This window comes from Aristolochia californica, unplaced genomic scaffold (genome assembly GCF_029961685.1).
Source record: "Aristolochia californica isolate CCGP_79_NKW_82.1479 unplaced genomic scaffold, dmAriCali1.0.hap1 SCAF_15, whole genome shotgun sequence".
NCBI lineage: Eukaryota > Viridiplantae > Streptophyta > Magnoliopsida > Piperales > Aristolochiaceae > Aristolochia > Aristolochia californica.
In genome coordinates this window covers 20703075-20827817 of record NW_027181826.1, presented here as the reverse complement: position 1 = coordinate 20827817, position 124743 = coordinate 20703075, and the positions used below count along the sequence as shown (strand labels likewise).

At 37.3% G+C, this 124743-nt stretch overlaps 14 protein-coding genes across 18 annotated transcripts; 7 read left to right on the top strand and 7 right to left on the bottom strand.

Moving 5' to 3' along the window:
* Positions 1-4245: 4245 nt before the first annotated feature.
* LOC137951397 (ABC transporter B family member 25) lies at positions 4246-11223 on the top strand. Its single transcript, XM_068798016.1, has 17 exons — positions 4246-4479; positions 5357-5401; positions 5490-5525; positions 5605-5679; positions 6346-6470; positions 6725-6824; positions 6903-7074; positions 7298-7416; positions 7495-7605; positions 7708-7852; positions 8019-8151; positions 8261-8336; positions 8886-8951; positions 9056-9163; positions 9624-9731; positions 9820-10017; positions 10758-11223. The coding sequence occupies exons 1-17, from the start codon at positions 4414-4416 to the stop codon at positions 10968-10970; spliced, it is 1896 nt and encodes a 631-aa protein (XP_068654117.1). The 5' UTR covers positions 4246-4413; the 3' UTR covers positions 10971-11223.
* An 82-nt stretch (positions 11224-11305) lies between these two features.
* LOC137951398 (uncharacterized) lies at positions 11306-16915 on the bottom strand. The gene is made up of 10 exons (XM_068798018.1): positions 16721-16915; positions 16086-16215; positions 15426-15564; positions 15122-15334; positions 13779-13917; positions 13298-13448; positions 13090-13199; positions 12871-12968; positions 11978-12047; positions 11306-11598 (listed from the first exon to the last, which is right to left on the bottom strand). The coding sequence occupies exons 1-10, from the start codon at positions 16811-16813 to the stop codon at positions 11509-11511; spliced, it is 1233 nt and encodes a 410-aa protein (XP_068654119.1). The 5' UTR covers positions 16814-16915; the 3' UTR covers positions 11306-11508.
* A 528-nt stretch (positions 16916-17443) lies between these two features.
* LOC137951548 (26S proteasome non-ATPase regulatory subunit 8 homolog A-like) lies at positions 17444-26564 on the bottom strand. 2 transcript variants are annotated; one of them, XM_068798277.1, is made up of 7 exons: positions 26455-26564; positions 21190-21304; positions 20639-20717; positions 19006-19108; positions 18572-18835; positions 18334-18445; positions 17444-17821 (listed from the first exon to the last, which is right to left on the bottom strand). In XM_068798277.1, the coding sequence occupies exons 2-7, from the start codon at positions 21292-21294 to the stop codon at positions 17681-17683; spliced, it is 804 nt and encodes a 267-aa protein (XP_068654378.1). In that variant the 5' UTR covers positions 21295-21304; positions 26455-26564; the 3' UTR covers positions 17444-17680. The 2 variants fall into 2 exon arrangements, with proteins under 2 accessions (XP_068654378.1, XP_068654379.1); XM_068798278.1 differs by having other exon boundaries at positions 17707-17821; positions 18326-18445.
* Positions 26565-32790: 6226 nt separating this feature from the next.
* On the top strand, positions 32791-42192 carry LOC137951413 (uncharacterized). Of its 3 annotated transcripts, none has more exons than XM_068798058.1 (11): positions 32791-33273; positions 35014-35163; positions 35297-35464; positions 35828-35980; positions 37948-38100; positions 38388-38549; positions 38646-38837; positions 40927-41110; positions 41217-41436; positions 41635-41746; positions 41847-42192. In XM_068798058.1, the coding sequence occupies exons 1-11, from the start codon at positions 33066-33068 to the stop codon at positions 41912-41914; spliced, it is 1770 nt and encodes a 589-aa protein (XP_068654159.1). In that variant the 5' UTR covers positions 32791-33065; the 3' UTR covers positions 41915-42192. The 3 variants fall into 3 exon arrangements, with proteins under 3 accessions (XP_068654159.1, XP_068654158.1, XP_068654160.1); XM_068798057.1 differs by having other exon boundaries at positions 41623-41746; XM_068798059.1 differs by lacking the exon at positions 32791-33273 and adding an exon at positions 34608-34722 and having other exon boundaries at positions 41623-41746.
* A 9-nt stretch (positions 42193-42201) lies between these two features.
* LOC137951415 (protein SPIRAL1-like 1) lies at positions 42202-50320 on the bottom strand. Its single transcript, XM_068798060.1, has 3 exons — positions 50215-50320; positions 42955-43201; positions 42202-42463 (listed from the first exon to the last, which is right to left on the bottom strand). The coding sequence occupies exons 2-3, from the start codon at positions 43171-43173 to the stop codon at positions 42380-42382; spliced, it is 303 nt and encodes a 100-aa protein (XP_068654161.1). The 5' UTR covers positions 43174-43201; positions 50215-50320; the 3' UTR covers positions 42202-42379.
* A 1000-nt stretch (positions 50321-51320) lies between these two features.
* On the bottom strand, positions 51321-55022 carry LOC137951990 (large ribosomal subunit protein bL19cz-like). 2 transcript variants are annotated; one of them, XM_068799022.1, is made up of 6 exons: positions 54874-55022; positions 54269-54420; positions 53148-53399; positions 52514-52600; positions 52296-52429; positions 51321-51778 (listed from the first exon to the last, which is right to left on the bottom strand). In XM_068799022.1, exons 2-6 carry the CDS (start codon positions 54404-54406, stop codon positions 51673-51675), a joined length of 717 nt encoding a protein of 238 aa, XP_068655123.1. In that variant the 5' UTR covers positions 54407-54420; positions 54874-55022; the 3' UTR covers positions 51321-51672. The 2 variants fall into 2 exon arrangements, with proteins under 2 accessions (XP_068655123.1, XP_068655124.1); XM_068799023.1 differs by having other exon boundaries at positions 53148-53396.
* A 229-nt stretch (positions 55023-55251) lies between these two features.
* LOC137951989 (uncharacterized) lies at positions 55252-61939 on the top strand. Its single transcript, XM_068799021.1, has 2 exons — positions 55252-55694; positions 61689-61939. Exon 1 carries the CDS (start codon positions 55293-55295, stop codon positions 55689-55691), a length of 399 nt encoding a protein of 132 aa, XP_068655122.1. The 5' UTR covers positions 55252-55292; the 3' UTR covers positions 55692-55694; positions 61689-61939.
* An 862-nt stretch (positions 61940-62801) lies between these two features.
* LOC137952275 (uncharacterized) lies at positions 62802-71344 on the top strand. Its single transcript, XM_068799394.1, has 6 exons — positions 62802-63035; positions 65002-65085; positions 70304-70553; positions 70691-70787; positions 70964-71029; positions 71121-71344. Exons 1-6 carry the CDS (start codon positions 62882-62884, stop codon positions 71301-71303), a joined length of 834 nt encoding a protein of 277 aa, XP_068655495.1. The 5' UTR covers positions 62802-62881; the 3' UTR covers positions 71304-71344.
* Positions 71345-71762: 418 nt separating this feature from the next.
* Positions 71763-77384, top strand: LOC137951726 (putative methylesterase 11, chloroplastic). Its single transcript, XM_068798596.1, has 5 exons — positions 71763-72287; positions 73171-73407; positions 75291-75434; positions 76014-76145; positions 76946-77384. The coding sequence occupies exons 1-5, from the start codon at positions 71955-71957 to the stop codon at positions 77231-77233; spliced, it is 1134 nt and encodes a 377-aa protein (XP_068654697.1). The 5' UTR covers positions 71763-71954; the 3' UTR covers positions 77234-77384.
* Positions 77385-91466: 14082 nt separating this feature from the next.
* On the top strand, positions 91467-93170 carry LOC137952165 (transcription factor TCP5). The gene is given in 2 exon segments (XM_068799233.1): positions 91467-91556; positions 91558-93170. Coding segments are annotated over 2 exon segments (1323 nt in total). The 5' UTR covers positions 91467-91481; the 3' UTR covers positions 92806-93170.
* A 7555-nt stretch (positions 93171-100725) lies between these two features.
* Positions 100726-102663, bottom strand: LOC137952287 (pentatricopeptide repeat-containing protein At1g11710, mitochondrial-like). Its single transcript, XM_068799406.1, is given in 2 exon segments — positions 100726-100845; positions 100847-102663. Coding segments are annotated over 2 exon segments (1848 nt in total). The 5' UTR covers positions 102607-102663; the 3' UTR covers positions 100726-100757.
* Positions 102664-103851: 1188 nt separating this feature from the next.
* On the bottom strand, positions 103852-107416 carry LOC137952194 (uncharacterized). The gene is made up of 3 exons (XM_068799265.1): positions 107107-107416; positions 104546-104624; positions 103852-104087 (listed from the first exon to the last, which is right to left on the bottom strand). Exons 1-3 carry the CDS (start codon positions 107256-107258, stop codon positions 104022-104024), a joined length of 297 nt encoding a protein of 98 aa, XP_068655366.1. The 5' UTR covers positions 107259-107416; the 3' UTR covers positions 103852-104021.
* Positions 107417-107605: 189 nt separating this feature from the next.
* LOC137951507 (transcription initiation factor TFIID subunit 8-like) lies at positions 107606-109760 on the top strand. The gene has a single exon (XM_068798201.1). It carries the CDS (start codon positions 108427-108429, stop codon positions 109603-109605), a length of 1179 nt encoding a protein of 392 aa, XP_068654302.1. The 5' UTR covers positions 107606-108426; the 3' UTR covers positions 109606-109760.
* Positions 109761-115151: 5391 nt separating this feature from the next.
* On the bottom strand, positions 115152-120307 carry LOC137951426 (protein LONGIFOLIA 2-like). Its single transcript, XM_068798075.1, has 5 exons — positions 119493-120307; positions 118878-118981; positions 116560-118701; positions 116296-116449; positions 115152-116149 (listed from the first exon to the last, which is right to left on the bottom strand). The coding sequence occupies exons 1-5, from the start codon at positions 119638-119640 to the stop codon at positions 115320-115322; spliced, it is 3378 nt and encodes a 1125-aa protein (XP_068654176.1). The 5' UTR covers positions 119641-120307; the 3' UTR covers positions 115152-115319.
* Between the last annotated feature and the right edge of the window lie 4436 nt (positions 120308-124743).

The window sequence follows — 124743 nt, the reverse complement described above, 5'->3', positions numbered from 1 at the left end:
TACCTATACAATTCAATAGTTTTTTGCTTAAGTGTACTTATGTTTTAGATGTTATATGATTTTAATGACTTTTTAAGGATTTGTAATTTTATTTAATAATTTGATAATATATTAGAGCACCGGTCGATAAATGAGTACATAAAATCAAGTAGGAATAATTGGATAAAGAGACATACGAAATAAGGTATTCATAATCAAAACAATATAATGACTAGTTTACCATGTTTCATTAATTCTTATCTTTTTAAATTGTAGAATTTTTAGTTATTGATATTGGATTTCTGAGGTGCCCCCGTTTTTTAACATGCCCTAGTTTTTCGACGACCACCATTATCAATAGCAACAACATCAGACGAAGACAACAGAGAAATTTGTCGGAGAATTTATTGACTATTATTCAATATAGGAATGAAGAATAATATTACATAGAGAGATTATAGGTGATTAGGACTCTACATTTTGAATCTATCTCTAATTCAATCACTACTTATCTTTATCTCTATCATTATTTATGTCTATCATTATGTTTATCTCTGTCTCTATCATGCCCTTGCAAGATGGAGCTCCGAGAGGAGAGAGGAGAGTTCAATCTTGATCTTCAAAAAGAGGAAGCATGTTCTTAGAAGTGATTTGGAGAGAACAGCGACACTGGTAGCAGCTGAGTAGAGTTGCGGTACTGAAAGCAGTTAGGGCAGACGAAATCGCATCGTCCGGAGGAAGAGCAGTGGCACTGGAGGCGGTTGGGGCGAACGGAATCACATCGTTTGGTGGAGAGTAGTTGCACTAGAGGCGGCTGGTGTGGACGGAATTTCATCGTCAGGTGTCAGAGCAGCGGCACTGGAGGCAGCTGGGGCGGACGGAATTTCATCGTCAGGTGGCAGAGCAGTGACACTAGAGGCGGTTGGTGCGGACAGTGGAAGAACAGTGGCACTAGAGGCGGCAAGAGCGGGTGGAATCACATCATCCGGATATGATGAAGAGGTTTTTTTTTTAAGTAAAAAAAAATACCGCACGTGCGAGTTCGCACGCTGCACTCGTACGTGTGCGGGTTAGCGCGTTTGAACTTAGGTCGTTTGGCTGGGGGTGGTCGATGCTGTGGCCGGAGGGGCGAACGACGGCAGTGATGTCAACTGATTTTGGCGGTAAATCGACGACGAGAGAAGAGAGAAAGAAGAGTGGTGGGTTCTGTGCGGCGCCGACTGGCTGGGGGCGGTCGGCGTTGTGGCCGGAGGGACGAATGGCTACGACGGCGAGAGATAGGCGACAGCGGGGTCGACCGATTTCGGCGGTAAATCAACGACGAGAGAAGAAAGTGTCAGAGTGGTTCCGTTCACTCTTGTTAGAGTTTGTGGTCTGAGTTAGGTACTTGGCTTTCTGCACCGTAAATGGCTAGTCTTTTCGGGTTGTATTGGTTAGGTATCTGACTCAGAACTTTGTAGTTAAGCGAGCTTGGGTGAGAGTAATTCTAGGATGGGTGACCTCGCGTTCCTATCCCGTGAGAAGCGGCTCCAAAATGGGCGGGGTGGGTGTCAGAGTGGTTCCGTCCACTCTTGTTAGAGTTTGTGGTCTGAGTTAGGTACTTGGCTTTCCGCACCTTAAACGGCTAGTCTTTTCGGGTTGTATTGGTTAGGAACCTGACTCAGAACTTCGTAGTTAAGTGAGCCTGGGTGAGAGTAATTCTAGGATGGGTGACCTCCTGGGAAGTACTCGTTGCCAGCGATGGCGACGGCGAGACGGAACGGCAGTGATGGCACCGGCAAGACTGAACCGAGAAGAGAGGAGACCGAAGGAAGCGTGAGGGGTTTTGTGTTGCGGCACCGGTGAGCGTGGTTTTTCGGCTGAGCGAACGGTGGTGGCAACGGGGCGTCAGGTGACAGCGGCGGGAGAGATGAGCTCTTCTTTGTGCGGAAGTTGTTGGCAACGAGCAGCAGACAGCAGGGCAACGGTGACGGTGACGATGGAGGTGCGGCTCGATGGTGATAGGCGATAGAGCGAAGGAAGTGGCAGGGGGAGGGGGGTTTGGCGTTGTGTCGGGCTCTACTGTGAAGGCTAAGGATTTTTTTTTTTTTCAATATACCTCCGACAAGATTGCACGGAGAAAGGGTAAGAGAAAATACCCTATATGGGCGGCGGCAGTTGGCTGTAGCTACAAAAACTACTTCCGATAAAGATTTCCAACGACGACATATTAGTTCTAATTAATCGATCGAAAACTCTGATACCATATTGAATATAGGAATGAAGAATAATATTGTCGTCATTATTATTGATAAGGTGTAAACTATTTATAGAATTACACGGAGAGATTATAGGTGATTAAGACTCTACAATTTGAATTTATCTCTAATTCAATCACTAGTTATCTTTATCTTTATCTTTATCATTATTTTTATGTTTATCAATATGTTTATCTTTATCTCTATCAACTATTATTCTGTCGAACCTAAACTACCGATCTCCGATCCCAGCTCTTTGTGGCTCTCCGTAGAATATCTAATGTCAATGAGATTGATTCTGCCTTGCGATGATTCTTTCGTTTTTTTTTTGTTTTTTTGGAGTGCAAAGTGGAGAATTTCATATTTGTATAAACAGATCGATAAAGCAGCAGCGCTCGTCGGAAAGGTCTAAACAATCCACTGTCTAACGCACGAACATGTTGAGCATCGTAAAATCGAAGCAGGTTTTTAGAGGAAAGTTCAGAAGATTCATGCTGCTGGAGAATACTTGTTTCTACAAAGTGAACAAAAATCGTCCCTCCACTCGCTTCTTTCTTTGCTTGGAGGGAAACCTTCGTTTCTTTCTTTGATATGTCCATTGTTGGTAGCGAAGATGCACGGATTCAATTCCAGGGAGCTTCATTCAAAGAATATCACGACTGCTTGAGACTTGAGGAGGCAAAGTCGTATTACAATTCAGAAACACCATCTTCGACGGAGCCTGCAACAAAGAATTTCACGAGATGTGGTAAAAATATTTTTATGTGATCAACAAACGAAGAACATCCAAGTGAGGGGGAGAACGGAAGATGAAGAATTTATATCCTCCGAAGAGTTTTTTTCGAGCCCAAAGTTTTTTTTAAATTTTTTCATCAACTACAAGCAAAGGGTGTTGGTCATTCGTTAGTTTATATTTTAATGTTTTATTTGAATTTTTTTATAATTTAATTTTTAATTAAATTTTGTTAATATACCATTTTTATTATTTAATATGGTATAATACAAAATAAAAATAAAAAGCATACTTGGTTCCGAAGGATGGATTCTCTAGTCTTGATGATAGTAGTCGCTAACCAAGTATTTGAATTGCCGATAGAATAGTCGCCATTGCGCTCGTTCTGCCTTCTGCAAGTGCTTCTGTCATTCATGGAGCAGTGACGACTTGGTTAAATACACAGGCGTTGCTCAGACAAGGGAGCCCGCCACTGTCATAACGCTAAGCTGCACCGGTAGTTCTTCTCAAAAGTGTCCAGAAGTGGCCGATCTGACGTTGGCGGACGGAAGAAGCAATCAATAGTCGATAGATGCTTTTGATTGCGCAATCAGGGTCATCGAGAATCTCTACCCCGCTTTCTGTCGAGATATTAAATTTCAAAAAGCCATGAACTTGATTCAATCCCTTTTTATTTCGGATTTGGATCCGAATCGGATTTTATACCTCCACTTTCCTTTTGCGCGTGAATCAGTTCATTTCGTGCTGTCCCTATTCTTCATTTTTGCTCTCCAGTCAATTTCTCTCTTCCAAAAACTTACTTTGGCTTACATTATCATTCAAATACCTGAGTCAATGTAGTAGGTAATTTTGATTTTTACAAACTTTGGACTGTTATAAAAGAGAGCCGACATTGTATCTTCGTAATCACCAGATGAAAATTTCAAGGGAAGGTGATAATAAGGAATTTTAGCTATTAAGATAGAGGACAAAGAAGATATACACCTGTTTTTATAATTACAATTCTTTAACAACTTTATAAAAATTCTTCTTATTTACTATAGTAAAATTTTAAAATTTGGAAAATTTAAGCTATGTCACTCCTCACGCTTCCTTGGACCAAACGACAAACTGAAGCATCGATTCATCCACCACCACCTGCTCGTTGGTCAAATAATTGATTTCCCACTTTATATCTCTTGTCTGGACATCGACCATGTAGATTCTGTTTAGATGAATGAAGAGTTATTAGAAGACAAAAATGTTTCCAATTTCAAATGCATATTGCATTTCTTTCCGGGTTTTCTACATGTGTAATTGAGCACTTGTTTTCGCCACTCGTTTCACTTTCTTGTGAATTACCCTTTGAGACGATCTTGGGGTCCCAAGGAGAAATCCTTATATAAGGGGTTGGAATCATTTGACTGGCTAAGATACTGTTTCTCTCTCTGAACTGCAACCGCAGCTCTGGGTTCTGTTTCTTCGATGGGGAGAGACTTCTCGCGGAGCAGTGGTTTGGCTAGTGGAAGAATTCCTCTTCTGAATAGAGAGGTACCCCCTTTTTTTTGTTTTTCCTGAACCAGTGCAAATCATAAATTAATGTCGTTCTCAGCAGTTATATTTTGCTTTTGGGATTTTAATCAAGAAAGAAACATGGACGACGACCAAAGTTGACTGTCTTAAATACTTCGACGTTTATTGGTTGAAGAACTTCAGTGACTTTGATTAACTGAATCGCGTTGTCTTCCTTTTCCCTTATTTCTTCTTTACTTGGGTTGGAGATTCATAGTTGAGTTTTCTGTTTCATTTATTTCATTTAGTACGACTATTTTTCAGTTCGAGTTTTGCTATCTTTGCTCTCTTCAGATGTTATCAACAGTCATCCCACTGCTATTGAAAAGCAGATCGAGGTGGGGCTCTGTCTGCTTATGGGGTAGAACTCCTACCAGTGGTTAATCGGTTACAAATTTAGTCTCAGATTTCGAGCTTGAGTTTGTTCTTAGAGAATCTTATTGCCATTGGGATTTTGAAGTCTTGCATTGAACCATTTTGGATTTGTTTGGTGGTCTTTAGAGAACTTTTGGTGTCTCATGTAGCTGTTGGTGCTAATTTTCCTTGATAAAAACTTCCGGTCAAGATAGGGCAAGCTTGTAAAACACAAGAACATCGAAAGAGTGCAAAAAGAACATCTAGAAGCATTCTGCTATAGTCTGTGGTACTTTTCAATTTCTATGTTCAGTTGGTTAAGCTTCCCTTCAACTCTTATATGACATCCTAGCTTGCCCTCAGTCCTCCACTTTGATTGATCAAACTGCCAATACTTTTACATATATTACAAAGAATATTTTACAGCACAATCTTGTTTTTCTTCTACTAAATTGACAAACAACTGGATGGACAACAAGTGCATAATAGTTTCTCTGTGTAGGTTGATGGTCAAGCTACAGATCTTGAGCAGGGTGATGCGGTCCAGGTGATTGATTTTTTATTTTGCATTTACTTTATATGCTGCAGCTTTGGTCATTTAACCCAAGGTACTGATTGTTTCGTTGATGTTTTAGCCTGCAAATGTTGGATTTGGCAGAGTTCTTCTCTTGGTAAGTGTCAGCCTGTTTGCAGTTATATTCTGTTGCAGCTCCATTTATCAGAAGGCTTAAGTATCTTCCCTTCTTGCAGGCAAAGCCTGATGCAGTCAAACTGATTTTTGCCACTGTTGCATTGCTGATAGCATCAACTACAAATCTTTTGGTTGTAAGTGTTCTTCAAAAACTAATACTTCCAGTTAACTATTATGTAGATAATATGAGTTATCTTAATTTCTTGTACAATTCCAAGTGTGTAGCAGGTGGAATCTGCTTTTCTTGTAAAAAAATTTGTGTGACCTTTTCATAACTGGCTTGAGTTTATGGTTGAGCTTCAATAAAGCCATCCTGAGCTGGTACTCAATGGTTGTAACTGTTGAACACCTATATAAGCACCATGACTGTCCAAAAGAAGGGTCTGAAACCTGTGATTAATTTTAAGTTGCCATTGCCATGAAGAGGCCAAGTTTAGGACTCCTTTAGGTTAAGATAAAGATAAGGTGTGATTAATCCTGTACAATGTCAATTGTCGGGGTTGTCTCATCATCCACATGATAAGACATTGTTGAAATCCTAATTGCTGATAGTTCTTACATTCGTCCTACTTTTGTCATTTCGATTTCATCTTCATTGTCATGGGATTTTGATCCAATTTCAATTCTGCTCCTTTGTTGGATATCACTATTAAAGACGACCATGATGAACATTTTTTAACAAAATAAATACTGTATCAGGTAGATTTGGTAAGTTCAAGCTGCTAAAATTTAATTTCTTGTATGACCTCTATGTTTTTGTGTTTTTTGCCCCTCAAAAGAGTTATCATTGTATTTTGCAGCCAAAATATGGTGGAAAAATAATAGACATTGTTTCAGGAGATATCAGAACACCTGAACAGCAAGGCGAAGCTCTAGATGCTGTCAAGCACACCATCTTAGCCATTGTGCTGATAGTAGTTATAGGGTAATTCCTTATTCCAGCATTAGTGAGATTCATGGCCTCTCTCTCTCTCTCTCTCTCGATAAATGTAATTTGTTTTCTATTAGTTGATTTACTGAAGAAAGGCATCCCCCAGGGTCCTGCAGGAAATTTGTCCTCCGGTGTCTATCATTGCTATCCCACTTATAAAAAATTTATGATAAGAATATCTCAATCATATAAGCATATTTTCATGGACCAGGATTCAGAGCTTCTGACAGAGTTTGTCTTTTTGTCAGTTCGGTTTGCACTGCATTGCGAGCATGGCTGTTTGTTTCTGCCAGTGAAAGGGTCGTTGCTCGTCTAAGGAAAAACCTATTCAGTCACCTGGTGCACCAGGTGAGGACTTATCCTTTATGTGTCAAACTTTCTCTCTCTCGTAATTTTGTGTATATGACTATCTAAGTGATTAATCAGGAAATAGCCTTCTATGATGTTACCCGAACCGGGGAGCTCCTAAGCAGGCTATCCGAAGACACACAGATCATAAAAAATGCTGCAACCACTAATCTGTCAGAGGCACTTCGCAATTTAACAACTGCATTGATTGGTCTTGGGTTCATGTTTGCAACATCGTGGAAATTAACTTGTAAGTATGGCGCACTGTTTTGCCAATTCTACTGATACAGTTCCAATTTTGTGATTGTAAAACAACTCAAAATAACTTTGTTTTGCTTGACCTTTGTACTTGCATCTCTTTGCTTGACTATATAATGCATGTGACCCACATTTTATTTGTAAATTACACCCATTTTCTGCATCATATACATATTTTTTTGGTGCATTTACAATCTTCTTTTATTGCCAATTAGTGTTGGCTCTTGCTGTTGTTCCTGCAATCTCTGTTGCTGTACGTAAATTTGGGCGGTTTCTTCGTGATCTTTCGCATAAAACTCAATCTGCTGCAGCAATTGCTTCTTCTATTGCTGAGGTAAACTGCATTGGTATAATATTTTTTGTATTATAAAAAGATAAAAGCAATAAAAAAATAAATAAAGCTTGCATGCAGGAATCTTTTGGAGCAATAAGGACTGTGAGATCGTTTGCCCAGGAGGAATATGAAATTTCACGCTATTCTGAGAAAGTGGATGAAACTTTGAATCTGGGTTTAAAACAGGCTGTAAGTTTCCTTTTCTGATGTTTCACAAATTTGGATCTCTTTAACAATGAAAGGAAAACTTTGGAAGAGTCTAAAAACATGCTACTCAATTATCTTTCACAGAAGGTCATGGGTATGTTTTCTGGAGGACTGAATGCTGCCTCCACACTATCAGTCATTGCTGTAGTGATATATGGTGCTAACTTGACAATTACTGGCTCAATGACAACTGGGGATCTGACCTCATTTATTCTTTACAGCCTTACAGGTAATCACTATCAGAAGTAATAAGTGATATTATGATTTTTGGTTAGCTGCTTCTCATAGATGGTCCTCTCTTGATGAATCATATAACTAAAACTTATCCACAAAGAATGCAACTGATGGGTGTCACACGCTGATACTCTGATTCTGTTTGTTTTCCATACCAACAGTTGGTTCATCAGTATCTGGTTTATCGAGCTTATATACAACGGCTATGAAAGCTGCTGGAGCTAGTAGGAGAGTGTTCCAGCTTCTTGATCGCCAATCGTCTATGGAAAATTCTGGAAATATGTGTCCCATAGGGTAAGATATATTGAAATGTACTGCTTTCTTTGGCAGATTTTCTCTTTCTGTATCTCTGATACTTAACTTCTCTTCTTCTAATTCATCCATATTGTTGTTTTAATGGAAGTGAAAAAGACGGTGATGTGCAGTTAGATGATGTCTGGTTTGCCTATCCTTCTCGTCCAAATAACATGATACTTAAGGTAATAATTATATCTACTTAGTTTCCTTAACTTAATATAATATCATATGTATGGATGCTGCTTCTTTTGAAGTGGTAGTAGTTTCCTTCACAGATAGTGAATCGGATGGTAGTGATGAAACAATAAAACTTGAGAAAGAAATTGGATTTCTCCTACATCATAATTGTCAAACTGGCTTGCATCAACCCATAAACACAGTAACATTATGTGCTGCTACATCTTTCATTGTTTAACTGGTTTGCATCAATCATAAACATGATAGCGTTCGTGTCAATTAACAATCCGATTTTTCCCAATTAGAAGATATAAAAGTGTTTTTTTTTCTACAGTGTCTGAAGACCTCTTTTGAGCATGAATTTTACTAGTGCCATCATTCTGCACAAAAAGTAGTCAGAAACTCATGCTGTCATGCATTTCTGGAGACATTGTTCATGATTATGAAGGACATGCTTTATCATTTAGTCATTGGTGATGCAAAAAAATTGGATGTTCATGATGCACAATTAAAATGAATTGGATATTATATAGCAAATATTTTATCAATTGCAGGGAATAACACTAAGATTGACACCAGGGTCGAAAGTTGCACTAGTGGGCCCAAGTGGTGGTGGAAAAGTATTTTCCTTACAACCTAACTATCTTGATTCGCTTTTATCTTTGCTGCCACTATACCAAACTTTTACAACGTGGTCCTCATGCTTTCCTGTTTGCTGGTGCAGACTACAATAGCTAACCTAATTGAGAGGTTTTATGACCCAATTAAGGGAAAGATTTTGCTAAATGGAGTTCCATTAGTGGAAATATCTCACAGTCATCTACACAAGCAGGTAAAGTTTGTGGCACTAAACATTTATAATATAGAGCAATTTCGCACTTTACCTGATAAGGATGGTAAAACCTAGGTCTACTGGATCATGAAACACTTATGCACAGAAATGCTTAGGGCCAAATACATCTGCAATAGAACTAAGCAATTATTCATCAAATGAAATGACAGACCCTATCTGAGATCAGTTAAGTCTCGAATAGGATCTAGGTGGGTGAATTTTGTAAAGCATGTATGTTTGTTCCCTTCTCTCATTTGACTTTCTGTATTTGCATACATAGATGGAATGAATGAGACCATGTCTTGGGGACTTTTGAATATGAATTGCAAGGTTTTACAAGTATAATTTTTTTAATAAGATAATGAAAAACGATTATGTGATATATTAGTTTATAATTTTGCATGCTTTCAACCTGTTTGTCTTTTTGGCTGATTTATTTGTTTCAATTCTGAACTTTCAGGTTAGTATAGTTAGCCAGGAACCTGTTCTCTTCAACTGTTCTGTAGAAGAAAACATAGCTTACGGCTTTGATGGCAGAGCAGATAGCACTGACATCGAAAATGCAGCTGTAAGGTTTTTGAGTATTTTAGCTCACAAATAATCCTTCCTTTAGTGTGTTTTGTTGCCTAATGGGAAATCTTGGCAATGAATTTCAGAAAATGGCTAACGCACATGAGTTTGTTTCAAAATTTCCTGAAAAATATAAAACTCATGTGGGAGAACGAGGTGTTAGGCTGTCAGGTGGCCAAAAGCAGAGAATCGCAATTGCAAGAGCTTTGCTGATGAATCCAAGAGTTCTCTTGTTGGATGAAGCCACTAGTGCATTGGATGCTGAGAGTGAATATCTGGTTCAGGTTTGCGACCGCCAACTATGAATTTTGTTCCAAACCTCTATGTATACTTGAGGACTAACAGTTTTCTTTTACTTTCAAGGCATATTGGATTCTAAAACTAGCTTAATTTTTCTTTCGTCACAACAAGATAAGAGAAAGAAACGATAATTTTATGCTTGATGGTTGGTATCATCCCCTGAGACCTATTTCCACAACCCTCATTCATAAAATTGTGATAAATCTTAAAGCCTACACACAATAGCTTGTCAGAGAAGTCAGAAATTTGTGTTTATAATGTTATGGAAAACCCTACTCAATCATGGTGGACATATTGAGTTTCATCCAATGTATAACAGATTTTATAAGTACTGATATGATACAAAGATATGTCGTCTCTCAGATTTTTTTATTGTTTTCATAATTGTTTAGTCTCTGATAGAACATCAGTCCAGTATAAAATACGTATTATCAGATTTTAATGGTCCTGATTATGTCGCAATACCATAATCGTCCACCCATGCTCAATAACAGGCTGAGCCTACTCTTGAATTCTAGAGGGATACAATGTGTTTTTTTCACAGGATATGTATGTTGGTATTGAGTTGTATGGTTTTCTTTGAATGTTATCACAAGCATATATCTAGATTTTTTTGTGAGTTTTCTAAAAAAAAAAAAAAAGAATCTTGATTTGGTTATGTGAATGAAAGGTTTAGATTAATTCAAGCATGTTAGCTAACTGTGTTTTTTTTTTCTGAACGTAGGATGCCATGGACTCTCTAATGAAGGGCAGGACTGTACTTGTAATTGCCCACAGACTTTCAACTGTTAAAAGTGCAGACACTGTTGCTGTTATATCTGACGGGCAAATCGTTGAAAGTGGTAACCATGACAGTCTCCTTAGCAAGAACGGCATCTATACTGCACTTGTCAGGCGACAATTGCAAGGAAGCAAACCCGACGAAGAGGAGAAATAAAGTAAATAATAGAAGGAATTTGGCCTTGAGCTTACCTTAACGTACTGATCGACCTCTTTATGTGTGGACGCTTTCTTTGTTATTTTTTACTGATAAAGTGGGAACATCTTTTGATCGAGGAAAGAAAACGGAGTTAAGAAGAGAGAAAAAAAAGGCCTTTAAGATTCTGATGCAAATATTTAATCTAAGTGATGAACAATGCAATGGCACAATAACTAAAGACCACCATTGAATTGACAAATATCTCCAAGCAGCTATACTGTTTAGTTATCTCTAGATCAATTTTCATGTAATTTGAATAACTTATTATATATCTTATTCTTGCATATGATATATAAGAGAAAAACGGGTGGTAACAAACGTCCCGTGTGTCATTTCTATTAAACAAAATTGGAATCTCCCAAGACAACTCAGAAACAATTTCTCACCATGTCTACATCAACCTCCCTGTTGAGAGAGTAATGCAAGCAACAAATCTCAAATATTCAACACGAAACCAGGTGGAGTCTGCCAATAAGAAAAAGGCTGCAAAACTTCCTCATCGCGTCAAAGAGCCTTGCATGGCTTGCGCTCCTTCCTCAGTCCATTTGTTTGTTTGGATGGTGCTTATGACATTTGCAATGTTACTCTTCAGAAAAGAAAAACACAGAGATATCATAAACTCAGAGATAGGTAGAATTACAACAGAAATGAGAAGGCATGGACTTCAAAATTATGAAAGAAAAAGAAAAAAGTACAAACAAATTAAAAAAAAAAAAAAAAGGCCATCATCAAGATTAGCTTGGTAAAGTCTGGAATAGAAACTGCCAACTTCCCAAGATTACCAACAAGTTATAAAAACAAGGTCAAGGCCCCAACAGTCGGTCTACCGGCATTTAAGAGGCCACTTGCTCATAAAAGAGGTTACCTATTCACTAGCTGAATATATTCAGTTTCCAAACTCAGTTCTAATGGATACAGAATTAAAAAAAAAAACCAAAATTCCACATGGGAAGTTGAAATATTACCCTCCACATTCCAAGTTTTGATCTGAGAGTACTCCAGTGCTCTATTCCAAAAACACGCTCGGTGCATCGGCTGCATGTCAAATATGAATAAAATCAAGAAAAATACAATCTATAACCTCAACTAACCGAATCAATACCATTAATGTCTGGTTCGAAATGACAACTTCAGAAATGTTGAACTCCTTGACAGACACTTTTTAATTCGTGATATTTAGTTCTAAGACAAGGTGTCTTTATAAATAAGTTTCATAAGTGATTTATTTTTAATTAAAAACTTTAGACTCTATGGTATGAAATTTAAGTGAAAATTGCATGCAGAAAGAACCCTGATTCACCTTCAAACCACATAACTATATTTGCATTTGATTGTAGAATTTGGAAGTAAAAGATGACTACTTGATAACACAGACATTAAATTATATATAGAAGGATTATTTTTATTTTTGAAATAGGACAAAGAGGCATTTTGACACCCATCTTAGAATATGACCTCCTATAAATTAACAGTGGTCGTATATGACATGGTACACATAGGCAAGTACACATCTAATTAATGCAATGAATTTTTTTCTCTTGAATGTTGAAACCCACTACCCTCTTGAAACTTGAACTCAAGACCTCGCACAAATAACCCTCTCATGTGGCCTATTGAGAAAGGCCCAATTAACGCCATGTAATTCTAGAGAATAATCTCGAAAATATACATATTCTTTAGATGCCACAAAACCAAAAACAGTTATTACACTCCCTCTGAAACTTCCAAGAAGGAAGTCTACAACAGATCAATCAGCAATATCATGATCCTGTTCAATATGATGTTTTATCATTTTTTAGTGTTGAATGATAGTACATCTTTTACCATGATGAAAACAAAAAACTACAGCAAGATTTACCTCACAATCACAGTCTGATTCATTTGGTCCATCTTACAGTCAAACAGCTTTGTGGTTATTGCCTTGACTACCCAAAACTCAACCTCGTCATCTGTAATCTGTTGACAACCACGGAGTAAACAAGGTAAACAGGGATATAATAATGAAATGCTTTCTCAAAACAAAAACAAAAAAAAAGTAAAAATGAAAACTTTCAAAAACTATAGGTTTGCTGCATACACGGAGTGCATCTTTAATGGCAGCATATGGAATTTCACCAGATTCATCCATCCCAAGATCAGCCAACGACATTAACCTCATCTTTGTTATACAGTCCTCATGGACCAAACCTGTGGAGAACATTTGTTATATATAGACCAAAATGATTTGAAAAGCTAAAAGAATATAATAGAAATGAATAAAGTGGATGATGATAAATAAACCATACCATAACTTTTCAGTAAAGTAGAGTTTGCAGCATGAAAATCTAAATAGGCGTCCAGCCTTTGTGTTAGGAAAATCTTCAGAAGCTGATATACTAATGCATACTTTGCATCTTTTTCTAATTGCCCAACAGCTGGCATTTCCAGCAAATCACACTGCAGGAAGTACAAGATGAATGAGCAGGGCTCCCTAACCAGATGAAAATTAGAAAAGTAGTTACTGTTGCACGAGAAATTTTTGTCAAAACTAGAATGTGCATATATCTAAACCTCCAGAAGCTCCTTACACCGAGAAACAAGAAATGCGGTGTATTTTTCAAATTATGATCAGTATCTAACTCATTTTTTTACCTTCTCCATTAAAGCAATAAGAGTTATTTGGGTAACTTAGAACGTAACTTTCTAGAATCCTATAAATGGAATGAATAGAGGAAAATAATACCATATACTGTGCATTTTTAACCACAAGTGAAAGTTCAAAAGTACCTGAAACATGTCAGGTGCCTTCACAAATTCTATAATGGCCCGTGCAGCTTCCTCCTTGGCTTCACTCATCGTATATGCATCCTCCCCTGAGAAAGTTGCTAAGTATTTTGCCAAAAAATTGAACAAATCTTTTCCTGCGCTGCAAGTTGACAATGAAATCGATTTAAGAGCCAAATGAAATTATCCTTGAAAAGTAATTTGATATTTTAAAAAAATCAGCTTATTCTTGATATTTTCAGACGTGATAGATCATTTTGCTTCTACAACACAAGATCATTGCGGTCTGCTTCACTGCAGAAAAGGGTCTAATAACCATTCCTTTTTGAGATAATCAGCAGACAGTTACTTCCTAGGAGATAAAAAATTTAGGAAGGCCCAATTCAGCAGGCATGAACAAGAATAGGAAACCCAAAGGGTTGGCTTCTCTTGACATGTGGATCCTGGACAGTTAGCAGATATCTCAGATCCAGGTCGAATCAAAGACTCGATTTCATCACTGCCCAGATGATGGTGTTCATCTCTTTTTGTCGACGATCTATGTTATTGAAAAAGCCTTTGTTCGTAAAGTAGAAGAATAGGGATTTCAAGTATTTTATTTTATTTAGTGAAATAACAGACAGAGAAAAGTCAGATAATTTTTCCTATAGAAATGTCTTATCTCCTATCAATATTTTCCATCTGTCCTATACATAGTTGAAGGAATTAAACCCCATCCTCAACTAGACAGTGTTTATATTCCTACCAAACCATCTTTTCCACCACTACACCTTCCCTTTTTCTTTCTCTTCGACTCCCTCCTTATATAGTTCACTCACACAGCTTGTGCAATTTCCTTCCAAATTTATTTCCAATTTATTTCTATTACTAAAGTTGCTCACCCAACATAGACAGGGATTTTCCACATAGGATTAGAGAAGTCAAGCTTCAGTGATCTTAACATGGAGGACAACTTTAACACCTACCTAACAAATTACAAAGAATGCAGAAGGTAATGTTTGCAGAAGTTACAATTTGGATTACAATGATCAATAGCCTGAGTGTAAGGAAGAAAAACAGGATCATATTGAAGTTGTTTTATGAAACAGGAAAAATAATTTCACATGCTCCAAGTTCACTTAACACCTTGTGTTGAACAATCCTTACTCTAGTTTAAGTCTAAAGTTCATTTTTATAATCGAGACTTCCCGTGGTTTGACTTCAGTTAAATTGCGATTCCACTCAGTCAATCTTCTCTATACATAACATTTCAACGAGTAAAATCCCGCCATATATGAGTGAGAAAGAGAAAAGAGATGACAGGAAAAAAGCCTAAATTAGCTACATTACAGAGAAAAAAGTTTTACCTCTTATTTTCCCTTAAGATATTAGAAATTGAGAGGAAGAGTTCTCTCTGATCCAAAGTTCCTATATTCCACTCCTTCAAGAAACCATCCATCTTCTTGAAAGAAGGTATTATGTGCTCGGTAACTTTACCATTGACCGCCAATTGAAGAGCTTTAGTGTAAACAAAAAATCGGCTGTAGGGGTTTTCCAATTGGTTGTAAAGATTAAACAAGCTGCATCACGAGAAGAAGCCGTCAGATGAAAGAACGAGAGCAGTACAACTTACAAGAAGTACAACTTACAAGATAAAAGTTAGAGTATTACATCTTCAAGCGCAACGCAGGTTTATCGTTTGGCTGCTGGGTGACCTTGGCAGAAATAAGCTTCGCCATCTCTAAGGCTTCATCCAAAGTCTGTGCTTTAGTGACAAGATTGCAGATAATAGTGAAGATGCACTCCAGGTCTAAGACCACAATCACAAATAACAAGCTTTGGTTAGTCCACAAGATGACTACTAGTATTAATCATATCTGTGTGGACAGACAGGCTCATCGGTAAAAAAATTATGCACCACTTTCATCTTGTGGGTTACAATTTACTTGGAATGGCTTCCAAACAATGAAATGAGAATAATTAGAATACTTGAAGCACCATGAACCAGCCTTGGCCTTCGTACCACGTCCAAGTAATTCCAGCCACTTCAATTTTTATAAGGAAGCGAAAGATAAATCCTCATAAGTGGCAATGTTTTACATGGTCAAACATATCAGCTTCATAATGACTATTAGCTACCCGCTGATTGAGCATGAATTAGCTAGATATGCCAATGCTGTCAGAAACATGTTACGCAATAAATCTACGGAGATAATCAACAACTTGGCACATGTAAATACATCTATCTTAGGATTCCAAGGCTTGTCTGCAAGGCCTAAAATTCAGTAGTCTACCATAACCAAAAGAGTTAAAGAGAAAGAGAATTGCTACCTTTCTCTGAAACCCTTGAACATACAAGGTCAGCTGATGTGAGCATCAGAGAAGCCAGATCCAGCCATCTACCCATAACCATGAATTCCTGCGCTTCAACATATAGTCTAGAGACCTGAGGTTCCGCAACCTGTCAAAACGAAAAGGTATGCTGTATTAATCCGCTTTAGACTAAGCATAAGTCTACCTCCATCGTTCATAACGAGGTAGGTAGCATATCATCAATCAAAAACTTCTCACAAGCACCTCGGAGTTAATCCAGTGAACCACCTAAAACGGTGGGCAGCCAAACGGTACAAGAGTTTACACCTTTTAAGTAGAAAGCGAATAGAATCACTCAGCTTTTTCTAAATTAAACATAAATTGTCGACCAGAAAGAGACAAAGCTCAACAACAGACCAATAGGTGGACGACCAGTGTATTTTGAGCCGAATACTGTGAGATAAATTAGAAGCATCGAACCAGCAAGCAATGGAAGAAATCTACAAACAAAGTTTAAACAAATTTGATTCGGAGCTATCCCTAATTTATCGTATCTCGGAAAAAAATCACCAGGGCTTAGAAACAATTTCAACATGACTGAAAAAAAAAAAAACTTTTATGCCATACAAAAAGTTGGAGATGAAATCGAGTACCTCCGGTCCAGCGTCGGCCCAGGCGAGGTCAGCCGTGAAACGAACGACAGCGAGCGCGGGATCCTCCTCTGAAGTAGGTACAATCGTCGCCATGACCGCAAACCGAAGCAAGGGCGAGAATGGAAGACCTGGGCAGAGGAACAAAAAGGTAGGCCCTGGCTTCCGAGCTCGGCCTCTGAGAAGAGATAGCAGTTCACCTTCCACGCCTCTAGGTTTTTGGAGGCGCTTATTACAACCGATGATGGGCTGTACTCTCAAGACGTCCATGGGCCGTGTTTAGTGGCACTTAGTCGGCTAGCAAATCATTCCAACTCAGCTAAAAACAAAACTCGGTTTAATTAAGTTTTTAATTCCAAACTCGGCTTATCAGCTTATGAGTTAACTCGTTAGCATAGATATTTTTACAAAAATACCCTTTACTCTAATTGTTCTCGTCGCGCTTTCTCTTCTATAAATTTGTTCTCCATTAACGGTAAGAGAGAAGCAATGGAATGACTACTCAGACCAACTTTCTCAATCTCATCTGCCAATGGATAACCAAGAGCAAAGACAGAAAGATCCACTCTTCTTTTCTTCCGTGCCTAGAAAGTAGTATTTGGAAAGGGAAGAATAGTGTCTTTCAGCCAGATTGAAGGAGAAGCAGGCGTCCAAGTTGGTTTCCGAGAGCAGATCAGAAAATCATGGTGGAGACTAAATGGCTGATCAGAGAGTTGCATCAGAGGGTACGACTACAACATACTTTTACCCAAATGGTTACAGGTTTCAACAGTTCTTTTTCTTTCATCCCCGAAATAAAAATTTTAAGAGAAGGATTCAACTCGAAGAAGTTCACAATCCATATTGAGACAAAAGACAGCGCAACCAAATGGTAGACTGATGAATAAATCTGATCAGGCTCAACGTTAATAGGAGGTAAGTTGTTGCAGTTTGTCAATGGATCTTCAAATAAAATGTGGCTGGCTACACAATCCGTTCCAACTCCCGTGCATAACTGAGTGTCTGGTTGATGAGTTGGAGTGATGGTATCTCCTTGCAGGGTACTGTCTCTTTTGCCTTTTGGAAAATTACCGAGCCATCCTTTATCTCCCACTCTGGGTGCTCCTGTAAGCAATCAACATGACAAAAATGATCTAACATCATTCATATGCAAAAACAGTCAATTTGAAATGTTACAAGACTTATATGTGCAAAGAAATTTCTTCTTAATTACTGGTACTGCCAGAACTGAAAGTTAAGGCCATTCTACACATTTCACTTCAGAACCTTCATTCTTATCAACAGAAAAACACAATGGCAATCACAGGAAACATCCTACATAATAAGATGATGCCTAAGAAATAAAATTTAAGATAAAAGAAAAATCTAGATTCAGATGCCCTATCATTTTCTGGAAATCATTGAAGAAAAAGAAAAAAAGAGAGATCGGATATGCATTAAAGTTATACAAAGCAACAGCAGAAATGGTGGGAAGGTGCAATAATGGGACTAATGGGAAGCATAACTAACCCACAGATAAATAAATAAATAAATAAAAGAGTAAGATATGCTGTAGAAGCACAAAAGTGAACGGACGACAAAACAATAAAGCTGTGACATGTTCATTACTGCAGTACCACTCCAATGTAATCGGCTAATTCTTGGTCAGAGGAGAACATCATGATCTGCTTGGCATCAGCAACAGAAAGGTAATCATACGCCCTTTCACTGCAACCAGCAATTTCATCTCTGCAAAGAGAGCAGAAAATTGTAATAAGATTTTCTATACACCAGTGATATCTCAAGAATATTGCATATGTTAAGCATCCAAATTTAAGCAGAAAGATATTATCCAGCACAAATATGAAGTATCACCTGACTGTCTTAGCAAGGAGATCCATGAAATACACATAAGTTTCATGTGGAACAGTCTGCCTTGCACTCAACACACGGTTGTAAGCACCTTCCATGAAGGACTGCTCCAACTCTACAGCATGCTTGATGTAAGGGTTCTCTAGTGCACTTGCTGGAAGCAGCTCTAGTTCAGTGTGGAACTCCGCAATTCTATTTTGAACAAGGAGTCTCAGAAGGTTCAGGCCCAGAATTGGATACTCTTGAGGAGAGGATGGTATTAATCCACTGTACCAGTAACGGCCAAAAGGAGAATTTATAGTGAATATAATAACTCTGTCACTAATAGAATTATAACTGTTGATCTTAAAGCTTTATAACAGGGAGTAAATAAAAGGAAGAGAAAATGAAGTAATATAAGTTTTTGGGGTGTTAAAATGCAAATAGTAGAAAACTACCAGGTGTCAGTATAATAAGGTTTAAGCTGGAAGAAATCCCTCTCAAAAGCATCTTGGTCTTCGGTTTTCACACTAAGAACAACAGCATGTTCATAGATTTCCCCTGCAGATTTACCAACAATTAGAACTAAACACGAAATACATAAAAACTCACTGAAAAAATAGAATAGCTCCAGATGTGTTCAACAATACATAACAAGAGGTTCTATCAATTCTTAATTTCAATAGAGAACTTACAGAATTTAAAACAAAGAAAGAACATGATCTCGTTTTTTTTCTTTTTTTTTTTCATCACCATTTCAAAAAAAAAAAAAAATGATCTCTTTTTTTCAGAATAACTGCATCAGGTCTTATTAAATGATAAAGCACAGAGGAATCAGATGGGATGAGTCCAAAACAATTCCCAAATGGCTGTCATATGATGAGGCAATAGAACCTTGTCTACATCATACAAGTTGAATCAGGCCTGGTATGCATCATGACAAACAAGATATGGAAGGGCATCACACAGTGATCCCCGAAAACCCCCCAAGAAGTTTGACCAGCTAGCAGACTCAGTTAAATAGCCATGATAAGTTCTGGCAACATCCTAATTCAACAAATTCTGACAACAATTAATTTCTAGAATAGACGGTTCATGTCACAGATTCCAGAACTGATCAATGATCTGGTTCAGTACCTAACTTAAAACAGTTCTGAATTAGCTAAGCATATCAAATTTATTCCAAAGGACAATAAGTGAGCATCCTAGAAGCATTCAAAGTCTGGCAAGTGCACACAACCTAGAATTAGTGAGATTGTAAATAACAAGTTTCCTTTCAATGCGCATATAGGCAATGGCTCATTATGCACGCAGGCAAGCACACGAACACACCCCACCACCAACAACAACAACAACAACAATATCAATAATAGCAGCAGCAGCTACAACAACAACAACAACAATCATAATAAGAATGATAATGATATGATGATGACATGCCCACACCCTAAACCACCATCACCACCACCTACAACAACAATAATAGCAACAACAGCAACAAAAACAACAACAATAACAATCATAATAAGAATGATAATAATAAAATGATAACGCACACACACAACGACAACAATAACAACAGTAATAGCAGCAACAGCAACAATAATAGTTATAATAAGAGTGATAATGACACGATGATGATGACGATGTGCACTACATGACTGTGATCCAATATTTGAAAAAGTTTTCCACAGTTTACCATTAACTCAAGAAAGTAGATGTTGCTCTTGTTTCATAATATTGAGTGGTTTTTACTATTGAGCAAAAATATAGGAGATAAAATAATGCACATACAATTTACACCCATCTCCACATCAGACGTTCCAAAGGATTCAAGTGATCACAACAGGTAAATCTCTAATGGAAGTTAGATTATAATTAATTTAAGTAAAAACCACCACTTTTTTTTTTTTTTTTTGCTGCCTAAAACTACGAGAATTCCAAAGGAGAGGATAATCAACACATTTTGCACTTTCTACCAAGGCTACAATGTCTGTTATTTCTTTTCCATATTTTGATGAAATATATGATATATCAATTTCTTAGATAAATCAAGAAAGCAGAGTAAATATCACTATGCCAGATTATTACGTGCTAGAGTCAGTTCCTGAACTGCATTAGGCGTTTTGTAGAATAATGGCGGAAGGCTTGGAAATTCTGTCAACAACACCTGCAGGGTAATAAAATGTCCAAGAATAAAAAACTGAGACCACTACAAAATAAATTTATTGAAACAAAAGCAGAGGAGACATACATATGTCCATTTGATCAATTGGAATGATGACTAAGAATTAAACTCAAACAACTAAAAAGATTTCAAGGGACTAATGTAGCAAAAACTTAAATATGGGAAAACATTTTGCCTCCATGAATTGCTAAAAGGAATAATGAGTACCATTTGCATCCAACATTATTAGTTTATATAAACCTAAAGGGTGTTCAAAGGAAGATGGCACTAAACAGGTCCACATTTGAATATACTAGCATAAAGATGATGTTTCACAGGTTTTCTATCATTCTTCTTATCCATGTCCTGACAGCCATATACATGTGTGAACAATATCTCAACACCATGAAATAGATTAAAAGAATGCATGCATCAGGAGTTAAAAGAAGGTGAGGTAGTTAGGTTTGGATCATACCTTGAGCTGCGAAAGGAGTCTTTTGCAGGTTTCAAAATCGTTCCGGACAAATGCCGCTTTAAATCGCTCAAAAATCTGAGAAACTTCAGTAAGCTTTGGATCCATTTTGAGTGACCTGGAATATATAAAATAAAACAAAACACGTACATTTTACACCCATCCCCACATCATAAGTTAAAAGGAGTCGAGTAATCACAACAAGTAAATTCCTAATGAAAGTTAGGTTCCTCAAAATTGCTACTTAAACAATAACTCTAACAGAGAGGATAATCAGCACAGTTGCACACTCTGCCAACACTATCATGTCTGTTATTTCAAAGCCCATTAATATACTGCAAGTAGGAAACATCGATTCCGTGTGTTTCTCAAAATGGGATATTACGGCTCTTGTTTTTTCTTATTTCTTTGATTTATTTGAAACAGCATGGCTCAATAATATCACTCCTTTTATCTCCAGATTCATCAGAAAAAGAGTAAGAACCGTAATATCCCATTTTCATCCTAAATCAAAATTTCACTTAAATCAAAGTTTTGGTTTAAAAATAATTTTATTTAAATTAGAATCCTAAAGGACTCTAGAATTCAAATATTTTATGATAGACATTATTGGAAAATGAATTATGTATGAGTGAACACAGAGGTTATTGAAGACAATAGTGAAGAGTTCCTTGAAATACAGAAATGAAAAATCAAACCATATTTCCGTGTGCATCCAAACAAGAGAAAAGCAACACCTTTTCTTTTCTCTCCATAGTTATGTTGCCCAACACAATGAAATCTTTGACATGAGAAGCTAAGTAATTTTTATATTTGGATGTAAGGCTGCATATGATTCTATTCACATCCTGGGATGCAGAATATTTGGACTGTCTTACTTCTAAACCATTTGCAGATACTGGTAGAGGATCTCTTACATTAAGAGCTAATGTCAAGCCGAAAAAATAGTGAAAAATGTCGTAAGTATGTTAGACCACTGATTACTAAGGTTTGAGCATTTTGGATCGTCTCGCAGAGTAGAAAAAATAGAACAAATGAAAGCTCTGTAAAAGGCATTGAAAAAATGCTAAATCATCGTTCACCTTTATTAAATTCTGGGATCAATAGTATTTGTCCTACACCCTGGTACTGTTTGCATTTTGTTTTGGCTATTACAATTCTCTTCATTTTCATTGTTTACATACATTTACTTTCTGAAGATTAGTTTACTTGCCCTAACATTCTAAATGGTGATGTGTCAATCTTTGACAAGGCTCAGGGAGAAAAAGCTGGTTCTCCAGTTCTTTGAAATCCAGGGCTTAGTATTTAGGACCAAACCCAACAAGGTTTGGAGCCTCTTTTGGACCAATCTACTGGTCCAGTTGCTGCATTTTGCCTTCTGTTACTGGATCCAGAACTGGTCAAGTAGTCAATTAGCAAACTAGGGTTTAATTTTGGTATTGACATCTGATGATTACAGTTCTTAGGCCTACAATGCTGCTTCTAATGTCAGATTGACCACTTGAATCTGAAGAGTAATAAGAGATCGATATTCACTCAAGACAACATGGTGAAAGTAATAACTGTTGGGTACAGGAGGAACAATCTTCTCAGCATTAAATTGTTACCAATAGATGTGTCAGAAACTGTTTCAAATGTTCTGAGTGGTTGAATTTCAAGACCTCACTCTTCCTCTTTCAAAAATATCAGTCTTTCTCTTCTTATTTTAATTCAAATAATTTCTTGTCCTTGAATAAATTCATAGTCTCAAGTGAGCTAACAAGTTATCTGTTAAAATATCAGTTCAGGGTATTTTGGTCATTTCTTATATTGTGTTTGTTGAAGAGCAAGTATGAAAGAGAGAACCTTATCCAAAAGAGAGAGATGAGGGAAGTGATATGGTAGAGTACTTTGGGGAGCAACTGCAAGGCTTTACATTTATTGTCAACGGGTGGGTGCAGACTTACGGGTCCCGCTGTGTGAAGCCACCTATCATCTATGTTCATGTGAGCCGCCCCAAGGCCATGACTGTGTTCTGGTCCTCGATGGCTTAAGAGCATGACCTCTCGCCCCACGAAGGGCATGTTGACAGGTCCTCTCACCATCCTCAACTGGTCCTTTGTCAGAAATATCCAACCTAGGTTTGAGACTTGCTATCAGATTGCATTGGCCATCAAGGATGAAGTTGAGGATCTTGAAAAGGCTGATATTCAGGTCTTTCAAATTGACGAAGGTGCTTCGAGAGAAGGTCTTCCTCAAAGAAAATCAAAGCAACGCCTACACCACTACTTTGAAGTGTGGGAGTGTATTCAACATCTAGCTCGAGTCAAGTTTTTTATTCGTCATCCAATAGGTGATTTGTGTTTGAGCTATGAATAGTCTCTTTGTTGTGCCCTATAGTTTGGCCATTTTTTCACCTTTAAAACTGAGAGAAGTGTGTTTCAGACTATGACCCGTTTGACAGGTGTATTGAGTTTTATCATATGGCTAGGAGTGATTTACTTCTCTCATATTGTGTTTTGTCCAAGTTGGGTCTCTATGTCTTTTTTATCCCTAGCTTGAGGGGGAGAAGTAGAAGAAGAAATACAATAAAGAGGTATTTTGTTCCACATGTTGTGATAATTTTATGTAACAAAAATATTCAAGAAAGGGGAAAACAAAATATGAAGATTTTGTATCTATGAATAATTTTTTTCAACAAAAGAATATTGAAGATATAATTTTTTTTTCCTTGCAAGTTGATGTTATAAACTTCAACTTAAGGGGGAGTGTTGAAGAGCAAGTATGAAAGAGTCTTACGTTACTCTAATAGAAAGAAGTCTCACAGAGCCAGAATTAATATTGCAGAGTCTAAGAGGAGTCTCACAGGTGTAGGTCTCACAGAAGAGTCTCAGTTAAAGGTGTTTTAGTTATGTTAGTCTTCTATTTATATTTAGTTGTTTAATTATTCTAGGACTTATGTTTAAGTGTTAGACTTTGGGTGTAACTGAGCCAAAGGTAATTTAATTGTGATTGGAATCTACTTGTTTCCTCAATTATAAATAAAGGTTCATTGTGCTTGAATTACAACAAGCTGGTGAAGTATTAATTTTTTCCAAAAATCCAACAGTACTCTATCCTAGCTTATGTTTGTTGGATAGACAATGTTTTCATATGCATGTGGTTCAAGTTTCATTCGATTTAGAGCTGTATTTTAGGAGATATATGATTTCATGTATGAAGGGTATTTTTATCCTTTTTGTAATTATCACTTATAAATCCTGAAATAAAAAAAGGAAGTTCATGCCTTTCTAGAGCGAACTTCAATGCAGCCAAGGCTGCTTGCTTCCTTCTTCTTTTCCTCTCTTGTTTCTCTTAATTTTTATTATCTATTCCAACGACAATAAAAAAGATTAAAAAAATAAACTTGCTTACTTTGCTCTACAGAGAAACCATAAAACAGCATAGCATAGCAAAAGACCGGGCGTTGTCTGCCTTAGATTTGCTCACTTTGCTCTACAGAGGAATCATAAAATAGAATAGCAGAACAAAAGACCAGCCACTGCCTGCCTCAATGGCCAACCTAGTGGATTCCACCAGTGACAAAATAGACTTGCTTACTTTGCTCTAAAAAAACCAAAAAACAGCACAGCAGAACAAGACACCGTCTGCTGTCTGCCCCAAAGGCTACCCTAATGGATTTCACCAATGACCTTTTGTGGGAGCTAAGATTTTCCATGAGGGCCTCCTGTCAAAGTGTTTGCAGCATCTGATTTGTCTTCAATGGATAAGATACTCAAAATTCAGTAAAATAAGAAACAGGAAAAACTAGAAGGCAAGCTAAATCTGTCAATACAAGTTCATCTAGCTCATTTCTCGGCATCTCTCCTCCTCTTTTTCTCCCTCAACAATAGCCGAATCAGATTTGGACCTCAAAAAGGCAAAACCGTTCTCTTGTTCCCCTCCAAGACATTTTATCTCCAAACAACCTTCTGTATTCTCGTTACCTATGTGGGTCTCTTCCACGATACTTGAATTCTCTATGTTTCTTCTTCCCAGCATTTATATTCATTCAAGCCATTGGTAATAGTAGGTCTAGTGCATATCCTGAAGAACTTTTTACCAACACTCCACTTAAAAATGTCAGAGACAGTTTGTCTCCAAACTGACTTTGGTATTCTCATACATACTTCTTTTTACCAACTCTCCATGATAGCTAAATTAGTCAGGCAAGCCTCTCTTGTCCTTTGAAACCAGTTACATATTGAAAACGAGCATTATAAGTATACAAAATTCTCAGTCATTTTCTTTCTATTTGAGAACAATTTCTTAATCAATTCCCTAGAACAACTCATAATAAAATGGCCAAACAAATGCATATGCAACACAACTAAAAACTTTAGTTAACTTAATAGAAGTGAAACCAAGTTAGCACGAGTTACATTGTCCTGTGGGCTAGAAGTAAAATTTAACCATGACTGGTTTTTGTGTAAATTGAAGCAAAAACAAGCACATGTTTTACTCATGACAGGCATAGGCAACATGAGAGCCTTAGGAGGAAAAATCAAAGACGAGCACAAATTGAATATAGAAAACTGAAACTGAATTGGGTGATCAAGAGGTCTGGAATCTTGTTTGTCTCCCTTCCAGATTCATCAACAAATTATATGGCTACAAGAATTAGACCCATGTCGATTTTAGGCTTAGTCTAGACTTCTAACTGGAAGATGCATGAAAGATGAAGTTTTAATGAAATTGGAGCAGTCTGCAGGTGCCCATAGTGGAAGAATATCAATTCCAGCTGATGCATTCGACAACGAAATATTAAGTCCCAGACCCAAGCACATGCAACAAAAACAACTACAACAAATTACAGTGGAAAGAAGCCTAACAGCGTATGCAGAGAGAGAGAGGGATTGTATGGCTCTAGTCTTTCAAATAAATCCTCTGCATTGCCTTTGACTTCCTAAATTAGCAAGTAAGACTAAAAATTACTAAAAACATTGGGAAAATAGAGAAATGTCGGATCACAAGAGGGAAAATCGTGTCTGAAATCTGAATTTTTTGTGCTCCATAGAGGCACAAGATTGCGGCCCCTTCTCCTGCTTTGCAAATCATGTCTTGGACCTGATTTCTGGAGTTCCGTCAAAGGTTATCCACAACGCAAGCTTCTCCATTTGACGGTCATTCAGATGTTGGATGGAAACAAGGGAAAGGAACCAATATGCAATCTCCATTGACAATGACGAGAGATCGAGATTTCACTGACGAGAGCGAGCGAGCGAAAGAGTGAGATAGAGAGAGATGTACCTGCAGCTCGTTGAAGACTCCTTCGTCTAAGGAGGGTATTCGGCACAGCGAAAGGAGGGCAGTGTCTGAAAGAAAGGGCTTTCTTTGATTCCAAACAGCTGACAATAGCTTTCCTTCACTCTTTCTTACGTTTTTCTTTCATTTCTGTGTTACCACACTTCCCTAAAGAAAAAACCAGAAAATGTTATAAAATAATATAATTAAATTAAATTAAAACAATAAACAATAAAGTTCAATATTTAAGTATTATCTAATTGATTCGCTTAGAAAATATGGTGATAGATAAAAAAAATGATAAAAAAGCATAGTTTGTATACGACGGTGAACAACTTAAAACTGAATCCTGTGTCATCGTTCTCGGACCAATCCGACCCATTCAATTTTTTCCCCTTTAATTACCGTCCAATTGATCCTCAAACGTTACAACTTAGTAGGGTGCTAAGCCCGAACCTTTTTATATTCGAATCGAGTATTGTCTCGAGCCTAAAATTGTTATCGAACTCGAACCCAAAAATTTTAACCGAACTCGGACCTCAACATACAATTAAAAAATTTCAAAAAATATATATCAAATAAATTATATATAAAATTATACATACATTTTACGTAAAATTGGGCATGAACTCTACATAAAATTAGGCATAACCTATATATATAATACATGTATAAGATTGAGGCATAACCTCTTCTTAAAATTGAGTATAATCTATGTATATAATACCTGTATAAAATTCGGCATAACCTCTACTTAAAATTAGGCATAATCAATATACATAATACATGCATAAACACTCCATAAAATAGTTTAAACACTTCATACACTGCATAATATTATAAATAAACTCCATACAATAATCAAACACAATAAAATTAAATGAAATATCACTATCAATTTACAATCACCCAAATAAAAACTATAAATCCATTATAAAATTACAAACTATAGTTGTTTCTCTTAATGCTAGAAAATAATATACGTCCCTGCATGAGCAAAATCTCCACCTATGACAAAAACAAAAAAATAAAATTAGTTATTGTCAAATAAAAAAATACTCTTCCACTACTAGTTACTTAATGTTGTTAAAAATATTAAAATTACCATGATGAGAGAAACATGAAAAATCATGTAGCTAGTAGCATTATCTCTACACTCTTCTTCTCGGGCTGTAATCATAAAACAAAATTTTAATAAATAAAACTAAAAAATATCATAATAAATAATTGATCAAAGAAATTCACCTTTTGATTTTTCTTTATACCGTGAAGAACCCGAACCCAATCACTGCCACAAATCAAAGCTTGAATTATACTTGGTGCCAAGGAAGAACGATATGAGTTTATTACTCTACCACCAGCACTAAATGTAGACTATGAAACTACTGTGGATATGGGAATTACAAGGATATCTGTTGTCGTCTTAGATAATACCCGAAATTTCATATGATTCACTTCATCAAAATCATATTGTGAAGTTTCCTCACAACTGTATACACCTTCTTCAAGATAAATTTTTAATTCTGACCTTGGTGAATTAACTGCATCCTTTTGTTTCATATAACTCATTAACTTTGACCAACCTGAACTTGATGAAGGTTTAAGACTTGTGAAAACACCCATAGAGCTAGTACTTGAAACAATCTTTTCATTTCTAATATCCACATTATATAAGGATACATATTCATCGTAGATCTCATATAAGGTGCGTCGACCTAAATTTATATTCATTGTAGCTTCCTCCTTATAATATATCACTGGAAAATACATTTCGATCAACTTTAATTTGACCCTTGGATCCAAAACTGAAGCAACAACCATTAATAAATTGCATTCACCCCAATACTTCTCAAATTTCTCTTTCATTCTACTAACCATTGTCCTAATGAAAACATTTTCATTTGTATAATGAAAACATTTTCATTTGTATAATGAAAACATTTTCATTTGTATAATGAAAATCCAAAACTTATTTTACCCTATATACCTCACTAAGGTACAAATTAGAAGTAGGGTAGTCACTCCCAAAAATTATATTAGTAACTGCATTAAAAACTTCTAAAATCTCACACACCATGTCAACCTTTTCCCATTCATCAAAACTTGGCAAACAATCATATGTTGGTTATCTAACTTTAAATCTAGAGAATGCATCTTTGATTTTTAATGCAGAAGTGGAGTTCCAACAAGTTGAACAATCAATAACTAACCTCTTTTCACCAAGTTCTAATTGTTGTACAATTTCAGAAAAAAGTGCGAAGTAGCCTCAGATAGATTTATGAATTTGACACTTTCACGCACATTATCAATGATATCATTAATCTGAACAAGACTATCTTGGACTAATAAGTTCAAATATGAGCACAACAACGCACATGAAACAACTTTTCACCACACACCAAATTTTTTTTCCTTGAAAAATCTTGTTTCGAAACTCTGAAACAAACATCATTATATGCATCATTATCAACTGAAATACTAAAAATTTTATTTTCAATCTCCCACTATTTCAAACACTTGTAAATAGCATCTGCTATATCAACGCCACGACGATGAGGAGGAACATGCACAAAACTCAAGACTCATTTTTGTAGCTTCCAATTACTGTCAATAAAATGCCCAGTAATAACCATGTATTCAATTTTTTTATTTTGAGACTTGCAAAGATCCGTGGTAAGACTAATCTTGTTAATCTCTTTTAACAAAATTTTCAATTTCTTTTTTTCTGCCTCATACACCTCCATACACTCCTTCTTAATGGTCTTACGAGATATTTTCTCATAATTCATATTTGTCATCTTCATTACAAAATTAAATCCCTCCTCTTCTACTATCATGAATGGATGATCATGCATAAGAATCCAATGAGCAGTGAGTACTCTCATTTTAACTTGATTATATTTTCCTCCAAAATCCATAAAAGGAAGTCCAAATGGACTTTGATCAACATTAGACCCTGCTCCCACTGGTTGAAAGTTTAAGGTTTTTTGTTTTCTCATTGCCACTTTTCTACTAGTGCAATGTTTCAAATATCAACTCATATGTGTGGTCACTCCACTACTAATAACACTCAAATTGATTTTACAATGAACACACTGAGCCTTTTTTGTACCATTAAGTGATACTTCTTTGAATTCCAACCACACATGAGACTTTTTTTGTCTTTTTGAAGTATGAATAGAATCACCTTCATCCTCATTTATGGTAATTTCATCTGGGCCCACTTCTATGACAGAGGGTAGTGACTCCGGTGGAGTTGAGTCACTATTTATAGCCACACTAGAATTAGTGTTAATTATTGATGTCAATTGAAGAGTTGTTGACATTCTTACTTCTACAAAAAAATAAAATTACAAATTAAAAACATAAAGAAAAGAAAGTTATCCAAAAAACAAAGATCCTACACGTAATTTAAGATACTTGTATATTCTTAGAGGAAGGTACGTGACATTGTGACAGTCGGGAACGACCCTTGCCTTTCAATGCAGCGGGGTCTCTTTGAGCCAGTAGCCCTGCACCCAATAGTTTCTAGTCCAATATTCCGATCCTTTTTTTATATACAAATATAAAAACTTCTAAGAGAAGGAAATAAGCACACCAACATTCTCTTATAATATTCTGATGAAATTCAACCTCAATACCAAGAAATTAATGATAAAAATGAAAAAAAAAATCAACACTTACAGAACCGGAAAGTGTGTTCGTCGTTCAGGGATATCTCCAAAAGCCTTTCCAATAATGAATAAGCACTGCTGAAACGAAGCGAGAGTTAGAAATTTTGTAGGGTTAGGTCGGCGACGAAAAAAAAAATAGAACATTAAATAAAAATCTTACCTCCTGTCGGACCGTCGCTTTCGTCTCGTCAGCAAGGAAGAACTTGGGATGAAGAAATCGAAGAGGAAGGATAAAAATCGATTGTAAAAAAAGAGAGATAATTTACATCCGTCTATATCTAACGTATCAATTCAACGAAATGTGAACATTTGACAAGGTTTAGGCATCATATATCATCCAATGAGTAAATTTAAGACATCAAAGGTTCACACACAAAATCTCAATTTCCAAAAGATAGAAAAGGAACTATCAAATCACTTTTGCTAATACATCAAGCCATATAACATTTTAGAACAGCAACAGATATAAGTTCAATGAGAATTAAGAAAGAAGGACAAAAACTAATATTTTTTATTCTTTTTTATAATAAAGAGAAGTTGGATGCAATTAAGAAAGCTCTTGATTCCATTAACTATAATAGAGTATTATTGAACAGAATATGTTATCAACACTAACATTTTTTGTTTTTTTTACAATAAAGAGAAGTTGGATGCAATTAAGAAAGCTCCTGATTCCATTAACTATAGTAGAGTATTATTGAACAAAATATGTTATCAACACCAACATTTTTTATTTACTTTGACAATAAAGAGAAGTTGGATGCAATTAAGAAAGCTCCTGATTCCATTAACTATAATAGAGTATTATTGAATAGAATATGTTATCAACACTCAAAATCATGAAATAAAATTCCATTGCTAAAATATATCAAGTAACAATTTGAATACTATTGTTGTTTATTGCTTAAATGTATGATAAACGTACAAAATTTTATAAGAGGTCAAACACCTAAAAATAAGAAGGCAAAAAAGAAACAAGATCCCAAAACATAAAAATATTTGAAAGTCTAGAATAATAATTTCATTTATGAAGAACAATGGAATTTGAGCAAAAAAATCATTGATAACCAACTATTTTCCAAACATTATAGCACTTGAGCTTAGTAAGTCATTCTGAGATATACAAAAACATAACAAATGACAAGGTGGGGGATTTTTCTCTCCCACCCTTCCTTTCCTTCTTGAATGTCATAACTCAGTATGAAGTTTCCTGGCTCTCAGCCAGCTAGAATGCAATTGATGGCACACTCAAGCAAAAATATAAAAAAAAAAACGAAAAAAAAAATTAAGAGAATAAAATAGGTCAACCTCTAGTAAAAACATGTGTCACTGAAGCACCATTGAACTATTTGAGATGCAATCAATTGCAAGAAAAAAAGAGTATACCAAAAACTCATCTAGTGGAGGAACCTATATACAATACCAACTGCCAGAATTTAAATGCCCCTCACCCACCAAAATCACTTAAAACTAACTTTAACATTAACATTAGGATTGGAATTGTAAAAGGAGATTTCCTTGAAACAGTGGAGGTTGTGCAGATGAGACTTGAAATAAGACATGAGAACAAACAGAATAATTATGACCATCTCTGTTGGAAAATCCATCCCCCAAAGCTTTTTCTTTAAGTTATAGAGGAAAAGGAAACATCCTTATACAATCTGTATAAAATAATCTTCCCAGTATGTTGTGACAGTGCATTACCTTCTACCCTTAAATCAAGAACTCACCGTTTCAAAAAATCAAACAGTATCAACATTCAAAATCATGAAATAAAATTCATACAGGCAGTTTTCTTCCAAGGATTTCTTCCCGAGTGTACTTTGTAAGTCCAAGAAAACTGTCAGTTGCAAATATCTGCAAAAAAAAAAAAAAAAAAAACCGATCTTTATCTTTGCTTAGGCATAATTGCATTCTAATACAAAACATTTCACTTACAGAAACAGAGTGTTTGCCGTTCGGATATCCAAAAAGACTTTCCAAGAATGAAGGAGCACTACTGAGAAACGAAGCGAGAGTTAGAGATTTTGTAGGTTAGGTCGGCGACGAAAAAAAAAACAGAAGATTAAATAAAAATCTTACCTCCTTCGGTCGGACCGTCGATTTCGTCTCGTCGGCGAGGAAAAACTTTGGATGAAAAAATCGAAGAGGAAGAAGAGAAAGAAATCGCAGAGGAAGAAGAGACAGAAATCGAGGAATCAAAGAGGGAGAGGGAGAACGAGGGATTTGAAGACCAAATCCCCCATTTCCCCTAAATACCTGCTGACGGATAGCGATTTCTGCAAGAAATCATACTGAAACGGCATGGAAATGGCAGAGTGAAGTATGGGTTTCGCAGGCGGCAAGACAAAACGAAGAGAGGTTTCCCAAAAAATTTCCAAATCTCCCGATCCCCGAATCGCTCGTTAAATTAACGAGTCAGCTCGTGAGCCGAACCTAGCTCTACTCGAGCTCGACTAGTTAATGTAAACAAGCCCATTTCTGAGTTCGAGCTCGGCTCGAGTTCGAAATATAACGTATCGAACTGAACCGAAACCAAGCCGAACTTTAGTGGCTCGCGAGCCGGCCAGAGCCGGCTCGGTTCGAAGCCACCCATTTACAAAGTACAGTTGGTCTCCGTGGCGGAAGCATCATGTTCGTCACAGCCAGAAGGAACAATGAAATTGTCATCGTCATTCGTCACCATTTATTTATTTATTCCGTTTTGAGGCTGGTCGAGGCACCTCCATTTTTTACCTCATTTATTGTAACTTCCCATGTAATTACTTCATTTGGTGGATCTCTGTCTGCTCGTCTTCTTTGAGGATCTTCATTTCCATGTTATGTTATGTTTACACACTAAGCAGATGGGATTTCCATGACTGATGCACATGAAAATCCTATTCAGTTGCAGAGAAAGAAAAAGCTGATTTATTTTTATTTATTTATTTTACTTGGCTGAGAATGAGGTGGGAGAAAGTGCAGGCTAACACAAGACCGCGAGAGACTCCAGAAGGGAAGAAATCGCCGGGGAGAATAGGAGGGATTTTGGGGCCCGGTCGGAGGTGGGGCCACACTTGTAATTGTGTCAAAGGAGGGAGGTTTCTGTATGTTTTTGGAGGCTATGGCAAGGATAACTGCCAGACTAATGATGTTCACGTCTTTGATACATGTGGGTATTAGAATTTTTTTTTAGCTTTAGAGTGAGCTGCGTCTGAATGTCAGTGTTTTGAAAACTTGCTGTCTAGTTGTTTGTGTTTTTTTTTTTTTTTTTGGGTTTCTGATGCGTGTGGATGATAATTTTGTATTTTTTAAGGTCCGTCTCTTCACTGGGTCTGCTGGGTTTTCGTTAATGTTTACTGCTTTGGGGCGTATTTGTTGTGCATCCACATTTTTAGTTATAAAAGGGGAGGACGTTTCCTCAACATATTTGCTTCTTTTTCATGCTTAATATTTGCATCATTGTTCCCTCACTTACTTTGAAATCCATTTGGTATCTTTTCTGCTTGAGGCGGTTTTTGTTGGGCTTTGTCTTCTTTGACTCGATCCATCGACTCTAAAGGTGGTCTCACTTCAATGTTTCATTTATTCTTGTAGTTTATAGCATCTGTACCTAGAGGTGAATATTCCTATATTTTTTATATACATTTATATCATTTTTTTTTGTTGAAAGCCCATTTCTATGATGATCATTACACGAGAAATGTGGAACCTGTGAATGCCCTTGAATATTAACGCATTTTTTAATTATGTTTCGGTGAACTAGTTAAGGAAGTGTATCTGTTCTTCATCTTTGCTTTTCTGTTGATGCTTGTGTCTAGACAGATGGTGATACCCTGATTTTGCAATGTCAAGTCTGGGGAGCTTGTCGTCATGGACATTGCTCCTTTTATATACGCCTCCTGTGCCGGTACTTTTAAGTTGTTGCTAGGCTCTCTTTGGTTCTGTTGATTTCTCTTAGTTTCTGCTCACCTTTTTCTCTGTCTGGCACAACTCTATTGTCATGTTGGAAGTATCTTTTATAACTTTGATATGAAATTTAATCTTCCATTCTTCACTCAGGCTTCTGTAATTTATGCAAGATATTATTAAGTTACTCAGTCTATTGAGTTGAAATGAACCATGAAACTATGCATGTCCTCTGTGGTTATCTTACATTATATACCTATGTTTTTCCTTCACAGAACTTGCTTCATGAGTCTATTTACATATATATATATATATAAATATATATGCCTACGTATTCAATATGGAATTTGAGTGGGTTTATTATTTAGCTTAATGTCTTCTGTGTATTTTAGTAGTAGGAGCTAGTTTTAAAGCCTCAAAGCTTTTCTGGATGCTTCTAAAGCGAAAATAAAAAGGTTAACAGGAGTCTAGCATTTTTAAGGCAATGAGAAAACATGATTCTATTATCATTTTCTTCATCTTCTTTCTCTCTATGAATTGGTTTGAGTAATCTTGTGCGTGCATTTTTTGATGGTTTTGGAGGTCTTGCAGGGAAAGAATGCTGAAAATGGGGTAGATTTTGTATATTGGTCATTTGGCTTAATGGCTACATGAGGGGGTTCTAGTGTGAAGGCAGACCTTGAGGAATTTGATTCATTTGAATCTACATTTGGTTGGCTTTTTTTGTCTTTATCTTTATTTCTGACTACTTATTTATTTATTTATTTATTTCTTTATTTGGGTTTGCTAGATTCATTTTCAGTTTTAGATATTCTAGTTCTGTTAGTTGCATGTGTTGTCAAGTTTTTGGCTATCTTTTTGTTGTATTCAAACTTCAAATAGTTTTTGGGTTGATTTTTTATTTGTGTTTTGTTCTATTGAATGTTACAAATGTTTTTGTAACAAATATCTCTTGCTCTGACCTTATGGGCTTTCTCTGTTGTTTGTTTTGATATCTGTGAAGTAAAGCAAACATGGAGTAAGCCAATGGTAAAGGGCACTCCACCTTCTCCGAGGGATAGTCACAGTTGTACCACTGTTGGTAACAATCTCTTCGTCTTTGGGGGCACTGATGGGAAATATCCATTGAATGATTTGCATATCTTGGACACTTGTAAGTGATTCTGCTTATATAGATCCAATGTTTTGCTGATTCCTGAAAATATTTCATATGATTTGACTTCTTTGCTTCTCTTTTTAGCTTATTCCAGTTGATCATCTGCTAACAAGTTTGTGCATCCATCTAGCAACCAATACATGGATAAGGCCAAATCTGAGTGGAGCTGGACCTGCACCAAGAGAGGGACACAGTGCTGCACTTGTTGATAAACAGCTTTTTGTATTTGGCGGCTGTGGGAAATCCTGTAATGACCCAGAAGAAATATATTATAATGATCTGTATATTTTGGACACAGGTGACATTATGGAGGGCCAGCTTTGAATTCTTTCTTTGTTCATTGTCCTGCTTGAGGCTGATTCCATTGTTTTTCCTCTTTTTCTTGAAAATATTGTTACATTTATTAAATAAGTGATGAATTAATTAATTTTGTTGGGGTTGTTGTTGTTTTTCATGGAATGTGTGAATATTATAAAAAGAGTAAAAGAAAATACAACCTATAGGGTGGGGCCACCCTCCAAAATAAGGTTTTGGAAGAAGGATCTCTGTTTAGCATGGTTGGGGTTGTTGTTGTTGTTGTTCTTCTTCTTCTGCTTCTTTTTTTTTTTCATGAAGAGTGGCTATATTAATGATATCATTTTTCCTCCTTTTGAACCTGCAGAAAGTTTTGTATGGAAGGAAGCTATAACATCTGGGCACCCTCCTTCCGCCCGTGATAGTCATACCTGTTCATCATGGAAGAACAAAATAATTGTGGTTGGAGGTGAAGATTCATCAGATTATTATCTCTCTGATGTCTATGTTCTTGATGCAGGTATTGAAGTTATAGTTTACACCCATCTGACACATTACTGTGCATCTTGGTTCAATGCCTGGATCTCCATTCGTTTTTAAAATGTGTGCTGTTTTTTATTGAAAATGTTATCTTTATGGGCTTTCTCTGTTGTTTGTTGCCCAAGAGATTGCTATATGCTTATAAAGATTGGTCATTTGATCAAATACATAAGCTAGTCTCCAAGGGGGAGTATAATTCCAGCCAATTACATTTTGTGAATCCCATTATATAATGACTGGAGATTTAATACCCAATAGTACATATTTTATTAACATGGAATCTCTGTGCAACAATTTTAGAGGTTAAGACATTTTAATATTGTTTTTTAATCCGACTTATGAGGGACTTCCAGTACTTGTAAAACTAGTATGCCATTTGCATGAGAAGGATAGAGGGGACACAAGTGTGTTTCTTATAACTTTGGTCTTACACCGAGGATCAGCTTAAGCTTCTTTCTTTTTGCACTATCATGGATGGTGGCCTATATCTATCTCATTTTAATAGTTATGGCCTATATTCTAGGGATAATCAATTGGCATATGTTATATGCAGAATATGCTGAATTAATTGATGAATCTAGCATGAAGAAAAAGCCAACTCTAGAAGCAGTGTATATGAAAATAAAATACAAAATTATGCTTTAGAATCCAAGTGGATTAAGCTTTTGGCGTGGGGGGTTTCTAGTGGGAGGTCTTGGTTTCAAGAATCACCAGGTTATGGGGTGTAATGCCCTAAAGAAAAAAAGAAAAAAAACTGAGCTGGTCTAAGACTTTGAATAATTGATTTGTAATTCTAGTAAACAAATTCAAACATGCGTATCTAGTGTTCTCCAAGTTACCTTAAAGGGACTCTTTCCCTGACCTATACTCATTTAGTCAATGCAAGGAGATTGAGGAGGATGTACCATGTAAAATAGATACAGTGTGTAAGGTGGTTGAAGTGTGGATTAACATTTGGGTACATGTTGTTACCATATGCTGAGAAGGGTGAAGAAATAGTTTACAAGACAAATGTTCTGTCATGCATGCTTTATAGAGATGCTTTGGCCAGTGAAGATGTGCCATCTGTAGAAGATGAAGGTGACACAGCTGGTACGTAGGTGGACGTGCAGTAAAATTGAGAAATAAATATTATGTACAAGAACACACTTGAAAGAGTAGCACCAAGAGACAGGAAAATAAGTGTTGTTTGAAATGGTTCAATACCTTTGCGGAGGCTGAGTTGGGTGTATAAAGGATGTTGTGGGGACTGATATGAAAGAAACAAAGGCCAAACATGACATCAATAAAGGTGGTGAGAAAAGGCTTGGTGAAGGCCTGCCGTACACTTGAACTTGCAAATGATAGAGTAGGATCAGTGAGAAATTATGCATCTGAAACCAACAAGGCTGGGACGAGGCTCTGATGATTATGGATGCTAGAAACTACTTAGTTGTACAAATTTGGCAACTTCTGATAACTAATTTGGAGACCTCTAGTTAGTGAGACTAGAGATTATGTGCATGAGAAAGATCCATGAAAATTAGGCTATTCAAAGTGGGACTATTTACAACTCTTTAAGAAGAAGTTGGATTAGATATTAACTAGATTTTTACTATGGGTTACTGGATTCCATGTTCTCTGATGACTCCAAAAATTGGGTTTTAGAATAGATTATCTCTGTTACTAGGATGACTGGAAGTAATTTCTATTGGATTATGTTCTACACTTTATTACTATTTTTATGCAGTTCTTGGGTAAACCTAATTAGGCAAGTTTTTTATTACTTGTAATGTTCATTGTCTTGAAGGGTTTTGTTAATCGACTTCTTCTTAACACAAAATAATGACAATTTGTGGCATGTTGTTGATTGGTTTTGCTTTAATTATTATATGTGGTAATTTTTGGTATCATTCAAATTAAAGTAGCTAATTTATGGTGATTGATGTATACCTTGCATGTTGCCAGATAGACTTGTTTGGACAGAGCTTCAAACTTCAGGTCAGATGCTAACTCCTCGAGCAGGCCATTCAACTGTAGCACTTGGGAAGCATTTATTTGTCTTTGGAGGATTTACTGATGACAGGAACCTCTATGATGATCTCCACATACTAAATGTGGGTATGTATCTATTACTTTTAAATTTTATTGTATACCTTTTTCTGTGTAAGGAATTGTATTAAATCTCTATAAAATTTAATTGAAAGTTTCTGTTTCAAGAATGATGTTAAAGACTGTCCATCCAAGTGCCTATATTTCAGTTGTTGTGTCCTTTCAGTTCTCATCCTGCTAATGTGTGATGCATTTAGGATTTTGCCATCTTTAAACTTTTAACTTCTTGGAAATCAACAACCATTTTATAGTTTAGATTTTCTGTTGAATTTTTCTCTATTCAACATTCTGTATAGAAACTGGGGTATGGAGCAAAGTTGAGAGTGTGGGAGTAGGTCCAACTGCCAGATTTTCTGTAGCTGGAGACTGTGTGGACCCAAGAAAGGGCATCCTCGTATTCATGGGGGGCTGCAATCAGGGCCTTGATGCCCTTGAAGACATGTACTATTTATACACAGGTCAACTTTTTTCTCATTTCGAAAGGCTGTCTTCTCTTATGTGCAGCTGGAGGTTTGAGTTCAATTCATGCAAACTTTTTGTGGATTTTGTAATAGGAGTCTTACTTCAAAATGGGGAAGAGGAACCAAGACAAGAAAAGTTCTCTCTCAGGAGAGAGTTGAAGAAGAAGTGCCAGGAACAATATCTTCTTCCACATAACAGATCTGAAAATTTTAAAGACTTTCCCAAGCTTGAGGTGATGCCCAATGCCTTCCAGCGGGTGACTTTTGCAAGTTCTGATCAAGAAGGTCTGATGCATTACCTTCCAATGTATAAATATTTTTCTGGTTCATGTATGCACTTTCTTCATTTATGGAGTTTTTAGGTAATGAATACGGGACAATGTCCAAGAATGCATGCAAGTAGGCAAGATTGTTACCTCTTTCTCTTAAGTTTCACCTTGAAGTGTAATTTCCAAATACTGCCCTCTTAGATGCCATATTTCTGAATATGACCATCTAGATGGAGTATTTCTACATGTGGCAAATTCCATGTACTAGTATATGGAATTTCCAATGTATAAATATGTTTCTGGTTCATGCATGCACTTTTTTCATGTATGAAGTTTTTAGGTAGTGAATATGGGATAATGTCTAAAAATGCATGCGAACTATGCAAGATTGTTGCCCTCCTCTCTTAAGTTCCACCTTGAAGTGTCATTTCCAAATAAAGCCCTTTTAGATGCCATATTTCCGAATATGACCATCTAGATGGAGTATTTCCATATGAGGCCGAATTCCATATATTGGTATATTTGTACATTTATATGAAACATATGTACATTCATGTTTAAAGGCAACTTATGGTAATGGTAAATGACATTCTATTGTAAGACCATTTAAAAGAATATTCTTTTGTAAAAAAATTGAAATGAAATTATTATTTGAATTCTAGTCACTTGTCCTCTAAGATCAAATCCATTAAGGTTAATTAGAATGTTTCTAGATACTTGAGAAAAAGAATCCATGCTTCGAGCAGGACTGTCTCACACTTCATGGTCAGTTAATGTCATTTTTAAATATCAAAGTTGTTATTATATTCCACTGTGAACCTTCCCCTCATCTATGCAATAATTTCGGGTTGAGAAGGCCTGAGTTATTGCACTTGACATGGATCATCGCTCTTTTTCTGATTCTGATCAAGACTTAGCTAAGGACAGATGGGCTTGATGTTCAAGTTTATCCTACTCATTGACATCCATAACAAACCCAGAAAAAAAACAGCAGTCATTTTTCTCTTCTCTGAGCTGTATGTTTATCTTATTCCTAACAGAATCACTAGTAGAAATTGGAAATTAGCATGATGATGTGAATCATGGTAACTTGGTGGTAATTGTTCACAGTTTTGGATGTTCCTTGGAACCCTCTTGGGGTTAAAAGGAAAAAAAAAGGCTGGGAATAATGAGCAGTATACTAAGAGAACTGGAGTTCAGATCCTTCATAATATTTCTGCACAGCTTAGAGAGGTGGACTCACGGGCACCTTTGAACATGGGGGCTGTCTCATACTTTTGTTGCGAAGTTTACCATTTTCGCTCATTGCCTGTGCCTTGTTATTGGTATTATGACTCCAATGAAAACTCAAGGAAACCATTCAATATTTAGGGTATGTGTGGTAAGATGATTGATGTAGTACATAAATCTAATGTTGAAAAAGTTGCTGAAAATTGTGAGGACAGACTAAGCCATCCTAAATTATTGAAGGTTTATTAAAGAAGAAAGCAGAAAGAGAAAGAGGTAGACTGAGAGACACTCTGTAGGGAAGTCATGTTTTTTTGGAAAGTCACTCTTTGGAAAAGTACTCTTTAAGATTCCTTTTCTATCAAGGAAAGGTTAGCAAGATTCCCTTAGCTGCCTAGTTTGTCAACAAGTCTAAATTAGGAGGGCTTTCTACAAGAAAATGTTTGGTTAGTAAGTTTCCTTTATCAGTTATTAATTTAGGAAAGTGATAAAGTGTGTAACTCCATTGTTGGTAGTTGCTATCTAAGTGAGTTGCTGAATTTTTTTTCTAGCAAGTTGTTTTAATTGAGTATGTCATAGTTCATCCTAGTAAAATTTTACTATAGATTAAGGTCTTAGTAGTTTTATAGTCTATAAGTAGGGGAAAATCTGCCATAACTTTGAATGAGCTTTGAAGAATAACACCAACTTCTCTTTTGGTTGCTGGAGCAACATTTTTTTTTTTTTCTTTTCCTTGAGAATAATTTTTTAGTGGATTTTTCTCTTGCGCAAACTACTGTTAAGTTTGTTTAATGACCAATATCATGCATGTGACTGTAAGACTATAACTTCTCTCATGGGAATGTAATGTATTACCGTAACTTCTATCTGTAATGCAGGTAAGCAGAACGTGCAAATTCTTGATCTCAATCCTTCTTCAGAGAAGGTATTTCAAGCAAAGGTTACGGATTCCTTCCATTATGGTTATACAATTGAAACTACCATTGATGGGAAACCCCTCCGTGGCATATTATTTTCCTGTAAGCCAGGTTTTGGACAGGCAGCTAATGAATATCTAAGTAGGTGAGTAATCTTTGAAATTATACTTCCATCTCTTTTTTGTTTGTTTGTTTAGAAGGAGATAGTTTGAATTAATATATTAGCAAATTGATTCCTTCTCCTTTGACAGGAAAAGAGCGAGTCCAGAAGACAGTAATGTTAAGACGGATGAGAGGCGAGAGCCGAAGGAGAAGATTGGTAAAGTTTTCAATCAGGAGTTGAAGGGTTTAGATATAATGCAGCAAGAGGATACACAGGGCAAAGAATCGACATCACAAGGGTCACCAATGGAGACAGTTGCCTCTGATTCGAACAACTCAACACCTCTTGATGTTTGTCAGCAACAAGAGGTTTGTCTGAGTTCTGTCAAATCACTTTCTCAAATGTAACTGCTAAAACCTCAATATCTGCAGTTTGACAACTAGAATTGAAGGATTTTTAATTTTTACAGAAGATGAGAACTCAAGCTGAATTTGTCATCATTCCCAATAGAGAACCCATTGAGATGAACTGTTATTTTAATTCATACCCTCTAGTTTTTCATGCAGATCACGGGAAACTCGGTACCGCCGCTAGTACCACTTTCAGACTCGAAAAATACATCTACTAATGAGATTCAAAAGAGCAAAAACACAGGGAACTCCTCGCCTCAGAAACAAGGTAACCCACACGCTTTAAATCTATCTGAAAAGCTTTATAAGTTCTCTAACATTAGGTTCCACTTTGGCATTGTATTGATACCTTGCTCATTGTCCATCAGATGAACCGGCGACAGCAGTGAAAGAAAATGAGCACCCAAACAATGGGCTCTTGGTAAAACCAGTCTAAGGCTCCAAGCATCATTCTGAAAACAAGCTGATGCACCCTGAAGGCTGACAATATAATCTGCCCAATTGTGTATTGCAGAAGAATGGAGAATGGCAGCGACACCCTGAAGGCTAGCCTAGCATGAGGTTGTATGTAATTACTTATGACGCAGGTGGGTTCGAATTCCCATCAATTGTCATTCTAATTGCGACGCATATTTCAACTTCTTTACGTCAGATTCCCTATTAGAAAGGTTCTCTCGAACGACTCTTTGCTATGAAAATAACAGAGATTTCACAGAGCAGCAATTAGAACAACAAAAGGGTTGTTTTTTTCTCATAACTTGAAATAACACCCTCAAGAGCAGCTCGAGAAAGTGCTATATTACAAAACCAAACAGATTTGTCTTTTGGAAGCAAGCACAATATTCACCTAGAGGTTTCTGAAAACACCAAGAATTTCCTGAGTAACATTGGCCACCGGTGATTAGTTACTATCACCACCGCCAAATAAATAACCCAGTGAAGAACCACCACCAGGGGCAGAATGAACCTTTGTAGAAGGTCGGTCCTGCAACATGAAACATTGAGAATTAATGTTTTTTTTTCTTCTCTCATTCAAACAGAAAACGTTATGATGTAATGTGTTAATAATCAACATTCCAAAAAGACATATCTAGGAGTACCAAATGGAACATGTTCGACCATGTCTAAGATTCTAGGCCTAAACACAACTGATGTTTTAATAGATCAAAAGGGATCTTCTCCATTTAAAGCCCAACAGACCTACAAGCCTAATTGAATGAAAGTACCAGAGAAACACAGAGGTCCTCTGCAAATGTAATGAACTTTGATATTCAGGAAAGAAAAGCAAGACATAGTCTTTTACGGCAATACATGAAGAGAGCAGAAACTAGATAAAGCCTCACCACATGCTTCTCATCCAATTGTTTACAAACTTTTAAAAATCATTATGTTTTCTGTTCTCTTAAATGTTAGTAAACGTTACCCAGGGAAGAACGTTTTAATAAACAAATGCTAAAGCCATTTGAACATCCATACCGTGATGAAATTGCCACTGTTCTGCCCATCTGCCCGGAAGTAGTTGTTTGCTGGGTCACCTTTTATGCCAGCGGGAATTTGCTTAGTGTTGTCTGTTGGCTCAGAAGGTTTCTGCACAGGTGGCGGTGCTGGATTTGATGCAGGTTGAGGTGCTTCACCACTACCAAAGAGGTAGCCCAGTGAGCTTTGCCCTCCTCCACTACTGACTCCACGACCCATTCTCCCTTAAATTTCCCTCTTTGTAGAGCTAGAACCACAATTAATATAAGCTTGACAGAATAAAAAAAAAAAAAAAAAAAAAAAAAAATATATATATATATATATACATACAGACACACACATAAGAATAGACAAAGAGAATCATGAGTTCCACAATTCGTTTTTGAAATGGAAAATAATTACTGAGCAAAAGGAAATGCTTCACTGCCACAGGTTTCATAATCAACATAAAGGATTTGCTCACATGCGATCATACAGGGGAACAAATAAGCATTGACAAGAAATTGGTTTGAAGATAAGAGACCCTACTTCTCCGACAACCACCCTTCATGCATATACACCAGTTTTAAAATGATGACATCGATTTTAAGATATTTCCAAAACGACAGTTTATAGTACCCAGAACATCCAGATCTGGAAGATCCATGCATTAATTGCAAACTTTGCCTGCAGATAATAAGTTGAAGATGATGACTGGTAGATGGTAGGCGAATCATGTCTATCTTCAGACTAAAACTAGTCTGATTTCCTTGAACTGACCATGAAATGCAGCCAAGATTTAAAGGACACAATGTCCAGCATTTACTACTTGAAAAAGTGCATTCCATCTCACATGGGTCTCAGGACAACTAATCATTCAAACAGATAACACCACGCCCACAACAAAACAAAAGGTAACAAGGAGCCAGATTCTAATCCCTATAAGGTTAGAAACAAATGAGTTCAAACATGGGATTCTCCCAACAGATGAGTTAAAACATGGGATCTTCCCTAGCAGAAACAGGTACCCCAAATTCCGGACAATTGGATCAAATTTACATTGGCCAACAACACCACATGTGAATCCCAAACTCTACTATGTGTCATCCAATATAGAGAACTCGAGTTCAAGGTCTATTTTACACCAAAAAACATCAAGGATCATAACATATACAATTGCTAATAAGACTAAAACCAATTTAACATACCACGGATACATTAGAATCCTACTACAAGAGATGCAGTGGGGAAGACAAGAACACTTGACAGCAACTCAAGACAAAAAGATGACGCAAATTAGTATTGTATCAGAGGCCCCATTTGCATCCGAACCAACCCAAGCACTGATGTGGCACCAAGTAGGTGTTTCCTGCAGTGAGGGTGAAGAGAGAAGAATAGAAGAAGAAGAAGCAAAGAGGGAGAAGAAGAGGAACCGGGGGCAGAGAGGGGAGAAGAAAGGAGCGGGAAAAAATTCTCAAAATCTCTATTAAAAATGAACATTTCAAGCATTGTGCAATGTGAGGGCAATCAGGGTCCAATTGCTGCCATGTGTCTCTCGTAATCCATGTGCAATCGGAACCCGATCACCTCGTCCATTGTACTAGGAAATATTGAACTGCACCACTACTGGTAAAAACAATGTGTTTATCCAAAATAGCATCAATATGTTCCTTATGTGTTGGTGTTATGGGTAATGCAATAGGATCCAAAGGGGTATCAAACAAGGAAGGAAGGGATACGTCAGTGAGGGGGTAGAGTCAAGAGGTGATGAAAAAGGGTCATCAAGAGCGGAGGGATGGTCCCTATATGCCATCAAGTCTTTAAGGGTGTGTTTGGAATACAAAAAAGTTGAGAGAAAAGAAAAGAAAGAGAAAGAGAAAGAGAGAAAAGAAAAGAAAAGAAGTTTTTTTCCTCTTGTTTGGATGCTTATAGAAATTGAGAGAGAAAGTGGAAGAGAAATATAAGTTTTATTGTTTGGATATACGTGGAAAAGGAAAAAGAAAAGAAAATTAGTAAATATTAAAAATTTGATGATCAAGGATGGATCCACAGATATTCTTCCCAATATGAGACTTAAGTGATTGGATCGCTCCCAAAGATCAAATGATGTTTTCTCAATTTGGGTACCAGATTCCGTGGGCCTCGGAGGTTCATCCACTCAAAGTACCAAGTCAAGGTCCATGTACCCCAATGATAGAAGAATTTTTTCCTTCCAATCAATATAATTATCTCCAATCTGAGGAATAATAGATGAATCAAATTTTAAGACAGACAAAGTTTGAAGAACTATAAAATAAACAACAAACTAACTAAAACATGTAATGAAGCCAAATTTTGAATATTTACCCATGTAAATAAATTTAAACAAATAAATTAACGTGTCATTGTAATCTTTCATGTGGGCTTAGATCATAACACATGAGATTTATGTCGCTTTATGTGGGATAAAAAATTTGTCTGTAAAGGAATATTCTAGGCTTGTGGGCAACTACAATTTTTTTTTAATATTTTTATATCCTGATTAAACACTTAAATATAAAATTTACCCTGTGGCGTTAAATTATAATATCTCCATGATTAATCACAATTTTTTATATCATTAACTTTATGTGACTAAGCTTAATGTCACTAGACATTTTCATAATTAAGAATGTTGTGGCAATTACTCAGTTATTCAAATGTAAACCAAATTATGACATCAAAATAATTGACTAAAATTGATGCTAATTATTAACTCATTATATTTAGGTTGACCTCAAATATGCATAGAAAATGAAGTATACATAAAGCCTACATAATTTTTTTACAATTGAAAAATTAAAAAAAATATGCACATTATGCAAATAAATATGCATGCATAATTTTTTATTTTTTTTGATAAAGATGTATTAATAAAACAAAAGAAATTACAAAATTTGAGAGAGCAAGTCCCTTTCAACCAGTGATTGTAGGGTAGCTCCCTGCTTGGCAAGCACATTTGATGCCGAATTTGCGGATCTCGGAATGTAGACCAAATACAAGATACAATTGAGGTAATTTTTAAAATCTCCTTAAAGGTACCCCAATGCCACCACGGGGGAGGAGATGCACACTCACACCATCTAATAACCACTTTTGAGTCTCCTTCAATATGAAGAGGACCGCTGCATTTGTCTCTGAAAATGCGGAGACCGGAGAGGAAACCATGAAGCTCTGCAGACGTGGAGTCGGATATGCCTAGAGGGCCGGCATAAGAGAAAAACTGATTATCAGAATGATCTAAAATAACTCCTCCGAAACTAGAAATCCTAAGATTACCAAGAGACAAGTCATCAAAGTTTAATTTAAGATAACCAGGTGAAGGAGGAGTCCATTCTTGCAAAACCGGGATCTTTGTCCCAAAGTGCATCATAGCCAAATTTCTCTAATTTTCACGGATAGGGGTGCCCAACAAAGAGGAGAAAGATTTCTTAGATAGAAGCCAAGTAGATATATGACCCACCACACAGTCCGCAACCCAATCTGCAGATTCACTTTTTGCATCAAATCGTCTTCGATTACGCTCATTCCAAAGCCCCCACGGGATGAAACTAACACAAGCAGAGAACATCATTTTTCCAAGGCCAGGCAGAAGGGTACCAATGAGCAACTTACTGAACAAGAGTAGATCAACCGCCATGCAGAATTGTAACCCAAACTTACGAAGAATGGAAGTCCACACCTTCCAAGAGAATATACATTGAAACAGAATGTGGCTTGTGGTTTCAGTTTCAAAGTTACAGAATGGGGACAGGGGGTCAATTGAGGGATGCCCTCTTCTTCTAAGCACGTTTGCCAACCGAATCTTGCCTTGGCAGGCGCTCTACATGAAGAATTTTATATCATTAGTTAATTCATATGAATTAAAGATAAATTGCATGAAAAACCAAAATATTGTTTTTCAAGTGATTTAAATATCAATCAGGTGTATCCAATGATAACACATAATTTGAGATGGCCGAATGACAATTTCTCTCAATCTTAAGTTGAGGTTGCGGGTTCAAATCCCACCCTCAACATATTTCCTTTTAGGAGAACACACAAAGGGCAACGGCCTCATAAATTCTTTAGCATAGGTTGAGTACTTTAGTTTGGCGGCATTAAGTTTTTCATTGAAATACACAACTAGATGTCACTCCTAACAATGTACTCCTTATATTGTACCTAGCGTGTTGCATTCTACTTCAAACACTTTAGAGAAGTCAAGTAGTCTCATAAAAGGCCTTTGTCATACATTTCTTGATTTCTTGAAAATCATGAGAGGCAATTTTTTATCACAAGAACTCTCTTTTCTTCATACAATCCACGATTGGATACATGATGGTGTTGAATCCCCTAATAAATTATCAACAGAAAGTGGCAAGACCATGAAAACTACGAACCTCATGGAGAGTGATGGTTCTGGCCACTCAACAATGGTTTTCACATTCTAGGGGTCAACAGTAATGCTAAAAGAACTTACCACAAAAACCAAGAAAATCACTTGATCAGTCAGGAAGGAGCATTTTAGAAGATTGATATAAAGTTTCTCCCTCCAGGGCGTGTGGCAAACTTGGCGAAGATGGCCAAGGTGTTGGTCTTTGGTTTAATTATAAATGAGGATATCATCAATATATACTAAGAACTTGCTAGAGAATGGTCAAAACACCTATATCATCATCTGTATAAAAGTACTAGGTGATTTCAGCAGTCCAAATGGCATGAACATCCATTCATATAGCCCATCTTTTGTTTTGAAGGTCGTCTTCCATTCGTCTCTCGGACATATTCAAATTTGATGGTAACCGCTTTTTGAGGTCTATCGTTGAAAATATAGTGGCACCCATCAACATATCCATCGTATTATCCAACAAGGGAAGCGGGAACAAATACTTCACAATGATTTTATTCATGGCCATAGTCCACACACATTCGCCAAGTGCCATCCTTTTTTAGGAGTAAGTAGGGCCAACATTGCACAACGACTGAAGCTCTCCCTGATGAATCCCTTTTGGAGGAGCTCGTTCACCTACTGCTGTAAATCTATGGCGAGTTGCATGTCACACATAGGTAGCAGTGTATTTGAAAGCTCCTTGGGAAAGGCATCTTGGAATTCCTATAAAATGGACTCAATCTTTGGTGGAGAATCAATTGAGGAATTCACAGGTGCTTCGTGGGCTATCACAACAAAAACTGTAGTCTCATGCAGTATTTCATACTCCAAATCCTTAGGACTAATGAAATGCAAGGTTTTCTTTTGGGAGCTCGATTGTTACATACCTTGCTCAATTGATTTGGTGGCAATAGTTTAAGGTGGATGGTCATTCATTTGAACAACAAAGGTACCATCCCAATCATACAACCAGGTCTTGTCGAAAGTTATATGACCCACATCCATGGTGATTACATCACACCAGATATCTTCTTTTTACTCAAGGAATTGGGGATGAGACACCTTCCCTCGACTGAAATGGAAGTGTCAACGACCCATGAAACTCGATAAGGTCTGGGATGTGGAATGACCTTAAGGCCAAGGTGGGATGAAACAGTATTGATGCATCTTCTATTAAATGATGACTTTACAACCCTTATCTCCACATTTGATGTAAGTATGAAATATAGTAGTTCAACGCCAGTCGTCAAACTCCTTGGGTTGAGTCAATGCACACAGTTTAATATTCAGTTTGTGGGCGGGAGTGACAATGGACCTGATAAAACTCAAAGTGGTCGTGCTTTCTTCACATCTCGTCTAGGATATCAAAGTCGCCAAGGTCAGGTTCGTACTCTACAATTTTCTGATCTTCTGGGGAGTACTCTTGATCCTCGAAGAAAAAGGCCCGAGTGCTACAATTAGATGCGATGTGCCAAAATCCTTGACACTTGTGACACCAAATTCTCGAATTGAATATTGACACCTCTTTCCCAGTCCTTGATGGAGGGAGGTCCGAAATGTGATTCAATATTTGAGAGGGAGTCCCCAAAATTTGCTTTCCTAGGACTTGAGGACTAAGGGTGAGAGACCTAAAAAGCACCGTACGGATGTCTGACCCATGTGTCGGCTGAAACTTGGAGGTCATATGCATAAGCACCTCCATTGTTGTGACACCACAAAGCATCATCTCATGTCTAAAGTAATCGTTCAAGCCCTTTCAGAAATTGCTCAAAGTGATCACCTCATCTTCCATGACAAAAAAACTTGCTCTAATACCAGATTAACGTGGGGTCAGAAAGGTGTTTCCTACAGTGAGGGTGAAGAGAGAAAAATGGAAGAAGAAGAACCGAGGGCCAAGAGGGCAACGGTCGGGTGAAAATTCTCAAAATCTCTATTAAAAAATGATCATTTCAAGCATTACAAGGTTTAAATAGAGACTCAAAACCCTAATTGGCAATTTAAAATGACAAAAATACTCCTGAACAAATGAAATAACTACTCTTAAGAACAATACAAAATGTGAATAACAAAATTACAAAATATCATCTAATCAATCCAAACTGACTCACTACCTAACCACAATGTGGTGGGTCCTGCTGTAGTTCGATGTCTTCTAACATAGACTTGTGTAGGAGGCGTCACACGAATTGTGTTCCCACCAAGTACTTGAACTAATGTCCATCTCAGGTTTTAACAACTATCCGCAGCCGTGTGTCTACTAAGATCCTAATCTAACTTCATACTAGTTTATCATGGTTTTCCACAGATCTAAAGTACTTTTAACTAATACTAAGCAACAGGTCCGAGATCCAAACAAAGGCCATACTTAATACCTCATTTAGCGTCAGCCCACTGATGCTCTCTGAAGACTTACTTAAGCGACAACATGAACCTCCCCCTCCGGAGACCCATCTTTACTAAAACACTGTATACTTCAACAGGAGATAGATCAGCCACTCGTCCCCCATTCCCACCAGCATCTTAATAACAAACCCTAACCCAAATCCCGATTTCCATAATCCACAAAATATTCCTCCAAATACGTCAAAAGCAGCCTACTCGTGGCCATTTCAATTCACAAAACAGAAAGGGACATATTCCAGGCCGCGAAACCAAAATCATCACAATACGCGTAGACATTTCACCAGTAAGAATCAGATCAGAAACAGGAAACACCAATACAGACGGAACAGTTCAATCCGCCAGTTAACCGGCTACGATTCTACACTCACAAGAACAGAAACAAAAAAACAAACCAACACTAGCGAAGTTTCACGTACAAATGACGCAAGAAAACGGCAAAAAACTTCAACATCAGATTAGTGAAAACGGAGAACTAGTGCTTTTCGTACCTTGAAGTTCGAACCAGATCCGATCTGGAGAGACTGGAGATTCGTCGCCTGAGTAGAGTAGGAAAACGTGAGAGAGATTTCTTTATGACAGTGGGAGGTAGAAGTGGATGATAACGTTGTGGTATTTATCGCTTTGGACGTGGTCAAGCGAGTGCGGGCTACGGCAGTGCAGTTGGTCGCTGTGTGACAGCGACAACTCACATGAGTGGGAGCAAAGGGGATCCCTTGACCCGCGGGACTACCCAGAGGGATGGACTCTGGGCGTCAGTTCGTTCGAAGTTTGAAACTTTGAAATAAGGTGGGCCCCGCAGGTTGGGCTCCAACTTATAAAAGTGGACGCTCTCCCGACCAGATAGGATGAGACCGATAGGGATGAGAGTTACAAAAGACACAAAGCAGCTTACATGGAGGGACGAGAATAATCCGATGTGAGAGGTGATGTGCTCACCAACTTCAATATGAATAACCCACTACCTTGAGTACCGTCTCATTTGTTTCTTTTCTTTAGATTGGATTGCAAGTTACAACACCCTAGAATTAGGCATTTTATAACTATAATGTACATGTAGCATAATATCATATCTATTTTATAGAGGGGGTCAATAAAAATATTGACCTTCCCATCTTTGTGTTTGTTGTATACTAGTTTGAATAGTTGAGCATCTTTGCAAATAATTTATTTTAACCATGGTATACAAGTATAATTGTTGCAACAAAGAAATGAGTCTTTGAAATCTAGGCAGGAGTGGAGTCCATGCACAGGAGTCGAGCATTTCAATCGGCAAGATAAAGACTAGAAGCATAAAAGCTAAAAGAAGTCAAACACATACAAAGGAGTCGACCACTATAAACAATGAGTTTCAAATTTAAAAAAGGAGTCCATAACCCTTTTAGTAGGAGAATTGAAGACATGAAGCACAAAAATAAAAGAAGTAGACTCCTTTGTAGAGGTAGAACCGTTAGAAGCAGAACAAGAAGTTGACCCCTTAAAATTGTGAATTTTGAATTAATAAGGAGCCACGGTCACCAGTTTCAGAGGCTGACAACCATAAAAGCAGACTTTATTAAAATGTAGATGCTGATATAATTAACGTACTCCTTTAAAATCAAGTTCAAATCTAGAAGGCAATTTATTGAGAATTGCAACAAGGTAACTGTACAATGTCAGAAAAGCACATCATCCCAGTTTTCAAGCTTTCAGCAGCTTGGACAGGCCAAAAAATGCATTACTACTAAAGAAATCCTCACATATCTCTTACATAAATTGCATACGTTAGATTAAAAGAAGATCTTCTGACTGATGATAAACTTGCAGTTGCTCACCTTCTGCATGTCATATAACATATGAAGAAAAATCCTTTACCTTTTCAAAAATATTCCTTTTAGCATCTCAAAGCCACTACACACAAGCGAGAAAAAAAAAAAAACATAGAGATGTAGCACTGCTTTTATGAAGGTTTATTTCTTGAGAGCATCTGTCATCCGATCCCGTAAGTAGTACAACTTGGCTCTCCTCACTTTCCTCTTGTCAAGTACTTTGATTTCCTTTATGTTTGGGGAATATCTGTGAATAACAATTGTTTGAAGGGATTAAAGTCGGATAATATGATAGTCTTAAAAACAAAATGGTATAACATAACAACATCTTCTCACCAAAAAATGAGACAAATCTTTTTTCATAAGATTTTATCCTGGTTAAATACATCTGAAACATGAGATTGGTGTAAACATTAACCCTCTCTACATAGAAAAATTATCACTTCCACAACTAATGGTCATCTAGTCCTTTACTTGACTAATTTACATATATCTGGCTCGTCAAGTTGGCTCTGGTCTATTGCATTCTGAACACCATGTTTTCACATATTTGATTTAGCTTTAATATTGCACATTGCACTAGTAAAACAAACGAAATAGGTTGTGCTTTACAGTTATGAACAGATCAGCATTTCAAGTTAGCCATGTTCACCATCAATTTTTGTGCTCTAGTAACACTCCACCAAGCCAATAAAATCTTAATTCTCTACTGCAAAATTTTCTGAACTGGCAATAAAGAAAATCAAATCGGGCATGATACTCACAAAGGGAAAACGGATTCTATTCCAACACCAGCTACCAGTCTCCTTAATCTGAATGTTGTGTTTAGACCAGCATTACGTCTTGCAATAACTATCCCTTTCATTTGTGATACGCGACGCTTGTTTTCGGGCACTTCCTGTTCATGTCAAGAATTAGAAGAGTAAATGAATTTAAATCATGGAATTACTACATATCTCGAAAGCCATCAAAGTAATAGTACCACTTTAAGCTGGATAATATAACCGGGCTTTATGTCAGGTATCTCTCTCTCTGCTTTCACTTTTTCCACTGCTTCCTTGTCCAAAATCTGCAGCAAGAATCACCATATCTATGATAAAATCAAAGAGGAATTAAAACTTTCTGATAATATTGGTCAGAGTAAATATTTTTAACAGTAACAAAGTTCAATTATAATTCAACGAGGGAAGACCAATCGTGTGGCTGGCTAAGTTACCACTTTAGGCTGAAGGGAAAGTAAACCAGCTTTAAGCTAGAAAACATAAGTTGGTTTGGTGGGTTCTGCATTTTGCAAAAACATGTTGAATCAAGTACGTGATCAGCAATAACCAAATAAAAAAGGTGTATAAGGCAATGGAAGCACCGGTTAAGGTTAACAATTTTGATCAGCTTAGCACGTTCCTTTGCTAAAATTGAGTGGGCTACAGCCATGGCCAGTGAAAATCAGATTCTAAGAAATATACGATAACAACAATTTAACAAACAGAATAATCAAATTCAGAGAGTTAGGAAAAATTTTGCAAATTGGTTCTGGCTTTCCTTGAAATATCAAAGATAAAAAATAAAATAAAACAATCTTAAAAAAAAAGTAAAAGATAAAAAGGAACAACTGTAACCTGCATTATGTGCTTGGCTGTTTTGTCGAGTCTTTTGAATTTTATCCGTGGGGTGCCACCTAAGTTAGCAGAAGAAGAATCTTGCACAGTAGATGCCCGAGAATCAGCCATTGTTGCTAAGGACCTGAAAGCAAAACTTGGTCCTGACACAATGGACTGGAGGACAGCCCGCAAATTGCTCTTTTCTATTACTGGTGACGAACTTGTACAATAAGATGTCAAGAATCCCTTCGTAGGACCATTTTCACTCTTCTGAAACATTGATCAAAATAGTAAAGAAAACATTTTTACCACTAAGATAGAAGCTTTCAGCCATTTGACATCTACTGCTAGAGGCATTTTTTGTGGAAATACATTCCAGTGAACGGAAATGGAATTTCACCGTAGAAAAAAGAACATATAACACATAAATCCTATTAATGGTGGTGTGATTTGCACAAAAGAAGTTAATTTGGGAAGAGAATGATATCCATAACCAACAAGCTACAAGATACATAATGGAAAACAGCAATAGATTCCCCAAACTTTGAGAAGAACCTGAGGAATGAAACCAGGAGCCCTGATACCTACAAGAGTAGGGCTTGGTTCATGACTAGGATCCGTTACCCTAGGTAGCAAAAGGCGAAGATACATGGGTCAGGCAACCCTTTTTTATCCTCTAAACCAGATGGTTATGGTAAACAAGTTCCACAAGCAAGGAAAATCTCTACCAAGTCATCAAAATGATGCATCAGAAAGGGTTAAGTAAATAAATATGAAACATTACAAACAACTGTTTTAGACAAAAGTCAAAGCATGTTAGCTTGTCTTACTTTTTCTTGTGTGTATACAATGAATTTAATGCAAATTTAAGTAGAAAAAATCTGTTGTATTAGAGCTGCTAGCTCTTATCACATTTTTTAGTTGTGCTACTCAAGAGGTGACAATAGGGGAGCATCGTAGGACAAAAATAAAAACAAACAAGAGAGAGAGAGAGAGAGAGGATAAATGAAAATAACACTTTTGCCTAAGTCTGTAAAGGAGGAGTTTGCATTTACCATAATATAATCAGTGCGGATTACAGGGAAAAAATAAATCATATAAGGACAAAATACTCTGAAACAATAACCAAGAAAACATACTGATGCCACGGAAGAGATTGAAATACACTTGAAGGGCAGCCGAAGTGCAAAGGCGGGGGCCTTGACACAATTAGAGTGCATCGTCTTGAAATTGCTCAAGTGATTTTGAAGAAGATGAAAACTTTTCAAAGACTTCATTCTTCCAATCAGATCTGCAGCAATAGAAACACAATCAGAAATAAACCAGTTTGCTGGTTATTATTGTTGCGATTAGTAAGAACATAGTTCATATTTTAAAGAAAACAGAACTCAAAGCAAATACCTCAACACGACGTTGTAGTTATAAACCAAAATTTTCACGTATACAACACGAAAAAAAGGTATAGAAACACAAACAGAAAAGTCAATACCTCAACATGATGCTAAACAGTATTACGGTAAATTTCACCAATAAACTACAGGTGATGGTGGTTAGTTATACACACCGAACGCCCATAGCAAAAGAAACATAAATGCCTTCTTTCGCCGACAATACAAAAATGGAAAAGTGGCTAACAAACCTCCCAATCATCGGCGGATACAGACGAAATGCAACAACGAGAATCCATCACAGCTAGCACCTAAAAGAGGATAGACAGAGAAAGAACGAAACATAAAAAACTTACATGCAACAGGAATCGCTTATGCCAATGCGCAAATCAAGTAAAGGAGTGAGCAAACAAAGGCAGCCTTTGGCGGCCGGACAAGCTAAGAGGGCGTTTGTCCGCTCCAGAGATGTTTGTACAGTAAGACCTGTTGCCAGCGGCAGAGACCATTCAACACTGCGGGTTAGGGGTGAGCGCATGTTGGGTTAAACGTGTAACCCGACCCGGCTCTGATTTTGGTTGGGAAGGGTTTCCCCTTCGATCCGTCGGACCGGTCTGGGGTGAAAAAAACCTGTTTAGTTGTTTTAGAAGTAAATATAATTTATTTATTTTTTATAATTCTAAGATTATCATATTTCATCTCTACTTCGTGAATTTGAGCACTATCTGTAAGTTCTCTTTTGACCCTCTCTGATCTCATTCTCGCTCGTCGGTCCTCAATGGCTTCGGCCGCTTCTTCTTCGTCCTCCGCCGTAAAGTCTCTGTTCCAAACCCTAAGACGTTATATTAAGAAGCCATGGGAGATCACCGGTCCCTGCTCACATCCCGAGTACAAGAATTCCGTCCCTCGCGCGACGGAGTATCGGAAGTTCTGCCCTGCGACTGCACATGCTAAGGCGATCGTCCCCAGTTCTGACCCCGAAACCGTGTACGATATCAAGTATTACACACGGGACCAGCGCCGGAACCGCCCGCCTATCCGCCGGACCATTCTCAAGAAGGCTGACGTGGAGAAGATGATGATGGAGAAAACTTTTGATGTTGGGGATTTCCCTAGAGCGTATTTGACCACGGCCGTCGTCGAGGATGAGAATGCCAGGGGAGGGGGGTACCAGTAATAGGTGAGGCACTAGCAGTCTATGTCTTGATCATTTTTATTTTCCGTAGCATCGTTTTTGTGCTTGTAGGCTGTAGCTACTTACGTGGTAGAAAGTGTGATGACGATTTCTCTCTGGTCATTTTAGTTGAAGTGTATGTTTTGTTGATGTTTCACTTGATGGGTTATGAGCCTTTATTAGAGTTTGATGATTATGGCAATGATTTTTCGGTTGATATATTTTTTTTGAACAATAAAAATTTATTCTTGACGCTGTGTTTTCATAAGCAACCAAGTTATGCCAATAGGCTTTTGCTTGTTTGATAAGATTTAGAAAAATCATAGTATTGTTGTCAGGGACAAGATGGAGAGAGATTTTGTATCGCAAATGCAAATCTTCTCGGACTTTCTCTTTACTGTTTTGATCACCGTCTCATTTATAAGGAACCACGATTATCTTTGAAAAGCACATAGAAAACAACACAGAACAAAATGAAAGTAAGTAAAATTTATATTGCCGCCACACCCCCCCGCAGTATCATTCCCTCCCTCAGTGCAGATGTGGCATGCCCTCATGCTGCAGTGCTCAGTAGAGCTGTAGGACTTTTATGCAGGAGGCAGCCATGGAGAGATTGGATGTGGGATGTGTATATCAGTATAGACAGGAAGTAATATGAGAGATTTATACTGATATTTGTGTATTGAGGTATAATGTGCCTTGCAGTTGAATCCCTGACCTCATGTTCTGGTGCTTTGAGCGGTGTCAAATGGTGGTGCAAGGCTGTGGGAAGTGGAACTGATCTTTGCAGGTGGGTGGCAGTGCTTCTAGAGTTGGTTTTTTCTTTGAGAAGAATGAAGGTTGAGGTTGATCTCTGATTGCTTTCTTCTTCTTTAGTGTCCTACTTGGAGATTTGGTCATAAAAAATTGTGAGGAGGTGGTGCTGCTGCTGTATGAGACATTCTAGGAAATATTGTAGCTGCAACTGTTGTTTTTGGATTATGGGTTCTTCGGGATGTTTACAGACTACTCAAGATCTTCATGAGGCACTAATTGAATCTATTTATGCCACTGTCTGTTTCAATGCAAACGCCAATTATATGATTAAGATAAAAATACAGTATCGTTTTCAAGGAACAGAGAAGGAGCATTTGCCTCACAAAACTTAAATCTCAGAACTTTATTTAGTTATTTCATTCACCAACTTGTTTACTAGAGACAAAGTTATATTTGGAGTAAAAAACAGAATAGGTACAGAACAAAAAAAAAAAAGGAAAGAGAACTTATGACATTGTTCCCTGCTTTTGATCAGCAAAGTCCCCCATATAGTGGTAAAGTTACTCATGATTTGGCTTCCAAGTCCAACTCATTCCTTACCCATTCTGTTAGACAGTTTTCCTGTCCTAAGAATTATGTTATCTGGTTACTTGATCTGTTTGTCACCTTGATTGTAATCCTCTTTTTAGTAAGTCAACATGCATAGCTTGAAGCCTCGTCAACTGATTTGCTTCCCACCATGTCATAGTCCGTTTGATTTCATAGCAGGATGGTTTGCAATTGGAATTGATAATATGGATGGTTGGTCTGCAGGTACTTAAGGGTTTGTTGCATGATGAGGTTTAGTTTGTTTTTCCTTTGGGTTCTTATGTGTAACCTTAATTTATTTTTATTTAATGGGCATTGAATGCTTTGAAACTTTGAACGAATTGATAAATTTGGGTTCAGTATATGTGGCATGTAATTTTTTGAATGTGGTGACAAACAGCTACACACCTTTTATACCTTGGTGAGACTCTCATTTAAGACGTCACTTTAGAAGCCTCCATATGGCTGTTTAGCCAAAGGCCCAAGTCAATACCATTTATATCAGAGAATTTATATTTGGCATATATTAAATAAAAAGTTTAGAATTTATAGTGAATAGGACCCTATAGACAAATTCCATCTGGGGCCACTTAGCCTTTTGAATCTCAATTGAAATTGATTTCAAATTGAACAAGTGGGTTGGCTTCAAGAAGACATGCAGGATAATTACGAGGAGAAAGGCTAGCAACTTATCTCCATTTTCTTCTTGTGACAATTCTTTGAGAGCTTTGTTTAATTCTTCCATAAGGCCTACTGCAAAAGAATTCAATGGAGCTTTTCTAATGGCTCCCACTATACAAAAAGATTTATTTGAAAGAGTTCTACGATTTTTTTCTTTCTAAGACCAGATATTACTGGTTTTGGAGGGTGATTAGGGGATTGTTAGTCTGGTTATGTATTTTCTTTATTTCTTTGATTCTTTATGCTTGTTCCTCTGTAATTGAGGTTAGCACCTGCACCGGGGGGGGGGGGGGGAGGGTGGGGGTGTTGTACCTCCTGTATTGTTCTCTCACTCTTGAATAAATTCCCACCCACTTTTCAGAAAAAAATAAAAAGGCACCATTAAACAACAGCAAATGATACTCCCCACGTGATCTTTAAAAGCTGGAAGTGGCAAAAAATAACATTGTTAAGTATTTGAAAATGACAGAATAGTGTATATTAGTTCCAAATCTGGAAGTGATTGAACCCTAAAGCTTGAAAAAGAATGGGCTCTGAAAAGGAATACTCTTTCTAGTTAATATATCAGTAGTCAAGCAGTCCATTGATTGTGCATTTTATGAAGAAAAGTGTTGTTTGAGGGCCTTTAAGCTTCCTACGTAGAGATTCTACTGGAGGATGTTGACGGGCTGATTATTTTACATGGTGATCCCATTTCCAAATGTAAAATTCTTCTAAAGTTGATATAAAAGTTGGCAAGTGAAGGTATCATGTATCCCTTGAAATTATATTTAGCAATGAAGAGTTTTCTAAAAGAATATCATGGCTTGTTGGAATTTTAGACAAATCTGGATATGCCTTAGGAAATGAATTAACACCAACCCGACAACCTTACCAAAATTAAACTTTGAAATTCTTTCCAATGCTGAATTAGGGCACAGCTAAAAGATCATCTTTTATTCATGTCTTTTCTAGGGAGGAGATTCTGTTAGAAGGAAGGTCTGGAGGTTACCATCTGTCTTCATTAAACTGATTTCATCTTTTATATTATTCCTCCAAATAAAACATTTTTGTGTGCCATACCTTTGCAGCCACTTTGCCAAAATGGCATTGTTTCATTAACTGGGTGTTTTTATGCACAATCCTTCCATTCTTTTAGGCTGCTGACTGCATTTCATAATCACCAAACAGGAGTTGAAACTTTGTGAGTTCCCATACAAAAGGAATCTCTTCTCCAAACGGACCAAACCCTTGGTTCGGCAGCCACATTTGCATGGCATGGGATGAAAAATGAAATATGCTGACGAAATTTTTTAAGAAAAAAACAGATAACATATTGTATCCAACAACATGTTGGATATTGTCGTGATTAGATCTTTCAATGAACCAGTAAACAATGGGTTCTCTCAAAAATTAGAAAGAAGAGCCTTGGTAATTATGAGAACCCTTCAGAGGTCCCTTGACTTGTAAAAGCCTTTCAGATCAAATAAAAGACCATATGTAGCCAGGGCAGCTTGATAAGATTGTACAATTGTCTCTCCTTTACCAATGTTTTCTGCTGTTATTGTAAAATTTTGGATCCTTACTACAACATATGAGTGTGGACAAGCGTTATATTTGTCTTTTGCATCTTGGTTACTCACAAAGAACACCTCAAGCCTGTGGTGGGACTTGAACCCAGGACCTCACACTAAGAGACCCCCCAAGTGGCCATTGAGGAAGAGTATATTTACTGCATGTCTTGAAAAAGCTGCATAATTGAGTATTTTGAACCAAGTGGTGCTAGCTAGAGTAAGTTATCTGCACAGTTTTTAATTTTATTTTCTTTCCTTGAAATATCTCTTTCTGCTGATATTTGTGAGGCTGGTTTTATTTGTATTCTACAATTTTCACTGCATTAGGATATAAAGCACTGGAAAAAGAGTAGTGTTTGTTTTATGATCAATTACCTCATGGATTTGCTGTTAAATATTTTTGTAACTTGTGAATTTTTTGAATCAAGTGTACTATTTAGCTTGTGGCAGTTTAATGGCCGGGAAATTTGATCTTTAGGCTGTGATGCAATTCCCTAATTGCCCACCAAAATTTGCACAAGGATCCTATACCCAAACCTTACAACCATAGAGGAGACAGCAGGAGTATCATCTACGATATTTCAAACAACATGAATTTGGGACTCTAGAGAGAATGGGTTGAACACTAAGTGCAATTTTGCTTTCTGTATACTTACTGCTGAAATAAGTTGCTGTTTTATATTTCTTTTAAGTGGACTCTCTTCTGTCTTGGTTGGAGTTTGTTCCCTTTTTTTTTTAAATAAAATTTATTTTACATCATATTCAAACCAAAAAAAAAGAAAGAAAGGATGTTGTTATAAATATATCCAAACACATTTAGGCTATGAGTTCTTGTAGAGTTCTGTACCATTCAGATAATTGTAGGAAGCTTTCATAAAAAAAAGTTAATTGTAGGAAGCTTGCATGCCTAAGCATAATGGGTTCTTAAAGTGAAACAAATTCAAACCATGAGCCAGGCCTTTTATTTAAAGTGCTCAGACAAAAATGCTAAATGGAGGAAGTTAGTTGCTGCCAAGTCAGATATCTTGATCCAATTATACGTGCAGGCCTTATCATAAAAATAGTTTCCAAATTTATGATAAGTGGAATATTTATCAAATTCTTTACAGACAAGCATCTAGTAAAACTTTTTCAATTGTTTTAAGAATGTGATGCTCACTGCTGATTTTGGAAGAGGAGTTTTGAGCTTGGGATCTTCAAATGAAAACTGTATCAGATGATGAAGCATTGGAGTTGGGCTGCCTTCTTGCCACATTTTAATAACCCTTCTATCAGAAGAGTGGGATATGACCTATTGGTTTCGAGGGGAGACCCTCCAATTATTTGCTATCTCCTCCCAATGTCTTCTTGCTTGGTTTGGACCAATCCTTTAGGGAAGCGAAGTGTTATGGCATTCCGTGGCTCTATTTTTTATGTACATTCTTTCGTGTGATGAACAGTAAAATTTTCACTATTTATCAACTAAAGAAGAGGGCAATTTTTTGGTCCAACATACGTACAAGCTGTGAATGTGGTTGACAACTTTGTGTCACCCTTTAGCTTAAAAGTTTTGGCTGCAACCTTTACCAGCCTGGTTTTCCTTTTTCCTCTCATCTTTTCCTTGTCTTCTGGAGCAATTGGTTGTCGCCCCTTGTCGGAAATCTCTACTGGTAGCTTTTCTGCTGGCATTGTTACCCAAGTGTCTGGAAAGAACATCATAGTGGAACTTCTGAAGGGAAAACTTGCACTATTAGTACAGTCATTGTTATGGTACCCTTGCACATTTTGTTTAGGATAAGTTCCAGCTCCTTAGCCCTAAGCCTAACTCCATTATCCATGACAATCAGTTGTTCATCCTGGGCTCCTCTGACATTGGCTTATGCATCAGTTGTTTTCGTTGAAGTTAGAAAATTTTAACTTTTCCCTATTTTTTCATTTGAGCTTTGAACTTAATTGCTTAAAGATCATTTTTGCTGCCATAGGCAAACAAACAGGAAAAACATTTTTCATTTGACTAATTTTCATATTGGAGAATTTTTCTAACAGAATTCCCTTTTGACCAGTTTTCTTTTCTTTTTTTGCGTTGGTGCCATCTTAGGAAACAACGGTAAAATTAGTTATGATGTTTGTGTGTACACTAGAAATAAATTATTTTTTATAAATAATAAAAAGTATGGTTAAAGTAAGATTTAAGTGATCAAGAACCACTTTAATACTTCTTGATTTATTTTCCTAAAGTTTCCTATCTGAGCAATTGGAAACTCATTTTATCTTTTTTTTACATTTCTTGAAGGCATGAAGAATCAAGAAGAATTAGAAATTTTTTTATCCCAAAAAAATGGCACAATTGTGGGAAACATTTTTTATTGCATTTTTTTGGTGTAAATTTTCCCTTTGGCACAAATACACTCTTAAATCTTTTTTATTTTTTGCATCTTGTTAGGTTGGGAATCGCCTCGACTTCAGTGCTCCAGTGGAGGGCCTTGCTATATACATCAATTACTTGCAAATTGTACTGTATGGTTTTGCAGGCACCGGATTCTTATCAGCTGTCTTTTTCTTTTCCATTTCTGCTTGGATTGCTTATGAACATTGTGCAGTTCTAAATGTGGAAGGAGTTTGGAATTCAGAAATAAAGCACATAACCTGTAAACAGCACCCATTGATAGATGTGATTGTTTCTTTATAACATCATGGGTAACTTGATCCATTGCAGTAGAAATCAATAACTGAATTTAAACTCTACCCAGCTACTCTGACCGTTCTAAGTCTGGGCGAACTGTTAGGTTGAGAAATCATAACCTGAAGGATATTTTGAAATGGCTCGGATATGTTTCTTGGTATCATGAATGGATTTATCAGCGTTTGTGACGCTAAATTCCCCTTTAAATGCGAAGTTCTTTGTTTATGACAACAGATTACCTGAAATTCATGATTCTTCTTCTGATTTCTCCAATGGCAATGCATCTCCTAAGCAGCAAGAGACTCACCAAGGCCAATAAGACTTCTGCATTTGAAAAATAGAAGCACCCTTAAAGGAGTATTAGCTGCCAAGCATTTCTGTCTACAAATTGGAAGTAAGAATAAGGAATAAACGAGCAAATTTTAACTAGTGTAGACACGAATATTTTAACTTAATTATTTTATCAAGTTAGATTATATATTTATTTTTTAAATTTAATTTGTCAAGTGTTATTAAGGTGTTCTTAACTTAATATTTTGTAAATATATGATGTTTGTGGAATTAAAACAGCACAGAGTAGAATTCTTTAGATTTTGGTGATTAATATTTTTAAAATATTTAATTTAAGAACATAAAATTGTTGGACTATATAATCCTTTTTTTGTCATGGTCTTAGAACAAAATTTCTTCCATTCAGTGAAACGAAATTAATGATATTATTTCTTTTATTTTTTTATGCTTTACAAACTATAAGATTCATTTTTAGTTAAGATTATTATTATTTTAAATTTTTTTATATATTTCGAATTATTTTAATATCCCTGGCGTCGGATTCCCGCGGGTGACTGTGTTAAGAACTCCCGATGTCTTCAACAGAGGGGAGAAAAGCGGAGGAAGCAGGTTGTCAGCAAGACAGCACGTGTATTTAGCGAGGGGAGTGGGGGTGAGAGAGCATGGATGCATTGAGGGCCTCCTATGATTTGTCCTCGTCCGACTCCGAGGAATCGTTTACAGATAGCAGCTCCTCCTGCCTTGTTGCAGGAGAACGTCCATCTGGCTCTTTGCCTCCTCCGCCGCTTGCTCTTCTTGATCCTCCTACCACTCTGGGTATTTCCCTACATTGCCCTTTTTTTCTGTTTTTAAATTTACTAGTGAAAAAGTAGGAATGATCATTTAAAATTGTCTCGAATTGTTTGTCTATTTATTTTTCTGCATAAATAAATAACCTCTTTTTTTGGCGTCTTCTCATTTTTTTGGGTGTGAAATAGGGTCTTCATTTGTTTCTTCTTCTTCGTTGATGTCTTTCACTTCTCCAGCTCCTTCTACCCTCAGTTTGTCTAGGTAAGTTTTTTATGCTGCTAATGTGCCACATCAGTCTGCTCATATTTTAAGTGATATTTTCTGCTTGAGTTGTTTGATCTCCTCTGCTCAAAATGTTGTTTTGGTTGTCTAAAAATCTGTCTCGGAAAAAAAAGGTTTCTGAATTGAGTGGGTTGTTAAAATTCTAAGTGGAATAGTATTTGCGTCAATGGTATCAAGGGATGACTAAGGAAAAAATTTTCACGTTTTATTTTAATTAAAGTAAGACACGTAGAATTCAGAAACCAGCAATGGAACTCGTTACTAATAGAAGCATGGGGTTGAAGTCTGCATCCAATGCGAGTCTATTCTATTGTGAGCAACTTTGGCCCCATGCTTTGTTGGTAATGAGCTCTTTTGCTGGTTTTTGAATTCTAAATTCTAAGTGTCTTACTGCTGTTTTATCCTCCTTGGTGTCAAAGCTGGTCAACCTTGAGTTTTGGTCACTCGGTCGTAGTCCTCACATATGTGTCGAGTTTATGTTCACTGGTAGACTTTGAAACATCTAGTTGTATTTTTTTGATTGGTTATAGTTTTAGATCACTTTGGAGCAATGCTTATTGACCCACTACCTAGCGGAGAAGGATTGTGCCTAAAATCCAACTTGAGTTTAGTTAAGTTGGGTTATTTTGTAATTTAAAACTGGGTGAGTGTGTTGTTACCCTTAAAAGTGGGTAGGCTGGTGTCTCTTAATTCTTCTTTGACACAGGAGTGCTGGTTTTTGGAGATTGTTTGGTCAAGAGTGATGTTTCTTCTCTTATATTAGTTTTAAGTAGAGTCTCTCAGTCTCATAGATTCCCAACTTGAAGCGGAAAAATAGAAGAAGTACAAAGAAGGAGGTGGTTGGTAGAGCCTACAATAAAGAATTCCATGAATCATGGTAAAGAACAAGGAAAAGAGAAAATGAAAAATAAAGAATTTGCATTTTTAAAAGATTTTGTAACCCAAAGTGTTGAAGAAGGAAAATTGAATAAGGAGGAAGATTGAAGATTGAAGATTGAAGATAGAGAATTTTTTTTTGCAAACTGAAATTAGTAACTCTAGCTTGAGAGGGAGTATTAAATAAGTAAATATGGAAGTATCTTACATGACTCTCATGAAAAATAGTCTCGTAATCAAGGAATTAATATAGTAGAGTCTTTTATGATCTCATGGCAACAAATCTCACACAAAAAGTCTTTTAGTGCTACTAGTTCTCTATTTTTTTTAGAATAAGAAAATTGATTTCTTTGGTGTCAATTGGAAACTACTAGTTCTCTATTTATATAGTAGTTGTTCACTTGTTTTAAGTTTCTTTCAGAGTCCAACTTTGGGTATAACTGGGATTTGGATAATTTAATTTTACTTCGATTTGAGTTGTTTTATCTGTTGCAAGTCTCACACCAATGTTTCCATTCTAAAACAATCAATCAATACAAGTTTTCTTTTTCTCTCATGCTCTCTCTTTCTCTCACTTCCACATGTTTTAACCTATCTTTCCTCTTGTTCTCTAACTTCTCACAAACTTGAAGTGCATATGCTATCCCCTTAAATTACTTATGAGTCTTTTGAAAGTAGCACATTGCTTGCATAAAGTTTTGTATTTTGTACGGAAAGCGCATTCGTTCCTCCTTTTTTTTCCGCTAAGGATATGTTCACCTCAATATTGGTCCATTAATTCTGTTTTGTAGACATTTTTATCTCTAACAAAGGGATGGGTAAAATGAATGTGCAGTTCATTCTCAAACCGATCATGGTGGACGATTTCGGAGCTTTCCACATGTTGAAGGAAACTATGCATTACATGTTTTTATCCCAGGTTTGTTTCAGTTTCATCCCTTGTTTGACTATTTTGTCCCTTTTTTTTCTGATAACAGTTTGTTTAGTTAAAATACTTCAAATTTTATGTTTCACTATATCATAGTCATGATTAGAGCTTTGTCACTATTATGTTGCAGTTAACTACATGACTTCTCCTTTTCACCGCTCTATTGTTTGTTAGCACTATCTTTGGTTGGCCAAAATTTTCATGACCACTTGCATCCATGTATTTTAGGCCTTCCTGTATTCTTGTTGCTCCTTCAACTGCTATTAACAACATTTTTCTGTCTTCGTCGAACATGGCTGAACCATGTCTGACAATTGTCTCATATTGTCACTATCCCAAGTTGCTTTCTACTTTGTTCATTTTTAATTTTGTCTATTGGCACTACTGATATTTATGTTTGTTCTAATCAAACTAATCTCCAAATTCTGGCTGGTGAAATGTTGCAGGAATTAGTTAAAACCCTTGCAGAATTGTTGCTCATTTCAGATTTTTCTTTCTTTTCTTTTTGAGATGTTTAATGTGGAAACAAGATTGTGTATTAGAGTAAGAATGATAAATGTAATTTTTGACAATGCTGGCATGTAGTGGTTTATAGCCACGTGCTAACTATGACTATGACCTTTCATGAACATAAGACTTGCTCTCCGGATATATTATTCTTATTAGTTCAATTTTTTAGTGTCTGCTTACAAAAAGAAAAATGTTTGTTCAATTTTTGGTATTTAACTGGGGCCTATTCTAGAGCTGCTGTGGCCATAACATCTCTAGAGTTTCTCCTTTAGTTCTTGTTCTAGGAATATTTACCATTATAACAGGAAGAGTATACATTGAGATTCTTGATGTATCAATTGAAAAATAATCTTTCATAACATATTTCTACGTTGAGAATCCCTACATCAGTAAGCATGTTCAATTATGTATCTAGGGGCATATTGGTCATTTCACTATGTATGTGTTATCCCTCAAAGAGTAGATGCCTTTATGAGTTTATTAGATTCAGTTAGGTACCCTTTTTACTTAGATTAAAGCTGTAATTATCAAGCCATGAGGTATGTAGGAGTAAGGGGTATTTTGATCTATTCATATAATATCTTTTAAGTGAGTTAATAAAAGAGGTTAGGGGGTCAATTTTTCCTCCTCATGTGAAGGCTGCACTCACACAACTCTCTCCTCCACATTCCCTCTTCTTCTTTCTTCCCATTCTCCTATTTTCTCGAGTTTATAATTTTACATGGTTCAGAGCTTTTCAATCCATAAAACAGGGTTTTCAGGTTGTTGCATTCTCTCCCTTTCAAGGCTGCGATCTCTTGCCACATCGTCTCTGCTGATTGATCTTAAAGATCAATCTTTTTCTTTATTTGTGCCATAACCTATGGGTTAAGGACTAGTGCTGTTTCATAATGCAGTTAGTACACGTATTTGTGACCATTTTAGGGTTGGATTATCAATTGAAGGAGGTCTATAGGCTGTTTGACAGTATTACTACTGCTGTGATTATTACTGATATTGGAGAAGTTATTCCTACTAAGATGTCAGAGTCTAAGAGACTAAAGATACATTCAGATCACTTTTATTACATTGAATGGATCTACTCACTTAAATTGGTTTAGAGCTGTCAGGAAGTTTTAATAGCAAAAAGGAAGGTAAAGTACATCCACGTGTGATTACAGATTGGGAGGCCGCAGATCACCAAGTTTAGACTTGGATGCTAAATCATATGTAGCCACATATAAGTGATCAAGTTATGAGTTGTGACACAAAATGTGGAAGACACTTGAATCTGTCTTTTCTCAAGAAAGTATTCTCTCATGGGTATATGAATTGTATTGCTTGGAAGCCTCACCATAGTTGACTCATTGAGAATTATGTATCTATATTGATATTTATTGATAATGATCTTGCATTTTACAAGATAACTAAGCATATAAAGGCGGATTGCCATCTCGCACATGATGCAGTGAAAAGTGGAAAAGTAATTATTCCATATGATCGAACAACGTATCAGATTGGAATGTGTTCACAGAATCCCTTGGAAGACGAGACTTTGGTTATTTTTGTAACAAGTTGGAGTAAAACAATATACACACTCCAACTAGAAGGAGGTGTTGAATTATTTATCTAGGGGCATATCAGTCATTTCAGTATGTATGTGTTACCCCTCATAGATTAAATGTCTTTATGAGTCTACTAGATTCAGTTTGACCCTTTTTACTTAAATCAGAGTTATAATTATCAAATTATGAGATATGGATGAGTGAAGAGTATTTTAGTTCATTCATGTAATATCTTTTTAAATGAGTTAATGAAGGAAGTTAATTTTCCCCCTTAACGTGAAGGCTGAGCTCACGCAGCTCTCTCCTTCATAGTCCCTCTATTTCTTCTTGCTTCACTTTCTCCTCTTCTCTCAAGTTCATAGTTTTACATAGCACATTAACTATATAATTACCTCCACAACGAGATGGCAACCAGGAAACGACCTTCTTCCAACATAAAGTCTGCAATTTCATGAAAGATGCTGTCAAATCTTCATGGTGATGCTCCATGAGATTGTATTTGGTGAATTGCTTTCCATGATTAAGGGAGTTGGAAGGTTTTATGAATAGTTCAATCTCTCAAAGGAGAGTCACTACTTCCATGTCTTCCAATGGCAGATTTTGATTTGACATTGAAAAAAGTTTTTTTTTTTCAAGCAAACATTGATTTTAATGTAGTGCTGATCTAACGAGAGCTGGGGTTCACTCACAGAAGGTGTATAATACAAGGGAAAGCAGAATTTGGAAAATTGTATATCTTAAATATCTTTTTTTTAATTATAATCTTAAATATCTTTAACTAGATTTTTTAAAAAAAAATCTTTTGCAAGAATTCAAGTCTTCACCATTCAAAAAAGAAAAAAAAAGAAAAGAAAGAAATTCATGTCTCATATGTACCAGATTTACTTGCTCCTGTAACAACAAAGGGCCTTGCTAACACTTAAATGATAAATAAGAGATGCACAGCCTACTAATTAGGCCTTATGATTTGAAAATTTAAGTAAAATTCATTAATCATTGGACCCCAAAAAACCTGAGGTGAAAGTAATAGCTAGCTAAAACCTGGATTTGTTACTTGTCTGCTTCCTTAGGATTGCCTACTTAGGCTTGGCCTTGTCTAGCTACTCACACATGCAAGCTCGCTAAGGCAATCCCACCTACTTGTAAAGCTTGTCCTGGAGTTTGGGAGGATTATGTCTGGCAGGTAAGAATCAGGGATCAACAAATTTAATTCAAAAAGTAGAAGAGCTTTGAAACTCCCATAAAATTAGGAATATCCACTACATATATATTGCCAATGGTCTTCCTAATACTTTTGTGAGGACTGATTTTCTTTTGTTTGAATTTGGTCTATTGTTTTTCTGGAAATTTTCTTTGCATAAGTAAGCTGTAAAGTCATTTCATTCTTTAAATACCTTTGGCTTTCGATGCTGTTCTGTGGTTTGTCACTATATCCCTTAGCCTACTGTATCTGTTTCTCCTCCATTGCATGTATGGAGTTGATGTTTAATCAAAATGCTCTGTCGTAATGCTATAAGCTGTTATTTAGGTAATTGAATGAAATCTAGAGTGTATTTAAGTATTTCCTCATAGATATCTGGAAAGAGGACTTGCCTGCACGCCTGTTGGCGCCATGTTGTTATATGCAAATTTAGCATGTGCAAGAGCTAAATCTCATTGCGCCAGGTTGATGCTTCAATTGTATTTTTCTATACCATGATACTGAGGGTGGGCATTTACTGCTATACTGTTGAGTGTAAGTCAAACCTGTGGCATGAAGTCCTCTAAGAAACTTGATATCTGTCTGAAGTAACAATTTTTGGCACATCATGCAGCCTTACAATCTCCTCATAAAATGATAACACTCTGTTAGTAACGTTTGTCATCTTCCTATATGAAATGAAGTGATCATTTTAGGAAAAAGATCCACCACCACAAATATTAGTTTTGTAATCCTGTTAGACCAAGCCCACAAACACATCTTCCAAGGACCATCTGAAATTGGTGTAGGCATGTACTTTTTATTCCGTTGAAAGATGTAAAGACAAATTTGGCAATTCAACTTCATCATGCACTTATTTTGTGCCAGCCATGATCTTCACATCGCTGCCTTCCACTAAAGTCTTCTCACTGCCTAGAACACCCTTGGATCCTCACACTAGAGTCTCCTTCTCCTCACTAAAACTGAGAGGTGAAGGAATAAACCTTCAATTTTATTGAATTTAAGGTAGAATCAGGTGGCCTGTCTTTCAGTGTTGGGAAGTGCAGCCTTCTACTGCTGGACTTGCAATTTTCATTACAGAACAATTACTATCAATAAGGGTTTGTTAGTTTGTAGTCCTTGAGGAATGCAAGGATCTTTTCTTCTAAATACATCATCCATACAGGAGAAAGTTGCCCTATCAGAGGTCATCAAACTTGATACCCAATTAGCAGGGGCTAAAAACCTGACATTGGGATTTGAGCTAAAACATTAGAAATAAAAGAGAATTTAGATCTGGAAAGTTCTGTACTCAGAAATAGCAGAATTCACAAATCTTTTTCAAGTCTCCATCCCTCCTATTTATAAGATTTACCTGCTCCCTAGTACTTGAGGCACGAGTAAAGCTTTAAAAATAAATGGGACACTTTAGGATCATCAACTACGTTGAAGAACTAAGAAACAGGCAAGAGAAACCTGAATATGGTTCATACAGATTATAACTATTGTGCGTGGACTCCCAAGTAAAAGAAATAAACAATTATAACCTAGACTTTTGGGCTTTCTTAGGTTTGCCTTGTTTGGGTTTGGCCTAGTTCAAGGTTAGTCTTACCCAACTCCTCTTTGTAATCACATGCTAGACCTGCTAAAACAGCTTTTGTTACTAGATTTGTGTTACATGTATGCTTGATCTGTTTCTTCTCTAAGTTGTGTATATATTACTTTGCACAACACATGGGTAGACAAGATAGTATGTATGAAATTTTCATCATGTCCCAAGCCTCATTAATCTGACGTAGAACTGGTTAGAAGGAAGATAAATGCAACAGTGGTAGTTGAATCGGTCTTTAACTGCAATATCTAATTCTTTTAATCATGTTTTATTTATCGCTAGCTCGCACTGTCCATGATCTCTAAAAGTCTTGTCACGGTGAGTTAATTGTGTAGAAAAAGTGACAAAAATATCCCTCTGCAGTTCTTATGCCACCTGCAACTAGAAAAGAACTCATACCAGTTATGAGAAAAGTTACTTCTCTTGTACCTGGCCTGCATGTTGTGGACGTTGATATTCCTCTCAGTGACTTGTGCAAAGATGTTGAAAGGCTCCAACAAGTAGCCTTAGGAAGGGAGTTCCATATTAGCTTGGGAAGAACCGTTCCAATTCGAGTGCACCAAATTGATTCTATTGTATCCATGCTGCGCCAGAAGCTTCAAAGTAAAAAACGGTTAGTTGGGTCTTCACACTTGTAGTCTTCAGAATTGTGTTTGATTCTTCTGTTATTTATTGACAGTTATTTACTAAAGGTTGTTGACAACTAGAATAAAAATTGGGTATTACATTTACTTTTCTCTTGCGAAGCAGATATTGGATAGATTTTAGTAAGTGGGAGGTTTTTGTTAATGACGATCAGACACGGACTTTCCTTTCAATGGAAGTTATTGCTGGAGGTTTAGCTGAGGTACTACTGTCTCTACAGCTTTTTATTCTTCATAATAATTCCAGATTTTCTCTAACCGAATAACTCCATTACCTTCAGTGCCTAGCTGTTCAATCAGTGATGTCAAATAAGATAATACAGCACTGATTCATTTTTAGCTACTTAAAAAGGCATTGATTCAACTTTCATGATCTCAGATAAGGAGGCAGATTGGCATTGTGGATGACATCTATAGACTTCACAATCTTCCTGAGTTCTACAAGGCAAGAATCATAGTTAACCTTTTAAATGACTGTCTATACAAAATTTCAGGGGTTTGGCATCCTAATAGATGAATGAGTACTGTGAATGCAGAATCCCCGACCTCATATATCACTGGCATGGGCACTAGGTGACCTCAGCCTGTCTCTCAAACAGGAAATTGAAGAACTTAACAGATGCTGCATCAGTCCGGGCTTTTCAAAGAAGAGCATTTTTGGGTGCACTTTCAGTGGCATTCAGTGTAAAATAGGGAACAAATCCTACAAAATCTCTTGAAGTTTCAGATCAGTTGTATGGAACAATTATGTTACTCTATAATGCTATGGTATATACTGTTATCAAATAGTTGTAGTATGTCATGCACTTAGCCAATACATACTAAATATCTATTCCCGGGCGGGATCCCAATTAAATGCAACTAAAGCCATCTTTCTATCCATGGGGCCCACCAAACCCCATGAGATCTTGGATTGTCCACATCCAGTGGTCCTCATCATTGACAAAGAGGGAATATGTTCACTTTTTGTCCATAATAGTTCAAAAAGGTATCAACTCCCGTGATGCCCCCTGGCTACCCATTTATGTGGAACCCTAGCCTTATTGGTTAATCAAAATCGTTTATAAAATAATACTTATATAAAATAGTGCTCCCGCGGGTTACATTACCCGATATCTGGAAACATAACGGAGGGTTATTTTTCGGTAGACTAAATCTTTGCTCTGCAGTTGGACGCTCGGACCAGTTTCTACGAGCAAGCGGACAAAAACGACCAGAGGAAAACTGGAACGGAGACGCAACTTTTTTAACCTGAATTTCCTAGCTGTTTCGGAAATCTCCTCCCTTTTGATACGTTTCGTTTCAATCGTTACCCCTAGAATTGGAATCCGGGAAACCTCAGAGAGTTTCCTCTCGCTGATGCGCAGTCCATGGGAAATCTGTTCTCCTGCTTCTCTCACCCGGAAGCAAAGAAAAAACCCGTCCCCCGCTTCTCCAACCCTCCGCCAAATAGTGGTTCCGTGTCAAGCAATCGCTGGAGCAGGATACGGTCGACTAAGAAGGATACGAGCGAAGAGACTCTAATTCGCGAGCAGGCTCTTGCGGCGGCGATTCTCTTGCAGCAGAATGGGGTCCTGCCGTTCGATCGTTCCGCTTCCATGCGGTACCCCGGGACGAAGAAGCAGCAGCTACCGAGGAGTTTGAGTTCGAGAGCGCGATCGCTGACGGATCCACTTCTGCAACTTCAGCAGTTAGTTCATCAGGTGGGCTTTGGTTCAGTGGCATGGATAAAAAACGCGGAGTTTTAGTTTTTCGATTCTTTTCTAGCTTATTAACGCGCCCGTTGGCATTTTTTACGTGATCGTTGTTAGCTATGATTATATAATATTTAGTATTCTCTATTTTTGTTGTCTTTTAGTCTTCTGTTTCTTTCGACAATATCACTCTACTGTGATTTCCTTTGTTTCTAGCGCAAGACATCTAAGCTATTGTGTTTTTCTGGAGCTTTGAACACCTTGTTGTGTGCGTTTTTTCACTTGTTTATTCTATTGTTTTATCTTAGTTATTATGATTTTCTGATATTTACTGTTTGGCTGGTCGGATTGGGATTTTTGGATTGAAGTGATGCCGGACTTGCATCTTCTTCTTGTAATTTTTTTTTTAATGAAAAATTTCTTCACTGTGTGTACTGTAGCTCTCTATGGCATGTCTCTCTCATTGGATGTGTGGCCGATTGCCACTTATGGTGGCGTCAAATTCAATTTGTACATATAGTTGTGCTTCTCTTTTGTGCGAGTTCAGTGCGACTTGCATATGACCTCTTGGGAACATTTTTTGTCTCAGATTACATGAACTTCATAAAGGGAAACTCAGCATTTGGTAAAATGTCTAGGGCCTACGTGTTGTGGATGACTGTTAGTGTCGATTTTGATTATCGGGCTCAATAGAAATTAGCAATACTGAACTCTTAATTGGTAAGTCGTGTAGACGACAATTTGTGTGAACTCAAGTGACATCAAGAGTCGAAGTTTTTTTGAGTTTTAGCCAGATGATGTGACTCTCTCTCTCTCTCTCTCTCTATTATATGCTAGTTCATCTGTTGCCTTTTACTCCTATTCTCAATTCATTTTGTTTCTCTTATAACAGGATCTAAAGCTTGATGATCTGGAGACAAGGCATTTTGTCCTTGTCCATGGAGGTGGTTTTGGTGCTTGGTGTTGGTACAAGACCATAGCACTTCTTGAAGAGGGTGGTTTCAAAGTTGATGCCATAGACCTAACTGGCTCTGGCGTTGATTCTTTTGATACAAATAGCATTACTAATCTTTCCCGATATGTGAAGCCGCTTGCTAACTTTATGGAAAAGATTGAGGATAGCGAGAAGGTTAGTTCTTCATTTACTCTTTGACTTGCTTGGAGACTCTCGTCCCCTAAAGAGCTGTTTGGCCTGAATGGATTTGGATTGAAGCTTTCATTATGATAAATTTCTTGTTGAGCATTATTCTAGAGTACATGCTAATTTTTTATTAGCAATCTGCTGTTACTTGAGCCTTTTTTGTTTTGCACAAAAAGATTCTGCTTTACTTATTGCTAATGTTTAGGCTAGGTACCCATGAAGTGAGCACCCTTACAACAAACAGTTGATAATTTCAGGTGATCTTAGTTGCAAACTTTGCTCTGTTGAGTACTTAGTTGGCATTACGATTCACATTTTTTGTGGTTCAAGGTCCATTAGAAAGTGATACTTGTTTTAAGAAGATTGTTTCTGTTGTTTAGGGGCAAAGGGAATCTTGCCCCATTAAAGAAAGGTTCTATTACATCCAAAATACATGTGTATTTTGACTTGAAGTCGGCATTACTATGCCATCTTTAATTAATACTCTATTTATAAGCTTGGAAATGTGACACTGTTCATACTCAATTTTGACTTTGCCAGTTGTTGACTAGTACTGTTTCTTATATGAGGAGACATCCATTTAGGAGTTCTGCTGATCCCTGATCCACTTAGAACAACTGTTGTAATAGGATTAGTATATCTGTACATGAATTGAAAAAGTTGGATCCTCCCAGTGCTAAATGCAAGGAAAGGGTGACTGTTCTGTATGGTAATCAGAATGTGTAGAAGCTTTTTTTTCGATTGGGTATGAGCAGTAATACCATTTCTGATTAAAAATCTTATGATGTGCACTGATATCTTTCTTTTTTTAATCTCATCATTATCTGGTTCATTGTTGTGCTTTACTTCTGTTTTGATGATTTCATTTAAGTAACCTGCATCCTTGATGTGCAATTGGTTGGCTATTGGTCTGTTTTTCCTCTAAAACCTGTCAGCTAGTAAAAGTGCTATGCCGGGCATTTCCTGATTGTTTCTCAAGGCATCTGCAGGTTCAGGGTAGTTGATACGTTTGTGTTGGTTATTCCCACAATTTACTAGTTGTACTCGTTTATTCATGCCTTCAGTCAAGTAATAAGTATTTCAATTGGTACCACACCTCTCTCTTCCTTTGATTTTATTTTCTGTATCAAGGGGATTTTGCCATTTTTTTACACCTATCGTGCAAGTTAATTGTCACTGGTTATCAGTTGAGTATGCTACTATGTTGAGTGCAATTAGAAGTCTTTTGTGCCAAATTATGTTCCAAAATAGCAGATGTGGACTCTTATGTGCAAAGCCTTTCCCATGTACAACAGCTGTATTGATCACCGGGAAAATGCACTAGAGAAGTAACATTCTCTAAGGAATTGGCTTTTGATGTGTGTTGAAAGGAGTAAAATTAGCTTCACCTTGCTCAATTCTAGAATAAGAGGAAGTGAAGTACCTGAGAAGACTGCTATTTCATTTTCTCAGTTCTCTAGATAAACTTTAAGAATGAGGATGCAAGTTGTCATTGTCAGTTGTGACCTTAGATTTCGTTATAAATTGGGTGAATGAACACTTGTTTGGAGTTCCTTACCTCTTGACCCTCTCTTGGCTGTTTTCTAGGTGCAACTTGTGTATTTTTATTCTTTCATCTGGTCCTGTATTTTTTTCCTTTCCCTTATAGTATTTTACATTTTCAAAAAAAATAATACCTTACAAGCAAATTTTGTTGTTGAAGAAAGTCTTCTTTTGTCTCTCATATTTGGCTACCGCCTTCTCATGTGTTGAAGTGTTGCTTGAGTTTCTAATGCACTTATCTGTCCACATTTGAACTTCACTAGTGTTTTTTCTCTAAGGTTTATGTCAACTGTTTTGACCTTTATATTATCTTGGAAACAATTATGCAGATAATTTTGGTTGGCCATGACTTTGGTGGGGCATGCATCTCTTATGTGATGGAAATATTCCCTACTAAGGTTGCAAAAGCCATTTTTGTTTCCGCAGCGATGCTGACAAACGGACAGAGCACACTTGATATGCTCTCTCAACAGGTTGCTTTTTCATTCTTAATTGGTGGAATTCTAGAAATAAAAGTTTTATTGCACAGAAGAATTTTTTCTGGACACTGTTATAGTTGAACTGTCCCTGCTCCATGCATAACTGGTCCCTCATTTCAAATACCACTTTTAGATAGTATTCTGGTATTTATTATTGTTTTTTTTTCTGGCCTCTTTCTATCTGTAGAATTTCAGTGGAGAAATAATGGTTGTGAATCATATTATCCATCAGTCCTGGTACTTATAGGACATCAGTATATAGTTCATGGCTACTAGTGCAACATGGTCATTACATGGGATTGTAGGGATAGGCTGTGATTTAAATGCCAAGTTGTTGAAATATTATATGAATATTGGATTTATGACATTCTTTATCCCTTGATGTTTTAGAGATTCCATATTTGCTTTAATCTGATATATTTGTTTTTCTTCCTGTCAAACATTAGAATATTCTGCAGTAAATCCAAAGTGCATGACTAATCTTTCCAGTCTTGCTTGGTTGACTGATCCATACAGATGGGTTCTTGGAAATTACATTTATGATTCTTTTTATGTTCTGTTCTTCCATCTCAGGCTGGTAAAAATGATTTGATGCAACAAGCTCAAATATTTTTGTATGCAAAGGGACATGAATGCCCACCTACTGCTATTGACCTAGACAAGTCATTATTGAGGGACTTGCTATTTAATCAGAGTCCATCTAAGGTATGCTTCTACTTAAATAAATGAAATGCTTGAATGAGAGTAAATACCATTTAGGCTAGGGTTTTATGCTGATTGGGGAATTCCTTGGTCCAACTCGAAATGTAGAATCTATTTTTTTCCATGTTTAATCTCTCCCCTTAGTATTTTATCTTTCAATCTCATGTTTAGAAGGGCGAAGATGACTACATCTTCAGGAACCTCCAAAATGAGTAGTTGCTCTGTTCTTTTCTGAAAAGTGTTATTCATTTATAATCAGTTTCTGGCCAGAGTAGCATCTAAAAATAGTTTGAAGAACTGGGAATACAGTGAGAACTACATCAACATATAAGACGGAACAAATAGGTGGATCTATTGTTAGTATTAGTCCTGGGGTCTTCTCTCTCTTTGGGATTTGCAAGATGTGCTCTTGTCAGAATCTTTTTCTGCAATTTTTGCTTCTTAGTCATCTCTTCTCAGATGTACTTCAGACCAGTTGGGCCCATCCCAACCATACGCATGTATCAGTTAGATTTCACCAAGTTTGTTTGCTTAGTTCAGAAGTGGTTCCATTACATCCACATAATCTAAATTGACCGCTGAATCAAATCTAAAGTTCCGGAGACACCAAATGGGAAAAGGATGTGTAAACCCCAAATGGGAAAAGTTTTCTGCCAGTCAGTTGATTTACAATTTACTAATGTGTAAACCCCTCTTTAAGTTTTCAAGAACTTAATTGCATGAAAATAAAAAGTAAATTTTGTTTTCTTTTTTTCTTTTGAGTGATCTAAAGAAAATTAACTTATTCATTTTTTGGTGAAAAGGATGTTGCATTGGCATCAGTCTCTATGAGGCCAATTCCCTTTGCTCCAGTCCTTGAGAAGCTTTCACTTTCAGACAAGAATTATGGTGCTGTCCGAAGGTTTTTCATTGAGACCCCAGAGGATAATGCTATCCCTCTTTCTCTACAGCAGAGCATGATAGAGTCAAATCCACCAGAACGAGTATTTCGGCTAAAAGGGAGTGATCACTCACCTTTCTTCTCGAAGCCCCAGGCACTTCACAAGCTCTTGGTAGAAATTGCAACGATTTCACCTCCAAAAATCAGATGAAAAACATTTGTAAAGCCTGGAAGAATGTCTAATCGATTGAATGGATATATTCAAGCAGGTGCTTGAAAAGGTTTGAATTTTCATCCTTGCATCCATGTGCAGATAACTTCATGTAATACATTTATAATCCAGATGGCAATGCAGATATTTCTTCCTAAACATTTGTTTGTGCCTTGTTGCTCATTATCTTGTATTATTATCTGATAAATATGCAGTATTAAGAGAAAATAAAGAGAGAAGAGATGAGAGATTGAAGAGAGAACAGAGAACAGAGAAAGCAGCAGGGAGGAGGCTGGGTTGATAAGTATTGGGCATCGAGACTGATCCTCTTAAATATATCACTTTAGTAATTTAAATTGAAAGTACAAAAATGTCCTTGATTACAATAATCTCTATAACTCTCTCTATGCATATTAGATTTCAATGAAATTTTTGAAATACTAGTCTATGAAATCTAAACTATTATGTTGGAAGAATTTGATACCTATATTACAATGTCAAATGACCAAAATACCCTTGTGTATATATTTCAAAACTTCTCCTCAAGCTAGAGTGAGATATAAAAAAATTTCAGCTTGTTGTAGAATCTAAAGTGTTTTGTTTTCTAAGAATTCTGGTAAACACATCTCCAAGTTACTTTGAAGACTTCACATATAGAGTGATCATTTTTCTTTGCATAATAACATCTCTAACAAAAATGATAATTTACCTTAATATGTTTCGTTCTTTAAGGAAAACATTGGGTTATTCGCTATGAATATGGCAACTTAACCGTCGTACTTCAAAACCATAGGTTATGGAGTAGAGAAACCAAATTCAACGAGGATGAACCTAACTTGCATAAGTTCGCTGATTGTATGAGCCATTGTCCTGTATTTGGCCTCGGCCCTAGATCTTGCAACTATAGTATGGTTCTTACTTTTCCAACTAACTAGGATACCTCCAACAAAGTAACAATAACCAATAATAGACCTCCTAACTGATTTGTAACCAGCATAATTTGTTTTAGAGTATACATTAGCCATTTTTGAGAAGCACCTTCCAAATACTTTAAAATTGACTGAGCAACTTCTAAATATACCAATCTTGGATTTTTCATAAACTGATTCTCAATTCCCACTGCAAAAAATATACTAAGCTTAGTTACTATAACATAGATCAATTTACCTACTAGCGTCTATACTGTATCTTATCTTTGAGTACAAGACTAAGAATCATGAATATCAGCATTCAACTCCATCAGAATCTCCGCTGACTTAACACCCAATATTTCATACTCAATCAACATGTCTACAATATATTTTCTCTGAGACAAAACGACTCACTTCTTACTCCGAATAGTGTCTCATACTTCTACATTTGAAGAATTTATATAGTGTCTTTTCTATAAAATCCCTCAATCCACTAGATATATTTTTAAGTGTCCAAGTACTTCAATTCCCTAATGGACTATTTCTCAATCAACAACAATATCTAACTAATATTTTGCATAAGGCAGGTATGGAGTCATGTACTCTTGTTACCTTCCCTCACACCTAACACTAAGTTAGATACAACTACCTCTCCCTACAATAACCCCACTCATTACCAAAGTCTTGTAGGTGGCCTCCAATATACCACACTTAACCCATCTAGACATCCCTTAGGTAAATTTGTTGCACAAGCCATACATTTCACCTAGTGAATTTCACTTTATACTAGTCAAAAGAATCATTTAGTATCTTAATTAGTTCTTGCCAATCTTTCTTCACTCGATCTTTTAGCATACTCTTGTTAGGCCGAATGTCCCCTCACATGATAGTCAACAACACAATATGTCATTTTTCTAGTTTCTAACATTGTCTCATGTTTGCAAAGAAACAATCAACTGTTTCTTGCTCTACAACTGAAGCCGAGTATTGTGTCATGACTTCAAATTTTCTTTAAATCACTTGGCTAAAACTTTTTTACATTATCTCTGCACTTTCTCTTCTTGAACTCCCATCTTAGCACCAAATAATTTTAGTGCTACTTATTTCTCTCATACTCACACAGTAAACACAATGGCATTAACCACCATTTTGTTCATGAAAAAGCTTTTGTAGGGTACCTTATAATCAAACATATCCCTACCATTGCTCAACTAGTTCATATCTTCACCGATCCTTTACTTGAAAGCTGTCTCCACCACATTCACTAACTTAGCTCGAGGGGGGATGTCATCCATGGCACAAAGTCAAGCACCATCGTCTTAATTAACCACCTCAAGCATAGCCAGGATTCGTCCATCTCACATAAACCAGACAGATATGGCTAGTTCACCTCAACTGAGCCATGCAAAGATAGCCCGTCCACCTCACATGAAGCTCCACCGATCATGGATCAATCAAAGGGTATACAAGCCAAGAGATCTTCTCCTCCGCCTTCACACATTCTCTCTTCTACAAATCAAGCTACCTTTTTACAACAAAGAGGAGAAGTTGACAATAATCATCATTACGAAGAAGGTAACGTCAAGATAAACCAAGGAGAATCAGATCTAAACAAACCTCTCGAGTTATGCTCCACAATCAAGGAATCCAGAATAGAGGTTTTCTTTGTTACAGAAACATTTCAAATTCAACTTCCTTCTCAGTTTGGAACACAGTTCTGATCGAAAAACCAGAAAATTTCACAGATAATAGAGTCGAAAAGAGGAACCTGATTGGAGAGCAGATGAGAGAAACATAAAACAGAAAAACAGGGTAGCAGCAATGACTAACTCAGCCAAATGATTACCAGATGCCTGATGATTAGAAGACACTAAGAGTTCTAAGCCTGCAGAAGTTTAGAAGAATAGGTAATATAGCATGAATCTCTTGGGTTAGATGGATCAGCAGGAAATCTCTCTGACTTGAATCTCTCTGGTTGGATCAACTATTACTAAATCTAGGTTAGTTGGATCAGCAGGAATCAGTAGTTTTCTATTTGTAAGATTGCACTCGTTTCTCAATTTACCGAAGTACTCATGGCTGCATTCTTGGCTTTGGTTTGTAGATAAGTTGGTCTTCCTGTTTGTTTGGTAGTGTTCTTGATAGATTGAGCGATCTATCAGCTCATTTGTTCCTTTTCTTCCTCGCTCCTGTAACGTGTATAGGAGTTGGATTTGCTCTGTAGATTTCTCTATGATCATGAAGATCACAATTGCTGTCATTAAGTTCTCTCACATCTTCACTTTCCAATCGAGCAAGATGAATACATGCAGAAGGATGAAATCAAGAAACCCAAAAACAAGTCTCTCTTCTGCTGTTCATAATTAGCTTCAGTATTCAGTACTGCTGCTGTGCATCTCGTGGTAACTCCAACTGGAGAATCGAAACCCCGTCGCATTAAAGAGTCGCTGCCACCATGACGCAATAAACACTGTAAAGGGGTTTCGAAATAACTGCCTCGAATCATCTTTGTCACCCTCTCTGACTCTCTTTGTCTCTTTCTCACTGCAAGCATATCGCAGTCTCTTTTGGCATATTCGTCTCTGTTCTCCTCTCCTGAAATCGTGCAAAGGAAGAAAGAAAAAACACAACTGGTTTCGCTTCAATTGCAAGTCAGAGAGAAGGCATGCTCGCTCATGCAGGCCTAAAGCGAGGAGAGGTGAGCTTGCTGGACAGTGACGGGTCGTGAGGAATTAAGTTCACGATCGACTTTCAATTCGAGGTGACGGCACTGAGATCAGTAGAATACGAGGGGTAGCATTCATTTTTTTTTTATCTTTTATTGAGAAAAAAAGTCGAACAGGTTGACTGTAAGCACATCAGCTCACAATCCATGGAAATTATTCTGTTTTACTGGGAAGAAACTGCGACATGAAAATTATCATCCCTTTGGGTTTCGTGGATGAAAATCTCATTTTCAGGTTAAAACGAGTCTTTTGAAAGGACAGAAACCCACGCTACACCTCAAATAATGAGAAAAAAACTATCTATTATGATAGAAAAAAAACAACTTATATATCAAATTACTCCAAAAAGGGAACACTGGAAGGAAAAATGAAGAGGTCGAGATTGTTTTGCAGTGCCAAGACGGGTGAAGTTAAGATGAACCTTAACCAACATTAATTGCATTCTTCCTCTCTGCTGACAGATCATCAAAATTTGCTACTGGACCAAGGAAAATTAATTGACGAAGGGCAGTGACTATCACCATCATCAATGGAATCTCGGACCACTATCACCATCACCATCACCGGCACCGGAGAAAGACAAAAATAATCATCTTGTGCAACAGTATAACCTCACAGCTACCTTTGCTTCTCGAGTAGAAACTATTAGGGGGATAAGACAGCAGGAGCACTTTAGGTGGAATCTCAGCAGATCAATCCTCTTGATGCTTCTTCTGTGTTTTGAAATCCTCCAGTGGTAAGCAAGGATTCTTTGCAGCAGAAATGGGGACAGGAAAATTAATGGTGGGCAATTTTTCTCATAAAAAAAGGAGCCTGTTTTCCCCCTTCTTGCTTTGATGTTTGAGCTTACAAAGCAGAAAAGTAACAAACCCTAATCTGGACAGAGCTAACCAAAACTTCAACAAATACGCTTTGTATTTTTCATTGCAATGTAATTTCTTTCACAATAATGTTAGATTAATTATGGTTTTAACTGGAAACTTTTGCAGTCAAGCATTTGCAACAGAAGAGGAGACAAAGCAACACATCGTGCATGTAAAAGTAAAAAACAAAAAAAAAAAAACAAATAAACCAGTTGAAATTCTTCTGTCACCTTAAAGTGGTAAGATCACTGAGCAGAAAACTAGGGTTATGAAAAACTCAATTGAAACCTAATATCTGTACCCATTTCTTTGAGAACAGGACGGATGTAGGTTGTGAATTCAAAAATGAAAATTCCTCTTCTGAGTATCTCTTGTTCAAGGAGAAAGAAAACAGACACGTGAAGGAGGGAAGCGCTGTAGATGGCTTCTGCCATCAGTCACCTCTGACAGACTGGGCCGGTAATTCAGTTAGTTTTAATGGTTGTCTTCCCAAAGAAGAAGATTAATGGCTTTCTGATCACAACTGCTTTTGGGACCATTTCTTCCGTCCGGACCTGAGAACCCTGCTTTTCTCCAGTCTTGTCTTCAAATTTCAGACAATTTTGAACCTCTTTTTGTTCTGTGAAAAGAGAACTGAAGGTTTATGCTGTTTAAGCTTCTTCGAACACCTTTCTGCAGCTTCAGGCTTTGAAAAGTGGTTCCCTATTGAAAACGGATCTGAAAAAGCGTTCTCACTGTTATTTCAGCAATATCCATTTCTTATTGTCGTCTTAAAACAGCAAAGGGCTCAACTTTCCGTCTCCTCTCCGCGGAAATGGAGAAGAGAACAGGGTTTACAATACTTCTTTTCAGTTCAAATTTCTTTCCAGACTGATATTTCCCTTTCTTTTCCAAATGACAGAAGTGGTTTTTCGTCTCAAGATCTCTACGCTTTAGATTCTACGTAAACTGGTGCAGCTAGAATTTCATTGTTTCTGTCAAGGAACTCCATGGAATTGCAGGAGTGAAGGTTTCTCTTCTGCTACCGAGTTCGAAAGCCAGCGCCAGCGATGAAGATCGGAAACGAAATTGATCTTGCTATCAAATCGCCCATGTTTGGAAGTTTTTAACAAGGATATTAGATCTCATCAAGATGCCAACTTCAAACGGTTTCAGAGATATCCGCTCTATATACAGTGTAAATTCAGCTTTTTTTTTTTTTTTAAATAAAATCTTTTGCTTGATGAAATCAGCTTTCACAATAGATACTCAACAGAAGAAATTCAGAAAAATTCTTGCCTCCCACGTCGAATTAGTTCTGAATCAATCTTTGGGATTCTAATTCATGCAGGACCACATCCATGGAAAACCACAGTTTGTTAACGAGAGGAAAAAGAAGAAACTTCAAAAAAAAAAAAAAAAAAATAAAGCATTTTAGCATTGATCCCTAGAAATTTCTGGGCAAGGTACGGGACTCCTGGTCCAACAAGAGATCAAATAAGAACTCTAGGAATCAAAGACTATTCCAATAACGCAGTGAAAAAGTAGTTCTGGATAAACAATTCAGAAACCTACTTAAAAACAGATAGCAACTCCGATCCGTGTTCATTTCTTTTCTTATTCAGACATATTTTGTTCTGCTTCTCTCCTGCGAGTCTGCAAGAAGGGAGACAGACTATGTAGAGAAAACTGAAAATAAAACTGGAAACACAAAGCTGCTTGTTTCTTTACTTGTTCTGTCTTCTCCTTGTCAGTCATGGCACACAGCTATCCAATATGTTAGATGATCCACCAATTATGGATCTTTCAAAGGAAATTATCAAGAAATCATTCTCCTCCCGGTCCTCTCGAAATCTCAGCTAAACAATATGTTAGATGATCCAATATTTAATGTCATTCACATATAAGCACACAATAAGAGGATATGAATTTCTTATGTTTATATAGAGAGTTGGTTCAATTACACTTCTTTTCGATCATTTTGTTGAAACCAGTGCGCTAAAAGGTTCGAGCCTTTTAGGAAAGCATCCACACGGATCTTATACAAGGACTAGCCCCGTCGATACAAACAAATGTTCCAACACTCCCCCGCACGGGGAAAACCCGTGGAAAAATTCACTGAAAAAACCTGGGACAAATTCATAGAAAAACCCAGGACAAATTCACCAGAAATACCTGGGACAAATTCAGTGGGAGCGGGATTCAAACTCGGGACCAACCTGCTTTGATACAATGTTGAAACCAGTGCGCTAAAAGGTTCGAGCCTTTTAGGAAAGCATCCACACGGATCTTATACAAGGACTGGCCCGGTCGATACAAACAAATGTTCCAACACATTTCTTGAGAAAGTAGCAATGAATTCTTTTGTACCAATCTCTAGGAGCTACACTTTCTTTAACTTGTAAACTTTCTCTTCCATTCCATTCAACAAATCTTGTGGTTGTTCCAAAAAAAACAAACATCTTCTTCCAATTCTTCATTTGGAAATGCAATTTTGACATTAAATTGATGCACTAACCTATTCATTTATGCAACATTAATAAGAATAATTTTAACAGTTGTTAATCTTGCAACTATTGAATAGGGTTAATAAAAATCAATACTTGCCTCTTGTGCATACTCTTTAGCGACAAGCCTAACTTTGTGCTTTTGTATGCTCACATCTGCATGACACTTGGTTTTGAAGATTTACTTTAAAATAGTTAATTACTTTCTTCCCATATGATAAATCCACTAATTCCCAAGTACGGTTTCATTCAATTGCTACAATTTCTTCCTTCTTCCATTCTTCTTTACTATTTGCTTCTTGAAATCATGTAAGCCGTGAGAGCATAATTGTATGATATATATATATATATATATATATATATATATATTTTATTAAGAAATCTTACCCTTCTTGGTAGACTATCAGGATTTCCAGAAATGGATTGTATAGAACTATTGCTTGAGGCTAGCAATACAATAAGAATTAGGGTTTTCAGCATTCACCTGAACACATGCTAAAGAATCGAAAATTTTGAATGACTTACTTTTGGTCTCCTACCACACCAAGCTTCATGGTGTTCAATTCTGAATTACTTTTATAGCAGATCTATTCAATAAAAAATTGAAGTTGCCACAACTTCTACCCATAAAAATTTGGTCGTTTACTCTTCAACATACTTCTAGCTATTTCAACAATTTTCCAATTTGACCTTTCCGCTATCTCATTTTTTTTAGAAGTATGTATTTTGCTATTAATTATGTGTGAATCCAATTAGGTAGACAAAAGGAATTAAATCCATGAGAAGTAAATCTCTTCCTCTATTAGTTTGAAAAATCTTAATCTCCATTCGACTTTCTTTCTCAACAAATGCTTCGAAATTTAGTGAAGTAGAGAATTTTTAGAATTGTACCTCAAAAAATACACCCAACTCTTTCTACTGAAATCATCGACAAATAGTACAAAATACTTAGTATCACTTAATGGTGGGGTTTGAATCTAACAATAAAGATTTGCATGAACCAACTCAAGAGGTACTCTGGCTCTCATGACTATTTTACTGGCAAAGAATTTCAGTGTTGCTTAACGTAGAAACATCTTTCACATATATTGTCAACATGATCAATAGGTTGCTAGCTAATCACCATCATTCTAATTTAATAACCTTAAACCATTAAAATCTGAGTGACCATAATGCATATACCACAAGATTGACTCATTTTTCACATTAGAAATTAATGTATGATCATCAAGCCAAGAAAATTAGTTTTCATAGAAATTGTACCTCTTCCTTGAGTTTGAACTCACTTACCATCTCTCTGTTGAATTTGCAACTTAGAAGACTCATCAATATTCCTTAAAATTTCTTTCAATCGAGTCATATGGTAAATGAAGTCATTCTCTAAGAAGCAAATATCATTCTTATTTCCCATTTCATTAGCACATGTTACAAAGAGATTGCCTTCTTCTTCTTTTTCATAAAAGTATTAAGCTTATAGATTTGCCTTAGTTGAACATTACGCTTAATGTGTCCAAATTTCTTCCAAAAATGACATTATATATTAGGATTTCAATTACCCCTTTGAATTTTCTGATCCATTATTGTTTGATGTCTTCTTCATCTACCTCATCCTCTTCTATGGTAGTTATTCCTTTCTGTTAAAGAATAGTCCAATATGGATTAATGAGTACAAAGATCTTGAGTTTATTAATTAGGAAAGATGATTTCTAACTTCAATAATTATTTTGGGATAGGCATTGGGTCAATTTTTTATGGTATCAAATCATGTACTCATATGTGGGCCTCCACTTGAACTGTACACATACAGAGCCACAAAAGATGGTTTATATGTGAGAGGGAGTGTAAAGAATAGTTCTATATAGATTAGTGAGTCCAAAGACTTTAAGTTTATTAGTTAAGAAATAGGGTTCTTAACTTGACTAGTCATTTTGGAATGGACCTTAGACTTTTTGGCCCTTATCTAAAAAATTGTATCGACAACACCCTCAACTACCATGGGCTTCTCTTCCTATAATTCTAATTTAGAAGCCAATGCTTGCTTGAAAGGAACTTTATTTGACTGATTATTTCTTTGCTCAAGAGCTTGTAGACAACCCATTAGTTCATTATGAGAATAAGTAATTAATTAAGTCTTTACACTCTTCAATGGTAGCCACGGCATGATTAAACTTTGATGACAAGCTTCTCATAATTTTCTCTATACCTTTCTGATTAGTTAGAAAGCTCCTCTCCAAGTGACCTGATTTGGTTAATAGTAAAAAAAATTATAGAAAAGTACTATTGCCCTGATTTAGAGTTCTTCATGTTCAAACTCTCAAAATCTCTTCTAAGAATTTGAAGGTTAACAAATAACTTTTGTTGTGCCTTGATCCACTTCTTCAAAATCCTCTAAATTGTCAAAGCAATCCGAGGAAAAAATGGTTTCTTTGATAGCTTTTTAGAAGTAGACCAATGCCTTTGTATCCTTTTTCTTGTTCTCTTTCAATCTATCATCTTCAACAAGATTCACATAACGATTTTTAACCATGCATAAATCTTAGAGATTTATAAAATTCATAAAATTCTCCATTAAATATAGGAATCAATGCCTAGTTAGCAGTCAAAGACAACTCACATATTCAAAAAACACTAAGCATCAAGTATTAAACTCACCCGATTAACCGATTATCTAGTAACAAACAACTAACTAATCCACTCTGGTAAACATATGCATCAAGTTCTCTAACATCCCTTCGTGATGCAACTCATCTACAGTACTGGCATGAACTGAGACATTAATCCTGCTTTCTCAGCCCAAAAAAGAACTTTTCCAAAGTTATTTAACACAATTGGTGCCAATTGAAAAAGTAGGCTTGTTGTTATTGGGTGAACGTTGAAGTTTATTACTTCTAGTATTGTCAGTCAGTATCAAGGAATCTGCACCACTTGAGCATGCTTGATGGTTCTAAACACATCTTCTTCCCCTTTATTTCTTTTTTGTTGTCTTTTCCACTCTCTTGGGGATTTGAGGATTACAGTATGCGATACAGTGTTGTCGTCATTGTCATGATCATGATCGTTGCCTTCAACATCGCCACCACTGTCTCTTAAATCATTTTCTCAGCCAGCATGGCTGCGGATAGGACCAGAGCGGAAGGGAAGAGAGAGAGGGAGTCATCACTCGCTGTATCATCATATTTGTTTTTTGGAGTTAGCTAATGGTTTTTTTAGTTTGATTTGGAAGCATCTTGGAAAATATACAAGATGACAGTGAGAGTGAAGTCAGAAGAGATTGCTAGATAACTAAAGATCAAAATAGAGTTTCAAAAAGTATTCTACTATAGCATTTATTTCTCCTCCTTTACCAGTGAAAATGACTGAAAAAGTTAGAAACGATCAAGGCAAAGATATCTGAGAACAACAACACGCATGCATGCCATGAATAATACAAAGTGAGGCAGGAAAGTAAAGAGCTGCACATCTGTCTCTACCAATATTGTGCACTTGCACCATCTTTATGACTCTTCTTAGGTGCCACTGTTTAAATATTCTTCTTCTCTTTCTCCATCTTTTTTCTTACCTTGCAGGCCTGCATGAGAAGAGGGGACACATGAAAGCTACTTAACCATTAGTTCTGGGTCTGAAAGAAGGCTTAGTTGTGGGGTGAAGGAAAAGTTGAGATTCAAGTCGTTCGATTGTGACAATTCCTCGTTTGTATTCTCGTCGAACTCATCCGGGGTTAAAACTGTTACAAACAGCAAAGTCCTGGGTAAGAAAGAAGCTGAGAATTTTCAGCATCATAATTGAAAAGCTCTTAACTATTACATAGCCTTGAAGATTACTTCTCTCTTTTGTAATTACTGCTAGAACCGTAAAATTCATAGTTCTTCCAGGCTTTTATAACTTTGAAATGGGATGCTGGGACTGAAATAGCTAAATGTACATCTACCGATTCATTTTTAGAAAACTTTCAGGCTATGAAGATGGTTTCTTGTCTTCTCCCCCGGCAGGCATCTTCTGCAACGCCGAGAATCAGTGTGTTGCATCCAATGGTCCCAATTATGAAACCACAAGAAATAAGACTGTACTTTTCGTTTTTTGTTTTTTGGGCTCTAATCGCTATGGAGGACTTTAGGGTTCTCAAGCTGAAGGTAGCTGTTTTATTTTTTATTTTATTTTTTTAGAGTAATTCTTCCAAAAAAGTCTGCTAAGCCGATTACTTGCGTCTTCTCTGGGGATCAGCGCCTCACTTGGAGTTCATGATGTCAAAAGAACAGAAGAGACAGGCCATCAGTATCTTGGGATGGACGCCCTTTCCCTTTTCTATGAGTGTTATCCGAGTGATTTTATTAAGTCTTCGGTAAATTATCTTCTTCTGCTGTAAACCCTAAAAGAAGTTTCTGAGTTAGCCCCTCTTCTGCAGCTTTTGTAACCAACACTCCTTTTGCACCCAGCAAAAAAAAAAAAATGAAAGCCGAGCTTTTCTGTTTCTCCGGAATTATTTTAATGAGGATATAGGGTTTGAGGATTATTGACTTTTGGGGTTAATCTTTATTTCTCTAAACAATCTTGAAACAAGATAATACAGATTTGTATCCAAGAAGCTTCAAGATCTCATGCTACCAGAGCCCGAGAAGAGATGCCAAAGCAGACAGAAGAAAGTGAAGGTTTTTTTCTGAATCGAGAATCTAGAGTTTAGGTATTTACCGGTTTTAAAGAGAAAAAAAGATGTTCTGAGTATCTTTTCTTCTGTAACCAACATAACCTACCATTGGTGGGTGGGTGGTTTGATGAAGAACTCATTTTTCTGCGGCTTCAGAAAAAAAAAGGAGGCTGTAAGGTTTCCAGTAGGAAGGCATCCATTCATTACTGCTTCTACATATGAAGGAGACAGGTTTTCAGCAGTTCCCTGTACAGCAGAACAACTCCACACTAAGTTTTATTTTCCCGTCGGTGTAATTACCTTCCAACTGTGTATATCCTGGAAAAGAGAAAAGCAAATTACGTCTCATTAGGTTTCAGCAACATCCATGCTCTGTTGCAGGTCATATGTACAATTTGTAGTACTAAATTAAGGTTGTATAGAACTCAGAATCAAGGACACCCGAGCACTACTTATACTTTTGCATCTGGGTAGAGTGGAAGAACTGTTGTAGAGATTGCTAAAAAAAACTTCTGCTGCCATGGAAAAACTTGAGATTAGCTGTCCGCCTTTGCTTTATCAGTCCTGAATTGAGAAGAACAAGTTTCTTTGCAGACGAAAGGGTATTCAACAAACTGCACATTCGTGCTGCTTGACACCCAATTAAGATGAAACCTTCCGGTTTCAGAAACTGCTTCTGGATCAAGGATTGGGATCTTTCCATCTGTATAGTTACTGCTCGTATTTCTTCTGTGCTATATGAAACATAGATTTGCTAAAGATACTCCAAAACCCTAGATGATTCATCACAAAACCTTTCTGCCCAAATGGCTCTGCAAACTCGTGTGGTCCTCACTCTAGTGACTGGATATTTCAAAAAGCTACACAAGCTGGTCCCTCACCTATGAAGCAGCTCTCACACACCCATGTAGGAAAGTTACCTGGGCATCTTAACCACAGATTTGTTGAGCCACATGAAAGAACCTTTTTCTTACTATGTTCATTCAGTAATTATAAATGAAATTAACATGAAAAACTTAACTGTAAAGCCTCTGATTTCCTACTGGTTTTCAAGTCAATATGACAAGGATGGGATGAATGATGCCAAAGTCTTTCCATAACAACTTCTTTTCTTAAACACACACCTGCATATATCTTGTTGTTTAGCCCTTGAGGTTTGTGTTTAAGGGACTGTAACTGCCATAACCTGCCATATGATCAGGAAAGAGAAAATCGGAAACTTGTTTTTCAGCCTGAAAACTTGGAGATTGAGCTGTTTCCTTTTTCTTTCGTTCAATTTAAACAGAATTTAAACAGACTGTAAAGACTTGAAAGTGTCTTTCTACCCACATCACAGAGAGCTGTCAAATGCATTCCACTTGCACAAGTAGTTGATGATCTATCAAAAGAGGATATGTTTTTGATCGGATAACATAAAGATTTGCTAATTAAGTTGCATTTGAAGAAGAATCACTCTTCAACTAAGTTTCAAATGGATATCACCATCGGAAATGTAATCGCAATTGAAATGTAGGACTGTAATGGACAGAGACAGGGATGACCAAACCACCTTATTCATTAGGGTAGTGGTAGTGCATCTATGTGATGACAGAGTGGCGTTAAATGCTGACTAGACCAATTATTTGATAGGCGTGAATCTGCTCCACTTGTTTACAGATGCGCCATACCTTTTCCTTTTTCTTCAATGGAGCTTTTGTTTTCGGAGTTCTGGCATCTTTTCTTTCAAAAACAACATAGAGATGCTTCATTAAATTCATTCTCCTATGAGACCTGTTCTCTCGTTCGAAATTTTATGCTTTCATTTTCTTGAAATTTGGAGAAGAGCAACTGTTGATACTGGGGGATTCCATGGCTATCTGTCGAAAGGCGTTTCAAGAGAAGTTTTATCTTTTGTGAGATGATTACATCAAATTTTCTTTCACATGTAAGTATTTTCAGTACTGTGTTCTCTAGCTACCCAGAAGGATAGTACAGGACAGGCGGAAAGAGAACCGTATCTTGTTACTTTATTTTGCTTAATTTTGGGTAGAATTTGCCCCACTTTGATATGTGCTTTTGAATATTGCCTGCTGTGATCTCAGTCCCAAAAACTTGAACCTTGTTTTCATTTCATGGCATGAGATTGAGCAACTGAATGGGGGATATTTAGGGTGTTTCTCTCCTAACAGAAGCAAGAAAATTCTGTACAAATCCAAGAAGAGAAAGACCAGTTCAAGGCCTAGGGCAAAACCCAAAGAGATGAAGTTTAATTGTACTTCTTGGTGCTTTTTCTCTGCCTACACCATTAATTTCTTGACAAAAATATCACTGAAACAAAATATAAAAAAAACAAAAAACCAGAAATAGGGAAGTAGCTTAAGGTGAGTTTCATATATTTTTCATATTTTTTTTTGGCAAACTACGCTCCTGTTAAAGTTCCCTTGTTGAATAAGTATTTTCATAATTCAGCATGAACGGAAGATAACATTTATAGTGCATAAAATACTGAAAGAAATGGAAGGAAATCATTGAAAAAATATACATATCTAGTATAAGAGGTTTTCCCTCAAACAGATTGAAGGATGCCAATTTTGTGCCCAGCTGGTTGCACCGGGAAGAAGAAGATTATCATGATGACTACATGGAATCTGAAGATGTAGTTCATGCCATTACAATTAATGGAACCGACAAAAGACTAGTTAGTATCAGATTGGCATCTAATATACAATTCTCTGTGGCTGAGTTATTGGTTTTTAAGCATTAACAAAGAGATTACTGTGAGGATGATCAGGAATTTCGGGGAGAATGATTTTCCAACTAAGAAAGAAGGTGGCATCAATGATGGAAAGATCCCTAAAGGACCCTCAAGTTCAAGGCCATGGTCGATGCTCAAGGATCCGCGGATTGTTCGGGTTTCTCGTTCTTTCGGAGGAAAAGATAGACACAGTAAGGTGCGTACCATAACAGGACTGAGAGACAGGAGAGTAAGGCTTTCAGTACAGACTGCAATTCAGTTATATGATCTTCAAGACAGGCTTGGCCTTAATCAACCAAGCAAAGTGGTGGATTGGCTTCTCGCTGCTGCTCAGCAGGATATCGATAGACTTCCTCCTCTCCCAATGCCTGTAGACAATTTCATGCAGTATGCTCAACCCATGGTAGTTTCTCATGAATTTCAGTCATCTCAGGCAGCTTCAAATCCCTTCTTTACTGCTAATAATGGGTATGCGAAAAACAGTGGCGCTCACCCTTCCACTCTATCATCTGGTAAAGAAACTAGTAAGGTGGAAGCTGCTTATGTCATCGAAGAAAATCAAACAAGACCAGGCAAATCAACATTCTGCACCTCGGATGCTCCCCAGAGAACTAAACGTAAAGAAACTGAAAGAGAAACAATGAGTCATGACAAAACCAGTTGGATAAGACGAAGTGAAGAAGAAGAAGGACAGCTTGAAGTTCATGGCGGACAGTCATGTCCCAGTTCTATTTCCAGCCAAAGTCAGTCTTCCTTCCCTGGATTCCTTCCATACGCTTCCTATTATCACCGGGACTCCTCCGCAAGTCCATGTGTGTCCCATGTAGGAGGGATAGGCTATTCATCTCAAACAGAAGAACCACATACAGCTCTATCTTCCGCCTCTCTACCTTCTGGACCTCAGCTACTGCTTTGCCCCTCCGGCATGGTGCCATCCATCTTTCCTCCCTATGTTAATGCATCCACAGACTACGACCCTAAATACATCAACCATTTTCAGATGCTGAGCTCCAGTTCACAGAACATGCTGCCGAGCTCCATCGCAACCTCCCTGTATTCAATCGCGCCCGCCATGAGGCCCTTCCAGGTGAATATTGCGGCAAAGGACCAGCGTTCCGGAACCGACCATGAAAGTCATTCTGGGCTGGGGCGCAAAAGCGACTTGGTGGGTCCTAATGCCCTCACGTCGAGCTCCTTCCTTGCTGAATGAAAACTATTGGGGCATCAAATCTCTCTCATTTTCATGTGAACACAGGAGAGTCAAATGAATAAGAACTGCAAAGTCAAGAGCTGTAATAATGGAAGCTTTGAACGCTCAGGTTGAAATGGTCCTCACAGTCATCTGTGTTGAGGCGTGAGGAAGACGAAGTGTGGTCGGAAGATACTTCTATTATAGGTTGCAGTGCCTGATCTGCCAGTTCTGGCGCTGTGAATGCCGACAAAGTGTTCATTGGCAGTTTTTCCACAAGTCTAAGCTTATAATTTATTCTTGTCTTGCTTTTTTGTTTTGTCATTTATACAGTAAATCCAGTTCATAAAATCTAGCGGAAGTCACCTTTGGTATGAAGCTATGTAACAGGAATTTCAGCTGGATGGCTAGCTATAAATCGCTTGTTATCTTCTCTGTAATAATACTTTAGTTTCAGTATAATTCCGCTCTCAAGCACAGCTCTCTCTCTCTCTCTCTACAAGAATGTGATATTAATTCAGTTGAAAACTTGTCTTTATAGGCAAGATATTCATTCTTGATATCCTTCAGATAGCAAAGTTTCAGCCTTGAATGAAAACCAGTCTTGGGTCAGTTCAGTGATCAAGATCAACCCAGATATTTGAAATTAAATGGCTTTTTACCTGGTTTGATTTGGTATGTATTATATTGTGAAGGAAACGCTGTTCAGTGTTGCCACAGCCACTGTAAACTCTCATTTCTTCTGAAAATACATTCCAGCATTACAGTAGCAGAAAAGTTGAGGACTCCAAGCATCGGTGAGTATATATAATACCCTCAGTTTTCTAGAGCTGGTAAGTTCAGTTGGAAGCTCATCCCTGTTTTTCCAAAGACAGAAGGTTGTGAAAAGAAGAGAAAGGACGAGGGGAAGATTGCGCTGGATCCAAGAAATGAAAAGAGAAAAGCAAGTCAGATATAGGGTTAAACCACCCAGGAAGTTGGTATAGATAAGAAGAGAACTGAGGGTGGTCCTTGAAAGAAAAGGTTAAGAACTGAAAAGGATCTTAAAGGACGGTGGTCCCTTACTTCTATACATATCTCTCTTTTTTGCATGGGGAAGGGGGGCGGTCCCCTACGTTAATGTGGTCCAGTTGCTACTTTCGTCAAACTAAAATGTCTAGTTTATTGCAGACATTGTCTGTCTTGTTTCAGAAATACCTCAGGACTACTTTCCTTCATAGCTAAAAATCTCGCATGTTTTGTGGTATATTTCACTGTGTTACTTGATTTTTTCACCTAAATGGGATACTTTCTTTTCTTCTTAAGTGAGTCTGATTTGAGAGAGTTAGAATGGGATTTGAGGGTTCAGAGGAGTGAAGTGAGAAGAAGAGAGAGTTGGGATTCCTATAAAGAAACACAAAACTGTAACAAAAAAAAAGGGAGGAAAAAGTAGTTTCATTTTGCAGTGACTGATAAGAGCTGTCAGAAGTTTCTTCAACAGATTCAGATCAGACTTGAAATTTAGGCTTTGGGGGTAAAGAGAAAAGACTAATTTGAGGTGCTAATCATGGTCTTTGAAGCCATGAAAGTTGGTTTTACAAATCCTTGAAGAAAGCCCAAATGAAGAAACATATGCTGTATGTAACTGATGTAAGATACTACTATTTGAATGATCAGTTCAATGTTTGCTCAGTTCATTGATTTACATAAGTTGATCTTACACAACCAATACATAAAAGAAAATAAGAGTTCCTGCTAGCAATTACTGAGACAGGTGCTAGGTAATCAGTTGATTCTTGAGATTTTATTTTGAGAAGAAGTAGATTGAAGGACTTCCTAACTGGGCTAGTCATTTGAGATGGACAATAGAACCAAATTCTTACAAGGGTCGCATTACCAAAGATAATTGCCAAGCAGCTAACCGATATGCCAAAGATTCCGAAGTTGCCGAAACACACGAAAACCGATGTCATTAAACTTATCTCATACTAGGTTGGTCCAACCTCAAGTTGGGTCCTCCAAGACCATAATAGGGATGATGAAGGAGTGATTATCATATTTTAGAAAAACAAAGAAAAGAAAAATTATCTAATGGCTAAGAACCAATACTTAACAAAGGGATAAAGATCATAATCTTTGACTTAAAAGGCATGATCTGTGTATTTTCCTAATTTTGTCCCTCTCAATCATAACAATAGGATTTCCAAAGTTATAAGTAGGGACCTGTTCAAGTAAAGGTGCATTTGGCAAAGTTATAAGTAGGGTCATGTCGTATCTGGTCACTCAAGTATCGGGTATATCAATGTCATACGGTATCATGTCGACTCGTCTAACCGCTGATAATACTGAAATTTGTTTTATGAGTAGGGAGAACACAACTACTAAAGGAAGATTAGGAAAAAGAAAGAAAATTTGGTCACAATGGGTTTCTCATTTCTTTATGACCACAAACAGGTTATGAATTGGAAGCCAATGGAGATCAATTTGTCACAGAATCAGTGATAAGTTCTCAGTTGGAGTTACAAAAGAAAGAGCCTTTTGGAGTGGAGCCAAAGCTTGTAGGCCACAGCAAAGAGAAGTTGGGCACCGGCCAGACTGAAAGAACGTTAGGCAGCCACAAAGCTTGACCAGACTAGACACATCGAATCCAAATAAACATTCATTGTGGGATCAGAAAACTACAGGGACCGAATTATTTTGAATGTGACACTGCCATTTGATGTTTGCTTTACACCAAACTCAGGCTGATGCATCCATCTTGAAACGCATGCATTGAAAATTTTTGTCATCTGTGGAGACTGGAAATTGATGGGTGGAAAACTTGTTTTCCAAATTATAACACGTATCATCTCACCAAGAGGGATTGAGAAGAGCTATTTCTTTCTCAAATGATTTAGATGTATATTATATACGAGCTATAAAGCTTTAAGTAAGTTACTAAATCACACGGTTATATGTGGGTTTTCTTTATGAATCTCCTACGCATAAACTGAGACAAGTACGGTGAGCGTTCTGCTCGATGAATGAATGTTGATTTTATCTTTTTTATTTTTATCTGCTATCACCTTTGACTTATTTTCTTTGAATTCTTCTGCAATGGGTTTTGCGGTGAATGAGACCATTACACCCATTGTCTATTAGTTTCCTCATGTATTATAGGAAACGTTTTGATACATTTGGAAACTTAATCAGATTAAGTAACAAAGTAGTGTCACTTTTCCACGATAATTTTTAGAGTTTATTCCTGCAAATCAGTTTATTATAACCTGAAACATGGGAGCAGCTTGGAGATGAAGTATCACAAGGTATGTCTTGATTATAGTTGAATTTCTTTCACTTTGTATTCATCAATATTAAGATGGAGGCGACCTTTTATTTTTTTACTGATTGTGTAATAGATAAAAAAATGTTTTCAGATTGTTGTCTTTTTGCTAACCAGGTGTTTGTTAGTATGTGCAAGTGAATCTGTTATGCGATTTTCTTGTTCTTAGTCGTTCTGCTTTTATAGTTCTGTCTCAAAAAGCACCATCACACATAAAAACATCTAATTTTACTGTTGTAGTACAGCTTTTTTACTGTTGGAACATGGTCTGTCTATTGTATTTCATTTGTTGAATTGCTGCATTTTCTTCTCTTTAGTTCACACCCAGTTCAGTAGAGAAGTGAAGAAAAAAACACGATACAGAGTGTTGGTGGCTTTAATTTGAATAGGATGCATTCGGAAGGTCAAGTTAAGAAACCATGAAAAATGATATCATTTTACATTTCAGTCTTGCAGTGTAGTGGTTGGAGGCGTTTCAATCTTGGTTATGTGAAGGCATTGTTGTCAAAGTTGATGAGCAAAGCACTGGCTGAGAAGGGGGTACTTAAAACAGAAGGGAGTGGTAAAAAAGGTTATTGATAAGTATGTTGGAGAAGCTGAGAGGATAGACAACAAACATGTGCTCAGAATTGATCAAGAGGAGCTTGAAACAGTCATTCCGCAGATTGGAGGTCTTGTAAGAATAGTGAATGGTGCTTATCGTGGATCAAATGCAAGACTGCTAAGGTTCAGATAGAGAAAGGCATATATGATGGCAGAGTGCTTCAAGCTGTTGAATATGAAGACATTTGCAAGATCTATTGAAGACATTTGAAGACATTTACATCTTGGACTACAAAATGCTACCCATACAGGGATTTATGCCACTGAATAACTACAAGAACCAATTAATAATAGCTCACCTTTACAAAGGAATACAAGAACAAATTTGGTCACTTAACCTAGATTCACAAAAAGATTTTCTAATAGCTAACTAGACAATCTTGCCTAAACTTACAGAGAGATTTACAACTACTCATTAGGCACATCTAACCTTAACCCACCAAGAGATTTTCTACATTGCCTTCATGAGGACTTACAATTCACAACAAAGTAGCTAAGACTTAATAGCTTTTTCCTCTTCAATTACACTGGCCCTTTTCAATAAAATTGAAGTGAGAATGGTCTTGCCTTGCTAAGGTTCAAATACAAAAGTTTCTCAATAATGCAAATATTACAAAATAAACATAGTATGTATAAGTATACCAATCCTAGATACCTATTTTATTTAATAGCGGCACAATTAGGTCGCTTATGGACTTGATTTACAAATACAAAGCTTAGAGTAAACTTGGATGTTAGACTAACAAGTAAAATCATTTTGGGTCTGTACTATGTAAAATTGAGAAGAATAGAAAAGAAAAAGGGAGAAAAATAGAGAGAAGAAGAGTTGAAGAAGCAACTTTGAAAGGCTGCGTAGGTTAGAGTTCAAAACATTCGAGCTCTCCCCTTTTAACCATTCACTTAAGTGGTTTCTATATAAAAGGACAATTATATCCCTTAGTACAAATATACTTATTAACTCCATGGATACATATCAGAATTAAGTAAAACATGTAACATAAAGTCATGATAAGTATTCTAGCTAGTTATAATCAGATGGGACCTATATGAGATGATGAAATGACTAAAATACCTCTATACTAATATTTTAACACAAAATATACTTGCCATATCATTATTTTTATGTTTAATAATTTCTTTAAACTAAAACAAGTTGTTACAATCTGATACACTGATACTCAGAACTGTATCCTGTTAGCATATACATAATAAATTTTAAGAACCCCAACAAGATACATGATACTGAGACACTAAGAATTCCAATATGATACACAATAATAAGACACCTACCCTAGGGTGAACCTTGTGTTTCTTTCTCATGATAAGAGTGTTTCAATTGGGGACTAGTGCCTCTGTTCAGTAAGAAAAAATAACTGAATGAAAATTTGAAAAGTCACCTACCCTAAGGTGAACCTTGCGTTTCTTTCTCATGATAGGAGTGTTTCAGTTGGGGACTAGGTACCCCTGTTCAGTAAGAAAAAGTAATTGAATGAAAATTTTGAAAAGACACCTACCCCATGGTGAACCTTGCGTTTCTTTCTCATGATAGGAGTGTTTCAGTTGGGAACTAGTACCCCTGTTCAGTAAGACAAAATAATTGAATGAAAATTTGAAAATGTGATATCACCAATTGCATGAAAAATTGAAAACGTTATATGACCATTTATGCTAGATCAATGCTACTATATGCTGCTTACTCAAAAAAGGACTAGCGGAGCAAGAAACGAAGCCCTCTTATTTTAAATGATAAACAAACTAAACAAACATTCTTAAAAGTATAGTGAACATTCAATCTTTGTCATTTTGAAGGCATCCCATTTCATTCCATACCTTCAACATCTTAAGCACAATCAGAGAGAATTCATTAGAATCCTTCTCCGGTCTGCTGATCCATGTTTTTTTTTTTTTCACAAGAACCAAGACTTCTGTTTTTCACTTAGGGTAATACCTAAATCTCTGGTCAGGCAGCTTAATCGTTGATCTCAACTTCATTTCGTCCTGTCATTTTAATTTCAAGCTTTTAGTGTGACAAAGAAACTGAAAACGAAAAGCATGAGACACAGATCATGGCAAACATAATCAGAAAGTGATAGTAAAGGATAAAAGAGAAGGCTGTAGGGGTAACGAATAAAGCCAGCAACATTAGGTTTTTCTAGCATTTTCACCTAACTCACATAATTCTACTGTTTTAGGTTGACCATCTAAGTAAAGGACTTGGATCATGTTACAATAAGACACAGTTAGGTAACAGATTTATTGGAAAATTAGATGTTTATTCAATTCTTAATAGTAAGAATGATCAGTATAAATTTTAAACCAAAGTTTCAGCTATGAAACTACAGAAACACTAAATAACAGATGCTAGCATCCAGTTCTAAGTTTCTAATATTAAAAGAGCCCCGTATTTCATAACCAATCCTTACACATTCTAGTTAGAGTATCAATAAAAACTTTGTGATTTGTATGGGTGCAGCAGACAGTAGAGACAAACCATCTCAAGTTCTTGCCAAAATTTATAACTGAACTCTTCCGGATGAGACTTTTTCTTATTTTGAACTTGTGATTTTACTATGGGTTAAGAGGCTTCAAGGAAACAGGAGCTCAGATGACATATCACAAGATGACTGCCAGATATCTCTTCACGTCTTGACATAGCAAAACTGAAACAGCTAAGCCCTTAATAATCTAATGTCTGATGACTCCTCTCAGATTTGCTTGTTCTATACTTCTCTGATCAGGTGAATAACACCAAACATAGAACAAGAGGCAAAAACAAGGCCAACTTAAATCCAGCTTCAACAACAAAGAGATGAGGTAAGGCCTGTCCATCTCTTTTTAACCATTTACAGTGTTCCTTGGAATAAATAGAGTTTAACACCCTTCAGAAGTTCAATAACTTCATATTTGGACACACATAGAATCACCTACAAAATCCAGTAAAAACGTAAGGCAGAAGTTGAAGATAAATGTGCATGCACAGCGAGATAAAAATACATATTTCCTCAATTCCATCAGTTTTCAAGTCAGCCAAGCAGAAAAAAAATAAAAGATAAAATAGAGTGAAAGTAGCAGAGAGAAAAAATCAGAAACAAAGTAAAAAGTTCTAAAAGAAATTAGGCAATAAAAAGGATTCACTTCAATGCACTAGGATAATGAACAAAGTAAAACAGAAGCACAAAATAGGGGCTGGATACACAGATTTTCTAAAGATTTTCTCTTTCATTAGCACTGAGTTAGAGGGAGAGAGAGAGAGAGAGAATGGTTTTATGTGTGTGTGGGTGAGCAGGTAGATGGGGGGCGTTGGGATTTCAATGCCTAGGAAGCATAAACAGATTGAGTTAATCAAGTAAGATGAACTTTTAGGAAAAGCTAGTCAACTAAAGTGATTTCAATTTCATATATCTACTCACATACTCAGAACCACAGAGCTCAGTCCCAACAGGCTCAATAAGGCTCCAGGTAACTAAAAATGCATCTGTACAAAAGCTCCAGGTAACTAAAAATCATCTAACTGATTGAAGGCTGTCCAGGTTGAAGATAGGCCAGACAAATGGTAGAGGTAAGAAGGGAATTGAAGGTTGCCACATGAGTAGGGCAGAGAAACAAGATTGTCCTGCATGCATAGCTGAGAGAAGGGAAAAAGAGTGAGCCACAAATAAACCATAAGAGGGCAGGTCACATGCAGGGAAGAGATAAGTATGCAAGAGATTTTTTTTCCATAGTCTGCCATTGAGGAGAAGAGAATCTTTTCAACTGGATCTTAAAATATTTGTATACTCTCTCTGCAAAGAAAATCTCAGATTAGCTTTCCAGCACAAATGTCTCAAATTTCAACAAAAAAGAAATTCTTTTCTGCCTGCGTATATTCCCATTCTTCCTGTCCAGGCACAAAGATGCTCCAATTTGTGCCCTTGTTTTCCCAAGATGACAAAACTCATTTACTTCTCCACTTCAAGATTCAAACAGTATCTATTTACTCCTGGCTAAGAATGGGTAGATATGATTAGGTATCAGGAGTTACTCGATTAAGTGCCAAATTTTCATGCAATTCAGTTAATTCCTTTGCACTTCAAATAATATTCCTATACTCTGTAATTAAAATCGTGCAAGTAACAGAATCAGGCATGAGCCGTCCATCAAACATCGCCTTCAAAAGCACTAGAATTTTCACTACATCCCAACTTACACAAATAATTATACAAAATGTCATAAGTGACCACATTTACAGGAATACCAACTCTTCTCATCTCATCACATAAAGCAAATGCATCCTTGAACATCCCAATGCTACAATATCCCTTTATCAAAGTGTTATAAGTTATAACATCAACTAGGGCTAGGCTTTTCATTTTATTAACCAAAACTTTTGCTGCATCCATAGATGCCATCTTGCACATACCATCAACAAAAGAATTATATGTAACCAAGTTGGGGTTTTGCCCACTTTTCACCATTCCCTCATAAATTCTAAGTGCATCATCTATTTTACCCTCCTTGCAATAGCCATCAACCAAAGTACTATATGTGACCACATCAGGGACCAGTCCTTGCGTAAACATTTTACTCAACAACTGCTTTGCTCCTTCAAAATTCCCATTTTTGCATACGCAATTCATGAGAACATTATACGTGACAACATCTTTATTGAGATTTTTCTCTTCTGCCATTCTATTATGATATTTGAAAGCTTGTTCCATATGTCCACTTTTGATATAACCATCTGTTACAATTGAACATGTATATTTGTCTGGAGAGATGTCCCTCTCTATCATGTCAGACAATAGAAATAATGCTTCCTCTAAATCCCCCTCCTTGAAAAGCCAATTAATAAAGGAGTTATACAAAACAGAGTTTGGCACTATACCAGATTCTACCATTTCATCACATAACCAAAAGGCCTTCTCCAGTCTCCCTTTTCTTGAATAACCATCGATAAGAGTTGAATAAGTTCGCACATTTGGTTCAATCCCCACTTTTTGCATCTCTTCAAAAAGTTCTTCTGCGTCTTCTAGTTTCCCCACTTTGCAAAATGCATTTATAAGGCAATTATATGTAACACAATTTGGTTTTATTACCTTGCCTGACATTATATCCATTTTTCTCACAAGCTTTAGTGCAAGATTTACATTACTCTTCTTGCAAGATCCATCAATAAGCATGTTAAAAGTTACCACATTCGGCATGGTTTGACTCTTTAACATCCTATAAAACATAGAAATGGCTTCCCGGACTCTAAATTCCTTACAAAGAGCATATATAGTCAAATTGAAAGTATTTAAATTTTCTTGCAATCCTTTCGATGGCATTAGCTTCAACATCTTCCAAAATCTATGATGCTCATTTGACTTCAGAAGATGATCTAAGTAATTATTCCAAGCATGAACAGATATCGAGTGACCTTTGGCCCATAGTTTTTCAATCACTTCATAAGCATCCTCAGTAGCTCCTAACTGGGTACAAGCTCGGACCAGTGCATCAAAAACAGCAGGACCAGAGCCAAAAGATACGTTACTATTGAGCAAAGCTTCCAGAAGCTCCATTACAGAGACTGTCCTCTTTTGTACTAAACATCTCATGATAGACAAGGCATCATCAAACCACCTTGATTGAACCAGTACATGGATCATGGTAGAATATGACTCTAAACTATGTGAATAAACATTCTGCTGCTCGACCCAATTAAAGAAATCAAAAGCAAGCTGTGGAGACCTTCGGAACTCCAAAATTACCTGGCTTAGTACAGGGGCCATTGATACGGGTGATATCTTTCTTATAAATGTCCATCTTCTCTGCCTCAGGTTCGTACAAATAGCATTGAAAATAATTTTCTCATTACTGGGTCTGAAAATATGCTGTCCAATGTGCAACTTTCTATTAAAGCCAACAGTTCTACTCCTTCGCAAACATGGCCCTATCATAGGACGCCGCACTACTGCTTAAGCCAAATATGTGCTTTCCAGCTTAACAAACCCAAACAAAAGAATCAGAACGTTTTGTTTCAAGGCAAACAGGAGTGGAGCCTCACAGAAACTGCTGTCAAATTGCAAAGTGAAGGAGAAACCAACCATCCCAACACGTGAATGTAAGACAGTGAAAGCCGCCAAATGGCGACTGGTTCTCAAATTCAAAGACAGAGTCTGAACGAATGCAAAACATTACTCTTGAGAACACTTTTTGTAAAGTTCGCAAGCAACGACGAGAAAACGAATTCCCGATATCATGAGAAGGAAGTGCTTCTTTAGTCTGAATTAGGCCTCAAAAATCTTTCTTGAGAAAACGAGAAGTATAAGAAAAAAAAACACTGATTTAGAAAAGAAGTGCTGAATAACCGAGTAGAAAACAAGTAAAATAGATAGATGATCGCTGTGCATAGAAGTTGAATGGAGATGGGTAAGTCCCGGTGGCTGCAATATCATGACAGAACAAGATTACGAACTCGTTTTCACTTTACAGGAGATGGACGAAAAGATTGGAGAAAATGAAGGAAGAAGCTTCCCTTATCTGAACACTGAAGTCGAGCTGGGTCACAAAATCCGACAAAAATAGACGTCACAGTAGATTCTCCGACGAGGAATCAGTCCACGGCAAGGAAGAAATAAGCTTGCCAGTGAAGAAACTGGAACGAGAGAGTCAGGTCTGAGCCGAGCTTGCCTGTTAAGAAGACGCACTCCTTTAAGTTTATTTTATCCCTCTTAATTGGGGACACGATGCTGCTATGTTGTATGAATAGTGTGTTTTAAAATGGAAATATACTTCACTTTATTTTAATTAACACATTCATTTAACTTAATTTAATATGATAGTTATGTTTTATATCTATTTATGCAAACCCTATTTCGAATACTTGCCAAAGTTGAACTGGGAATCGCCATTATTGAAGCTTGGCCGGTCTCTTAGAAAGAGGAATGAAGTTTAACAGTGTAACGATCCATAGAGATACATTAACTTCAATAGCTTGAAGGCTCCATTTTGAGTTCAAGAAGATTGATAGAGATTTGTTAACTTTTAGAGTTCAAGAAGCTAAGGTATAATTGAACTGGGAATTGCCATTAATGAAGCTTGACCGGTCTCTTAGAAAGAGGAATGAGGTTTAACAGTTTAACGATCCATAAAGATACGTTAACTTCAATAGCTTGAAGGCTCCATTTGAGTTCAAGAAGATGTGAGGATAGAGATTTGTTAACTTTTAGAGTTCAAGAAGCTAAGGTACAATGACTGGTAGTGAGTCCCCAACAAGGAAGATAAGACCAACCTCTCTAGAACTAACAAGGGCCCATATGCTCTTCTACAACAGAATAGAAGGAGCATCTGAGAGTTAAAAACAACAGAGGCTTTAAGGGAAGTAGACAGGCCAGTTAAAGTAGTACGATTCCCGCTCAGCCTGTGACATGGTGTTCCACTGCAAAACAAAAAAGAGAATAACGTATTAGCGATGAGTTCATCATAAAAAGACATTACTAGGATCAAATGGTTAATGATAAGGGTACATGAAGATCAACATTCAGTAGCTACTAATGACTGAAATTTCACTTGTATCTTCTGAACCTACAGTGCTTCATGAAACTACTACAAGAATTCCTATCATTTCAAAACCATACAAATAGTATATGCCACCAAATTGATATTTGGAAGGCTGAGAAAGGAAAACAGGATTATTTAGGTCTGTTTGGAACCCCAAGGAAAATAAAAGAAAAAGATAATTTGACCACTATTATTCCAAAAAATAGTTAGTGAAAAATTCTCCTTTTCACTAACTATTTTTGGGAATAATAATGGTCAAATTCTCTTTTTTTTTTCTTTTCTGTTCTTTTCTAGAGGTTCCAAACAGACCCTCAAGCTGTGAGGATTGAAAGCTACCTTAAACTCATATGGCTGTCCCTTCTTCAGTGCTTTCTTCCAATGATATTGCTCGTATAGCATTGATTTGTCATGCCAACTGCAAAATAATGATTTAGAAATCAAATTAGAAAATGTTTGAGCACAGCTCATTAGAGAGCCGAGAAGGGAAAGTTTGCAAGAGGTGGAATCAAACTCACATTGTCCAATAAACTTAGATACAAGTGGCAGAAACAATGATGAGTTCAACAGACAGGTGCAACAGAAACCACATGAACTCAGCAGAAAAAACCAAAAAAAGGAAAATTAACTAGGAATAAATCTGCAGAACTACATAACTCACATGGATTCAAAGGCATAATTGATCCTGTTAACAAAACTCTGCCTTCTTCTTGTGGGATATGTATATATTTTTTGGCAGGCATTAGTGGGGTTAAGGCGGAATTGTTTGCTAGGATTCAGCATCATGGTGACTTAGGAAATAGAATCAAATTTTTGAAAGGACTCCCCTCTTGCTGAAATTCACCCGGAGCATTTTGTAGTTTGTCTGAAACATAAATATATCCTTGCCGCTTGCCGCAGAGACGTTGGAATCTCAATTTCAGAAGAGGTCTGGATGACCATTACTGTCCTTTATTGGATCTTCGTAGAACCATGTGGCCCATCCTGTGGTCCCTTGATTCCGTTTGAAATAAAGAGATTAAAGAATATCCACCTCCTTAGGTGAGATAATTGAGATTGTTTGCACCAGATTCTCTATGGAATCAGTTAATGACTGCACTTGCATGGTGACCGATCCTATCCTCTGCTTGTTCTACCATTGATTTCTCGGTTATATTAAGTGGAAATTTTGAGGGGATTTTTTAAAATAGTTCCAAGAGTAATCTAGGACCCTCAGGATGTGGTGATGTGTTCCATTACCATCACGAGTCCATTATCCATACTGATTCTGGTCCTCTTGGAGCCACAAACTCAACTAATGAAGAATTATGTGCACTGCTTGACAGGCTGAAAATTTTTAGTGAGAGATTTTCAGAACCCTTGGAGTTGAAATATAATTCAAGTTGGTTATCAACTGGTTTAAGAACAGTTTAGATGGTTAGACCCTCCATGGCAGTTTTGGTCCATATTTGCTGAAATTCAGGATATATATAAGAAGTTACTTCCCAGATCCATATTCCCAAGTCTACCAACGAGTCGATTCCCTCTCCTTTTTTCTCACAAAATTCTTGACATTCAAAAGAAAAAAAAAGAAACGCTTAGCTCACATGTGAGAGAATGACAAGATCCAGGAATACTTCCAAATGAAATTTTGCACTTACAAATAAATGGAATACATATAATATAAAACTACAGTATAATGGATTCAACATCTTGTGTACAAGCAAAAACATAAACATCAAATTTCATACTGGTTCCAAAATATACAATAGAGAATAAATGTAGAGGTCTTTTTCTTCATTAAGTAGAGGTGGTTTCTTTAAACAAGTAAAACCCAGAATGATGCCACATTCTAAACCACAGCAGGGAATTGAAGCAAGAAGAAGAGAACCATGAAGAAGTAAGAAAGGAAGACAGACACGGGACACACAAACACCAAAAAGTGTTTTTTCTTCTTCCTTTTTCCTTAATATTGGCAGTACACTCATAAATACGCCAAAGATACCCCATACACGATATCACATTAAGAAACCCTTCAATGTGGCCATCAGGCCTAATCCACGGTCTACAAGGAGTTGGCACTATAACGCTTGACTAGCATAGGAGAGAGATCATTATGCTAGCTCAAAGGATCACTAGAAATAAGAAATTTTTGATAGTACTGGATCACAAAAAATACGAAAATTTTATCGACACAGGATCACTAATACAAATTCCTTTCACTTTTTAATATGATAAATCAGGTCCCAAAAAAGGTCCATAAAAAAAATGTCCCAGGAAAGGTATACTACTACTTCTACCTTGCAATTTGACTCAACAATAACAAACTTCACATTGTAACTAAAGCTCATTAATTCAACCAACCGGAGATGACCAAGGGAAAAGCAAGGCCCAGCTGCAGGACGGGAGGGGGTGGGGGAGAGACAAAAAAAACACACACGTACTATTCAGGAGGAAAGAAGTAAAACCCACTTGGCGAGAGGTGATGATAATAAAGGCTACAAGAACCTTGAAGTCATAAATAGAAACACGCAATGGAAAACAAATAGCTAAATATTGACACAAACAACCAATAGAAACTTTCAGGTAGACATGTAATTCGAATGAAATATATGGAGGACTTAAGAGAGAACGAAATTTGAACACAGCAAAACTCCACAAAACCTAAAGTTCGAAAATAATGAAATAAAAAAAAAAAAACCAAAACCCACATCATGCATTCAGCTATCAAATGAAGAAAACCCAAAACGAGAAATGCAACTCCATACCAATTTCATGACATGGCACCAACACCTCACAAAACCAATAAACTAAATCATTCGTTAGTATTATCAATAAAAATAAAGAAACTGAAACCAGTAAAACAACAACCAGAAAACTGACATAAGAAGGTAAATGGAACTCAGCGGGAGAAGACGTACTTAAACTGGTTGGAGAGCTGCCACATGTAGGGATTGTTCCATGTGAGTGCAGAGAAAGCAAATGCACCGATCCAAATATCAACGAAATGATTGGGATCGGAGTGCGGAACGCCAGGATCACCACGGTACGGATTTCCGAAGTACTTCTCCATCGAGTCTTACGGCAACTTGGATGAGCCTCTCGCCTAGTTTGCCCCAGCCTTATCCCTCTCGCTTTTCCCTGAAGAAACGTTACTGGGATCCCTTGGGGGTTTTGTGATCCTAGCCGTCCATTAGTGGGGCACAAAAATTGAAAATAAATCATTTTTTATTTATCCCGTAAGCATTATTATGCCCTATCCATTTGTTGGCACGGGAGTGGTCTTCTTTGTCGAAATCAAGAAGCCGGCCCCGATCACCTCCTCCCCCCTCCACCCCCCCCCCCCCCCCCCCCCCCCCCCCCACCAGACACACAAGCTTTCATCATTGTGTTCCTCCCAGCGCCGCGAGTAATCAATTTGCTTTTCTACACGCCGGCGGGCGAAAATGTTTATTCGCGTACGGTAAGAAGAATCCGTCTTTGACTGGTTCATCTTATATCGCCGGGTCCCACTACGAATTCTTGGTCCTTCTTCGTTGTTTTTTTTGTACACGCGGCGACTGCGATCGTCATGTGTACTCGCGGACTCTGGTGAGATCGGGGAGGTACGCGAAATGCCCTAAATTGAAAATCTCGCGTCTCGGCCTCTATAAATAGTCGCTGGCCTTGTATCACCTCAGCTCGCCTATCCAGTTCTTCTGTCTCTCAGATCCGTTGGTTCTTTTAGGGTTTAAACAGGGTTTCTTTTTCTTTTTATTTTTCAAAAAAACGCTGTTGATCCTCCCAATAAACAGCCAATTCCGTCGAATTCTGTTCTTTCCAGTGACGAGTACGGCGTGATTCTCTGTAAAACTGCTTTCTAGGGTTTCTCTTCTGGTTTGGTTTCGTTGTCTGGCGGGAGAGTTCAGCTTGTAGCGGATTTATGGCTGTTTTTTAACTTCGAAGCCGCTGAAGGTACTGGTAAGAATTCGTGATATTCTAGCTGGGTTGTTTTCGCTTGTTCGTTTCTGGCATTCAATCTCTAAGCTGCGGAAGAGCTCGCTTCTGAGATGCGAGATTGTTCTTGCGGTGTTTTCGGGTTAGAGCTCCGGGAATGCTCGCTTTTCTGGGGAATCTCAGTTGGGAGGGGAGAATTATGGAGAGATGATGTAGCTTGAGGGGAAGAACGTGGTTGAGGATTTTAGATGGATGAATGGTTGATCTTGAAACCCTAGTTCTGGAGAATGATATGATTTTTGAATATGAGCGATGGCGGTGGGGAGAGTGGAAGACAGAGTGAAAATGAGCCCAGGAAGGGACCTGCTGGAGACGAATTTGGTCGTGCGATTGCTAGAATAGCTGTTGCACAAATTTGTGAGAGCGTTGGCTTCCAGGGCTTCCAACAGTCTGCTTTAGAAGCTCTCTCTGATATTGCAATCCGGTACCTTCGTGATTTAGGGAAAACAGCTCATTTTTATGCTAATTTAGCCGGTAGAACAGATTGTAATGTGTTTGATATCTTTCGCGGGTTGGAAGACTTGGTAGGGCCCACACAGGGATTTACCGGCGCCTCTGACGTCAATCATTGTCTACTTGGTTCTGGCACGGTGCGGGAAATCACGCAGTATGTGGATTATGCCGAGGAGATACCATTTGTTCGACCTATTCCTCGTTTTCCAGTTGTCAGGGCCATAAAAACCGCCCCAAGTTTCGCACAGCTCGGAGAAGCACCACCTGCTAAGCACATACCTGATTGGCTGCCGGCACTTCCAGACCCACACACTTATGTGCATACCCCTGTTTGGAATGACAGAACCACTGACCCTAAGACGGATAAGACTCAGCAGGCAAAGCAGCGTAGGAAGGCAGAAAAATCATTGTTAAGTTTGCAGCAGCGGTTAGCTAATGGCTCATCAGCACAAGCTTCCGTGGATCCCATTGATGCTGGTAAGGCAAAACGGGTTATGGAGGCTAATCCTTTTCTTGCCCCTCCATTACAACCTTCTGTGGATCCCATTGATGTTGTTAAGGCAAAATGGGTTATGGAGGCTAATCCATTTCTTGCCCCTCCATTACAAGCTTCAGAAAAGGATGTCTCACCGCTCACTCTTCCTGAAAAACTTGCTAGTGAAGGGCATGCCGCCGAAAATCTCTCGGTGCTTGAAACCTTCGCACCAGCTATTGAAGCAGCAAAGTGTGGGGTTTCTGAAAATGTAGAGAACGAGTGGAAGATTCTTCCCAACAAGAGGCCAACAGTGCATTTTAAATTTGGCATCCATAAGAAATCAGTGGCTACTCCTTTGGCAAGTAGACCAAGCTCAGCTTCGGAGAAAATGATTACATGGTTTGGGAGAGATGATGAGAAGGATGACAAGAAAAGAAGAGCCGAACTGATACTGAAAGAGGCAATGGAGAACCCACAGGAGCTCGCTCAGTTGTAAACTAATTCATTTGAATAGACTACTTCACAATGGGATATATACTTGTATTTTGCGAGTTTGGTGGGAGCATTTAGTACAATCACTGTTAGATCATGATGTTGTGATACGAAACTCAATGGGCCTACTGGTTATTACAGGATTTTCATTTGAAGGTATGTGTATGCCTGTTTCAAATCTGATGGCAACACCTCTCTACGGTCCTTTTTCTGTCAGAAAGGAATTTTTGCGTCTCCTTCCATCATCTTTTCTTGGACAACTAATACAAACTTTGCAAAATATTTTGATTCTGCTTACCATAATAAAACCGACTGGGGGCTGATTAGTATTGTGGTGGAACAGCTCGACTCTACTACAAATTTATTAGAAGGTCAAACACAGTTTGAAGCCATCTTAAAGGCACCAAAAAAGTGTATTCTTGGTGCAATTTATCTATTCCAAAAATAGGAGTGTCACTATGTGGATTCCACGTTATGAACTAACCTGATTAATATTTTTTTATTTCTGAACTCACTTAATAAATGTAACACTAGAAGGTTGATCTTATTCTTCTCTGACCTGATATAAGGGGTTAATGTGTTTAAAGTTGAATTCCTAGATTTCTATTACTCATCATCAGTACTTAATAGTGTTTATGTGAGTGAAATTATTGTAGCAATGAATGCAACATCTTTTTTAATATAACATCTTTTTAACATCTTTTGTAGCAGTACTTGCATTTGATATCCATACTGAGTGCAACAAAATATAATTTCAAAGGGTAGAGAAGAATTTCTTGTCTCCATTTCTCTTTTCCCTATCCATCATATTTTTCTCTGTATCTTTCTTTCTTTCTTTTTTCATATCTCTCTCCTTTTTTTTTTTTTTTCATCCATGAACAAACTTGCTAAAAAGAATCACTAGGAGCTTGCTTAGATTTATACTGGCCTGATATAAGTGGGAGTATGTTTGAAATTGAATTTCTTAGCTTTTTGTTACTCATCAAACAATATTTCCAGTGTTTGTATGACTGAAATATTGTGGAGGTGAAAGTGATGTTTTCCCCCTATTTTTTGCCGTTAAAGTTGGGCTGGTTTCTCCCAAAATGACTAATCAAAGTTATAAGGGGTCTTTTCCCAACTAGTACCGTAGGTGTTTTCTTGACTGATACCTATGTCAGATTATTATCACTAATGCTGCTCCTCACATCTAGGCCTAAACAAATAGCTAAGTTACTTGAGATGTGGATAACATAAATGAGGGGCATACTGAACGGGGTATGAACTAGACCCAAAAGAACAGATGTCTTGCTATAATACCTGTTAATGTTGGGTCTATGTCAATCCCAAAATGACTAGCCAAAACTAGGAAATCAAAATTTATATCTTTTCTGAGAGAAATAAAATAGAACTCGTAAAGAGAAAGAAACATTATCTTATCTTCTTATGTTTCCTCTCTTTGCTACTATTTTCCTTCCTATTTGTCTCTTTCTTTCTCTTTATTCAACTTCTTTATTGTGGACAGTGGTTCTAGGAAACACTCCAACTTTGGAATTTATATACTGGAAGTCAAACATATATTTCAATAATACAAATCTCAAATGCTAACTGCCCTAAAGGTATTTTATAGATCTATCTTTTGGACCAATTTGAGGCAAATGATAATAGCTCCTAAATACCCTGAACTATGATCAGTAAAATCCATCACTTTTTTCATTCATCTTCTAATACATTTCTGAATTTTATGAGATTTCAAAAGTATCTTCTGCAACTAGGATCATGTAATCATATTTATGTTCCTGCAAGAAGTCTTGAAGTGTTATGAATGGAGTGGGAGGAGAGAGGAGAGGAAAAAGTTGTTATTCCCTTCATGCTTATCGTAGTGAGTACCTTTTGTTGTTTGCCACTTTTTGACAGATTCTGGGCTGTTACTATTTTTTTGAATGTGGTTATACACACTCAAACGTACACATTACACTCCCAACCCTGGTGAAACTGGAACCGAAGACTTCACGGCATACACCCTCTCACCTGATCATTGAACCATATCTAACAAAATTATTTAGTTTAAATACTATTAAGTATCTTTTATTTCACACAACCACCTTTCTTCCACTTCGAAAATGGGAGGGAGGAGGGAGGGAAGTTTGTATGTAATAGGAAGATTCGGAGTCTAGATATGTGATTGACTGTCCAGGAGAGTTATGTGGTTCACATTCTAGTGACAGCTGATATTATTTATTGCCTTGGTTTTACTTTGTGGGGTTGATAGGCAGTTCTGTTGTGTTTCTGTTGCTAGTAAGTCTTGATGTATTCTGGCTATGGCATACAATCATTCTACCACTAGGATCCGTTCATATAGGGGTTATACAGTCTTGGAAAAATTTTCTTACTGAAGATGTAAAGCACACCACAGTGGCTTTGTTGTGGTTGCACATTTGAACTCACTTGGTGTAAGTATTTCATATCCAAAATGGAGCATAATGTCAGATTATTTGACTAATATTTGTTGGAATGTATTTCACAACTTCAGATGTCAGAATTGCAGTCCGGCTTTGTTCTACAATGAAAATTGTTTCACATCCTGCCTCTCCTTTCTTATGATCACAACTTTCTTAAAGTGTGTCAGTTGTCTTATCTTTACAATCAGAGCATGGCTGCAATTATTAACATTATCTTGATGTCCAATCAGATTATTAAGAGACAATACTAATAATTTCAGAAATATCCGTTGATGTTGTTGTGTTTTTATAAATCATGAGTGGATTCACCTTGATAATAATGGGTGGATGAATCTTCATTATGATGGTAGCTATAGGGGGAACCCCAGCCTGACAGGAGTTATGGTGTTATAAGTATGATCCATCTAATATTCTTTCCTCCTTTTGAGCATTTGGACCCTACTGATGCTGTGCTGAGAGCCCTCTCACTAGGGCCAGAATTTTTCAGAAATTCCTTCTGAAGTTCACTTTATGGTGAATGATTGTACTGTGGTGGTTATTGGTTGGGTCACTTGGTGCTTTTCTCATTTTTGGTGACCTATATGGATATCTCTGTTATATGAGGACCTTGGCTTCCCTGGATGTTATCTGTTGCCACATCCCAAGAGAGTCCCCAGCCTATTGGCAGATTCTCTTGCCTGTGCTGCGGTCTCTCATCAACAATTGGTCACTGTGGACTCTCTCCCTTTGCCCTGGGCTAATTGGTTCATCTGAGCTCCTGTCTGTTTTTGCTTTTCGTTGTTGCCTCCTTTTTGTTGTGTTTGTATCTGCCCCTTGTAGGTGTGCTTGTATTACTTTTTACTTTAGTGATTCATTTGCCATTATCTTAAAAGAAAATCTACCTCCCGGCATCTATGCCATTATACTTTCATGTAATTTTTTTGGTGGTATTTGACTTCTTCTTAACTGCGTATCTCAAAATCATTGCTAATTTATGAACATTATTAATAGCATTGATTAATGTCAGATGTTTGCACTTATGCCCTCATCCAAGAGTTTGTTTGAGATCTTTTACTTGGTAGATTTGTAGTATTACAAATATTTGTGAATATTCTGCAGTGTGATTTACAGATTTTTAGAGATTTATTCTCTATGGGACCAATGGCAAATCACCGATTCATGTGCATGTGTCTTGTGTTCAAGCTCAATGAAACAGGTTTATGTTTGGTTTCTATTAAAAAAACATGTTCATGCACTTTTTTTTCTGTATTTTCTGTTATTTTTCAAAAATCCATATAGAATCATATAACGGAAACTAAAGTTATGCTGTTATTAACAGGAAGCATGAATGTTAATGCATTTTTGTACTTTAGATGGTGATGGTTCAGTAAAACTGAAAGGATCCATCATATAACGGAAACTAAAGTTATGCTGTTATTAACAGGAAGCATGAATGTTAATGCATTTTTGTACTCTAGATGGTGATGGTTCAGTAAAACTGAAAGGATCCCCCTCTTGTCTCCTTCTCTCCACAGCAGACAATATATTTTCCTAGTATTTTCATACCTTCAAAATGTGATCTGTCTTGGTGTGTGAAGCTTTAATTCTTATAGCTGGGTTCTCTGTATATTTAAGTCTTCTATTCTCTTTGCAAAACGGAGGAAGGACAGATTCTTGTTCTATCCGCACTTGGGGCAAGTCCAGATTAAAAAGGAGAGTGCCTTGAAGACTAGATGACTGTAGAAACTTGGATGAGGATGCACTGTGAAGCTTACAGTTCATAATGTAGAGAAGTCGTATGGAACGAGAACTGCCATTGTGGAGCATACCCAAAACCTATGAGAAAGGGTATGAAGAATCAGGATTTCTTTCAGTTCTCATTTGACTTTTGTTTTGAAGGAAATCTCCGAGGGAAAAATGTGAAGGGGAAGATTCAGCTGCAAGTGGGAAGAAAGAGTAGATCTGGAATGTTGAATGCTCATATCTGATAAGCAATTCTTAAATGGGGATGTGCAAAGGAAATCAAATGGCAGATAATGTAGCAACTTGCATGAAATTGCTTGTAGACTATGAGTATTATGGGACTTTGGCTCAATGTTTTCTTGAAGAGTATTGGACAAAGACCATAATTCTCTATTTGCAAGTAGTTGATGGATCAGTTTATGCATTGAGTAAAACAAAAAAAATCTTCAAGTGGATATGTAAGTGTTGACTATATGCAGAAATCAAAGGAAAGATGTGGAGAACAATTGTACCTTGACTTTTCATGCAAAACTTCTTTCCCCAAAAAAATCTATGGGGAGAAGGGAAGAAAGGTAATGTAGATAACTAGTATATGAGGAGCAAATTTATGAATCAGTATAATGTGGTGACAACTTTATTGGCAAGCTCAGACTGAGGTCTTGCAGAGAGCAGCCAAACAGATGAAATTATTGAAATAAGCTTTTCGACAGGAAACCTTATCTAGATATTGAACTAATGGAGCATTATTTAGGTTTTGATTTGATTTCTTGTTGATTTTTTGCATTAAAGAGGATTTGGAAGACAATCGATTAGAACTCTTTGTCGGTGGTTCCATGGGATTTTGTAGCCAAAAAAGTAGTCATTATGTAGGCTTTTTTGCTTGAGCATATCATGAGGTGTCATTTTGAGTATGGGAATGGTCTGAATGCTTCAATAAGCGAGGATCAAACTCCAGTCAGCTAGGAGTTAGTATGGTTGACTTATGTGAGACCAGTTCTTGCAGACTGCAGATTGTATCACCACAGGATCGGTCTGGAGTATGTACGAAATCTTTGATGCTGTATGTATCTTGCGGAATATCTGTGTTCGTCCCAGCCTTGGTCTGAGATTGATGCAAGATTTGGGATGCGGCTCAGTGATCTTGTGGGAAGGCTTTCTTTCAAGTTTCCTTCAGTTCAGGTTCAGGTACATATGATTTGAATGACAGATTTCCTATACATTTAGGTCAAATTAAATTCTTAATTATGAGAAGCTTTTACACATGTTTAAATGGACCGGTAATGTGGTCAATTGTAAGGCATCATTTATCTTCTGTCCAGTCCAAACTGTTGCTGAAGCTGAGTTTGACCTCGAGGTATTAAACAGACAAAAGACTTTGACAATGATAGAGAAAAAAGACATTAAAGAGGCCTCCATTTTTATTAGTAGGTATCCATTTATCAAGCTGTGATCAACGTATTTGTACATGAAAGAAAGAAAAGTTACTTGGAGGAAGGTGATATTTCTATTGATCAAACACTTCATTTATACCAGGGGAAAGAACAAAATCATGTTATTACTTTGAAAATAGCTGTCTTCTCCGCCTGCCAGGCTTGACTGGCAATCTAGATGACTCCAAGTTCACAATCTCATCAACCAAGTCCTTAAACAGCAATCTCTCAACGTCCAGAACTACACTTGGGACCTTCTTGTGGAAATCAGTCCAGCTCTCTCCCCGTTGCAATACATCCTCCTTCAGAATCAATTTCAGTCCATCATCGTCTTCATCATCGGAAACATTGTCCAAGCCACCTGAGTCGAGTTTATCAATCTCCGAACACAGTTCCTGCAACAGCCGCTGCCCACTTGGAATCACCCTTGTAAACTTATTAGCTTGGACCCACAGCTCCGTCTGATCCGCCATGGGCAACTTCTTCATTAATATCTCATTTACCGTGTCAAACAAAAGCTTCCTGTGGAGCTTATCATTTTTCGGTTTTGGCTGGTTTGCTTCACAAGTAGGATAGGCTTTTGCAACCCTGGTTGCTTTTGTTTGCTCCAGTACTAGGAACAAGTCGGGGTTGATGGGGTTGCCTGAATGGTGGAACTGAATTGAAGTGGGTTCTGATCCGAGGTCTTTCAGTAGGAGCCCTGACGCTAGTAGAATCTCAGAGATGTACCTGTGATCTGGATTTGTATTTTCACATAGTGAAGCAATGTGATCCACAGTGGTTTCATCATGAGCTGAATTTAGCAGCCGGAGCTTTTGAACCAGCCGTTCAATATTTTCCAATTTCTTCTGATTAATTTCAGGGGTGGTTTGCAAGGGACATGGCAGTTGGCCCACACCCAGCACATTCCAGTCATCTTCTCCAGGAATTTTATCAAACTTTCCCGTTTCCTCATCTGATCACAAAACATAACAAGAAAATGGATCTCAGTTTCCTATAAAAGAGGTGCAGGAACATTCAAACATCATCATCACAGCCTTCCTCCATTAATGAAGGAATAGGATCGAAGTAAATAAAGTTGCTTTTACTGAAAAACCATACCTTCGAAGGCCTTTCTTATGTTCTTCACAGGAGAAGGCAGTAAGTCTTCCCTGTAAAAGGAGGCATCCAAAACAGAGACAGGGCTAGGTTGTTCAGGGGCAATGGCAGTAGATTCGACAAATATACCATCTTGTTTCAAACTCAAAACTGATTCCTGAACAAATAAAACAAGTGAAAGCATAAGGTTCACTAACCAAATCTGTAAAGAATAAACTGAACCACATGGAGATGCAAGCACAGGAAAAAAGGTGAATAAAAATCCACCTGTTTCAAGCTTGAAATGATCTCAGCGGAACAATCTGCACTGGTGACTTCTATATCAAACTGGGAAACCGGGCTAGTGCTGCTGTCTGATCTCATGGAGATCTCATACCCAACATGACTAATATATCTTGTTTCATTGCTCATTTCACTTGATTGGTCATCATTTATGGATTTGGGCCTTGTCCTGCCACCTGGAGAACCTAATTCAATTTGCTGCCTAGAAGGTTGCCTTCTGGGTTTTGTTGAATCTGAAGTAGGGACTGGAGGCCGAGATCTCTTATCTAATTCAAGCTTTCTGTTCTGCAACCGTGGGCTTGAAGAACCAGAACCTGAATTTTTTGCTGTATTTTCTTTTGGTAGCAGTTGAGTCCTAGATGGAAATTGACTTAACTTGAACCGAGGGTTTGGGGAACTGTTCTCCTCAGTCTTGCTTGGAGTTTTTGTCTCAATGGAGGTAGGACCCCGATTTCGTGATTCTCTAAGATTATGTATAGGTTGCAGATCCTTACCTATTTGACTATTAGCTGGAGTTCTTCTGATGTCTGCTGAGTCGCCGGTTCTGAACTTGCGAATACCTGATAAACTGTCTATAGGAAAAACAGAGCCAGGAACACTAGATTTTTCAACAAGCTTTGCTGGTTTCATGATCACAATTGGAGATTCAAAAGCCCTTGGAGAACTGCTCCCCTTGGTGGGGACAGATTTTGGATGATGAGCTGGTGAACTCTGCCTACTTGCCAATCTTGGATTTTGATCAAGTTCAATCTTGTTCAGGTTTGTATAATTCTTCTGGACAAGAAAATCTGAGCGTTGCTTTTCATCTTTCTTGGTCTCCAACAGTCCCTTTGCTTGCATTGCTTCCAATATCTGCTTAAGAGCTCTGAGATCCTTACCTGATTGCTTGAACTCAAGATCTTTCAACCTTTTCTCAATCTCACTATATACAGATTGGGAAGTGGTTGGCCTCATGAAAGCTTCTCGATTTCTGACAGATGTTTTCTGAGAGATCCGACCATTTTCTTGTTGCTTCCAAGGAGCAGGTTCAAGTGGAACCCTTGAACCTGAAATGGGCTTCATAATCAAATCTGGATGTCTTGACCGTGGGAAACTGGGTTCATTCAGAGAGCTTCTAAGGGACCTTGAGACATGATCTTGCCTGTTATCCCCACTCAATTTTGGTAATCGAGAGAAGCCATTGCCATTTTTATCTCTTTCAAAAACCTTCTGATTTTCTAGCGACTTAGTCTTTCTCAAATCTATTTGCTTCAGATCCATTGAGCTTGAATTGGGCATGGATTCCAAGCCCATCAATTTAGCCACAACACTTGTATGGCTCTTCCGACTCCCCACTTCTATGTTGTTATCAGAGTGCACATCCCTCAATATCATGTTTGATTTTGAATCGAAGTGAGAGTTCCTCAGGGAACATTCTCTACTATCTAGTGATAACCTTGGAAGCTCTCGAAGTTTGGCAGCAGTTTTACTGGTCTCTCGAGAATCAAATGAGGAGCGAGATAGCTCCCTACCATCATAAGAATACCTCCGGCTCTCCTTTGATACCGAAGAAAAAGAACCATCTTTGCCTTGATAGGAAGACCTCGAAGGTTCTCTGGCTTCGTTAAAATACCAAGGTGCATCTTTCAGCTCTGCAAGAAATTGGAACGATTCATCAAGGTCAATTCTTATTTTTGGCTTTCCATTAGTGCCGAGTCCATCATCCACTGATTTAGATAATTGCAAAGGCCTTGGGGAGTCTCTATGCTTGAAAACACGATCCACTGCTTCCTCTCTGGAGGGAGTTCTAACAGATAAACCACGTTTGTCCCTGTAGATAGAGTCTTTGACAACATCCCTGATATCAAAGGGCTGGCAGCTAGATTGTGTGTTGCCATTTAGTGGGTCTCGAAGAACAGCTTGGCAGTTGGGTTGATAATCATGGTTTGAAACCGGAGACTTGTGAGAATTACGTGAACGCCTATCTTGCAGAGATGTCCGTTCAAAGGGCAGAGGCTCATGTTGGGTTGCTTTGAGACATTCAAGGGAAGGAAATGAAGATGAGCAAGATGAGGATGAGAAGGAAGCTCTGGATGCTTCAGTTGAGACCCTTTGGTTCTCAAAAACATTCTTGCGCAATGTTTTTTCCTGCATTCACAAGCAATTTGGTACTGTTAAGTATATGGATAAGTTACAGAGAGTCAGCGCTTAAATGCTTAATAAAGCTCTGTTGCCAGTTCATTAAGGTCAATCGATTCAATTGAAAAGTTGCTACTATGAGCTTAAGCAACCAGAGCCAATTCGGTTGAATGATGAAATCTGACCGAGGTTTGAGCTCCAGGTTGTTGTTGTGAAATTCTTATTGTTGCCTGTGGAGCACAACTGGTTGCCTCTGCTTCGGCCGCAACACCGTTCAATCGGGATTGAGCTGAAAAACAGGAAAAGAAAAATCCTTACTGTAAGTAAAATAAGTTCAAGCTATATTTCGGTTTTCAAAAAGAAACAAGCCGCTGTCATGGGTTAAATTAAAATTTTAAAACAAAATTTTGGCAAATAAATCAAAGACCAAAAGCCATGAATAGGATAGACTACATTTTACAGTTGCAGTAGCTTGACATTTCTGAAAACCATTAAGAGCAGATCAAAGAGAGAACAGAGAAACAGAAAAAATTGGATTGGAACTTGTCGACTACAGATTTTACATTCGAACGCTTCAATTAAGATAGAAGCACGGAAACACAAAACCAACATAGAGAAAATGCACAATGAAGACATAACTGAGAAAAAGTAAAAGACACAGCAGAAAGAGAATTACAGCGAGTAGAGAATGCACTACAGAGAACATGGAGGAACTTCTGAAACTTTGACCATGATGAGACAAGACAAAGCAGTCTGTAGAAATGAAACTAGCATCAACGAATTAAGTCTGTACCACTTACCTGACGGAAGCCTCTTAGGGCTATTGATTCGTTTGCCCACGAGAGTATGTTGCCTATCAAAGATCTGAAAAATCCCAGTCATGCAGCCTATTTGCTTCTTTAAATCTGGGTTTTCATCAGTTAAAGCTTGTAAAAGCTTGGCTGACATCTTGCGTCCTCTTCTCTCTGATTAAAAGAAACTGTGGAAGTCTTTCAATTTTCAGAGTAGCTTCACTGCCGCCCTCTCCATGGACGTTCACAGTTCACACCCGGCTATAAACCAGGCGTAGACGACCGCCACTGCCTTCCAGGATTTGGCAAAATTAAGCTTTTCACGAGCCTCCAGTGCGATTCTTAATCGTAACAACGTCTGCACTTTCTAAAACAACATTGGGCAGTGAAAAACCTCGTTTTCTTTCCAGAAACACAACTGTTATTAGTACATTGACTTTATACAATTCTCCAGATATCCGGAACAGCTAATGAAGTTCTTTTTCCAGCCAAACACAGCAATGGACAGACTTCCCTTCAGACAAATCCACGGATATCTCATGGAAATAACTTTCAGGGAATCGCTTTCACTTGCAATGGAAATGAGCGCAGACCAAAAAGGAGGACCCAGTTCCTTATCTTTTCAAAACCTCAGAACAGAGGCCTGAGCTGCGAGAAGAGAAGAATTTTGCAGACCCAGAATTTGATAACTTTGTCTTCTATAACGAGTAAGAAGGGAGGAAGAGGAAACAAGACAAACCCGATATTGGGATCGCCTCATATAACATCCACCACAATGCCAGAAATCCACAGACCCAGAAGCGATGTTTCTTTTTCAGCTGGAGTCCAAGAGAGAGAGAGAGAGAGAGAGAACAACGCGGTCGTTTCTCTGTTACTTAAAAAAAAAAAAAAAAACGTACAGACAGGATATACGAAAGAAGAAATTATATATACTTTTGATGAACGAGAGAATGTGAATCTGCTTCCAGAGGAATACGGAGAGCGGAGTCGGAAATACCTTTATGATTGTTTTAACTTTATCCAAGGACGGTAATACATTCCAATAGGAAGAGAGATGAATGTTTTGCAGAGAATTAGGGAAAGAGAAACGTGGTGGGTCAGATCTGGTTTGGTGTCTTCTCCGATTTCCATGTGGGTTGATAATGCGAGTGGGTCTGCATCTGTCTGTATCAGCATGTGAGGCTTGTCAGATTGAAGAGTGGGTTTCTCTTCTGGAAAGCCTGCAAAACCCAACGAACCTACCTTTTCTTCTCCTCTTACCGAGAAGAAAAGAAGAATTCCTCTCTCTTCCCACGATCTCGTACCTCCATTTTTTAAATTCATCAAACTAAGTAGGATCCGTCATTCTTGATTTCAGTAAAAAGAAAACATAGTTTAGTCTCGTTAGGAAATTAGTTATACTTGGTACAAGTTCTTCCTCGGCTCATCCCAGAACCATTTCTGGGTGGTGGTCCTCTCCTCTCTGCTTCATCATCATCCGGAAACCTTTCCCTTTCTGGGCAGCAAAGCATCTCATTACATTAACAGCCTGATCAAAATCTGAAAACAAACATTCACTGGATTGGTTCAGAAGTCCCCTTCAGCTAATCTCCTGACATCATGTTCTGTGCAAATGGGTGCTCTTAATCTTCTCCCTGCATCATCCCACCTCATGATATCTTTCTTATATTTCCTCTTTCAAGGTAGGCACAATGGAATGATTTCTTTTTTCTGCTCCATGTTTGCAAGAATCGAGATATGGGTCTTTCATAATTTCAACAAAGAAACAAACTATGACATCTGAAAGTATCCGTAACTTTTGTTTCTCAGAGATTGAATAATTCTCGGAGAGGTTATAAAACTCTTTCAGGGATATACCTCAGCTCTTTCCTCATGCAATTTTCAATCAAAAAAACGAAACTGGAGGTTTCAAACCTCATGTGGGAAAACAAATGTACCAGAAGTCACCATGAGAATTTTTTAACTGGTTTCAACAGCGAAGCTAAAAAAAAAAGAAGAAAAAACAGCTTGTCTAGGTGGATTACTGAATCCAGAGGTACAGCTAAGAGTTACCTGTATCCTCCATCTAAAGATCCTCTTTACATGATGAAATGCACAGAAGAGAATGCACTCAAATTCCACAGCAGGAAAGGGGCATTGGACCCACTGAGCCCCAAATCTGCCCATTTCATTCTATTTCTTCCATTTTTGCTGTGCATGAAAGTGGAAGCCTGTGATCCAATGTCTGGACTAGCAGTTGTTAATTATCTGGACCGGAAAAACAAAAAATCTCCACCGGATCATAATTATAGAATGGGAGAAATTCAAATAGTATTTCCTTGAACTTAATGGTATTGATGTGATCATAAAAGCAACCTTTCTCTTTTCCTACATAAATAAGTAACTTATTTCTAGTATTTTAAAAAAAAACAATGGGAGCCTTTTTTAAGAACCAGAAGGTACTAAATGAAAAAAAAAAAAAAAAAAAATCAAACTTATGTAGTTCAATCTGTTTTACCAAAAAAAAACAAAAAAGAAGTGGAAAAAAACGAGATTCAGCTGATTTGAAGTCTGAATCGCTTCAATTAGATAGCTCAAAACAAACCAAAGTATTAATAAGAATTCAATTACATGTTATCAGCTCAGGGATAACCCATTTGTAACTTCCCCTGTTTTATGGAAAAACTTGGACTTAAAAGAGATTTGGTCAGAGTTAGTCTATGGCTTCTCCATCTAGGAATTTTTTAATAGACGAGACAATCTTCTTCTGGAATTTGATCACTATGGCTGGAAGTAAACATTATTCATCACTGTAGTAAGGCCAATATAACTCAGTATTCAACTGATATCAAATTTCAAAGGTCCTGTACTGATATACTGTACTGAAACTCCAACCCCCTGCTTGTAGTACCAGTGGTCCTGCCGGCCAAGCCTCAAGGTTTGGTCACTTTTATTGATGGGGAATAGGAGTTTTGTTCCCCCAAGTGAGGGGCAAGTGGACCACCATTTCTTTGATTTGTGAAGACCCAGGAGTAGGTCCTCGTACTTCTAATTAATGTAGCTACTTGTTATGATCTTGACTCATTTGACCTAATACCAACTATGCAATAACAAGTTTTCTACATACACCAAACAGATTCAGTCAGATTTCAGTACAGCCTTCCTTCATTTCTTTAGGTGAAATAGTTCTTTTCCTTGGATGATTGTGCCCTTCCTGGGGTTTCCTTTTTTCTTTTTTTACTCTCTACTCTGACCAGTAGACCCTAATCAGAATTTTATAACCTAATCTTTTTGGGTCATTTTCTCTCTCAAATAGAAGACCAAATTCTAATCAAGCCCCAATTAAGTACTTAATAAACAAGATCACTTGAGTAAAATGATGAAGAAAAGATTAGTATATTGTATTTTTTTGGGTGTTAAAGTCGGATTTAGATCGCCGACGCATGCCTTATCGGTACTAAACGGGCACTTGCTTAACATGATCAAGGAGAAGATTATTTGAACTAATGATTAATGAAAGGGGTCACATGTTTATGCCTCTTTTTTAATGAAAAAGATTAACTCAAGAGACTTTTGATTAGAATAGATCAACCTCTATTTCATCAAATCTTATCTATCTGTCCTTTTGTCTCAGGTAATATTCATGCAAAATAGTACGTTTAATTAAATGGGGCTTTCCATTAAATTCAAGAACTAAAGACAGGTTTAAAAGCTGAAATAAAAGGCTATTATGATGGTGAGGACAAAGATTTAAGATTATTTCAAATTTCAAAACTCGGCAGTTCCAGTCCTGCTAAATCAAACTCCAATTAATTACACACCTAAATTGTTCTCAGTTTCATCACTGAGTTTGACCAGATTTTTTGATAAAAAGGACCCATTTTGATCATCTTAATCATCACAAAATCCATTGGAGATACAGATAACACTGCTTGAATGGGTATACATGAAAATCAGACGAAGCTCCTGTGTCCTCTTCATGATCAAGTACAGAACTGCTTTCTCCAGATTGTATTTACTGGGAGAAAACGCACTGGGCAATGGCAGATTTTCATTGCTGCATAGTCACGCCAGAGATTGACAATCCCTGGCTAAATGCTCAGTTCGCCATTAATGCCAATAGCTTCACAAACCAGCCAGGCTCATCCTGCCCGATGCCGACTAGGACTGTTCATCATAGTGAGACCAACAGAGGGTATTGATAACGATCACTCCATCGTAACCGTCCCGTCAGAAAACTCCAATTCGAGCTGCAAATGGAAAATGGAATGCAAATATTTTCTGATGGGCATCAATCATACGGCACAAACACAATTGGGAGATTGTGATTTTTTAAAAAAATTGGATCCACCTGATTGGGGGCTGGAGAGGGTCCGAAATCTAGGAGGCCTATAAAGAAAGTGTAATCCCTTCACATTCTCTCTTTAGAAAACTGTTTCTGTAACTTCAAGAATTACAGAGGAAGAATAATGAGATTTGACAGAATGAAGAGTTACTGCAGCTGGGGATAAAATAAAGCTCTTAAATTATTATCTTGGGAGAATGAGATGTAGGTTTGTCCCATACATGTTTGTGACAATGAAAGTCCTAATCTGTGGCTAGGAATTGTTGGAGGGGCCAGAGGATTGAAATATACCCACTAGCCATTTTTATATAGTTGGTGTAGAAAGTTTAGTGTTTTCAATGACTGGGAAAAAGGGATTTGAACCCGTCAAGCTTAATATCATGCAGAGAAAAAAACAAAACCCAGATCATTTTCATGCTCATTAACTAAAAACTTTTGAATCAGGTTAAATTCAAAGAACAGAATGGACTGAGATAACGATGAGAAAACACAAGTATATATTGTCTGTATGAGTATGTTAGTTATACATGCAAGGGTGTGAATGGACTGGAGATTGATGGAGAGAGGTGACAAAGTGGACAGAGGAGAAGGATGCACCATCACATGCATAAAGTGAAGAACTCACATGGGAGGTTGGCTTGGCCTCAAGAAGGCAGGAACCAACTAACTTGTCCAATCATCTCAATCATGTTCCAAGCAGCAAGGCAAACCCCATTTGCAGTTCTTGATTGCCACATGATCCCCTCATTTTATAAACTCCTTCCCCCACCAAATCAACCCATGTGCTTATACGATTCCAATCAGTGGGGATTTTAGTCAAACAACTGGTGCTCAAACTCCCTTTTTCTTCCGGAATCAGCAGGAGGCAGGCCAATAAATGTTTGGAAATTAAAGCCTATAGTCAAGGTGGCTTCCCCCTACCCTTGTGGCAACCTT

Excerpts from the sequence above, each read along its gene's own strand:
- LOC137951426 (XM_068798075.1), bottom strand. The coding sequence starts at position 119,640 with ATGTCAGCCAAGCTTTTACAAGCTTTAACTGATGAAAACCCAGATTTA. Across the intron at positions 116,450-116,559 it reads TCATTTCAAGCTTGAAACAG|GAATCAGTTTTGAGTTTGAA; the intron begins GTGGATTTTTAT and ends TTATTTGTTCAG. Across the intron at positions 116,150-116,295 it reads CATAAGAAAGGCCTTCGAAG|ATGAGGAAACGGGAAAGTTT; the intron begins GTATGGTTTTTC and ends TTTTGTGATCAG.
- LOC137951398 (XM_068798018.1), bottom strand. The coding sequence starts at position 16,813 with ATGGCGACGATTGTACCTACTTCAGAGGAGGATCCCGCGCTCGCTGTC. Across the intron at positions 16,216-16,720 it reads GGGCCGACGCTGGACCGGAG|GTTGCGGAACCTCAGGTCTC; the intron begins GTACTCGATTTC and ends TCGTTTTGACAG. Across the intron at positions 13,200-13,297 it reads TACTTTACTGAAAAGTTATG|GTTTGGTCCATGAGGACTGT; the intron begins GTATGGTTTATT and ends TGTTCTCCACAG.
- LOC137951415 (XM_068798060.1), bottom strand. The coding sequence starts at position 43,173 with ATGGGTCGTGGAGTCAGTAGTGGAGGAGGGCAAAGCTCACTGGGCTAC. Across the intron at positions 42,464-42,954 it reads ACAGTGGCAATTTCATCACG|GACCGACCTTCTACAAAGGT; the intron begins GTATGGATGTTC and ends TTCATGTTGCAG.
- LOC137951989 (XM_068799021.1), top strand. The coding sequence starts at position 55,293 with ATGGCTTCGGCCGCTTCTTCTTCGTCCTCCGCCGTAAAGTCTCTGTTC.
- LOC137951507 (XM_068798201.1), top strand. The coding sequence starts at position 108,427 with ATGAGCGATGGCGGTGGGGAGAGTGGAAGACAGAGTGAAAATGAGCCC.
- LOC137951413 (XM_068798057.1), top strand. The coding sequence starts at position 33,066 with ATGAGGTGGGAGAAAGTGCAGGCTAACACAAGACCGCGAGAGACTCCA. Across the intron at positions 35,164-35,296 it reads TTTGCATATCTTGGACACTT|CAACCAATACATGGATAAGG; the intron begins GTAAGTGATTCT and ends GCATCCATCTAG. Across the intron at positions 38,101-38,387 it reads TCTCCACATACTAAATGTGG|AAACTGGGGTATGGAGCAAA; the intron begins GTATGTATCTAT and ends CATTCTGTATAG.
- LOC137952194 (XM_068799265.1), bottom strand. The coding sequence starts at position 107,258 with ATGGAGAAGTACTTCGGAAATCCGTACCGTGGTGATCCTGGCGTTCCG. Across the intron at positions 104,625-107,106 it reads CAGCTCTCCAACCAGTTTAA|TTGGCATGACAAATCAATGC; the intron begins GTACGTCTTCTC and ends ATTATTTTGCAG. Across the intron at positions 104,088-104,545 it reads GACAGCCATATGAGTTTAAG|TGGAACACCATGTCACAGGC; the intron begins GTAGCTTTCAAT and ends TTTGTTTTGCAG.
- LOC137951990 (XM_068799022.1), bottom strand. The coding sequence starts at position 54,406 with ATGAAGTCTTTGAAAAGTTTTCATCTTCTTCAAAATCACTTGAGCAAT. Across the intron at positions 52,601-53,147 it reads CAGCCAAGCACATAATGCAG|ATTTTGGACAAGGAAGCAGT; the intron begins GTTACAGTTGTT and ends TTCTTGCTGCAG. Across the intron at positions 51,779-52,295 it reads ATAGAATCCGTTTTCCCTTT|ATATTCCCCAAACATAAAGG; the intron begins GTGAGTATCATG and ends TGTTATTCACAG.
- LOC137951548 (XM_068798277.1), bottom strand. The coding sequence starts at position 21,294 with ATGGATCCAAAGCTTACTGAAGTTTCTCAGATTTTTGAGCGATTTAAA. Across the intron at positions 18,836-19,005 it reads CCTTATTATACTGACACCTG|TGGATTAATACCATCCTCTC; the intron begins GTAGTTTTCTAC and ends TTACTGGTACAG. Across the intron at positions 17,822-18,333 it reads TAGCCGATTACATTGGAGTG|GAGCACCCAGAGTGGGAGAT; the intron begins GTACTGCAGTAA and ends GATTGCTTACAG.
- LOC137952275 (XM_068799394.1), top strand. The coding sequence starts at position 62,882 with ATGGATGCATTGAGGGCCTCCTATGATTTGTCCTCGTCCGACTCCGAG. Across the intron at positions 63,036-65,001 it reads TGATCCTCCTACCACTCTGG|TTCATTCTCAAACCGATCAT; the intron begins GTATTTCCCTAC and ends ATGAATGTGCAG. Across the intron at positions 65,086-70,303 it reads ATTACATGTTTTTATCCCAG|TTCTTATGCCACCTGCAACT; the intron begins GTTTGTTTCAGT and ends ATCCCTCTGCAG.
- LOC137951397 (XM_068798016.1), top strand. The coding sequence starts at position 4,414 with ATGGGGAGAGACTTCTCGCGGAGCAGTGGTTTGGCTAGTGGAAGAATT. Across the intron at positions 6,471-6,724 it reads GTGCTGATAGTAGTTATAGG|TTCGGTTTGCACTGCATTGC; the intron begins GTAATTCCTTAT and ends TCTTTTTGTCAG. Across the intron at positions 8,337-8,885 it reads CAAATAACATGATACTTAAG|GGAATAACACTAAGATTGAC; the intron begins GTAATAATTATA and ends TATCAATTGCAG.
- LOC137951726 (XM_068798596.1), top strand. The coding sequence starts at position 71,955 with ATGGGAAATCTGTTCTCCTGCTTCTCTCACCCGGAAGCAAAGAAAAAA. Across the intron at positions 72,288-73,170 it reads TTCAGCAGTTAGTTCATCAG|GATCTAAAGCTTGATGATCT; the intron begins GTGGGCTTTGGT and ends CTCTTATAACAG. Across the intron at positions 75,435-76,013 it reads TTGATATGCTCTCTCAACAG|GCTGGTAAAAATGATTTGAT; the intron begins GTTGCTTTTTCA and ends CTTCCATCTCAG.